General features: G+C 41.3%; 1 protein-coding gene and 1 long non-coding RNA gene across 6 annotated transcripts; one reads left to right on the top strand and one right to left on the bottom strand.

Annotated features, from left to right (window-relative positions):
* Positions 1-5,061: 5,061 nt before the first annotated feature.
* BDNF (brain derived neurotrophic factor) lies at positions 5,062-60,976 on the bottom strand. Of its 5 annotated transcripts, none has more exons than XM_047693359.1 (2): positions 60,359-60,976; positions 5,062-6,320 (listed from the first exon to the last, which is right to left on the bottom strand). In XM_047693359.1, exons 1-2 carry the CDS (start codon positions 60,359-60,361, stop codon positions 5,556-5,558), a joined length of 768 nt encoding a protein of 255 aa, XP_047549315.1. In that variant the 5' UTR covers positions 60,362-60,976; the 3' UTR covers positions 5,062-5,555. The 5 variants fall into 5 exon arrangements, with proteins under 5 accessions (XP_047549315.1, XP_047549319.1, XP_047549317.1 ...); XM_047693363.1 differs by lacking the exon at positions 60,359-60,976 and adding an exon at positions 59,301-59,372; XM_047693361.1 differs by lacking the exon at positions 60,359-60,976 and adding an exon at positions 40,332-40,664.
* A 12,031-nt stretch (positions 60,977-73,007) lies between these two features.
* On the top strand, positions 73,008-74,172 carry LOC125079597 (uncharacterized). Its single transcript, XR_007121154.1, has 3 exons — positions 73,008-73,088; positions 73,302-73,473; positions 74,086-74,172. It is a non-coding gene; the product is annotated as an uncharacterized LOC125079597 (long non-coding RNA).
* Positions 74,173-144,179: the final 70,007 nt, after the last annotated feature.

The raw sequence follows: 144,179 nt of genomic DNA on the forward strand, positions 1-144,179 counted from the left end.
TGGCTCACACGAATATATAATGAATGTAAAGGTCGTGTGTGTGTGCACGTGAGAATTAGAAGACCAGCATTTACAATTCCATGATACTGAGAATACTGAGAATACACTATCCTTATTCAGACAAGGTTGGGGAGCCCCTGATCCAGGGTTTTGTGCCTAGCAAATAATTAGAGGGGTTGAGGTGAGGGCCTGTGCAAAGCCTACAGTGTTGCAGAAAGAGCTCTTTCTTAATGAGGAATATAATGATGTGTAAGATCATAATTTTTTTCTTGTTAATATTTAAACATTCTTCAGGCAATTTACAGCATTTAGTCACTTATCAAAAGATGAGGAGGTGGTCTTTTTGCTTTTCTATAAAGAATTAAAGTGGTGTCTGGAATTGGGGGAGTGGATGAAGATACTCCGACCTGGGGACAGAGGTGAGGGAGGGGAGGCATTTATTAGCTGCAACATACAGAGGCTGGCTGGTTCAGAGAGGCTGTACCTGCTCTAGTCACTCAGCTTGGCTCTTAGGTGAGGATTCACGAACCCATCACCAGTTGGCTTAATGTAACCAACAAGGGTCAGATTCCCAACCCTCCTTGCCCCCAAATCACCAACCAACTAACCTTTAAACCAAGAGTTAAAACAACCCACAGCTAAAAAAAAAAAACCAAAAAAATCAAAAACAAACAAAACAAAACAAAAAACCAAAAACTGAAAACCAAAAAATTTTTTAAAAGGGCCCAGATTCCATCACTAATTTTGCTGTCCAACCTTTTGATGTTGGGTCAAATCCATGGATGAATTTTCTCCAGGCTAAATACTTTATCTACCTACATGTATGTACATAGATTATGTCATGCTTCACAGAGCTTATCAAAATATGCAGCCGATTCAACTCTGACAGACTCCTAGAATAGGATTGATGAGAGATTGCAGAGAAGGTACGTATGTTTTGCATGAGACCCCAACATACACCCCGACGCTGCCTCTGTAGTGGCTGAGCTGACCCCATACTGGAAACCCTTGGTTGCAATTAATAAGGTGTTAGGCATCTTATCCAGAGTCTAGTAATCACTTAAATGAGTAAGAGAAGATGTGGCATGGATCCACTCTAGTCCTCCATTCAGAATGTCCCAACTGAGGCAGCATTCACGAAATTAGTACTGCTAATAAGAAACTATCATAGACGCTTCCAATAACCACAGAGGGCTCTCAATACGGTGAAAAACAATGGATCCGAGAAAGCAAAGATTCTGGGTTATTTGTAGGCCTCCCAATGACTGAACAGATTTAACTGCTTGTACCCGATGAACAGAGTACAAATGGATTAGTCCTGTTAACTCCAACTTGGTTAATTTGGTCTATCCTCCACTTTTTGTTTGCTTCTCTGACCTCATCTTCTTATGAAAACTCCCTGTACTGTTTACCACACCCCTTTAACTTCAAGCACTCTGAAAGCCATACTTACTTTTCTTCTTTTTACAAAAAATATCCTAGTCTTCCTCCACTATGAAAATTGGTGAAGCCTGAGGTTTACCCAAGATCTAATTCCACTGCTGGGCTCATGCCCTGACAGCCAGGCAGGGTCTTCCCTTAGAGTTTGGAGTACTTTGCAAGCTCCCTAGACAGATTAGGATCAAGTAATTCATCTCATTGGATCTGTTCTTCCATATACACAACACAAGTCAATGTTTGTTATGACTTTCTTGATCCTTATTTATAAGACAATACAAGAGGAAACCATGTGTGTATGTTTGAAATAGAAATGATACATTGCACAGATATAGTTCACCACGTTCTGGGATGGGTTGTCAGTGTTCAAATGGGGAGTCTGAAGAGTAGGAACAGATGCTTTTTTTCCTTAATGGCTCTTTCTCTAATTTAAAATCCTTCCATTTATTTCCCTAAGATTTAGTGATAACTTTAAACACTTTAACTAAATTACCCAGCGGCTTGGCAGCCATCACAGAGGCAAATCTTTTTAGAAATCCTAGCAATCTGTTAGATCATGGGTACTATGATACAAAATCTGCATGCTTCACATACAAAAATTAAATCAGTGCAATGGATACAAATACATAATTCAAATGGCACCATTTCCAAACTGAGGGTACATGACCTGCTTCCAAATATTGAATTTCTATGTTTTCTTTCCGTCATTGACTTTCTAAATTTGGGCCAATTTATTCTCATTATTCCTAAGTAAACCTACTTTGATTTTTTTTTTTTAACAGTTATTTTATAATCAAATAGAGCCAGCCAGCCCTGATTCATGGATCCTGAGGTTGCTAGGATACATGGTTTCGTACTCGATGAAAGTATATCACTTCAAAGGAGAAAACTTTCAAGTGTCCTAGAATATGACACACCCGTCTTCCACTGTGGAAGACAGGCCCAATCCTAGAGCTTCTTGGAAGCTCACAGACTGTAGGATTGGCCTCCCCTGCTTTGAAATAAGCATCCTCTCTGGGGGGCTGTGCAATTGCTAAAACTAGTCAGGTTGGTCTTAAAGCAAGGAACACACGTATTTATAATAAAACACGTTTTCATGTTTGGTTTTACAGTGAAGAGAAAAAACCCAGAACCCCCAGATTTTATGTACTTTGAAAATATATTTAAAAACATTAAAAATTCTATATTTAAAACATATATTATATGTTAATTAGTACACTTAAATAGAACTTATATTTACAATAGGCTTCTGATGCGGTTAAGTTTTAATGCCAATTTTTTTTCAATAACATAATTATATAAATATACTAAAATACAATAAATATTTTTTTGTTTTGTTTTACATGGTGAATAATATCTTTACCATAGAGAAAACAAGGCCACAGACATTTACTTACATTTTCAATGGGAATCACCATAAAAAAGCAACAGGCCTGCTCGCATGCATGAAACACTTCTGCCACAAAGAGACCACAGCAAGACTTAAAAAAACAAAAAACAAAACAAAAAAACAGAACTGAACAGAACAAAAACGAACGGCAACAGAGAAAGAGTTTAACAAAATAAATCTTAGGTCAACATAAGCCACCAAGCATGTGACTGTGATATATCCTATGGGGTAAGGAGAGAGCCAGTGACCACACAATTGCTCAGTGTCTCCTATCAACCACGTAACAGATCTGGCCTTTGCCAGGACTTTGCAGGACTTTGCGATTGTGACAGGGACTTCCTGTTTTATAAATTTTGTCCCTCAGAAGCAAGCTGCAAAAAGTTAACATACAGCAAATATGTGTTACATGTCAAAAATAATTACAAAGACAGTATTTTCAAACAGCACAAAACAAACCTCGACTAACGTCTTCCCTCTTTAAAGGCAAGTGTGCAGATGGTATCGTAAAGGATAGGCTCGGCTCGTTCTAAACGAAAGGCTGAACAAATCAAAATTATTTGCTGATGGCATCTTTATTCCCTGGGTCATGGTGGACGTCCGCTTTTGCTGACCCCCTCACCCAACTAAGAGCAGCAACTTCTGGAGGTTTTATGTTATTCAAGGACACTGGTCTAGGACATTTTCAGATTTGGATAGTGGGCTGAATGGGTGAGTGGGTTAAGCACTATTTCTCCCAGGACCACTACTGCAGACCCCAACTTTACTTCTCCAAACCCAAGATGGCAGAGGTGAGGCAGGGACCCCCTCTCCATGAACAGACAGAATGGGCAGGAGGTTGCTGAGGTCTTCACTGGGGAGCAACACTTTGTCAGCTCTGTCCTGGCCTCTTCCATCGAGCAAGGCACCTTTCCAAGCCTGTGGTGTCCTAGATGTGCAGACACCTTCTTGAAGTCTTGTCTCTGGACAAGTTTTTCTGTCAGTAGCCTGGGTCATCCAACCTGAGTTTTGGGGCTTTTTCCTGTCCCTTCCCCCTTACCAAAAGTTCTCAGAAGACAAAACCCTGGTTTCCTCAAGTCTAATTTCAAAGCTTAAGTAAGTGTTCAGGTCACAAGGATCTTCTCTTGCTTTTGCATTAGTCTCAAGATCACAATGCCACATTTGGTTCTGAACCTGCTCCAGGCTTATCCAGCTTTAGGACAAATTACCCAGGGGTGGAAAGCATAAATCAGCCTGAGTGGGGTCCTCCAGCGAGAACCTCTTAGCACAGTTAGATAATGTAGGCACTTAAAGCGTGAGGTCCAAGCAACTTGACATAGTTATTCCAGAGCCACCTCTGAAAGGTCCTTCAGAGGCCTCCCTTCTGGAATGTCTCAAGTACCATTCCCCACCCTCACCTAGACCTCAGGATGGCCACTCATAAATTCCTCCTGCACCACCCAGAAATGACATGTCAGCTCCACACAGCCTCCATAGGGCTGTTCAGTCTCATTTCACTGGCAGTGTGGACTCCTACCCTGATCTAGGCATTTCTGGGTCCTTACAGAACTCCACCTTTTGCTTGCAAGACAATTTTTAAGCCTTACCATGATTTTGTGAAGCCTTACAATGATTGACTGAATGTTTACTCCTTGTAAAAAGGAATCTTCGTTTTTGTATTTTGTTGTCTTTTTCTTTTTTTTAAAAAAAAAGGGAAAAGAAAGGAAAAAGGAAAGAAAAGAAAAGAAAGAAATCACTGTTCTCCATGCTTATATGAGTGCCACAAGGACAAAATTGGTTCACTCGTTCATAGCAGTGGTAATATATTTCAGAGCGCGCAACTGATTTTTCTTCTTTTAAGAGAAAACAAAACAAAGAGGGGACCAAAGGGGGAGGGAGGGAAAGAATGTGCTCTATGAAAATGTAGGTCTTTCCAATAAAAGGAGTCTCCCCTGACCAAGGCCCAAAGGGCGAGTGGGAGCCTAGGAGGTGCACCGTGGGAAGTGGAGTGAGCACTTTGTTCAGTTGCCTTAATTTTTATTCATTTTCCAGTCATCTGATTGATATTGCAAACATCTTTACAACATACAAATAAATCCCTTATCAACCAGAATAGATAAAGAATTCTTTCCCCATCCCTACTCCCTATGGGAACTAAAAAACAAAACAACAAAACAAACAAAAAAAAAACACAAAACAAACAAAAATATAGCCCTCCCATCCCCCATTCCCTAAGCCAGTAAAGCGATGACAACAGCACCTTGACATTGTTTTAATTCCAACGCTATCAGAAGTTAAAAGCAGTAAAACAGATAATAGTACTAACAAGAACGAAGATACTTACTGTCTAAAATGTAAACGGAATGTTTTGGTTCAAATTTTTGTTGTTTTTTTTTTTTTGTCTGTTTTCTGAAAGAGGACAGTTTATTATCAATTCACAATTAAAGCAGCATGCAATTTATTGTTATTTTTTTTTTTAACTTTTTACGTTTTCAATTCTTGGCAACGGCAACAAACCACAACATTATCGAGGAATGTAATGCAGACTTTTTAAAGTTGTGCGCAAAATGACTGTTTCCCTTCTGGTCATGGATAGGTCCAATAAATAGACTGTAGAACCACTGTACTGTATAAACTTCATTTATACATGCAGTTCATAAAATTATTTTTCTTAACTGAATAATTTACCCTGTTATGTATATATACAAATAGATAATTTTTGTCTCAATATAATCTATACAACATAAATCAACTATCTTCCCCTTTTAATGGTCAATGTACATACACAGGAAGTGTCTATCCTTATGAATCGCCAGCCAATTCTCTTTTTGCTATCCATGGTAAGGGCCCGCACGTACGACTGGGTAGTTCGGCACTGGGAGTTCCAATGCCTTTTGTCTATGCCCCTGCAGCCCTCCTTTGTGTAACCCATGGGATTGCACTTAGTCTCATAGAAGTACTGCTTCAGCTGGCCTTTTGAAACGGGGACTTTTTCAAGGACCGTGACCGTCCCGCCCGACATGTCCACTGCAGTCTTTTTATCCGCCGCTGTCACCCACTCGCTAATGCTGTCGCACACGCTCAGCTCCCCACGGCGGGCGGGGTCAGAGTGGCGCCGGACCCTCATAGACATGTTTGCAGCATCCAGGTAATTTTTGTATTCCTCGAGCAGAAACAGGAGAGGAGGCTCCAAAGGCACTTGACTACTAAGCATTACCCTGGAAGTATACAAGTCCGCGTCCTTATTGTTCTCTTCATTGGGCCGCACTTTCTGGTCCTCGTCCAACAGCTCTTCTATCACGTGTTCAAAAGTGTCAGCCAAGGAAGTCAGGCCTCTCGAGCCTGCCTTGGGCCCATTCATGCTCTCCAGAGTCCCATGGGTCCGCACACCTGGGTAGGCCAAGCTGCCTTGTCCTCGGATGTTTGCTTCCTTCATAGGGGCAGCCTTCATGCAACTGAAGTATGAAATAACCATAGTAAGGAAAAGGATGGTCATCACTCTTCTCACCTGGTGGAACTGCAGGGAGAAAGCAGAAAGAGGACACAGCTCGTTAGGGCTTTCTTCCATAGGGCGGGGGGATGCTATGCGACTGTACTATGCAGTGCAAAGCAGGGGATTGTAATTCCAGGCCAGGGTCAAGGGTTTTATGTACTGGTGATAAACTCCAGCTGCAATCGGACACAAGTTAATGTCAGGAGTGTGCTCTATGTGGTTTAATATAAATCTGAGACCGTGCTGTGTTTGCCCCAAGACGAGGCACTGAAACCCGAGGTTAGATGGCTTCTAAGCAAGTGAAAAAAAATGGTGCCTTCAAGGTCTCCTCCTTCCTCCCACTTTAGCAGCTTTGTAAGTTTAATTTTTAATGATCTCTGCTCAGGCTGTCACAAGAAACACAAAATCAGAAATGTTACTAAGCAACAACTGGAAGTGTAATAGTCATCCCCGCCCCCCCCCTCCCCCCCCAGTTGGCAACATAGTCCTATTGAGGGAACATGTGACAGGAATGGTCGTGGCCTGAGGGGTCTGTAGGGGCCTTCCTAGCCTTGTGATATCTAGGCTTGAGGAGCACCATAAAAAAGAAGTCAGGGAGTGGTAAAGAGCCTTTATATTGAATTTTTTCCTTCCTCCCCTAGAGATAATCTATCAGAACAAAGCAGAAAGGTAATTCCATCAAGCCATCCTGCTTTACAGATAAGGAAACCAAAGGACTTGCTTCTTGTCCTGAAGAAAGTTTATATTAGAGCTTGGGGCTCCCAACATCAGCTTCAGAGTTTCCCTACTACACCTGGGTGGTCACAACTGAAAATGTTTTGCTTATTTCCAAACACAAATCATTTTCTACCCGTTGATTTTAATGGTGTGTCTATGCCTGGGGCTGATATGAAAACAATGTGTCTGCTTAAGAGAGAACTGGAAAAGTCCGCATTAAAAAGGCACTGAAGTCAATTTCAAATGCCTCCCAGATGCAGATCCACAGTTATCTTCAGCAACTCTCTGAGCCCCTCAGCCCTTGGCTTTCCTGGCTCACGTACAGCCCCATCTCAGAAAGCTCAGCTTCTCCTTCTGCTGGAAATGTGCTCTGGTGTATATGTGTATGAGAGGGCTCCGAGTTTATCACACCTTTAAAAAGCTGAGTGGCATTTTGCACATTTTGGAATAAGCAGCTAGTGCTTCTTTCTGTGCTTTTGAAGTTTTCTGGGAAGTCCCTTAACAGCACACCACAAAATTAATCTTTTCCTGTTTGCCAGAGGGTTTTCCAGTGTAAATTTGGCTGCATGTCCACAGGCAGGCTCTGGGAAGCCAATTAGAATGGGTGAACAAACAACATGAAAACATACGATCAGATGGTGAAGGACTTCAATGTCACTTACCTGAAGCTCTGGGTCCTTTAGTAAGACAGAGAAGCATCCCCCAGGTCCGACACTCTAACTACTCCTACTTCTCAGTCCCGGAGCAAGGACTTACAAAGAGACACACACATGCCCTAGTCGTTACGCTGTGCTACCCATGGACTTCCTGTCCATGAAGTGTCACCGTGCGGGAAGGCAACAACCTACCTCCTCCAGTCAATAGGTCACACTGCAGAAATGGCTGCAAATGCTGGTACGGAGAAACAATGCTTCTGTTCTCCGCTTTTAGAAGAGATCTATTACCGTCCCCAAACACCCACAAATTTCCTTGTGGATTCACTCTCACTTTGCACAAAGAGCAAGCATGCTCAGGGCTGTTTGGAGTACACAAGGGTCTGCGGGTAGGAAGAGCACCCTGGTTTGAATGAACCACAAATACCCATTCCGCTTACACCTGAACTTTTTGTGAATGTCCCGGATTCTTCACCATCAAAGAAATGCATCCTCCGGGGAGCTTTCTACTCCTGGCAGGTGGTATTTACACCACTGAAGGAAAACCCTTTTTCCTAATGTTCCCTGTTCAAATTAAAACCACCAAGGGGCACCTCAGATGGAGGCTGAGGAAAGAATGCAAATCTAGAATATTCTACCCCAGCCATCTATATCGCTCCGGTACAGATCTGCTGTGATCAGTCATCTTTCAATACTATTATTTCACTAAATCTAAGATACTGGCATTACAAAATACACCATTTTGTGTACCACTAAGAAATTAAAAATGCAGCCAAAAGTGCTTTATCACCCCAAACTGTTACTGTATACTTACCGAAGAGTTCTTTTAGACTTATTAGGACACATTTTATCATATATAATTTTTCTGCAAATGCAACAAAAGAAAACCAAGCAAAGTAAGTTGGGTTAAGGTGATGAAAGCTGTGCTGGGACTCCTTCCTACTTGGCCAACCAGAACAACAAAAGGACATCAACTGTAGGACACAAGCCATTTTGAAGATGTTAAAAATATGAATCAGAAAATGCTCATTTTGGGGGCGCCTGGGTGGCTCAGTGGGTTAAGCCTCTGCCTTCGGCTCAGGTCATGATCTCAGAGTCCTGGGATCGAGCCCCACATCGGGCTCTCTGCTCAGCAGGGAGCCTGCTTCCTCCTCTCTCTCTGCCTGCCTCTGCCTACTTGTAATCTCTGTCAAATAAATAAATAAAATCTTTAAAAAAAAAAAAAAAGAAAATGCTCATTTTGGAATTAATCAAAGAGAGTAAATCTTGTAAATATTTACTAAGTGCCCACACAAACTGCTTAAAATGGGCCAAGGTCCTCAGGCATCTTCAACTACAGAGGCGAGCCATTGCTTTTTTTACCTTGACCACAGTGATGAGTCTCTTAATGACACCTTTTTCTGCACTTGGCTTAAAGACCTTTACCGTGCCTTTCACTGGTCTCATCTTTTTCTTAGTAACTTTTTGGTCACAAATGTAGTGAGTCCTTTGTATATTCTTCTTAGCAGTTCCATAAGTAACTATTTCAGAGGAACAAAGGCTACCTGAGTCGATATAACTTGGCTTACATCCTGAAGCCCACACTGGGGGTATCTCTCAAAGCTGAACATCTGTACAGAGTCAGTAATGAACTTTCTAGTGCTGAAGTCCAGCCCCCATCTCCAGCTCTGCCCCGAGGGACACTTCTGGAATGCTCACTGCCTATTCACTCACAAGGCTCAGTAATGCATCCAACACCCAACTCAGTACTTTTTGAGGGGACAATGTTACTCCCTGACTTTTCTGTTTCTGACAGTGATTTCTAAATGCTTTGGACCATCCAGGCCAAAGGTGAGGAGTCTTGGAATCAAGTTTGACCGTACATTTTAGGTATGGTCTTCAAGTACAATCAGCAAAAGTTCTTGCTCATTTTTCCTCTAAGACATTTTTCTTGTCCATCCCTTTTCCCTTCCATCCCGCTGCCACCATCTTGGCTCAGCTGTCACCATCTCATCTGGGGACTACAATGTCCCCCTGATGTACTTCACATCCTTTCTGCTCCATTCAGCCACGATGACCACTGCCTGACTAACCACTCTTAGCTCATCATTCTCTTACAAAAACTTGCAATGGCATTTTTGTTCCACTAGGTCCCATCTAACCTCTTTTATCTGGTATTCACACCCCTCAAAATATGGTCTTACCTTATCTCTACCCTGATCAGGCCAGAGTCCCTGAAGCCCCAGAAACATTATTGCCTGGAAGTGACTTGTTCCATTCCTGGCAAACTCTTTTCTCTCTGACTAAGTCTTGTTCATCCTTCATGGCCCAGTTCAAACATCAAATCATACATGCCACCTTCTCTAATTACTCTAGCACACACTGTCCTCCTTCTCTTCTAAAATTTGCGTGTTACATCTCATTTAGTACTTCATTCCCTACTTGCTTGTTAATTGTTGATGGTGTTTGCCAACCACGGGCAGTCTTCAGTTAGATGATAAGCTCTCTGAGGGAATGAATCATGTCTGACCCAATTAATACTTAACACAGAGTAATATAATAGTTCTCAGTAAAAACTTACTGATGAGTTGATTAAACCATGAGAAGACAGTTTGACCTAATTTTCAGGGGAAGCCTTCCCATTTGAAAAGCACCAGTGAACCCACGGAATTATTTGGTCAAGTATAGGCCATGCTAAACCCAAATTATAAGCTCGAAGAGATCTTATAGATGTCAATGATCAGCCATGAGGAATCTCTTCAGCTTCTCTCAGAGTGCAAAGCTTTACTTGGATGATTTCTAAAAAGCAAATAACATGACATCATATGAACAGCCCCTATCATTTGTGTAGCTCTGTTTCTAATAAAAGACTTTGAAAAAGCAGCCAGTGACAATAATCATAGCAAAACTTGAACTTTTAGGTCTTGTAACTGCCTTTTTTGCTATTAACCTCTTCAGTGAGTGATTTTATACACTGTCTCAGGAAATCCTAAACGTAAGTAAAAGCTTCCATGGCAATTCCAAACGTTTTAGGCCCTTCAGATGAGACTTTGTTACGCCAAAGATGAGAGGCGGTGTGATCCTGCTAAGTAGACAGTCTATATATCTCTTTATACGTAATAAATTCACTGGGGCTGTCTAATTCTGCTCCAAGGCTTACAACAATCAACTCAACCACATCTATAAAATGCTAGAGAGGATTTCTTTTTTAGCCTCATTCTCAAAAAATTAAATATAGTACACCAGGCTAAAAAGAAAATCTACAAAATAGAAGGAAAGTTAGTTTTAAGCATGACTCACAAGTCTTAAACATTCAACCAGAGGAATACCCATGACAGCATGCTATAGTAATAACTTAACATTTCTCTTAAAGACTGTAGAACACTCACAAGTATGATCTAATTTGACTGTTATAAGGAGATAAGGCAGGTATTATTATCCACATTAAACAGATGAGACGATTATGGTTCAGAGAAGTTTACAGGTTAGCTCTTCGTCCAGGTTTTTAACCATCAGGACATGCTGCTGGGTTTACAATATTTAACTGCAGGGAGAAGAGAGGCTCTGCTACAGAGGGTGGTCAGAGAAGGAGCTTCTAAAATGTGGCCAGAGCTCTCAGCAGGTGTGTGTATCCTGGAGCCCAACTTTCTGAAGGCAGCACCACTGAGACGCTGCTTTGTAGTACTGGATAATTGTGACCCGGAAGACCCTTCAACTTTAATGCCATTCCAGTGGATGGAATTTCAGACAACATGGCCTTCCTCTAAAGGAAAGCTCTGCAAAAACTTAGGCACCCTAGAACAACATTTCCATGGCCAAGCTAAGAAGGGAAAGCAAACAGTAATAGGGGTAATTCAGGCAAACAGGAGAAAACACACAAAGTGTTCCTTGTTGCTAATCCCTTAGCGTTTTGTCTATGAGCATGTAATCAAAAGTTTAAAGATACGGCTCCTCATCTTAGACAGTCCTATAAGTAACAAGGATAATGGTAACGTTGAAGAAATTATCAATTAATATTTAATTCCTAACATACATGATGCGAGCCTATGAAGAGACCACCTTAATGCAATCTTGCAAATCAAAGTAAATAATCTTTAATTTGTATCCAGTTTCACTCTATGCATATATTAGCCTTTGTTTGTTCATTCATCGCACAAAGAATCTACCTTCAAATCTTACGGTCTAGGAGGGAAGTAGGACATATATTTAAGTAACGAAAACAAAAAGGTAGAAAAGACCCAGGAAAAGTAAAGAAAAAATTCTATAAAGAGACAGAGGTTACTTCCAGTTAGAGAGTGAAGAATGTTCTGTGAAGAGGAAGGGGAGGATAGGGAGGGTTTAGATGTGTCCAGAAAAGACACCACTGGATGGGTGGAGACTTGGTTGGAGTCATAGAGCACATTTCTAGAGAGAACTCTTTAAGGGAATAGTGAGAAGTAACAGTGAGTGAGTGTCAGATTCGGAAAGGCTCTCAGGAGGATCCTAATGACTCTGGACCCTGCTTTGCAGACATGGAAGAGCCAGTGAAGAGTTTCTGAGCAGGAAAACGCTTCCAGAAGCCCAGTTTATCACCAGGTACAGCAGGGCCTGAAAGAATGATTGAGTGGGAAAGACCAGTTAATTCATTGATTTTCTTCTTGGTGGCTGTTGAACTTTAGAAATAAATAGTGAGGGGTGCCTGGGTGGCTTAGTTGGTTAAGTAGCGGACTCCTGATTTCGGCTCAGGTCATGATCTCAGGGTCGTGAGACTGGCTCCACAGAAGGCATGGAACCTGCTTAAGATCCTTGCTCTTTCTCTCTCTCCCTCTACCTCAGCCCTTCCTTTCCCCAGCTGTGTGTGTGTGTGTGCGAGCACACACTTGCTAAACAAACAAACAAATAGATAAATTCTGAGTAGTTACTTAAGTAAGATTAGAGTTAAGGGCTGGGGCATATCTTTTTTTTTTTTTTTTAAAGATTTTATTTATTTATTTGACAGACAGATCACAAGTAGGCAGAGAGGCAGGCAGAGAGAAAGGAAGGGAAGCAGGCTCCCCGCCGAGCAGAGAGCCCGATGTGGGGCTCGATCCCAGGACCCTGGGATCATGACCTGAGCCGAAGGCAGCGGCTTTAACCCACTGAGCCACCCAGGCGCCCTTGGGCATATCTTTTAACTTAATTTATTTCTATTTATTTATTTTTAGGCTGAAGTGAGTTGCAAAGGAGAAGGGGTTAGAGAAAAGTGTGCAGAGATGAGTGTTAACCACAGGTCATGTCCGGGTTGGCTAAAAGAACATCATGGAGGGAGGATGAGGGAAGGCAACAATCGAAATTCTCATTCCAATTATAATTACACTGAACTTGGATTCCACTGCTCAGCACTTTTAATTCAAAGATCTCCGAACACTTTGCAAATATTAACTAATTAAGACTCATAGGACCCTAGAGGTGCAGGTAACTATAATTACCCCCCTTTCGTACAGGCGGAAAGGGGACCAGAGTTTTTAATCAACTCATCCATTTGCTGTGGTTCCCCTGATAGAACAAGGTCAGAACCTGAGATTCCAAAGGAAAACTAGGCCTTCAACCACAGAAACCAGTTTTTTTTTTTTTCCATTTCTCTGCATTATTTTTCCACTAGGTGTATACTGCTTAGCCTGGAGAATTTAAAAAACAAAAACAACAACAAACAAACAAATAGCTTCACATTCCTGAGGGAAAACAATTGGCAGGTGGAATCCCTAAGTAAAATGGTGGTGTGGGCCTAATGATCATGACAGATATTTACTTACTTCCCTGAATGACCAATCAACTGAAACTAATAAATATTTTAGTAAATGAAATCTGATGAGACAGATGTTCCAAAGCTTTGAAGGAAGTGCCTTTAAAAATGTAGTTTTCAGGGGCGCCTGGGTGGCTCAGTGGGTTAAGCCGCTGCCTTTGGCTCAGGTCATGATCCCAGGTCCTGGGTTCAAGCCCCACATCAGGCTTTCCGCTCGGCGTGGAGCCTGCTTCCTCCTCTCTCTCTGCCTGCCTCTCTGCCTCCTTGTGATTTCTGTCTGTCAAATAAATAAATAAAATCTTTAAAAAAAAAAAAAATGTAGTTTTCAATCATAATGTATTTTATGTTCATGGGTATCCAACTATGCATTCTACACAGCACAGTCCTTCATACCAGGGTACTCTCTGATTCCCTAGTGGGTGCATGGTATTGTGACACTTACAGACATTACTTAGCCTAAGAATGACAGAGAAATTGCTGGTTCTTAAGACCCAGAATAATACATACATGTAATTATCGCATAAAAAAGTATATTGCACTGAATTATTAATTTGATAAATTTACATACATCTTTGATAGAAAGCACAACAGCTCTGGTCTTTTAATAACATCTTCTATCCCATACTCCGTCCTTGAAAAAAGCAAAAATTTTTCTACTGGTCAGACACCCAGCTTACCAAGGAGTAACACTAGACCATATTCCCCATTAGGATGGGGAGGGGTCTTCTCCTCTTAATTACAATTTGTACAGTACCTTGTACAACATGCCTGGGTCTGGACCAGGTCTGGGCAGAGAACCAGGTCTGGGCAGAGAACACCCTACCAGGCATCCCAATCCCAGGCACAGCTGCCACCATCCAAAAGTCTTTAAGTACCTTTAACACAACTGCCCCAAGAAACCTACTGGTCTGTGGTAATCAAGGAAGAATCCCTGGAAGCCAGAGCCACCCATAGCTGGCGGTCCTATCCATGCTCACCTCCTCTTCACAGAGCAATACTGCCCAAAGAGCGCACACCTCTGTGGTAAAGTCAAGCATGCACAAGTCAATTGCCCATCAAGTGAACAGACAACCTAAAAATTTTGCTTTTTAAAATACAGTTTTAAACTATTTTTTAAACTTTTTTCTTAAAGATTTTATTTATTTGAGAGACAGAGAATGAGAAAGAGAGAGCATGAGAGTGGGGAGTGTCAGAGGGAGAAGCCAACTGCCCGCTGAGCAGGGAGCCCGATACGGGACTCCATCCCAGGACTCCAGGATCATGACCTGAGCCAAAGGCAGTTGCTTAACCAACTCAGCCACCCAGGTGCCCCTAAACTATTTTTAAAGAAGATTTTGTATACTTATTTGAGAGAGAGAGAGAGTATGTGAGTGCTCACATGCACAGGGGAAGGGAAAAGGGAGAGAATCCCTGTCAGACTTGTGCTGAGTGTGGAGCCCAACACCAGGCTGGCTCTCACCACCCTGAGATCATGACCAGAGACACTTAACCAACTGACCATCCAGGCATCCCTTAAACTGCTGTTTTTTAGATTACGGAACAAAATGGCAGTTAACATCCAATTAAAAAGCTTAACCTCTTTAATTAGGATTCTGTTTTCTTTAGAATTTCAGGTGAGATTTGGTTATAATGAAGTTCAGATTTAATACTGTTCTATTACTATTGTTCTCAACTTTTTAAGCCTCTTACTTTAAGTACAGCTAATTAACACACTGTGCTATGTTAGTTTCAAGTGTGCAAAACACTGATTCAACAATTCCATACATGACCCCATGCTCATCATGATAAGTGCACTCCTTAATCCCCATCACCTGTTTAACCCATCCCCCCATGACTCTCCCCTCTAGTAACCATCAGTTTGTTCTCTGTGGTTAAGAGTCTGTTTCTTGATTTGTCTCTCTCTCTCTTTCTTTTCCCCCCTTGGCTCGTTTGTTTTGTTTCTTAAATTCCACATGAAATCATATGGTATTTGTCATTCTCTGAACAATGTTCTATTAAGTTGCAAAAAACAATGCATTATTAAATTCCCATAACATGGCAGACAGTAATGTTAATTGTGATATGATCTACCAGGTTCCATTAAGTTTCAATAACCTACTTTCCAAGGACCTGAAAAAATTAAATGAAACCTTGCCTCTCAAAGTGATATCCATGGACCAGCAGCATTACCATCACCTAGGAGCTTTCAAGACATGAAGACCCTCAAGGTGCCTGGGTGGCTTAGTCGGTTAAGCATCTGCCTTCAGCTCAGGCCTTGATCCCGGGGTCTTGGGATTGAGTCCTGTCTCGGGCTTCTTACTCAATGGGGATTCTGCTTCTCCTTCTCACTTGTCCTCACTTGTCCTCTTGTGCTTTCCTCTCTCTCTCTCTCTCAAATAAATAAATAAAATCTTAAAAAAAAAAAGAAGCTCAGCTTTCCTTCCTCTATTCCATCCACCCTGTCCACTAAAACAGAATCTGTACTTTGACAAGATTCATGTACTTCAAGGTGATTTATATACTTATTAAAGTTGAGAAACACTGGACTGTAAATGATAAAGAAGAAGGAAGATACTTAGGCTCAGGAAATGAAAGGGCTGTTGACTTAAGTATTTGTGGTGCATTCTGAGCATGTCATGGGCTTACCTGCCATCTCTTCATTGGTTCCACTTGTTTTATTAGGACATTTATTATGTAGGAAAATAATTTTGCTTTTGTAATGGTAATAAATAAATCTGGGTTCCCTTTATATGTCACCTGGCTTTCCCAATATTTTGTTTATACAATAAATTACAGGGTACCCATAAATGTGATTCACTGAGAATTTATATTGTACTACTGACCTAAATCTGGACTTCCACTCAATCACTAATTTTTAATCTCAATGCCACGAGCCACGTGCAGGCAAAATTGGCCTCCCTGAATACTTAGAAGGCCTAACATTTCTCCCTCGATCAGAATCAGACTGGAAATGACACCAACGGCATTGGCAGGTGATAGATTTCCACACACATTAGTATTTCTTTCAGCCAGATGTCTCTGATGGTGAAACCAAGACAGAGGCAGGGAAAACTGACTCACTCACTCAATGAAGATTTATTTCTAAGTCTGCCCTAAAACTAACAGATTTAATGCCTAAATAAAACCCACGAAACAACAGCAATGGCAGCAACAACAAAACCCTAAAACATATCCGTGTATCAAGTATCCAAATCCCCTATCCAACCCAAATTCGTCTTCGTCTCAGTAAGGTACCCAGCAGGCAACCCAATTTCTCAGTTGGGTTCCAACAACTGGGATCATTTGCTTCAAGACCGAAGGAGGAAACATGGTTTAAAAAAAAAAAAAAAAAAAAAAAAAGAGTTTTCTAAAGAAAAGTCCAAAACTTCTTGAGTTACAGGGACATCCTCAGGAAGTTGATGGGGTAGTTTCATCAACAGAACTGGAGACTGCTTCACTGTTTAGGTTTTTGCGAAGGATTGCAGAGACAGCTAGTTCCAAACACCAAGTCACCAAGTCACCAGTACGTACACAAATGACTCACACTGGGAACCCTGATGGTGTTGCTGTTAGATCACCTGCAAATGGGTGGGGCTGAGATGACACAGCACCCTCTTTTCCCGGCCAGAATTCTAATTATTACTGGGTTCCACTTTGAGCCCCACACGGTACAGATGTGAACACAGCTAAAGGGTTGCCTCCTCCAAATTACGAACACAGCACACCTACTATCAGGGGATGCTGTGAAAGTGCAGCAGAGCACGGTCTTCCAAGTTCCAGGATCCAGGAATAAGCATGCTCTGTACTTTAAAAAAGTGCGAGGGTGACGTAACTGTGCCCTTTGTCCCTAAGGGGAGAGAACATGCAGTAACTCTCTCAAGCCAGAGGATAAAAGGAATCCCCCCTCAAGAAGTTTGCCATAATGCGGATATAGAGAACAAGCCAGAACCGTGACAATTAAAAACAAAAACCAAAAATAAACAAAAGAGACTGTATTTCAGTCTTTCCTCAGAATTGGAAACTTCAAATCAACAGGTTGCTTGTAAGGTGTCGCAGACACCCTAGAGTTCCTGAGGTGAGATGCTATGGGAATTTCGACAGCTGTGAGTCACCGCCCACGAGACACGGTCCCCACACAAACACACTCTTAATGGACCCCGGAGCTGTGGTAACGGCATGCCCTTCCCAGTTTTTCCACAGATGGTGCTCCTGAAATTTTCCACAGCCCATGTATTCCTGCGGTTAATTAGTTATCTGAGTAAATTCCATCACAGACTATCTGTTCATAATTAGAGCCATCTTAGGTCCAAACTGGAAGCCTTCAATGTCATTACTTCAGAAGGGGTAAAATGAGAAAGGGGACAGATGATTCTCAACTGATGAAGAGACCTCTGTCTAGTTTAGATCCCATCCTCTGAACTACAACAGAGAACATTAAGTTTTACAAAGCAAGAGGTGAAAAATAGGTGGGAGAAGAAACTGGACAGAGACAGTGCCCCTAGAACAAAAGAATAGCGATCCTTTTAAAACCACTATGGAAATCCCAAGGGAAAGATAAAATTAGCAAGAGAATGCCATTAGCTCTCCGTTGCTCACCTTGATGAGACCATTTTCAGGAATCAGTTTGTTAAATTCCACATGCCGCAGCCCTTCTTCTGGGATGCACAGTCACACCGTACAGAGAAGCGTGTGGGCAGATGCCAAGACGTGTGCGGACACGCAGCCCTCTCTATAGAAACTCAATGTTCCGAGTGTTAACGAGGATTAACCTCCTGCGCACGTGGGGGAAAACTGGTGGTTCCACACATCCAGTTGTCCTTCGGGTTATTTTTGCATTTGACTCTGTAATTTCTTTTAATGACTTACTGTAAAGCACAGGTAAGTGCTCATTATTTGTAGCTTAATGCAGAGGCAAGAATAAGGGAGTATGTGCCCCTGCCCACGGCCCTACCACAGCCCCCAACTCTTGTACGTGTCCCTGTTCATGTGAGAAGCATAAGCAAGCCAGTTTCTGGGCCCTGCGCATAATGAGCCATGTGGACCCTGTTCCAGAAACTGGCCGTGTTCCAGAGCTATTATAAAATACAAGGAAAATATTAACATCTCAGACGACAAAAGATCCATATGGCCGGTCAGGAAATATCCACGGCGTTTAAGCCAATAGATGTACCTATATGGAAACATTTGATTCTGTCTCATGAGCATCAGGACTGTGGGAACATCTGTGTGTCTCCATCCCTTTTCACTAAACATTGATTCCTACAGAATACATGCAAATGGAAACACCAACGTATTTAATCCAAGCAGTGGGATGCGGGATGTTTCTACCTACGCAGTATTTTTAAGTAAACATAGTACTGGAGGTAATGGTGTGTGTCGGCGGGGGGGGGGGGGATTTGGGGAGAAGCTGTGCAACTGGATAAATAAGTAATATCAATCTTCTCTTCGTATTAAAAATGATTAAAAATAATAGCTAACATTTCTGAGTAGCACAGTAGGTAACCGAGTTATCCGCAGCTTACAGTGAAGAAAACTGAGGCTCAGAGAGGTTCAATAAATTGCCTAAAATCACATTGCCCCCCCCCCCAAAAAAACCATACACCCAGCATATGGTAGAAATGGAATTTGCACCAGAGATGGCTTGCATGCATCTTTCCACATGGGGTCAGATGTGAATGTGGTCTTACATTTTGAGGGAGGTCTACTTGGCAGAGAAAGCCCACAAACCCTATGTATCAATTTCTTATTTATTTAAGCAAAGCCCTCTATGATCATTCCTGGTAAGCAGTTTATTTACACACTAATTTCACAAACATTGACTACCACTCTAATGTTTCTGCTTTACTGTGTCTTCCCCATACTGAAGCATTCCCTCAAGGTATCAACCATACAAGCACACTTGACCGGGCATAGTGTCAGAACAATGCACAGAGGTAATTTTGCTTGAAATGTCAGAACATTTTCCCCTGAGAAGATCTGACTGGGCCTCGAACAGAACCCCATGTTTTTTAGATCATTAACCACAACTGTCAAATAATCCTGTGTCAAATCTACTTGAGTAAGAATGATCTCAATCAAGACCCAAGTGCCAATGTGCCTTAAGGAAAACAACAACAACAACAAAAAACTTATGATGTAAAGTCTTTCTATTTAGTACCCCAACCTAATCCCCTCAAAATCTAGAGGACTGGTTCCCTAGGCCACCCCACTTGTGACTCGTGCCATGGTCCTGTTACTCACGAACAGAGCTGAGGGGCTGAGACAGGAGTGGCAAAAAAGGTATGGCAGGACAGTCTCAAGTTTATTCTCAAGGAGTAGTTCCTACAACTAGGTAGGACCTCGAAGACCACAGAACAGAGGATCCAACATGTACAGAGCAGCAGACTCTCAGAGTGTGCCCACAAGAGCAACCAAGCTGGAACAGCCCAAGGAACAAAGGTCATGGGGTGGAGACCTCACCCCATGCCTTGTTCCCTGCCTCCAAACAGGTGCCCAGAGGCTATTGGCATGAACAGCAAAGGGAAAACGGACCCAAGAGCCACACTGAGTGGATACAGAACACGTACCCAAGATGACCTCCTGAATGTGTGTGGCAGGTTGGAAGCACAATGGCACAAAACACAGGATACCTGGCTTCTGGCCACAGTCAGCCCTTGGATGATAGCAGACTTCTAGAGAAGTAGCTGCAAAGAGCCTGAGAACAGAACTGGAAATGCCTGTTGTGAAAGCCTTCACAGGTATCAACAAAAGAAAATGGGTCTTTGTTAGGGGTGTGTCAGCTAGCTTCTGGCCGTCCACCCATATGCCGAGGAATTATTTTTTGTGTAGCCACATACAGTCATCACTGCAACTCCCCAAGTGCAAGCAGGCCATATAGAGGAAGAGGACAGGTGTTCCCCTTTAAAGGGGCCCCCTCAAAAATTCAATGAAAAAGAACGCTTGTTTGAATGGAATAACCATTCTGCGAGGCTCTTTTTAACCACACTTTTCTATGCAGTAGAGCTAAAGGAAATTTTTTTTTTCCTAAATAGAGCATTTTGTCTGCAGAGGAAAGTAAGACTAAGAATCGATCTTTCCAACGAGAATGAGAGTCAGGTGAACAGGACCTGGAATATGTGCTTTTTGAAATGTGGAGATGTTAGCTCAGCTACAAATCCTGTGTTTTTATATGATTCCCTATTTGTATGATGCAGGAGACCGCCTGCCAACTTTGAGGGAAAAGTGTGACCATACTGTGTCACAGTTTTGTGTTTACATTATACTTCCACCAGCTTTAATTCATCTTACAAAGTACTAATTATTCAATTACACATCTTTAGGAAAGTGCAAAATCATTCCTCAAAAGTGCTTCCCCTTGGGTGTGAAAGTTCTAAACTCAGCAAGACCTCATCTGTGATTTGGGAGAAATCTTCTGAACTCAGTACCTAGAAATAAGGCTAACCGCTGTGAAATGAGCATTGAAAGCGTGATACACAGAGCGTTGTGGTGGAACAATCTCCTGTTCTGTTGTACTAAACACTGTTGTGTTCTTTAGATTTATGATTGTTAGTTAGGTGAATAATGAGTGCATGCTCAAATTTCCATTGCACGAGCTTCTACAAGTGGCAACTGGGTCCATTCTGTGTGTGTCACCAGAGCTGGCATAAACCCATGGCCATGGTGAAGCAGTATTTCCACTGGAATTGGTGTCTTCACCAAGTCTGGGACTGTGCAATATTCCCACTGCAAACTAGGGGCAAGGTGGGAGACAGAGACCTCACAAAGAAGTTTGCTTTCCACTTTACATCGTTCAGATTGACATATACTCTGTTGGCAAGGCTGTAAAGAAACAGCCATTCTCATACATTGAGGGAAGGAACACAAAAGGTTAGAGCTCTTTTTTTTTTTTCCTTAAAAAAAGACTGATTTATTTAGTTGAGAGAAAGAGAGATGTTACTGTGAGCAAGGGGAGAGGTAGAAGCAGGCTCCCCACTCAGCAGGGAGCCCAACACAGGGCTCGATCCCAGGGTCCCAGGATCATGACCTGAGCCGAAGGCAGACGTTTAACCAACGGGGCCACCAAGGTGCCCCAGGGCCCAAGCCCTTTGCAAGGCCCTTAGGCAACATCAATCAAAATTATAAATGAAAAAAAAATAAAAAAATAAAAAATAAACTATAAATGAATTTTCCTGCTGACCCAGCAATTCCACTTCTGAGAATGTACCTATATAGGTAGGTACACACATACAAAATGATGTATACCCAGCATTCGTAATTGCAACAGGCATATAACAGCAAAGATACTAAATTGCCCAATTTCCAGTTGCAGGAAAACAGATAAACTATGCAGCACATATGCAGTAGGATCCATGCAACTATAAAGAACAATTGGCTGCTTACATACTGAAATAAAAGTTCTCTGAAATACACTGGCAGGTAATAAAAGCGAGGTGCAGAACAGTGTAAGTAGAGTATGTTACCTTTTGTTTAAAAAATGGGGGAAATTACGGGCACCTGGATGGCTTAGTCAGAAAAGCACGTGACTTGATCTCAGGGTCATGAGTTTGATCTCCCCGTTGTAGGTAGAGATTACTTTAAAAAAATGGCTTCAGGGGCGCCTGGGTGGCTCAGTGGGTTAAGCCGCTGCCTTCGGCTCAGGTCATGATCCCAGGTCCTGGGTTCGAGCCCCACATTGGGCTTACTGCTCTGCAGGGAGCCTGCTTCCTCCTCTCTCTCTGCCTGCCTCTCTGCTTACTTGTGATTTCTCTCTGTCAAATAAATAAATAAAATCTTTAAAAAAAAAAAATGGCTTCAACACTTGGGAGGGAACCTTAAAATAAATTTTTAAAATAAATTTTTGAAAGTGGGGGAAAATAATAATACATTCATATTTACTCATGTTTTCATAAAACACTATGAAGGATTCACATGAGATTAGTACAAATGATCTCCTATAGATGTTATGTGCTGGGTGGGGAAACGGAGGCAGGCAAGATGCCTCAACGTAGGCTTTTTAATACTTGTTTGATTTTGAATCATGGAAGTAAATTAACTATCAAGAAATTAAATTAAAACTAACCAATTTTTTAAAAAAGTTTAACCTACTGACTTCACCTTTGACACCAATGACTCTCCCACACTGTTCTGGTGCAACAGACACCCAAGAAATGTATGCCAGTTCCTTTGCTATGTTCCAGTAGTGACTAAAATCAAGAAGTCTGTTGAGTGCCATCTCAATTTCTGGGACATTTCCTGGAAGAGACCAGCACAGGGTGGGGCAGTTGGATAGAGAAGGTAGTCCCTGGGACTGGGGAATGAAGATCTGAGTTCTGGGTCTACCTTTCCCACTTGTTTTTAAGTTGACCCTATGAAGTGGCTGATAATCCGCCATTTCTTAACCAAGAAACTGGGGAAGTTCACAGATGAATCATCATGGATGAGCCAATGGAAGGACCTGCTGCCTCAGCTCTGTGAGAGGAGGATAAGAAATCCCACCTTGCCTGACTCACAGCATCATGCACCAAGGGTCATCAATACATGGAAAGGGGGCTTTGTAAACTGTAAAGGGCAACTGTACAAACAACTGTTGTTAACCACACCACCAGCCAGGAGGGTGACCATAGCCAAACACAGGAGGGGGACAAGACCCATTCCCAAAAGTTTCTGAGACACTGAGATGGTGTGTGTGTGGGGAGTGGGAATGGAAAGTAAATCTCCAAAATAATCTTGCAATGTCAACAGAAAACAAGAGTGGGCTGACAAAAACAGACTTGAAGAAGACATGCGGTTAAATGACTCCATATGTAGTCATCTACAAATGGATATACTGGAAATTCCATAAGCCTAACACGGAAATTAGGGAGACATGACATATATGTGAGAGAACTTCAAGAATACAGACTTTACTACACAAATGCAAAATCAATGTCAAATCCTGAATCCAAATCCAAAATGATGGTCCTTATCCCTTGTGATCAGTAGAGATGTTGGAGACAGGTGCCTGTTCCACCCAGGTGGGCTCCCAACTTTCATCCAAAATCAGATGTAAACTTCAAACACTTCTGAAAATACTCCCTAGGGGACTTTACCTCAAATTTAGAGACCGAAAAAAAAAAAAAAATCTACTCTCCATATGTATCCTCATCTGGAAAGCAGATCTCTCACTAAAGGGATGGTCAAGGCCCCACCATGATGTTAAACTAATCAGGAAAATCCAAGTGTGGCTTTCCACACCAGAGGTGCAACATTTCCAAAGGGAGGAAATAACTACAGGAGTAAGTTCACAGGAGGCGCTCTACTTGGTACTGCTCCCTAGATGGCTGGAGAGAAGCCAGAAGACTGTATGGAACTCAAAAAAAGAAAGCAAAGAACGCTTTCTATTCTGATTAAAGAAGGTCCTGTGCAAGGTTGCTGGTTCCAGCTGGGTCTTAGGTAGTCTAAATGGTGCAGCACATTCTGCGATCACCACTTAATGAAATGAATCTTGACTTTGGGCCATTCTGAGAAATTCCAATGCCTCTTTGGATCAAAGTATAATGCCCTCACCTCCACCTTCATGTCTCAGAGCAGCCATGTTTCCTTACAATTTATCTAGGGGGCTACTAACCTATAGTATTTCAAGTTGGAGTCTCTTCCTTAAGAGTGGTAAACTATCTCTGATTAAGAAAGTATGGGCACCTGGGTGGCTCAGTGGATTAGAGCCTCTGCCTTGGGCTCAGGTCATGAACCCAGGTCCTGGGATCAAGCCCCACGTTAGGCTCTCTGCTCGGCGGGGAGCCTGCATCCTCCTCTCTCTGCCTGCCTCTCTGCCTACTTGTGATCTCTGTCCAATAAATAAGAATCTTAAAAAAAAAAAAAAGAAAGAAAGTACATACCTTTTAGATAATGATTCATTTATTTCTTTAGCAAAGGTTATTAAAAACTTAGAGTTTAGATGTATTTGTTTAAGGAAAATAATTTTCAAGACTGCTTCATGTAAAGTGGGAATAATCAATTTGGCAACTCTTTTTTTTTTTTTTTTTAAAGTAAGGTCTATGCCCAACATAGGGCTTGAACTCACAACCCCAAGATCAAGAGTCAAATGCTCTACTGACTGAGCCAGCTAGGTGCTCCTTGACTGGTTAACTCTTAATGAAGTCTTCAAGTGACTGAATCCTGAGTATAAACTGTCACTGACTTTTTTTTTTTTAACAGGCAGCAGTATTTATTTTTTTCTATTTTTAAATTCAGTTAGGTAACATATAATATATTATTGTTTTCAGAATCAGAGGTTAGTGATTCATCGGTCTTATATAACATCCAGTGCTCATTACATCACATACCTTCCTTAATGTCTATCTTGTTTCCTATGATTAAGAGTCTCTTATGGTTTGTCTCCCTCTCTAGTAGTTTGTCTTATTTTATTTTAGCTCTCTTCCCCTATGATGCTGTTTTGTTTCTTAAATTCCATCTATCAGTGAGATCATATAATTGTCTTTCTCTGATTGACTTATTTCACTTAGCATAATATCCTCTAGTTTCTTCCATATCATTGCAAATAGCAATTATTTCATTTTTGATGGCTGAATAGTATCCCATTGTATGTATAGGTGTGTGTGTGTATACACACACACACCATGTCATCTGGGCTCTTTCCAGAGTTTGGCTATTGTGGACACTGCCACTAAAAATACTGGGGTGAAGGTCACTTCCCCCCACTTCAGACCACCACATTTGTATCTTCGGGGTAAATACCCAGTAGTGCAATTACTAGGTCATAGGGTAGCCCTATTTTCAACTTTTTGAGAAATCGCCATACTGTTTTCCAGAGTGGCTGCACCAGCTTGCATTCCCACCAACAGTAGGAGGGTTCTCCTTTCTCCACATCTTCACCAACATCTGTTGTTTCCTGAAATTGTCACTGACTTTTAAGTATGACAAGAAAATCTAAGACCTACAGAGGTGGGTGCACTTCCAGCTGCTGGTAGCTTTCAAGGAAGTTTCAGTGTTACCCCAAATGGTTAATTTTATACAGTCAATCAGTTAGAAGCTCACAAATAAAAAGTTATTTATGGGAACACAGGGACAATGAGGTGACACCTCTGAGGTATACATCAGAGTCATGGACTCAAGCACATGTTTAATCAGCAGAGCTCTGGTCAGCTGTGTTTCTGTCATTCTCTCATGTGAAGAAACTCAGAGGCAGATCATGAGTATTCCATGAGGGAAAAAAACCCACAAATATTTTTAAAGCTCCATTTCTGCCTTTTCTCCTTTCAGAGACATGAAGGTCATCCATCCTTCTGTGGCTGGGTTATCCTTGAAAGCCTTTCATTGGGGTCAACGTGTCAAACTCATAGCTTAGGAGGACTGTGACTTAGCCTACTCCTAACATCTGGGCTTTTTAACAATGTCTGAGCACAGATGCCAGGGACACCACGATGAATGAGACAGAATCCCTGCCTTTGGGAGCTTCACTGTTAGAGAGAGGGGATGGGGGTAGATACAGATTAAATCAACAACTACTGTTCATTGTAGAACATGCTGTCATTGGCATGTCCCCAAGAACAGTCCCAAAAGAGGGACTGAAAGGGAGGAGGGGTAACAGAGAAGAGGAGACTTTGACCTAGGTTTTTGTTCAGTGTCAATCATATTCTGTAGAGCAGAAGATTACATTATCTGATCTGTTTAACCTCTTAGCACCTACAAGCCATAAAGCATGAAAAGTGCCCATAAAGAGTTCAATGTTGGTGAGCTTCTGGGGCATGGAAGCTGGAAATCAAGACTCATTTATGGCCATTTACCTAGACATGATTTCCCATTCACAGTGCTTTCCTAGCTGACCATGACAATGCTGAAGTCTTTTCCATGCCTGAAGGAGATGTTGACTTACTGAACAAGTACCACGGGCACCACAATCAGCTATATGCTATGGAAACTAAGACAATGTATGACACATAGGTTTTGCTTTCAAAGGGTTTACAATTTCAACTGCAGAACTGAGACAAAAATGCATTGCTGCTGAATCACTATATTGTATACCTGTAACTGTATATAACACTGTATGTTAATTAATTGGAATTAAAATAAATACTTAGACATACATGGGGGAATAAAGCTAACTTATAAGACAGGTATTTGGGGACAAGGACCATAACTCATACAACTCTGAAAAAAATTACCATTCAGGGCGCCTGGGTGGCTCAGTGGGTTAAAACCTCTGCCTTCGGCTTGGGTCATGATCCCAGGGTCTTGGGATGGAACCCCGCATTGGGCTCTCTGCTTAGCAGGGAGCCTGCTTCTTCCTCTCTCTCTCTGCCTGCCTCTCTGCCTACTTGTAATCTCTGTCAAATAAATAAAATCTTTAAAAAAAAATTACCATTTATTCAACTTTTTACTTAATAGTGCATATTTGGGGTAACCATACCTCCTCCCTTTGGAAGCCTGAATTGAGAACAGAATAGGAACACACTGCCAAGAGGGAATCAAAATGCAGAGCTGGCCTCATGTTAGCAAAGCTGGATTAGAAAACACGGTGGGCACAGGTATCGGCAGGGCCTGAAGAAGCCAGCCCAGCATTTACTGCTTATGGTATCATGGCTAGAATGCCAAGAACCTACACACTTGGACATGGTGGTCCCACAAAGCAAGAGAGCGGTGGGCTCAATTTCAGCACCAGCAGTCCGTTGCTTTGACTTACGCAGTATACACTCCAGGAGAGGACAGGTTTAGTAAGGTCCCACCAATCAGATTGATCACTGCTTCTCACAGAAAGGAACAAGTAACAGGGATGAGAGAAGACTTCTTGTGCATTTTAGGAAGTAGGTGCCCTTGTGGAACCACAGGATGGAGGGAAAGTATTTCTCTCAACATTACTCAAGCCATGGAGAATTTAGGCAACTTGCCCAAGATCACAGGTCTATTAAGTGGCGGACCTGGAATGCAACTCTATCACTCCAACTGGGTCTTGAAGAATGAGTAGGATTTAAATGGATGAAGGGGGAAGAAAGTCATTAATAAACAAATTAGACTCCAAAGATTACAGTAAAACAGAGTCTCTGTCTCGTCAACCTTGGTACAAAGTGAAGCAAATTTATGCAGGAAGCATGTTAATAAAGTTTTTAATTGTCTTGATAATAAGTCACAAATGGTGCTATTTTGGGCTGGAAAGTGCCAACAGCAACAACAGTGACTGAAATTGATTAAGCCCTTATTACACCAAGCAGTGTTCCAAGCACTTTACTAATATTAACACATTTAATCCCCACCACTACCCCATTGAAAGGCTGAGGCACAGAGAGTTTAAGTGATATGTATAAGGTCACAATTCTAGTAAGTGGTGGATCTACAATCTAACTTGATCACTGGGCTGGGGAATATCGTCCTAGGTTTTCTGCTCTCAAGAATTTTCTGAGGAAATACCTTTGAGTCAAAAGATCTTCAACAGGCCTCCCATCTCAAAGCCTCTGAACTTCTGATTATTTACACGGCCCCAAATCCCTTCTCACCATGCCCTAACCCACATATTTGAACAATGAAGTGAATGATAAGTCTTTCTACATCACAGGATAGTAAATTTATTTGGCTTTTCATTCAGCAATTCTTAAACTTTCCTGCATATCTGAACCACCTATGGATGTTTCTAACCATAATCTATGTCCAGGCTCTGTCCCAAACCTATGAGTATCAAGGACTAGCACCTGTTATCTGTATTTTTTTTTTTTTTTTTTTTTTTTTTTAGTTTCAAAGGCAATTCTGATGATCACCATGTTGGGGAACACCCCCTCTGTTCTGTTCTATGGCTCACATACCAGGATTCTCAGCTTTAAGTAAAATTTTAACAAAGAAACTCAAGAAACAAGACATCAAAAAATCATATATGTTATTCCTCTCTCTTCAAGAGGTTTTTTTTTTTTCCCCTTAAAAAAGGGAGGGGGGATTACATTTAAAAACTCTTTAAACATTTTTGTTATCTTCCCATCATCATTTTCCTCCTTAGCACACAGAAGGTCACCAATCCTGCTCTATAGAGGGTGACAATATCAGCCTATACCTGTGCCAGATTCACATTAACGTACCAAGGGTTTGAAATATGAAACCATAGGAAATATGGTTTCTTACATTATGGTTGGCAACAGTCAGCGATGGCATGAGGGTTAAGGTAGAAGTCACTGAGTTGTAATCCTTGCTCAGGTTCTAGAGCTGTGCATCTTGAATCAAGTTATTTCGGGACTCTGAACTCTGTTTCCCCATCTATTACGTGGGAATCATGTCTGCTCAATCTTTTTCAGAGGATTATTTGTAGGATCAAATGGAATGAAACATGAGAATGCATTTTTAAAATATGAATCAAGATTTTGGACAAGATGCCTATTGAAGTGTGCAGCCTTGTCTACGTATGATGTCAGCCAAGAAAATCATGTAGGAATGTTAGTGATGACAAACCAACCAAATTTTTGTTCCAGTACCAATGCTTACTGCATTAGGGCGAGTTTCCACATCCTTTAATAGTGCTTGGAATAGTGATGGTGAGAGTTCCCTGAGATTTTTACATGAGATTGACCCTGAAATAAGAAACTTTTAAGAAAGTCGTTCTCAGGATTGTGAAAACCAGGAAAATATACTCATATTTTAGGAAAAGCAATTTAAAATAAATTTTATTAATGATGATCCATTTTAATGATTAATAAAATCTTTACATTAAGGTCATCCCTCATTGCTTCTCAACTGTTACCCACCTACGATTATTTCCAAAAACTCATGCACGGGAAACATTTCATGTAGGAGTATCTCCTTTATGAAGTTCCATTTGTGACTACTCTGAACAAGCAGAAGAACACAACTCTCAATGCAAGAGAACTGGCCAAGGAATGGGCAGGAGGACAGTCATTTTCATAAAAAAGGAAGGAAGATTTAGGACTTTGGGATTTCTACGTGATGACTTTTACCTAGAGAAACAGTTTTCCATCTGGGCTTTGCAGATGTATCAAGCAGAGTGTCAAGGCGCCTTTTGCAAGGGACAAAACTGATCAAGGTCAAAGGGGCAGGACCCTGATGCTCCCACCTGTACTTCAACTAGAACAGCCCTGCTTATTTTTGTTTTACATACTCAAGTTCCATATATGATTTTGTTAGGGGTCAGAAGTTGGGAGCATGGCTCTAAGTCTGGTGTAGGAGAAGGAAAGTGGGACCTATTCCCCCTTCTTGATCCACTTCCTGATTTTTCTGAAATTCACAGAACTACATGAAAATTTGCTTCCTTGTTATATATCAAGAGGTTAAACATTCCTTTCAGAGTTGACAGTGCCAAACTGCTCATGGTTACACTGGCATATTTACAAGACCCATGAACACCACATACAGACTCCTACTTCTACCACACATTTGAGCAAAAACATCTCCTGACTTCACCATGAACGGAGATCCTACGGATTAAAAAGCGGTTTTTAGTAAACTCTAAAGACATGCATTACTAAACTTATACATGTTACTGACTAATCTTTAAAGGCAAGATAGTATTCACTAAAATGACTTTTCCATCTTTTCCTTACTCAGCATAATCATGAAACCAGCTTCCAGGAAATGGAAGCACTCTCACAATTTAAATTTATATACATACAGCATTTATAAACACTGTCAAATGAAAGACACATTCCTGAATACAAAGAGGCCCAAGCATGTTCTCGTATGTAAGGGAAAAAATCCATCATCAAGTCAGTGGAAATGAACCAGCATCTTTGGTTCAGAAGTTCTACTGTAGCTTTTTCCAGCATCTAGCACAAAGAGCTTCTCAGGAAATATCTTCTAGAAGCAAAATGTTTAAGGCAACGTCTAACAAGCATTTTTTGTTGTTGTTGTTATCTGAATATGAAATGACACCTGAAAATCAAGGGATAAGAAGGATCAACTCTTAAAAGAGAAATAAGTTATTTTAAATGTCACAGCCCATCGCTGAAAATATAGTATGGACAGGAAGTTGAGAATTTGCTCAACAGATTTTTTTCCTTCTAAAGACCAGACCTCTTTTGAAGTGAGTATATGAAGAGGTAATGGAAGCCTTATATGGGAAAATCAATGGAGTTCCCTAACAGGTAGCACCGAAAGATGAATGGATCCATACAGGGAAAAGAAACCCCATGTAGCCTAGTGCCTGGTACCCACTGGGCACTCAATTTATGCTTGGTGGATTCATGAGTACTGTAATCATCCCCTGTGTATAACACTCTTACTATTTTAAAAGAAAAGCTTTGAAACAGGAGAAAAGATACATGTAGCAACACAAAATATGTGATGTCCTAAATGGGATGTAAATAGTAAACTGATAAGCTGACAATATGAATACTTGAAAGCAGTCTGAGAGATTGATCATAAAGAATAAATATTCATGAGTACTGGAGTGGGCTGTACACCCCACACTCTCAATGTGCATTTTAATGACACACCCATGTGGATTAATCTCCAACCATTCTACTCAAGAGCAAAGTAAGTTATAAAAAAGAAATTTACGTTGAAACTTGATGGGTTGGGAAAGGGGTCCATTTCTTTGACACTTTATATTTAAAAAGAGAAACTGTGGAACAAACTGTCATATCTGAAGATCTCATGGTTCCCAGAAGGGGAAGGTGAACATTGAGGTTTTTTCAGTTCAGCCCCTGAACTCTCTAGAAAATCTAATGTCGAAAGTTAATTTCTTAAGCAATTTGGGCATCTGAATCTGACCAGGCCTCTTTTTAGAAACATTCTGGCTAGTTTGATCCAAAGGAAAAAAGAACTACTTTTGAGAATCCTGGTGAAAGTATGGGAAAAGTAAAAGTGCAGCACTTTGCAAAACAAAACAAAACAAAACAAAAAAAACAGGAAGCATCTCCTGATACTCAATTCAGGAAGCTGCAAAAGTAGAGGATTAAAAAACAAAGGTATGGGGCCCCTGGGTGGCTCAGTGGGTTAAAGCCTCTGCCTTTGGCTCAGGTCATGATCTCAGGGTCCTGGGATGGAGCCCCACATCAGACTCTCTGCTCAGCAGGGAGCCTGCTTCCTTCTCTCTCTCTCTCTCTCTCTCTCTGCCTGCCTCTCTGCCTACTTGTGATGTCTGTCAAGTAAATAAATTTAAAAAAAAAAAATCTTTAAAAAAAACACAAAGATATGTGATTGTCATTATTGGAATTGCATGTTAACTAAAAATAGGGAGGACACGTCAGGATATGATCAATGTGTATGAAAAACTTAGGAGGACAAAGGTACTTCAGATCCCATATACCTAGCTCCAGCCTCCCACATTAGCATGCACCCTTTCTGTAAGGTTTGTAATCTCTGCTTAGTTTGCAATCATCTACAACAGGAATGGGCCATATCCTAAAAAAGCCTCTTTTTTTGTTAGATTATAAATCACCCCCCAATGAAGTGCTTTGTATGCAGTAAGCATTCAATATTTGCTCAAATTAAATGGAACTTAAAATACTTCTAGACACTCCATATGGTTACCTACATTTGTATCACTGGTCCTAGATCTGCTCTCTGGGGTGACACAAAACGAACCTACTCCCTCCTCCACATGTGAAGACTGTCCTGTAAATAAGGATGTCAAAAACATTATCACACAGGCTGCCACTAATCCCTCAGCCATGGCGGCCATTAGCAGTCAGAACATTCTTTCTCTTTGAGCCTGGACAGCTTCAGAATTCTTAAGCCAGCATTCCAGGTAGCTAGAATCATGTGATGGGGGTTGCTAAGAGAGACCAAAAAAAAAAAAAAAAAAAAAAACCAAAAAAACAAAAAACCCCAAAAAAACCCCAAAAAACCCCCAAAACAAAACCCAAAACCCCAACCCATTTGCCAGTCCAGCCTAAGTTTTTCTGTCCCCAGCCACCCCTACCAAATTCCCTCAACCATTCCTCACATGCAATGATTTCAAATGCCCTGTGCCTCTGTGTCACCAAGATTTCAGCAGATGAAAGAAATTTCAGTTCCTTGAAGATAGTATCCTATTTGGTCTATCTAAAAAGTGGAGGAGAATTATTAGCTTCCCCATTTGAGGGTTATGCTTCTACTAGTGCAGACCAAAATTTTCAGTAGCTATGTGCACTGCCCGTAGTAACACCACCGGCTCACAATGAACCTGTGATTATTTAAAACACCTAGGATTCCTTTGTGTAGTCTGGTAAGTCATCCCCCCCAAACCTTTTCCCAACTCCCTATTCTATCCTGTATTTATACAATTGATTTTAACCAAATCATACTATTTTACATCTAAGTAAATGTAAATGATCCAGATTCTATGAATCAACAGAATGTCTCCTGGCTTTACGTTTCAATACGATAAACATATCATCTGCGCCTTTAGATACACTATCAGCCAACATGTTAATGCTAGATGTACTTTCCCAGTGTTGGCATAAGAGACAGCACCTTTGACAGTTTGGTCTAGGAATGAGGCCTGGGACTCTGCCCAGCATCCCTTCCAGCGGCGTGAAGCGAACTGCTTGACCTTCAGATTCTGGATGATGTAAAAGAAATTTATCTGTTTTAAAAACACTTCCCATAACTCAAGAAATAAACAAACATGTGAGAAGATAGAGAAACTTGTTTCAGTTTGGGCACAGTTTCAGTTTTCAAAAACACAGGAAGGCAGAAAGAACATCAGAAAATGCAGCAAATGCTGATGCTAGCAGCTCGCAAACCAAGGCGAATTAGACTCAATCACATGTGGCAAAAATTGTGAGTTTCCTTCTTCCTTCTTCTCTCTTTTTCAAGTGTTCCCCCTCCCCCGAAAGTTTTCCGCACCTATGTATGACACAAAATACAGACAATATAATGACTTTCTTTGGTTATCTGCTTACCAGAAAAAATGGGCACTAACTTAACATTTACTTTTAAGACACACACACACACTCTTCCACTCCCTGTAGCACTGCAGCTGACATCCAAAACTTTGAAAACGATGAAATGAAAATCCACCAGGAAGTGTAGAGCTGCTACTGCATAAATCAACACTAACATTTCCTATGTTCCAAAATGATTAATTTTATAAAAGAATAAAACTGTGCATAAGAAATTTCAGAACTAAGTCAACTACAGGACATCAACAACCAGTACCAGTAACAAAGTAGCACTACACTCAAGTTCTTCCAGCTTCTGCTTCTCTGCCAGCAAAACACTTTTCTGCAATTATGAAGTTTCTTCATTGTCTACATTGCTGGACAACAGACTCTGAAGCAACTATTAATCCATCTATTTGTTCATTCAACAGTATTTGTCCAAGTGTCTCTTTTGCTACCAGCACTGTTTTGGATGCTACTGTGGGAGCATGCAAAAATGAATTAAACACAGATGTTTGTCATCAAAGAATTTTAAGCTAATTTGTAATTATTGGTGCCTTGGCTTCCCTACTATCTTTTGGTGCTGGCTCATTTGTCTATCTTTATCTATGCTAAGGCTGAGGCAGCCCTTATAATTTCCTTCTCCTTGTCTATTTTTCCCCTCTTACTTTTTTGGTGTTTAAAGTCATGCTACATATATGACCCTTTATTTTATTCTTAATCCTCCTCAAATCATTAAAGTTAAAATTGGATCTCAGATGAAAGACTTCTTAAGGTCTCTCTACTCAATTTATTTGGTGTTATTGTATCTCAGAAAGAGCAGTGAACTGCCTGTAGCAAGTGAAAAAAATCAGAACCTTTGTACTCAATGTTTCAATATACATAATCGAAAATAATAAACGTTAAAAAAAAAAAAAAAGGCCAGCTTTTATTCCTGGCAGGCTAATCCACATTTGGCTACTATACTAACATGCAAAAATGACTTCGTGTATGCATTGGGCTGTGGATCTGCCAGTTTTAAAATCTCATCTACAATCCCAAATGCATAGTAAACCTCCACGCTCCACCAACCCCCACAGTCACCAAATCCGAATAGGGTAGCAAGCAAATCCTAGTGGCTAGCCTATAATATAACTATAGCCTGAAGAGAAAGGGTTCATATGGCAAATGAGCCATTTGGCTTGGTAAAGCTGGTGACTTTGTTCTCTAGGTGGCACTATTACTTCAACTTTTGATGACTTCCTTAAATTTCTTGAAAATGCCGCTTTATTTTTTTTTTTAATTTCCATTGTATAAATCTTAATTTTACACACGCTAGTTGTAATTAAATGACAGGCTGTCTTCTAGCTTTATTTTAATAAGCCAGTTTGAAGTTAAGTGATTTCTTATCATAAAATTTTACATTTCCTAGTTATAGTGTCTTAGAATTAAGGCATCTTCCTTTGCCCGCCCACCTCCCTCTACATATGCAGAGGCATGTCAAAAACACAGAAGGTGGTCATAAAGCTTCAGTCAGACCAAAGGAATCAAGATGAAAGCACATTTAAGAGCTACTAGGTTCTGTGAGCTTTCAAAATCAGGACATTACTACCATGACAACCAATGAAAAGTTCTTTCAAGTGAACCTTTGGGGAAAACTGCATAATGTTCTTTACTCTCTGGGATCTTTGGAAATAAACTTGTGCTATATTATGGTTGTCACTGAAGCTTGTAAATTTACTCTGTTTCCAACTTGTCACTCTCCTGGTCCGGCACCTGCCCCTTCCAATTCATTTAAAGGAACCCATCCTCAAACTCCAGACCATGTGCAAATGAGACATCAGGACAATGAACCACTTCTTAGCATCCAGCATATTTGGTCAGATTTGTTTCTCCAAGAGCCTACAAGTCCCAGAGTCTGAACCTGAATTTGAGTATCTGCATTTAAATGAAAGCTTCCCTACTTATCTGATCACATTCTCCTGTCTTTATACTGAAACAAGAATACCTTTCTGTTCCACTTAGGGAACACACACATTTACCATCCTTTACTGCCCCCCCCCAAGTTTTTCAAAATCAATATATTAGCGAGCTTCATTGTTTCATGTCTGCCATCAAGAATGATCCCATATATTTAATAACTGGGTCCATCACTTATTCTAAGGGTTTAGTATAAGTGTTCTGGAAAGCCAGAGATGCGTTTAAGTGTAAAATTATTTAGGACTCAACAATTCTATGCTTCAGTGGAAGTTTAAGGGGACTTTGAGGACACATATGCCTGAGCTTAAAAACACCAAAGCCTTTTCTGTTTCCTAGGGTTAAACCCCATATACAAACGACATACGGATTTCATTTGCCAACATCATTTATTGCTTAACATTACTCCATACTAAACAGAGTAAATGGATGCAGAGAGTAACCAGTAAGTTTGGTTATTCACTTTTGAAGCCCATCTGGGTATGTTATTCATCCTAGTAAAGAAAATTTATCACAACGCAACTTAATGTGATTCTTGTTCAAATGATTTCTTCCTCCACCGAACAGCCAGCATTTACCTAGAATTCCCCTGAATTCTCTCCTCCATTCCTCTTTAAAATGCAATTCACAGTTTGAGATTACAGAGCCTGCCAGTGGCTGAATGGCTGCTCCAGACGGCTGAGAGTCCTTCAATTAAGCAGCAATTTTGCAATTAGTGGAAACTGAGTGCTCCATAACAATCGTTTGAAAACAAGTTGAGAAAAGTTAGCAATTACCCTATTAAAGGGACATATTCACTCGCATTTGGCTGAGCTGGCCCCCTCACACAAATTGCAATCATCCATACAGGGAGATGGCAGATGAAAATTATGTTTCAACCATTAAAATAAATTCGCTATTATCGACATCAAAATGGGAGTGCCCTTCATTTTAAAAGATCTTCAGAGTTTAGCTCTCATACAATTTCCATGCTCTCTGTTTTAATTCACGAAACTGAATTCTCTCCACTCTGGGACCCGCCTCCTAGATCTCAAAATGTTAATGAACTGCATGCATGTGACCTTTCTATTGTGTACATCTTCAATATTCTTGAAGCTTAGTAGAAGAGTAAGTCCATGATTGAGACCCAAAGCTGCTGGCTGTTAAATTCCGTAAGTTCACTACCTTGATGTAGAATACAGAGCTGTGTGCTCTGTTTGAAGTGGGGGGGGGGGGGGGAGTGGTAAGGGATACTTACAGAAAGTTTAAACACAAATGTAAAAACATGTAACAGAGCTTTTTGCTATTATCAGGAGGGCGTGCCCCGTTTGCAGTGTGTTCTGAGCTACAAATTAGAGCTATTTATGTTTCAAAGAAAGAGATTATCACTCATCTGCATTTTGACTACAGAAAAGTGAGATTCCAGGAAGAAAGGAATAGTTTACATTCTAATGGTATCCCTATTAAACAGGAAACCAAAGGACTTTACTCCAGGATTTTATAAATTTGCATTTACAAGATGCACCCCCCCCCCCTTGTAAATCACAATGAACCAGCAATATTCCAGCACTTCCCCACCACACTTTGGCCATTATGAGCATTAGACAATTAATTCACTTAGTATAAATGAAGCATTTGCTTCATTTTCTCAGTTCCTCTTGTTCGAAAGTAAAAGTTACACTTAATGAGAAGACATCCTAAAACAGATTTCCATAATGCTTTATTCTGAAAGTTGACCTACTTTATACCTTAAATGACCTTGAATATCACCTTAAAATAAACATGATTTCCAGTTACTAATTCAGTTCTGAATGGGCTATGAATGGCTCCAAATGTATGTGAAAAATTACGTTGTTATTTTGCTTTTTAAAAAATGTGATGTCTAAGTGTGTATGCAGTGTTCTAATGCTTCAAAACATGTACGTAAGTCTTGTTTATCTAAAAATCATTTCTTTCTGCTTACATCATTTATAAATAGAATACGTTCTGTAATAACTTAAAATAGCCCTACCTACATAACAATTCTCCTATCAAAATACTTATTAACAGTCCGTATTTACCAACATTTATCATATATTGCAAAATAATGTAGAAAAAAAAAGAACGATTTTATGGCCCTGGAATTCCAGCAATGGTGACCAACGTGTTTTAAATTCCAGTAAAAGTTATGGTTACATTTCAACAAGTGTCTCTTTCCCTTTCTCTTACCTCTGCTGCTAGTCCAGAGGTAAACTCATAAAAGAAAAATCTTAAACAAGATGTTTGCAGAATAAGGGAACAGGAGGAGTTAGTGAGTGTTTTAAAGGGGTGCTGGTCCCAGGGCCAAGACTTGGCAATCTCTCCGTGCAATGTGGGATGTGATCAACACGGAGCACTACGTGCCACCATAATCTCAGAAACTCCAACTTAAAAATGATAATGTTTTGCAGGAGGTAAACACTGAGGATTCCCACGTTCAGACAAAATAAATCTGTAATTATACCTCAATAAATAAAAATGTTTTTTAAAAGTATATAATTTTAAGACCAAGATGGCTTTTGACCTTATAATAAACACATATACAAATAAATTTTTGTATAAAAATAAAGAGGTATTTTCCAAGAAGTAGAGCCAGTCTGAAGCTCTTATTTAACAGCATAACACATTTTATATGCAGTTCTAAAACAAAAACGTTCTCAATTAGACATTGGTTTGCTTTAAGAAATCACTATACTAGGAGAATTAATAAACACTCAAATATGATTTCCTTTGCTTCTGGCCAAGAACATTCCTGCATTCCTGTCAAAAAATGTTCACTGGCTATTACTGACATTGAGGAGTAAGTGTAAGATACCTGAAGAATCCAAAAATAAGATCCAGGGAGCCCTAACACACCACCAATCGTAGTCCATCATAACTCCCCCCGGGAAGAGAAAAACTTTTTGCACTGGAGCCAAAGAGGAGCAACGGGTCAACTACATCCGAGTCAAGTGTCAGAAGCATCATTCAACAAGTCCCTCCTACCAGCTCCCGAAGGGATCCCGAAAAGTCATCCTTTAACCACTTCCCCACCCCCAGCCTCCCGGGCCCCAGAAGCTGCTCTGGGTAGCTTGGCCGGCAGAGGGCACCCTCTACCTTCCCTAGCACCAAGCTCCCTGCCCCCTCCTCCTCGCCCCCCAACCCGGGTCCCCCTCCACCCCGCTCCACCCCCAACACACAAACGCAGCATCTTTCCACCGTGACTTCAGTTCATTCTAGCAACCCCAAGACTTTTCTCCCCTGGGGGTGCCCCCTGAGTGCAATTTCCATTCTCAGCCCGTCGGGCGTAAAGCCCCCAACGCTCAGCTCTTTCTTTCCCGGCACGGCTCACCCATTCCTTCTTCCCGGCTTTGCATCCCCAGAGACCCACCCGAGTCAAGACAGCCCATCCTGCTCCCGAAAGTCAAAACTTGTAATTCCCTGGTAGGTGTTCCCAGGGAGGGGCGCGGGATGGAGAGAAGTGTGGGCGCAGCCAGCCCTGGGGTCCTGCAGCCCCTTTCGGGTCCGAGCTGCAGAAGTGTCTCAAGTTTTCCGAGATACACTGCACTGGACCTGTGTTAAGTCCGCTTTGGTCTCAACTCCTGAGGCGCAGGTGACGGTGTGCAGCACGGTTGGAGCCCCGGGGGCGGTGGTGTGGGCTGACGGAGCAAGGGACCCCCTAAAATCTGCGCGGGGACCGCCCAGCCCATAGAAAAGATTCATACCCCAGCTCCGACACAGTCACCGCAGTCAGGGCCCCCGACAGCTGGCGTCCTAAATCTCTCTCACGACCACGGCTGTGCTAGGGGAGGGTTTCGGGGGATCCCCGGGGCGCCGTCTCCGCTCCCGCTGCGCAGCTCCGCGTCTCCTCTAGGCTTTTTCTCCCCCAACTTCAGGGCTGCCTAGGGTCCCTCTCCCTCGGGGGGTCCTGGCTGCCCTCTGGGCCGCGGGATGCCGAGGAGAAAGCTCCGCTAGAGCAACATCAAGTCCCCTTTCTCCTGGAGGGGAGGAAGGGAGTTCCAACCTCTTCCTACAACTTCGGGGTCTCCCAGCCAACTTTCCCCTGCGGACGGGCGGCTCCCGCGCCAAGCCCCACGCCTGCTACTTGCCTACCTCGGAGTCCACACAAAGCTCACGGGTCCCCGGACGTTGGAGTCACATCGTTATCTCGCTCCTGGCCCCTGCGCCCAGCCCGGATCCCCGTCGCGGAGCCGCTGGCCGCCGGCCCCACAGCAGCGGTGGCAACTGCAGTTCAAGTGTCTCATCAAAGCTTCCCGAAGAGGAAGCGGGGGGCGCGCCGGGCCGGCTCCTCGGCCCCGCCCGGGAGCCCGCGGCGCGACGGGGGGCGCGGGACAGCGAGCGGGCGGGTGCGCCCGGGCGCGGCGGCGGCGAGGACCGGGAGCTCCAGCCTGCGCCTAGAGCTCGGGTCAGACATTATTTAGCTCTTCGGTTGAGCTTCGATTGGTCAAACCGCGCCGCCCCCCGCCCCCCTCCCCCGGCTCGCCCGCGCCGCCGATACCCGTGCGGGGCGGCCGCTTAAAGGGAACGCCGCGCCTTTTCCTCGCTCCGGCTCAGCCCCTGGGACTCCTGGGGCTCCCCGGGTCCGCGCATCGCGCTCCGCCCGTCCCTGGGACCCCGCGACGTGGCCTCGCAAGCCCCGCGCCGGCCGGGGGTGGCTGGGCAGGACGTAAGCGCCGCACCCGCCGCCTCGAAGGGCAACCTACTCCCGGCCTGGGGGAACCCCGCATCCGCGCCCTTCGCGGAAACCCCGGCTGGGCGCGCTGGGGCAGGCAGGAGCTGGTGCAAATCCCGCGTCGCCGGGGTCTTGCTCCCCTCCCTGGGAACTCCCTCCACCCCATCCCAGCACCCAAGTTCTGCGGGAGAGGGCGTGCGTTAACCGGGCCACGAGACACACCTTCCCGCACCTTCCCGCACGACGGAGCTGCAAACGCGAGCACACAATGAAATCTCACGGAGCATGGGGGCTCTTGGTTTACTCCGCTGCCTTAAACACGCCGGCTTAAACAGAGTTCGCGCACTGACCTCTCCAGAGTTTGCCTAATAGGAATTCAATCAAGATAATAACGGCATTTTTTATTAATGAATGCCCCCAGATAACATTACACCAAGTTACTTGCTCCAGCCTGGAAGCCGAGGCAATGACAGACCTCACCAAAGCCAAACGCTTTCTAGCTGATCAAAGAGAGAAAAACGGAAAGAGAAAGAAAGAAAAGGAACCCACCTTTTCAGTCACTACTTGTCAAAGTAAACATCAAGGCAGCTGCTCTGGGGAAGACTTCGGCCCCAAAACTCCCAGACTCTATTTTTTTTTTTCTTTTTCTCACGTTCCCTTTCGTTAAAAAGAAGTCGGGGGTGCGAGTCTTTGGTGCCCGGTATGTACTCCTTCTGTTCCGCAGCAAAGAAGTTAAATTATTGATAGTGGAAATTGCATGGCGGAGGTAATACTCGCACCCCCTGAGCGAGGAGCTCCATTTGATCTCGGCAGGGGCAGGGAGATTTCATGCTAGCTCGCCAGGGGGAGCGGCAGCGCGAGCAACCCTCTCCGCGCTGAATGGGAAAGTGGGTGGGAGTCCACGAGAGGGCTCCACGGTGCCTTGACGTGCGGTGTCATATGATACCTCCGCTGCCTCGAAATAGACACTCTAGTGCACGAATTACCAGAATCAAAATTCAGTGCATTTAAAATGATACATCTTTTATTAGAAGAGTTCCGTTCCAGGGCATTGCATGGTTTTGCAGATGTTTTCCCTTCCCTCCCTGCAAACTTCCACACATAAACCAATCCTTTTAATAATGAACCTGGGCAGCAAAGATAAAGAGACTTCTGTTCTTACCTGTGTGTGTGTGTGTGTGTGTGTGTGTGTGTGTGTGTGTGTGTGTGTGTGTGTGTGTGTGTGTGTGTGTGTGTGTGTGTGGTGTGCGTGAGGGAGGAGGGGGGAGGGGGAGAAGCAGTTGGCTCAGTTAATCCTCCCCTTGCGCCCCTCCCCCACCCAGCGAAGAGCAGTCTGTAGAGTGCAGGTAGCCAAGACCCTCGGAGAGAACTTAAACAGCTAGGGTCGAGAGGACTATTTTCAATTTGCCATTGGACGGACACTGTCAACCGTCTACCTAGGTTCCTGTTTTGAAGCTGTATTTTCTTCCCATTAGTTCAACCGATTCGTACGCTACTGGGGAAAAACCTTAAAATACAGAATAAGGAACAAGAGGGCAGTACTTAATTTGTAGTCCTTGGACCTCCCGCAAGCATACAAATCATCTGTGTGCCTGCAAAACCCCAGATTTCTCCTCCTGAATTTGTGATTTAGTAGGGGTGGGGCCGGGTCTAGAAATTAACGTTTTAACAAGCACCTCGGGCAATTCGGATGCAGAAAATGAGGTCACACTCTGAGAAACGCTTTTTTAAGGGTGTCAGAGGAATCCCCTATCCAACCCCCCAAATTTGGTAGGCAGTTTTATGTGTATATGCAGTTTTCTCTTATCTCAGAGGGGTTTGATCCAATAATTGCTAAGACTCATTGCTGTAAGAATTTTCCTAAACATTCCAACATTAATTTGGGGAAAGGGAAAGATTTATAAACAGTTTCCTTTCTTGGACCCTCTTGTGGTTATCAAGAATGTGCTGGTGAACTGAGTATATAATATTATATCTAAGGGTTTACAGTCAACAAAATGTGTTCACTTATATTAGCTGTTTTAAAGCTTCCTAAGACTATGACAGAAACAATTACTTTATAAATGAAGACGTTGAGGCTCAATGCCATGAAATATTCTGCCCAAATTCACGCAGCTAAATGCCAGGGACAAAATTTCAATGAACTCAGGAACTCCAGCTAGAAATATCCCTGCTTCTCCCCACCTCAAAATAAACAAAGCTATCTGTTCTTTGGAAGTGTTATCAGAAGGATTTTGCAAATTGGTGCACTGAGTAGTCAAATTGTTCAAAAACATGCATATTCTTAAGAGTGTCAGACATGTAGCTTTGCACCTCTATCAACGTGACAGGACACATGACCAAAACAAACTATCCTACAGCACAGATGATGAGGTTTATTGTGGGATATTTAATGCATGTGAAATCTGCAGGCTAGCCAGAAGCAATAAAGGATAGTGGGCATGAAACTGGGCTTGGCCACCCAAGAGAACCTCTGCATTGATTCCCAGGGGTGTAGGCTGAATGCAGACACAATTTCTTTTAATACTGCAAAACAATTTAAGAGACTAGATTTACAAATTACACACACACACACACACACACACACACATCTTGTACTATATATAGTACTACAGGGAGCCTTACCTAAACTTTTTAAAATAACTTTATGCTAACTTCAAACCCATGCTTTCCAACTTTAAATTTTCTTGAAAATGAGTTATTTCCCAAGTTTTTAAGCTAATTATAATTCACTTTCTTCAGGAAAAATACCTACCAAATTAAAGTCAAGAATCTTCGCATTCTCAGTGCTGCTCAGTTAGAAGTTACGGCAAATCTTCTACCTGCTAAATCCACATTGCCACATCAGCATTTTTGCAGAAGTTTGAAAAAGTGTTCTCATTTCCGAGACTCTGATTGTGTCTACGGCCAATCTTTTTATTCTTACTCCCTTGACGTTGTACAAATAAATGTTTGTATCTCTACTTTCCAGTGTGTGGTGCAGTTTTACTGAGGAAAAGACAGAGTCAGAAATGGCAGGAATATTTAGAAATAAAAGAAGACAAAATGCCAATTCAGATAAACACTTTGATGAATCAGACCTCTTGACATTTCTGAGCATTTTGAAACTTTCTGGTTTGTGATTACAGTGTTACCAAAACAATAAAAGACCTGACTTAAATTACTTTATTTGTCTTAAAAGTACATCTTACATTCAAAAACAATGAAGCTATGATAAACTGAAGTTGTACTGGTGTGTTGCACGGAATTCTGAATAATTTTTTTAATTTGTTTAGTTCAGGTAGCATAAGGAGATAGTGCTGAAAGCCAAAGGTCAAACTTTTTACAAAATTATTTTCCTATTATGATCAAGAGTGATGCTGAGAATACAGAGCAAACATTTCTGATTCTCCTTAAAGATTAGTCTCTTTCATGTTTGATATGTTAAGAACAAAGTTCTAAAATTCATGATCTGAACATTTTTTCAATCACACAAAGGTGGAAAAACCTGACTGCTTGAAAAGAAAATATTCCCTATCTCACTTTTGGGGGGGCTTAAAAATTAATTTTAAATTAGTTAAAATATTTATTTTTGGTTATGGGTTAATTCTATTCTAACCCAATGTTCTAGAAGGACAAAGGTCAGGAAGAAATGTGAATTCCCATCTATTCTTGTCAGGAAACATAAGCTAATCCTCATTACCCAAGTGGGAACAGAGGCAGTAGACTCAGATTTGACACTGACATATTTTTTTCTATTAATAATTTTAATTGGCTGAGGTCAATTCTATTATCGTTATAAGCATTTTATGTTTAATTATGTTTACTTAAGTTTCCTAGTTACTTCTGCCTTCAATCCTCCTTGCAAAAAAAAGAAAAATAGTCATCTAGAATCAAATGAATTGACCTCAAAAACTGTTGAAAATCTTAGTAATTAGCATAGTGAAAATAATAAACAGAAAACTCTCCTGGTTAGCGTAGTGTCAGAGGTATTTTTAAAGTCATGCTGCATGACTTCAAAGGCCCAATCCAGCCTGAACTACGTTACTTCTAATCCTACAAATTATTGAATAAGGTCTGTCCTAAGAAAAATCTTAAAAGAGAAATAATATTCCTGTTTATTAAATGGTACTTTAATATGGGGTGTATTTCTTCTCTGTCAGTTTTTCTTGAACCATAAGAATAGCTTCTAAGGGGTGCCTGGGTGGTTCAGTGGGTTAAGTCTCTGCCTTCAGCTCAGGTCATGGTCCCAGGGTTCTGAGATGGAGCCCGGCATCTGGCTCTCTGCTCCTCAGGGAGCTTGCTTCCCCGTCTCTCTCTGCCTGCTTGTGATCTCTCTCTCTGTCAAGTAAATAAATAAAATCTTAAAAAAAAAATAGCTTTTAAGTCATAATCAAATGAGTCCAAATTGGCCAACACCTGTTACAGGAGAATTATGTAAGCAGGCATGACCATTAGTGGCAAACAAAAAAAACAAAAAAAAAAAAAAAAAGAAGGAGCAACAATATGAAAATGTTAGAAGGGCCAAGATTAGGAGAATAGAACAAGAAGGTCAAAAACCAATCCCATCTGGGAATAATATTTTGTTGGATCAAGAGAAACGGCACCGAAACCATTATAAAACAACTGAGACTAACCCCCAAACATATGAGAGTCATCAACTTGGAACCTTCAGAGTTACCAGATTTTCCCTGAGAACATTCAAAAATTAATAGTGAAGAATAAATTGTTTTACTCATTGTAATGTTTCTGTAAGCATGGTCAAAGGGCTGTGATTGTAGACTGAGACCAAAAGTTAGAACTGACAGTGATAGCTGCCTGTGGTATGTTGTTGGTTTTATTGGGAGAAGAATCATGAGAAGAATTAGCAAGTTTAAACCAGGGGGTTTCAGGACATTGAAACAAATTTTAAAAACAGATTACCTTATTTTTGAGACTTAACTATTTAGGCTGTTTGATGATGGCAGTGAGAGATTTTCTACTATTAAATTTCATATTCTTCATGGAGAAGTTAGAAACGTGCAAAAAGAGAATTTAGAAAAAGCCATTGAACTTCATAAAGCCGTATTAAAAACAAAATCACACTAGGAATTTGGCCCTTTTTATAAGATTCTGAATCTATACAGTGTCTATCTTGAATGGTCTCTGATGAAGGACCTGAGCAGGACGTGCAGTTGGCTCTCTTGTCTAAGTCCGCCATAGTAGGAATAAAATCCTCAAAGCTACACGTGTGGCAACTAGGGTTGGGCCTTACATTTGTCTAGCATACAGCATCATTGGAAACATCTGAAACTCTCCATTTTCTCAACTTCAGTTAATCTTCAGTTTACTACATTCATGTCATGGTTACATTCAATCAGTTGATGAAAACTTGCTGAATACCTACTGCCAAACATTGGTCTACATTTTGTTTTAAGATTCTATTTTTTAAATAATCTCTACAGCTAACGTAGGGCTTGAACTTGCAACCCTGAATTTAAGAGTCCCATGTTCCAGGAACAGAGTCAACCAGGCGCCTTAACTCTTTGGGCTATGTTAAAGGCAGATGAATAAAACATATTTCAGCTCTTTAGATACTCAAATTTTAGAACATAAGAATTGTCTTTTAATGCATTGGGTCATTTGTGAATTAAAGGTTGGAAATTATATTTGGTTTTGTTTTCCCTTGTCATGGGTTTGGTGTATAAGAAGATGACCTTCAAAATGCTGGCAGTGGTCAGAGATAGTAGTAACGAATAAGAAACTTGTTCCCAAAGCTGGAAGGGCACCTAGAATCTGGTTAGGGCCCATCATGATTGAACAGTGCCTTAGCTACCCTTAGTTAGCAGTGTTTTACAGAAGGTAGACAAAGGATAAGGGATCATGATATAAGCAGTGGTAGGAAGGAAATGAGGCACTATTCAGGCAAATAATTTTTCTAGGTGGTTAGGTAAAAAGAGATCCAGAAGGGATCTTAAGAGATTATCTCATCCTCCTCTCCACTCATAGGCTTATCATTTCAGACCAGTAAAGCAGATTCCACATTCTTCTTCTGAAGACCTTTTTAAGGACCCAGCAATTCTAGTGCTTGGAAGTTCCCACTTACAACACATTTTTGTTCTTGTTGCAATTTATATCTTATTTCATTTCATCCAACCTTAGTGAAGATGAAGAACAGCTGCTTACTAACCTCCTTGTGTTATTAAGTCACCACTCGGACTTTTCTCATAACAAGAAATCAGATCTCACAACCTTTCTTCATAAACTCCAACTTCCAATACATTAATCATTTCCCTTGGTCTACCCTGGACCTCCTCCAAGATCTCCATATTCTTCTGAAAATGTGGAGCCCCATACTAGACATGTGTGTGAAATTATCCAGGGCTCAGGAAACATGGGAGTCATGAATTATCTGAACACAGCTGTTGGGAAAAACTAAAGGGGAGATTCAATCAGATTGACAAATCCTTCCCTTGCAGCTTAGAGACAGAAGTGGTTTGTTCCATGAAAAGATGAGCCTTCATGTCAAAGCTGGATCTTCTATCCTTAGTTTTTAGATGAAGCACTTTGTAAAAGAAACAGATCTTAAACAGGATATTTAGCTTTTATTTCTTTTCTTCTCAATAAAATTGTTTAAGAGCAAGTGATTTTTCTGTAGTCCACATAATATCCTAAGTTGGGAACCTTTATCTGTTAAAAGTGGGATAGTGCTTATATATTCTCAAGTGTTTATTTCGATATAATTTCTCTCAGAAGGTAAGGACTACAAAACACTACACTACTTTTTAAGCTTCTACTTTCTCCTAATTTGAGAGCTTTCTCCTGTCTTTTTCATTTTTGTCTGCATATAAAGCCTACTTAGAATAGAGTAAAACTAAACTGAAGTCCATACAAAAGAATCAGGTTAACCTACATGATACCTAGAAGCAAGTTTAACTGATTATTTCACTTGTCATTTATATCTCTGTTATGATCTCACAACCCAGTGTGACCAAATATTTTGTGCCTTTTCATTCTTTATAGCCCAGATGAAGAACATAGGATCAGCAGAAATACCATTTCCACTACTCATGGTTGTCTCTGTAGGGTATGTTTAGGGCATTCAATGGTGACTACAAACTCAATCTAGTAGTCCCAAGAAGAAATTAGGCAGTCATGGAATGAAATCAACACTCTAAAAAGAAACTGAATAGGAGATGAGCACATTTATTTCCCCTTCATAATATAATTTTGAGAAGTTGTCAAGGGACTCTTTGACCAAAAGAAGACTATTAGGCTAGGAGTGTTTGCTCTAAGTAGGTACTTCTGGAACCTCTGTCTATCAATGTAGGGCACCAAGAGTGGTAAGTCTAGTTGGATCTAAGAAAGGGTGATGTTGATGCAGATGGATAGGACAAATATAATGTTTCATAAATGTTGAGGACAGAGAGATGGAACAGAATGGGGAATGAATGGGGGAAACACATTCCAATACCCCTAAATTGTTTTTTTTTTCTTTTTTGGTCAGTCATTGCTATATATACACTCAAAGAAAACTATTTTTTTCTGCTTGGACAGCGGTGATGATCTGGGAAAGGTGGGTGATGTGTGTGAGGTAGTGGGGTATGTGGTTAGATATCCAATTTTGGAAGTCAGACGTTGATTCCATGATACAAATTAAATATGTTTCTGGGATGCATATTCAGACCACAGTCAGTTTTCCTTGAGACAGCCTCTATGCCGAATTAGAAAAATGAAGACCCAACACATTAGTACCAAATTTCATGCCTCCCCCAAATGCAGTACAATGTTTAGGATTGAGGATCCTTTATTTCATAGACATGCTTTCCTGGAGTACTTGGGAAGAATGAGCCAATACTATTATATATTCTGACCTTTTTAATTTAAAAAAAGAAAAAGTTCCCAGGATAAATAACTGAAGTTAGCTTGCATTGCTCATTGCTTTATGTCTATACTGAATGCTAATTTGAATTACCATTCTCACATAATAAACATATTCTTATGGCATTACAACCAGATTGTGGATGTAGATCATCTTAGAACTACTTTGCAAGCCAAATTTCCATTGCCTTCCATTTTATCTGCACACAAAAACTAATTAAAGTGAGTAAAAATAAGTTGAATTCCATAAAAGAGAATCATGCTAACCTACATGATGCCAATTTGTCTCAAAAAATATATAGAAGTTTGACATATTCTTGACTATTTTCTTGGCTAATTAACATTTTTAATATTACTTTTTGTTATTGTATTTTTGATAACTCATATTGTTGTTATTTATTTATATAACTGCATTCTTCATTTTTAGGAAGAATTTATAAATATCTAATTTACCCATCAATTAATTGGTTTTTACAAAAGCACAACTTCAGAACAGTACTTAATAATAGAAATTAATCACAAAAGTGGAATGATGTGTATGGATGCCATATGAAGAACAAAGAAACAGCCTTAAAGAGTATTTCTTGGGGGCGCCTGGCTGGCTTAGTTAGTGGAGCTTGCGAATCTTGATCTTGGCATCATGAATTCAAGCCCAATGTTGGGTGTAGAGCTTACCCCTGCCTCGAAAAAAAGAAAAAGAGTACTTCTTTGAAAAATGATGTGGGTTGAAAAATATAAAGTTTAAATTAGCAAACATTCCCTAACATTTTTAAGACTAGGGGAATTTAAGAAGTATAATTAATATTATAATTCCCCTCTTATTTTTGATCATTTTAAGGGAAAAAAAATCATTTTTTTGTTTCGTTTTGTTTTCCTAGAGGGAGTGGGGAGAAAGCTACAAAAATTGTCACTGTAAACCAAACAAAACTGTTTTCAAATCTCAGATAAGAACTGAGAACCAAATGAAGTAACTGAAAACTCAGGGAATAATATAGGAATCAATGAAAATTTGAGGTTTCAATTCATCTTGTTTTAGCTAGTGTCTCAATAATTCTAAAGTAATGGTGGAGTGCTGAAGAAATTTAAAATATAACTAGTTTTGTCCCATCAATTTAAAGTTAACAAAATCTTTTTAGAATACTATCAATATCTTGTTAATTATGCTTCTATTTTAGTAATTAATATAAATTATATATAAATTTAAGCATTTGTTGTTTTATCTTTTTATTATTGGAAAATAGAAGAACATGTCACATGATATGATTTTAAGGCCATATAGTAGTCAAGGGAGTTTAGGTCCTAGGTTAAACTTCATCACTTTCTGGCCATATGACCTGGGCAAGTCACTCCACTAGCCCTCATGGATACTATAAGTTTCCTAGAAATGTTTGTTGAATAGGTTGAGAGATCTTCACTAGTGTGTACCCCAGTGGCCTGATCAATAAAACAAGGGCAGTGGGCTATAAACAGGCAGCACATTCAGACCTTAGCTCAGAAAGAACAAATGATTCAGGTGATTTCAATGCACTAGAGGTACCTATGAACTAAATCATCTTTAAGATACTTTTTCCCATCTACATTCAGACTCCTTTCAGGAATTGTCTACACTTGGTAAACTAAACTTGAAACTCATGTAATTCTTTCTCCTAAAGTTAGAGCCCTGAGCCAAGGTAAGAATTCGTACTCTTCTGTCTTTTAGAGCACGCAGTTCTGACAAGGATTTTGGTGGTCTTTTTCATACATTAAAATGTCTTTTAAGATCATCCTTTCCTGGTGGAAATGGCTTCTGAGCTCCAGGATGTACAAATATATTATGAGTTCAGACCATCCTTTCTTGCATAAATCAGAGGGGAGGCAGGACGATGTCTCCCCATCTTTGATTCCTTACGTAACTTTGGCAGCTCTGCAAACACCATTGACTCATGCTAAGACTTACTAGTATGCCTCCAGTTCCTCATTTAAAGCTACATCTTTCTCGGAGTTGCTTGTCAGGAGGACGATGGATGCATTTTATCAGGAGGATGCTCATGTACATGTATAACTCTCTTACCAGGACTACCTCCCAGCTTATTTCTAGAGCTGGTGTTCTGAATTCTGAGTTGGTGCAAAGACCCCAAGGACCCAGACACCAAGTTCTGCATCCTCCCGAATGAAATGTGACTTCCAGAGAAATCCCAAGTTTGGAGTGAAGCCTTTGGAAGAAGAACAGTGAATTGCACAAGGAAAGCCAATAAACATTTTAGTTGCTAACATGGGCTGTAAAGCCCTATAATTACATTCAAGATTGGGCTTGTCCATCCTTCTCTTCTCCATATCTGTAAACAATGTGTTAGCTTTGGAGGTTTGTCATCCACTGTGTTTTTGGAAAGGGTATGCCTCATCTCAGCATCTGCTGTGCTACAGCCACTAACAGTTCGAAAAGGCAAACTTATGAAATGGCTTCAAAACACACTAAGTCCTAATCTAAACAATTTATAACGTTTCTTACTCAGTAACTCAATAACTCTCAGAATCAGCTAACTTGAACTGCCCTGAACAAGTTGAGAAAGGACTTAGACATCATCTGTTAAAGTAAGTGGAAGGAAAAACAGGCAGGTGAAGAGTTCCAGATACTCATCTTTCTCTTCGGTGGCAATATACTTATTTCTGGAAATTCTCTTTCTTGTTAGTGTTTCAAACATGACGACAATTGTAATAAACAGCTAAGGGATTTACAGATTAGTATACTGAGTAAAAGAAAGGGCTTTGGGATGAGACTGACCTGAGTTTGAGTCAAGCTTTGTCACTTATTGGCTCTGCTAATTTAGGACAGTTAATTAATTAACTGATGCCTCAGTTTCCTTATCTTTAAAATGGGAATAATAATAATCTCTGCCTAGAAAGATTGTTGTGCGGATTCAATAACTGGAAGTATAGAATGCTCACCACAGTGAACTCAGTAACATTTGATTTTATTATTAATTTATTTGATCCCCACAAAACTCTAAGTATTATCACTGTCTCCTTTTGGTGATTGTGAAAATGGGGCTCCAGAAAAGATAGATGACAATGAGTGGTTTGAAAGTCTTTCATTAGTTAGCAGAGATTCATTAGAATTCTGGACTAGCACTTATGGCTACCAATTTTGAGATTCTCAGCCATCTCAAAGGGCAGGGTAAAGATCTCTTAACTAAATATATGTGCAAACCTGAAAATGGGAGATGCAAATCCAATCTGGGTGGTAGCTACTACACAGGGACTCATGATTTTATAATGGGCTTTAGAACCAGAGAACTTTAGGTTTGAATTTTAGCTTTTCCACTTAAGATTTGCTGTATAATTTTGGGTACATCACTTAAACTCTCTGAGCACCTCTCTCCTTATTGGTACCATTAGAATATAATCTATCTCAGATCTCAGGGAGTTGCTTTGAGGGTTAAACAGTACATTCAAATGCAAAGCAAAGAATTTAGCACTGGGTAGTACAAAATAAATGTTATCCCATCCCATGAAATTTGCATATAGTTTCCCATAGTATCGTAGCGACAAAAACGAAGTCTCTGTAGTTTGTTGAGGTTGGTGAAGTCACACAAGATGTCCCAGGCAATGCTCACTGAGTTAGTGACCAGAATCTGAACTTTCTCTCTCTCTCTCTCTCTTTTTTAAAGATTTTATTTCTTTATTTGACACACAGAGAGAGAAATCACAAGTAGGCAGAGAGGCAGGCAGAGAGAGGGGGAAGCAGGCTCTCTGCTGAGCAGAGAGCCCGATGAGGGACTCGATCCCAGGACCCTGAGATCATGACCTGAGCCAAAGGCAGAAACTTAACCCACTGAGCCACCCAGGTGCCCAACTTTTTCTCTTTTTCAATACAGTAGTGGATTTCTAGGGCAGTGGGTTTGTGTAAGTGGTACTAAGGATAAACTTCAGAGTTACAGCAAGGGCAGTCAGTAAAAACATGTCACTCACCATACCCTAACCACATTATCAGTTGGTCCTTTCTCCACTTGGCAACTTGTCTAATGGTAAAAGTATATTTTAAACATTTTCCCCAAATGCCAGTTTCCTTCTGCCAGAGAGGAAAATTCAATGTCCAATACTGGAAGACATCAAGAGATAAGACTTTCTGAATCTATACCATGTTCATAAGCACCCCCCAACAAGCGAGCTGTTAAATGTTTGTGAAATGCTGCATCGTAGTATTTGTAGACTTTGTCACCAATAGAAATCACAGATACCTTCATATCACTTGTCTGTTGTTACAGACTTCTCAAAATATGTTGATGCTTATCACTACTTCAAAATTTTAGTATTTACATACTGTTAGACCTTATTTCATGCACTAAAAGAAGCATATTCCTGCATCACATAATATACTATTTTAAAATATTTTTATGACTGTATTAAATATAACTGGCTTCCTTTGTAGCCTTATAATTTTTTATTTTACTTATTTAGAAACATTATTTTGAGAAGGGTTTACATAGGCTTGACCAGACTGCCAAGAGTGGAGTCCACAGCACAGAGTGGTTACAAAGCTCATGCTAATCCAACAGATTTCAAGGAGAAACAAAACAAGCTCATTTTAAAATATTCATTATGGAAGTTGTTAGGGGAGAAAGTAGCCCTTAGTGGAGGAGGATGGTAAAAGCAGAACAGTTTCCTGCCAAAGTAACCAGAATAAGGAGCACGGATTGTGCAGATCTGTCTCAATGGATGAATGGCCTCAAGGAAAACTCAGAGGGGATACTTCCAGAATCCCTGTTTAATGCTGATCCCATTTTGGCTTTTTATTTTCTCTGCTTAATTTTCTTCACTGTCCTGTTTCTCTTTTCTATTCACTTACCCTATAATGTCCTATCCCAAAGGCTTTAGATACCTGTGGAGCCTTTGCATAATCACCCAGGTTGGGTATTTCCTCCTACAGTCCTCTGGGGGTAGGGTAGTAGATAGTTGGTATTTTCCTTGAAGCTGGAGATAAGTGCATTCCAATTCCTTGAAGCTGGGGATAAGTCAATTCCAATTCCTTCTAGTCCTGATAAAGTATGGGACCTAGCATATTCTGAAGGAATTTCTAGATTCCATACATTATAACATGCACTCTGAGCACAAAGATCTCAGAGTATTTTCGTTTGCTTTTTGGGGCAATTGATTGGATTTCTCTTTCCCAGTGTCAGTTTTTTTAGTGCATTTAATGTTTACTCAGGGGTTCAAAGCATCAGCAGAGTCCTTTCAAACTCCTGTGGTGGTCCAGAAAATGCTTGCAACGTGACAAAATGTCTCATGTAGACCACGTTTCTCCTAGCTTCAGACGGAACTCTTATTAAAGTCAGGTCACATGTTGCTCAACTTCTGGTTTTTAGAGAATAGATTTTAAAGTTGTTTTTTTTTTTAATTTTTAAAATTAATACTTTGGAATATATTTTGCCATTTGTCTAAAATAGAATTCAAGAATGCTATCTGTCATCCCTAGTGCATCAGAAGTTATTTTAAATATGGCACCTTTATAAAAGTCAATAACTGCCTCATCAAAGGGCAATCATGTCCAGTGTGGGTGGCTGTGCCAATTGTTTTTGAACTACTGCAGCAAGCTAGCCAATCCCAGGGAATGGCTTGCAGCCTTCCTACACCCACATTTTTTCTTAATTATCTCTACCAGGCTGAGTTAGCTAAGGACAGATCTATAGCATTTCCTGGATGTCAAAATGCCCACACACCTTCTGTAATCCTTGAGCTACCAGATCCCTTTCATGTTTTTTCCTGGTTGGTCCATCTAATTATCTATTATCATGTGTAAATAATGCATTATTCATGAGGCCCAGACAATTTCAAGATAGAATATCTCTGATTTTAATAAGAAATGACCTGAAAAAATTAAAAATTTATGCTTGCACCAAGAAAATAAGCAATTAATTTGATAGTGAATCAATCTCATCATCCCATACCTTTAAAAAATAATCTGTAGGAGTTCAGGATCATTGTTCAAACGAAAACTCTCCACGTCATTATTTCTCAGAAAACGATAGGCTCAATATCTAGATTTCTTCTATACTGGGTTTAAATAAGTTGCCTTCATTTCTCATAATGTGCTCCTTAACAAGTTAAAGACCCAGCAGCACCCCAAATTATAAATCATCAAAGGTTAGGGTGACTTAGTACTTACCTTCTACCAAGAAAGAGTTATCCATTCTATCACTCAAACTTGGAGCTAAAGTGGAATTGAGAGTTTATCCTGAAAACATCTTCTTGTCATATGTGTGAAGAAATAGAGATCGAGGGAGACAATTGATTTTTTTTCAGCTACTGACTAGTTGGGAGTGAAGCTTTAACTCAGGCTGTTAATTTGGTTCACTGTGTTCTCTTGAATAAGGTAAGATTCCAGCAGTTTGTCCCCTTCTAGGGATTAGAGCAAATTAAAGAACTAGTCAAGTCTCTAAACTATAAGCTCCACCAAGATAAGAACCATTTAGTCTTCCTTATTGCTGAATCTCCAGGTGTCAGTTAATGCTTACCGTATAAAATTTTGAATTTTAGTGAGTCCATAGAAAATAGACCTTTTGGGCCTGAAGTAGGAAATGGCCAGTCAAGCTCACAATCCCCATAAGTACCAGAATATCTACCAAGACAAGCAAGATTCCAGGAATCTAAAATGGGTGAAATTCCAGAGGCTTGGAAGGAAACGAGCCAGCCTGAATTCATGCATCAGATATGGGCTGGGCTAAGTGACCTCTGAGGACCTTCCCAGCCCTCAGATTCTATGACTCACAAGTAAAAGCAAAATGATTCTTGGCTTTGGCTCTTCCTATTTTCTGTGTTGGTTTTTGGGGACTTAGTGACCGTGCCTTAGATGGTATGTCAGCTACAGGAAGACTCTTGCCTTCTTTGAGCCTCCAATTGTGGGAGATTGAGATGGTTTAGGAAGGGAAGGTCATAGCAGAATTCTGGGAACTATTTGTAGATAATTTTTTTTTTAATCAAAGAAATCAAAATAGGAGAAATAACATGTAAAGTCCCATCAGATGCCTAAGTGGGATTTGAGGCAACATAGTCTGGAGAGGAACAAGCACAATCCTTGAAATTTGAAGAAACAGACTCTGTCAGTCTTCACTTCTTACCAGCAACATGGTCTTGGACAACTCTGAATTTGAATTGCCTCATCTGTAAAAAGGTGACTGATAATTCCTACCTCACACAATTGCTGAAGAGAACAAACAAGGAAACCTATTAAAAGCACTACATGCCTACAAAACACAATTATCAGGAAATACAAATAAAGTCTGCATAATCGCAGAATTATTTGTAGGACTCCTTTAGAATGTTAGGAAAAAAAGAAAAAGAATTAAAAAGTCTGCCTAAATTTAAAAAAAAAAAACAAAACTCAGAATGAATGCTCCCAGAAATAGCCAAATGAAAATGGAGGCAGGGATAAAGAATTTAACATTCTGATCTTTTCAGCATGCTATTTTGGGGTATTAGTTTTCATGAAACATGTATATCTTCCTCAAGACACACTTACTAAAGCAGTAGCTTTAATTTCCTAAGTAAAAAAAGAAAGAGTTCCTATTTTTGAAAGTATGATCACTCTTAAGTCAAAGGGGGGAGGAAATTTTCTTTTTATTGGTTAAGAATTTAATCTTTCTCCCCTTAAAGGCATTCCCCTCATTTCCATTGGGTTTAATAATGGTAAGCTCTCACTAAGTGTTAATATTTATTTTTATTAAGTACCACACTCTGTTCTTTACATGGATTATGGCATGTAAACTTAAGAGATCTCTGCTTGTGAAATTCACCAGAAAACATACAGAGACAAACGTGCCCATGCGCACACACACACACACACACACACACACACAGCAGTAGCAAATCAGCAGAGAAAGACATGAGCCAAAGAAAGATAATTTGAGTTACTTCTGAGGTAGCAGTTGTAAAATTAAAATAGGCAACTCATTAAATTATCCATAGAGTGAAAAGAAAGCTACAAAAATAGATATTTTTCTGGCAAGTCAGTGCTTTTCAGAAAAAAAATTAGTTTTCAGCAGAATTTTAAAACCAGATATCAGTTCATATTCATTAGAACCATTTAAATGGTTAGCTTGTCCTAATTAAAAGCAAAGAATAACTTTACTGGCCCTTCGTAGAAGTATATTTAATAAAAAATATGTTCAGTTAGACATCATTTTAACTGACAGATTGTAAGCAATTTGATCCTGTGAATGTTATTTGAGCAAGTTGGAGCCTGGTCCCCAAATCATAGAATTAAAAACAAAGATCCCTTTTCAGTCATGCCTCAGTGCTGATTTTTCTTTATTTCTCTTTGTTGGTTTTTGTGGCTGATTATCTGTTTTGTGGTCATCCAGGCCTTGCCTCTCACATTGCCCGATTTAGGGATGTTGTTTCTTACTAATGTTTCCCCTAGAGGACAGGCCAGGAAAAGAAAAGAAACTAAATTCACTAGCTTCTCCTCTTATTAAGAATTTAGATGAGAGACTTGTTAGAAAAAGAGTCTGGCAAATAAATGAAGTTTATGTAGGTTGATTTTAGATCTGTCAAAGGCCTTCTTTCCAATTTACACTGATAGGCAATTAACAAATATTTTGTAAGCCAGGAAAAAACTTGCTTTTAAAATCCCCACTTTTTTACCTTAACCATACAAATCAAATGGTTATCTAAAAATAATTAGTACCCTGGTTCCATTAAATGAAAATGTTTTATGTAAAAAGAATGTCATAGTGATACCTCCCATTTATAGAAAGTGTCTGCTTCCCAGTTTGCAAAATCCTTTCAGACATTTTTTTTTTTCAATCCTCAAAAATTGCTGTGTTGTAGGTCTTACTATCAATGACACTGAAAAAGCTACAGGCAGGATGAATATATTTTCATCTGAATCAATACTGATATATTCCATTGGGGGAGCTAGACCAAGCTAAAATCTCACACATGGAAATATTAATATGCAAGACCAGGGGTACAGAAGTAGGCTAGAATACGGTTAATTTTTAGGGTTAAAAACACCCCCCCTTTCTTCCCCTATCACCTTCTAATCTTCCGTCTGATTTCAAACAGGAGAATTGAAATTTCTTGCCTCCGTGCTGAGCAGTTCTATGTAAATACACATAAACAGTGAATATCAGGCGCACATTCTTAAAGTGACATTCATTTCCACGGCACTTTAGGCGAAACCATTTTATCTCATAAGTCGAGGATGTGTGTGTGTATGTAAGAGAAGATGACGCGACACTTTGCAGGTTTAAGTGGTTAATGATGTCGAGGTTACAAGAATTAGACTGTTAAGCATTTTCCCTCCTTGCCTCCCAGAGCCGCGAAATCTACAATTTTCTCGGTTCGACTGTCAGATAAATTGGCAAGTCGACTAAAAGGATAATATTCCCTTAACGATGCATTCATCTGAAGCCCTAGCAACTGTATTAGGCAGCAGTGAGTATTCGCTAGCAAGACATCTCGAGGAGAGGGAACTCTGCAATTTAGAGTGACAGATGATTTTTTTCTCATCCATCAAGCCGCCTCGAAATGTCACAATATTTACACCTCTTCCTTGGTGAATTAGAATCCAGACAGGCAGACAGGAAAAAAAAAAAAAAATTCCGACCCGTTGCCGCTTGACTGGGGAAAAGCAAGCGTTGCACCTTTAAATTCTGCCCTACCATTCCCTGTGCCCCCCCCTCCCTTCTCGGGATTTTGCAATAAATCTCCCAGTTCTGCGTTCAGCCCTGCAGATCCGTATTTAAAACAGCACCATCTGGGAAGGGTGGGTGGCGATGGTGATGCGGACTCCTTGGAGTTCCTTTGCAGCACGCTTGGAATTGCATCAGACTGATCAGAAATCCCCCCGCCCCCAAAACCAGCCCCTCCCGCCTAGCTCCCCTCCCTGCCCCTCCCCTCTCCTCCTTTCGCGTAGATCTGACTGAGAAAACGACTGGATCTCGGAACAATCTGTGCCCCATTCGCTGCTGCAGACTTGCTCCGTAAACCCTGCCCTACGCTCCCTTTGTGTGCGGAGCAGCCTATCACCGTCATCTGATCCTAGTGCCTGTTTTTCTTTCTTTCTTTTTTTTTTTTTTCTTCTAAATCTCCACAATATCCTCGCGTTGCCTATGAATCCGTCCCTTCCACCTGAGCAGAGTTGGGATTCTTTCGTTCGCGAGAATAGTCGAGTCTAGAGTTTCGGAAATAGGTTTTCCCCTACGCTACCGCCCGCCCCCACCCCAAGCCCTAGACTCTTAATTTAAGAAGGGCTGATCCGGGAAGGAGGAGTCCAGAACGCCCAAGCCCTGGGGCGAAAACTGCCATTGGGTTTGGCTTGGCGGCCGGAACAAAGGGTCCGGGAAGGGGGTGGGTTGAGGTTTGTACAAGTGTGGAAAGGGTGGTGGCCCACGTGCTGGGGCGCGCAATTCCCTGGGGTGCCAGAGGAGAGGCCAAAGGACGGTGCTGCCGCTGGCTCTGGCCGCTCCAGGTCCCCCCGGGGGCGGAGGCGGGGGAGGTGGAACGGAAGATAGGGAGGCTCTGAGCAGTGTCGATCCTCCCCGCCTCCCGGCCCACCGCGCGGGCGGCCCGGGCCCGGCGTTGAGCCCGCCGCCCTCCACCCGCGCCTCCGGGTGCAACCTCGCGGTGGCTGGGCAGTCTGAGCCCCAGCTGATTGGTGGCTCTGTCCAGCCGCCGAGCGGATCTGCGAGTGTTCTTCTCCATAGCCTCCAGCCACCCAGGCCCCCTCCCCCGGCCCGCTCCCTGGCTTTTCAGCCCGGAAAGGACCTTCTCCTCCCAAGCAGAGGCCCCCCCTTTCCTTAGTTACCCCGACTGACTCGGACCTGGGCTCAGTGAGGCATCCGGCCCGGCGGGGGAGCGGAGCGCGGTGTCGGCGGCTCCCCTTCCCTTGAGAAAGCGGGAGCCCTCTAAGCCAGCGCCCGAAACTCGTGGGGAGGGAGGGGAAAACACACACACACACACACACACACACACACACACACACACACACACACAGAAAGAAACATCCAGCTAGGCGCGAGGGCGACAGAGGGGAAGAGATGGAATGAGGGAGGGATGGAGGCAGGAGGAGGGGGCGGGGTAGAAAAAGGGGGGGGCGGGAAGGAGGGAGCGGGGGGGGGGGGGAGAGGGAGGGGGGAGAGATACATAGAGAATGAATTCTTCTCACTAGAAGAGCTGAAATTACCTTGATTCATTTTGTGTTGGAGATTTAGCGTTACCTCCTACCCTCTTCCCAACCTCCACCTCCCCACCGTACACCACCTCCACAGCCTAATTCTAAATGGTACAAAGTCAAAATTTAGGAAACTGAATGTTGTGTAAAAGCCTCATAATTAGTAATGAATCTACTGTACACACACACACACACACACCGGCAAAGAGAACGGAAAAGGAGGTGAAGGGGAGAAAAAGAGAAATCTTACATTTGAATCAGACATATGCAGGTCCAAGTTAACTAAACTCATTATATCCGCAGGAAGACTGAGCATTTTTTTTTCCTTATCCCCCCCCCCACCCCCTTCTCGCTTTACCTCAAGGCTCTCACCTAGGGCAATCCAAACTGGGCAAATACCAGGAAACAACCCCCCTCTCATGCTCTCCTTCTACCTCCTCCCCTTCACCACAAGTCCTCTCGGGAAGACCGAGTATCAGAATAGCTCAAGAATTGGGGTTGCAGGGGGTCCCCGCCCCGATGCTTACCTTCTTTGCGGCTTACACCACCCCGGTGGCTAGATCCTGGAGATAAACACTTGCATTTCCCAAAGTTAACCCAGTATACCAACCCGGAGCTTGCCAAGAGTCTATTCCAGCCTACACCGCTAGGAAGCCAACTTCAGCGAGCTCAATGAGGGGACCAAACTGGGGCTCGCTTTCCAAACGCTCCGCTCCAAAATCTGACTCTCTCCAGCCCGATCTCGGTGTGAGCCGAACCTCAGAAAAGACGCTTCTTAAGGGCGACAGGAAGCTGGCTTTACTGCGGGGCTAAGACGGCTACTTAGGGTACCACCACCTCGGGCAAATCCGTTGGCTCTGTCCAAGGTGCTGAATGGACTCCGATCGCCCAATTACACACCCGGCGCAGCAGGAGGAAAAGGCTAAAAAAATCTCTAATTCAGTGATACTTGATATTGCTCTAGACGGTTTCTTCCACTTCCTTACGTTTTGTCACGTGTGGATGGCTTTGCCAAAGCCATCCTGTTAATAGTTGATCACATGTTGATGAGACCCTTTTCTTCTATGAGAAGATTACCCATTTCATTACCGGTGATATGCACTTCTGACTTATTTCTCCCTACCAACCCCACCCCCCATCCGCACCCAAACTCCCAGTCTTTACCCCATCCTTACCCCTCCACCCCTTAACCCCAACCTCTAGTAGCATTATTGTTTTTAGATGGAAATTAACCCCCCTGTGAATGCCAATTACATGCTCACAAATAAATCATAGAATATGCTCATATACCACACACATAGAGGAAAAGAATGGAATGCAAGAAGGCTGGGAGAGAAGCATCAGCCTTGAACAGCCAATATAACACACCCCCCCCAGCTCCAAGTTTGTTCCACGCAGTTCCACATTGCTGTGTTAAATCTCAAATGATTCCAATTAAAGTTGCACTATGTAAAAACCCGATTCTCCTGGCCTGAGTAGCTGCTGTTCTTTGGCGTGTTAAGTGCCAGGAAGAGCTGTGATATCCCCGTTGTTAAGCAACATGTCAAGATTTTTCAATTATAATGCAGGGTTTATTGCTACTCACCATTGTGCCTTTGCTGTCCTGGAGACTCAAGTGTCTTAAAATCCTGTCTCCCCAACAGATGCTGGTAGGTAATGTGTCTTGTTTGAAGTCATCATGTGAGAAGTTCGGCTTTGCTCAGTGGATCGCCCACCACTTGGTGTGACTTATGAATCTAATAACCCTTTGCAATATCCGCAAGCTTAAACTCTCAACCACCTTGGCGACTACAGAAGACAAAGCAACTGGCATCGAGGTTGAAAAACCTATAGATTTACGCAAACGCCCTCACTCCGAGAGACACATTTTTTCTTGAGTTCTAACGTAATTCTAATGAATGAGCGAGGTTACCAATGACTGCCCAACTGCCCTGCTAAATAGCGGGTGGTTCCTGGGGCTTCCTCCCAACCGCCCGTCGCTGGGTCCTGGCACAGAAAGTTCCCGGGGAAAGAGAGGAGTTTCAGGGTACCCTCATAAAAATAATCCAGCCTGCACACCGCTTCCTTGCCCACTGCTCAGGTCACACCTGGGGCTCTGGCAAAGCTGAGCTCTGCTCGGGAGATTTCCCTGTCGCCAGGTAAGAAAATCTTCGCCTTGTCAGGCTAGGGCGGGAAGACCGCTGGGGAACTTGTTGCTTATCGGCGCCAGGAGGCTACCGCTTTAATAATAATACAAGAAGAACGCAGGGGGAGGGGGTGGGGGGCGGCAACGACGACTCTTCGTGCTGTTTACGTGACCAACTCACTGTGACGCCCTTGGTAGAAAGGAAACTTCTTAGAAAAGTTCGTGCCCCTCCCCCTTCCCCATCATGACTAAGGGTCTCCAGCTGATGAGGTCGTGAGTGATGATCAAGTGGGGGGTTGGGGGCTAGGCGGCGGGGGCTGTGGGTGAGGTGACTTGTCCTTGGGAACAACTGCATGCGTCGAAGCGCGCATCAGCCCGATAACTTTTCCTTTCCCTCTTAGGGACTGATGACTAGGCGAGAGGCACCGGGGCGAGCCACTAGTTGCCCACAGGAACCTGTGTAAACCGAGCTCTCGAGCGGCTGAGTTGAATGAAGTTATAACTGCGTTTGCTCTAATAGGTTATGGCTTCTCAAATGAGAGTTAACAGCCCCGGCGCGCAGCTAGGTCGGCCTGGCGCGCCGCGGACTGTAGAGCCGCCGGCAAAGGCAGAGAGGGGTGCCACCGCAGCGGCTCGGCGCTCCGCGTCCGCTTGGTGCTTCTTCCCCGGAGTCGCTTCCGCATGGTCCGGGGGGCCCTTCGGCCGGCAGGGTGCTGGGGCGAGCGGGGCGGGGAAAGGGAGCGACGCACCAGTTGAACCTGGGCTGGGATTGCGAGCAGTGGGAGGGGTCTCTCCCAAGAAGCCCCGCGGTTTAGACCCGCGCTTCCTCACCAGTGGCTGCGCAGGCTGGGAAGTGGAGAGGTCACGTGTCGGCGGAAAGTAACTTAGAAAGGAAAGGATGAACTTCAAGGAGAAGAAAGGAAAAAAAGCACAATAGAACAGACCACCTTCCCACTCCCTCGCCCCCCCCCCCAACCCAGTGTAAAATAAAGGCGGGAGAGGTAGGAGAGGGACCCGCTCTCTGAAGACTAGGGGAGAACTCGGGAAATCTCAGACAACAAGCTATAACTCGATCTTTGGCGACGTTCCCCCAGCCTAAGGAGGCGCTAACTCAAGGTATCTTTCCACTGAAGCTGCCCTTTGCCTTCCCTCAGCCGGTGCCTGCGAGCCGAGCAGAAGAAACGAAGAAGATTGTAAACCAGTTGTTATGGAGATGCCGGTCGCTCTGAGGAGCGCAAGTACCCCGGGAAGTCCCCAGAAGGATTTCAGGTTTCGTTGTTTTGGCACCAACACCATGATTTTGCTTTCCACCCAGAGTTCCCACAAAGGAGAGCCCATCAACGTCGTCACAGGCCCTGGCCGCGGCGCTATTGACTGCGGGGATGAGGCAGAGAGATGCTGCATAAGATGGTGGATAGGTCTTAAGTTTCAGACCACCGAGCCCTTTCCAAGCTGCACTTTCTTTACGCCAGTCAAAAGTACTGTATTTGAATGTCATTCGTGCTTCCTTATGTGTAAAAACCTCAGTTCCACGATAGGATTAGAGGCAACAGAACATTAGCATTCTGTGGCTCTTCAAGGTTCTACTCCCCTCCCCCTCCCATTCCAGAAATGCCTTCCTCTTGGAAAACAAGCTTTACTTCCTTATTCTGTATATGGACTTCTGTTCATTGGAACTCCCATTGGCACCAGGCTGTTATTACTATATGTAAGTCCAGTGTTGAGTTGACCTCTTTAGAGATGCTTCCAGAGCCAATGCAGTTTATCCTAGGCTTCAGCCAAGGTACAAATATACAGACGCTTCCTAGACCTCATTAGGGACAGTTGTAGATTTGCCAGGCTCCTGGACACCTGAGGTAGGTTATGATAAAAGGGTGACAGACACCCTCACAATCATCAACGCAACAGTTCCCTCCAACTGAGAGGACTGCTCAGATTGTCTACAAACTGCCACTTTTTGTCGATCCATGAATTAGCCAGCAGATGCTGCCCTAAGACTGGGACAGCTGGAACATACCATCCTCAGAGGTCTTGGGGTACAGGTTTTGTGGACGAAACTGGTTTCCTGAGAATGCAATTCATAATGCTATAATTAAGTTTCCCTGGCTATTCAGTAACTCCATTACAGATCTGAAATCTTGAAATAACACAGGGAAATGATCACTATATGAGCATAATTATTCCCATTGTCGTCCGTGTTGTATGTATATTTGACTTCTTTGTCAGCAGTTTGTAGTTTGTATAGAGACTATCAGATATTTCTCTGATGGATCTTTATTCTGAAAACTAATGCCATATTTTATGGTAGGTTACCCTGAATTGTTAGTCTGGGTGACCGGGGATTCAAAACATGAATGATCAATTAGTTTGAAATGATTTAAACAACACATAATTGTACTGAAAATATTTTCCAAGGAATATTTTTGACTATTGCCTTTCTTTCTTGGAGTCATTGCTAAAACCTACAAGTCATAGATCAAGATGAGGGACAAGGGCTGCTATATAATGTGAGTTATTACAGAGTCTTGGAGAGAGGAATGAAGAGGAGGTGTTTAACACGCAGTATTTTTTTTTTTTTTCTGCTCTTGATTTCATCAGTGATCTGATGGTGAATTCTCTTGGTGTATGACCAGCTCTCCATCTTTTTTTCTCTTCTTTCCACTCACTTACATATTTTTTTTTCCATCTGCAGAAATCCAGTGTCTAATATAAGCAACTATTGCAGCCATTTCATTTGTTGAGACATATGCCAAGTACTGTACCTGCCACAGTTTTCATCTCGGGAGCGCCTATTCCTGAGGTCATCTCATTTTCTCCACACAACCCAAGTCAGCTGTGATATGAGTATCCCACTTCTCTAGGTTCATCTGACCCCATTCATTTTTAGTAATGGTAAGAACATTTCAAACTGTTTTTAAACAAATCTTGTCCCTTAAAGATCCTTTTAAACAAACTGATTTAAACAAATCTTGTTCTTTAAAGATCACTACTTAACAATGTACCCAGATGTTAAAGCAAGATGTATTAACATAACCTAGAAAAAGGATTTTTGCTTGGAAACCATGAATATTGTGTTCTTGGTAGGTAAATTCTCTAATGTTCACATGCAGCATTCTGCCAAAGCCATAGTTGTAAAATTTGTTCTCTGACTGCAACTTTATGAAGATGAGTACAAAAATTAATAAGAAAGGACTTATCTAGACCAGAAGGCACAAGAATATCATTAAGAAGATGTGTAAAGAGTCTTAGGATTAGTAGGAGAGAGGTAACAAAACAGGAGTCTGGGCAATCAGAAACGGAAGAATATTTCTTTTTCTTAAGGAATTAACAGATGCTTGGAATATCTCTTGAGACAAAGCCCGCTCTCTTATAAAAGGAAATTCAGTATGTCACATTAAAAAGGATGGTTTGGTTATTCCCTCCCCCTCTCAAGGCAGAAGTGATGAGACAGTACTTCCATTCTTTCTTCCCAAATCTATTTGATTGTAATTAATTGCCAAGTGTTCCGTCTCACCTTGTGTTTGATGGATTAGTTCCTTTCTTCTCTCTTACTCCTACTTCTTCCCCTTTAGTACTTTTTCTATGCCTGCCATTTCCTGAGGCTGGTGACCAATATATCAATAATTCCTGTCCTAACAAATCTCAGAGTCAAATAAACCCAAGATCTAATGCACGAAGAGTTGGGAAGTTAGGTGAAGATGTCATCTTCACACTGGAAGAATGTTTGGCTAATCATTGCCCAGATGTCAGCAATCATTGCCTAAGGATCACTTGTTATAACAGATGAAGAAGAGTGTTCAAAGAGAAGCTTCAGATGGTGACATAAGTGCTGTCTTGGAGACTAAAAAAACAAAAAAGAACACCAAAAAAAAAAAAAAAAAAGAAAAACAAACCAAAAACAAAAAAAACCAAACCCCAGCAGAAGAGTTCTGTTATGATATAAGAAGTGATTCTGACCAGGTAGGAAGAAAGATCGGCTCCCTTAGTCACTTCCTGATTTTTAATGGTTCTCCACGGGCAATAGAAGGAGAGGCAAAGAATCACGATGCACAATTTGGAAAGCTTTCTAAAAACAAGAATAGGCAATGATTGCCAAGAATCTGATGTTGAGCTTATATTTAAAAAGAACCTAAGGAATCTTCCAGTTACAAACCTAGTTTAGATAGGAAGGAAACAATCAGAGAATCCAAAAGAAGCAAGCAAGAGAAAGCTTTGGAAAAGTTATGGTTTAGTTGCAATAACCCTGGTGCATTCCTGAGCCTGACAGGTAAGCATGAGACAAAAGATCTGATCATGACTTAACTCAATTTCAGAAAGAACAGACAACCACATAATGAGGTTGAAGCAAGACCACATGGGATTTTGAAGAACTGAATGACTCTTTCCAAACCGTCTTACAGACAAGAGATGAATAAGAGGAAGTATGGGTGGCAAGTAGGGGGAAGTGACATTTTTCATGTGAAAAGCTGATAGAAGATTAAGACAGGTCAAAAGCATGTCAGGTCAGGGCTTCGAAGAAAATATACTTAGCTAAATGTAAGATAATGTTAGAAATCAAGTAAAATGAGGAAGCAAATCCCAAGGAGTCACATAATTATGAAAAGGCAAATGATAACTTGTAAAAGTAATAGAGTCTATATTGTGGTAGAGCCTCACAGGCTATGTTTGAGATTTAATCTACTTAAAACATCCGGAGGGATAGTTTCACAGGGGCTAACTCATGCATTTTTCTAAATAATTTAATGGGTGCATGAATTTCCTGGGCAGCTTTTTCTTTTTTCCTTTAAGTAAACTCTAACCCCACCGTGGGGCTTGAACTCACAAATCTGAGATTAAGAGTCACATGTGCTATTGATTGACCCAGCCAGGCACCCTACCTGGGTAGCTTTTGTAAAAAGCAGATTCTGAGTCTAGCATGAGAAACAAGATTTGCCATTTTTAACAAATTCCCAGTGGGGTTGGACCACACTTTGCACATGCTGCTCCAACCCATGGTATCATTTGGATTACAGTCTTTGTTGAAACCTAGCTAATCACTTTATTAACTGGAGTGAACGCCAAATAATGAAAAATAATTCAAGTAATAGTCCTCTTTTTTTAGTCCTAATATTACACCAGCCACAAACTCTAACATGCTCTTGAACCCATTAATTCTAGAAAGTTCCTGAACACAATGAACATCCACCTCTTATTATAAGTAACATTGGTCATAGTTTAAATGTTTGTCTTTGTATATGCTTTGAAATAAAAGAAAAGTGAATTGGATTGGAATTTACTGGGCACATTGCAAAACTGAAAAGAAGTCAGGAAAATTATTCTAGTCATGTAAAGAGGATTGGTTAGGTCATATTATAAGTCCTGAGCTCATTCTGGGTTTCTTTCTATAAATAGGATATTTTGGAACTAGAGAAGGCATAGCAGAAGGCAACCAGAATGACAGAGGGATTTGGGGAATTTGCTTCTGCTGAAAGGTTAAAGAAACTAGGTCTGTTTTCTTTTGTAAGGAGAGAAAAGATGGTACCTCACTGAGGTGATATCATTTAAAAGTAGTGGAAGTAATAGGATGCGACAAGAGTGCCTTATGGAAACAAGAGTAGAAAGATTCTGGCACAGAATGAAGGCCAGAAGAATGGCTCTAGCTTTTCTAAAGGCCCTCGGTGAGCAGTGTTCCTACCAGCAAAATTTCACTAGTCACAAAAGGAGGGATAAACAATGGATTTTTGACCAGAAAATAAGTGAGAAATAGAAAATAAGGAGACGGGGGTCGGGGGTGGGGGGGAGGGGAGGAGAACCTTATCCATTTCTTCATTGAGAGCATTTTAAAATAGGCATTTATTAATCCTATAGAAGTCCTTATTCATAACACATGGTGAACTTGACCAACTTTCCCCAGGCTCAAGGACTCTGCTTGTATGTAACACATACATGTGATGTAACACATCACATTTCCTCTTGTTCTTCATCCCCGAAATGGTACTTTTCCCATCAGTTCAGCAAAGAAATGTAAATAATCAGTTATAACATGCAGGACTCTTCCTCTAAATTACTTTTTCCTTTCCATCAATCCTGGAAAAAATTCTTTTTTTTTTTCTTTAGGTCATAGAAAAAGCACTGTCCATGACTTTGCCTATGATCCTAACACCTTCATCTGATCCCTGAGCTCGGAGATGGAAGGACTAGCAGGTCACTGTGGTCAATCCCATCATTTTACAGCAGAAAAATACGGAGCTTTTAGAATGGATAATCTGCAGTTTTGCCTGTTTGGTATTAGAAAATATACACTTCCCAGAAACTTTGAAAATTCCCCAATGAACTATGTGGAAAATACCAGTCATACCATAAGTGAACTCAGAATTCTAGTTTTCAGTCAAAATTCATTTTCAGCTCTGTGTCTTTTCAATTAGACAGCTCTTGGCAGGAATTGTTCTAGGTCCACTGCTTTAAGTGGTCTCAGGCTGCTATGAGTTGTCAATAATTCAGGGAAGCAGGTAAGAGAAGGAGGCATTTCTCTAGAGCTTCTCCTTAGACGTGTATGATGCTCCTATGCATGTTATTATCTTTAACTGCCTCTCCATCAAGGCAACAAGGGGTTGCCAATCCCTACTTTCATACTACCCTGCCCTCCTCTGCATCCCCAGTAAGGGTTAGCCTGAGGAACAGAGGAGGAATGAATGTTGCAAGAAGAGAAAGTAGCTTCTGTGAAACTCCTGAAGGGATGTTTTAGGTAGTTAATGCTATGTAACAAATCACTCCAAAAACTTAGTAATTTAACATGAAAATAAACATGTATTACACCAATATTTTCTGAGTCAGGAATACTTAGTTGGGAAGTTCTGGCTTGGGGGGGCAGGACAGGGCAGATCTCTTGTGATACTGCAGTCAAGATTTCAGCTAAGGCTGTAATCTTGAAGATCTGGTAGAGAAGCTATTCACAGACACGGAAAATTGTTGCTGTGTTGGTGGAATTCCTCCCCAGGTGGCCCTCTCCACAAGCTGCTTGAGTGTCCTTACAATATGGAAGCTGGCTTCTCCTTGAGCAAGCAGTCCAAGCAATAGCCAGGCAGAAGTAATCCTTTTTATAACCTAGCCTCAGATATCATAGAACTTCACTTCTGCCACATTCTATGTGTTAGAAGTGAGTCACCAAGTCCCATCTATGTGCAAGGAGAAGATTAGACTTCATCTATTAAATGGAGGATTGTTGAAGAAATTTATAACATATTTTAAAACCACCAGAGGGGGGAAAAATGTTAAATTGTATAACTTGGTACCAAAAAGGGGAATGTAACTGGGGTATAGTGAAAGAGGAAGGGAAGAGTGCGAGATGAGATTGGAGAAGTGAGCAGCTGGGTTAGACCATGCAGGGCCTATGGAACATTTTGGATTTTTATCCTCAGGGCTTTGGGGAACCATTAAAATGAAGAAGTTACATGATTAAGTTTATATATTAAAATCTGGATGCCCTGTGAAGACTAGATTAGAAGGGTCTAGGTATAGAGTCTGGGTGAGAGTCTATTACAAATAGAGGTTTACAATTAGAAAAGTGGATAGATATGAGATATATTTAGAAGGTAAATCAAGGGACTTGGTGATATGTTCATGTGGAATGAGGATGGCAAAGGGTTCTGGCATGAGCAATGGCATGTTTGAAGAAATCATTTACTGAGTGGAGAACATTGAAAGAAAGGCAGATTTACAGTGTAGGGGAGGGCTGGGGAAGATCAAGAGTCTAGATCGTTTAATTCTTATAGTTGCACTGGGAGACACGTAAAATGATAGCTACCATCTATTGGGTACTAACTCTATGCCAGGCACTGTGTTCAGAACATTACCTACATTCTTCCATTAGGAATCCTCTCAATGATATATAACCAAGTTACGGAGAGGTGAACTAACTTTCCTAAAGTCAAACATCTTGTACGTGATAGGGTAGGGTTTAAAACTCAAGATTTTCAGATTCCAAAGCTCATGCTTTTAAGGCTACATTTACCCTCTTTGCCTTCTCCCTGCCTTAATATATCTCTGATTGATTTTTTTGCAGTCTAATGTGTGTTAGAGGATTGCAACAAGCCAGTCTCCATTAACTATACCGCCCCTACCCCATCCCCCACACCATGGCTGGTAGATAATTGAAGCTTAATATAATTTTGTTACATGAGTTGGACTTAGACTTTCCCTTTTATCTCTGGGAATATTTGTTTTCTAACCTCATACAGCACAGAAACATAGCTTGGAATGCAAGGTGAGCCTGGAAGAAGAGCACAGAATATCAACTGTCTCGTGTTCCAGGAAGGCTTAAGCCACATCCGGTGTCTCCCCTCCTTTCACCTCCATCCTAGAAGGTGGCAGATGCATTGTAGAAGAAGCCTAGACAGAACCTAGGCCAACTCCTTTCTAAGATGCAGGTTATTCTTGAAATCCAAGAGCTACAAATCAAAGATGGGGTATACACTGCAAATTAAGGGGCACTAATGCGATGACTCAGAGTCCCAGAATGGGTCTGAGTTTGCAAATCGCTGAGGAGATGTTCCCAAAGTCTTGACAGATCTATGTTAAGGCAGAAACAAGGACATCATATTCTCTAATATTACTGTGATTCAGAATCTAAATAGTGACCTGAACATCAGAAATGTCAGCCAAGAAATGGGGAAAGAAATGAGCAGGCCAGAGATCTAGGTCTGCAGAGAGGCCCATGAACCCAATGACTTGGAATAGAGGCAACTGTGAAAAGCCTGAAATTTCAAGAGAAAAGGAGAAATCTCTGGTCCCCACATTGGGCCTTTCTTGGTTCCTTTGTCTGTTTCCTGCCTCCTTTAAGACAGCATAGAAGTCTTGGAATCATCTGATGTGCTAGGAAAAGGATTGCTCTGGAAAGAACTCTCATTCTGACTCTATTACTGATTGTATTGTTTGACCTGGGCAAATTTTTCCACTTATATAATGGCATTAGATTTGACATTTGTTATGGGCTGAATTGTATCCCCCCGCCCCCCAGCTTCCAATACTGAAGTCCTAATCTTCAGTATCTCAGAATGTAACTATACTTAGAGATAGAGATAGAGGTGATTGAGTTAACATGAGGTGCACAGGTAGGGCTTTAATCCAATATGACTGGCATCATGATAAAGAAGAGAGAGACTCCAGGGAAGTGTGTGCACAGAAGAAAGACCATGTGAAGACAAAGTGGCCCTCTGTAAGCCAAAGAGAGAGACGTCTGAAGAAAACAGCCCTGCTGGCACCTTGATCTTGGACATCTAGTCTCCAGTACTGTGAGAAAGTAAATTTCTGTTGTTAAAGCCACCCAGTCTGTGGTATTTTGTTATGGCAGTCCTAGCAAACTTATACATATTTCAAAAAGGCAAATTATCTGTCTGCCTGTTTCTGTGAAATTTCCTTCAGTAGGTTTAGTATTGGAATTAACTGAAGTTGACTGCATTCTCTCATGAAGAGGTGGCATCTAGGTGCTCCTCCCTCAAATCCTTGTGGGGCTTTCTGACTGCTTTGACTAATAGAATAGGGGAAAAAAAAAAGACACTGTGATAGTTTCTGGGTCCAGGCTTTAAGAGATTCCTAGCTTCCTCTTCCTGTCTCTTAAAACACTTGCTCTAGGAGCCCTGACCCACCATGTCAGAGTCCAGCTACCCTGCTGGAGAAACCATGTGAAGGTGCCTGGATGGCTCAGTTGGTTAAGTGTCTGCCTTTGGCTCAGGTCATGATCCCAAGATCCTGGGATCGAGTCCAGGGAGCCCGCTTCTCCCTCTGCCTCTGCCTCTGTCTCTCTCTCCCTCTATCATAAATAAATAAATAAAATCTTAAAAGAAAAGAAAGGAAACCATGTGAAATCCATGAAACTACCTGGAGAGGGAAAGGGGCCCAGCTGAGCCCAGCCTTCCAGTTTACCCTGCCAGGATGCTGTGCACATGAGAGAAACTGTCCTGGAACCTCCAGATCAGCCCAGCCCCTGCTGAAAGCCATCAATTGTCCTTGTTCAATGCCATGTGGGATGAAAGAATTGGCTAGCCAATCCCTGCTTGAATTCCTATGTCACAAAATCATCACATATAATATGGTTGCTGATGTAAATAAGTCACGAAGGTTGGGGCTAGCTTGTTACAATAATAATAAAAAAATAATATCTATTAGAATAATGAATATAATAGTAAATATAATAAACATTTCTGGACTGACTTACTGGATAGTTATTGTTATATGAACTCTGTATGAACCCAGTCTTACCAGGTCTCATTTTGTGGGAAAAACTCAGTGCAGTTTTTAAGGGATTGGGTTTAAGACTGAGATTTGGATCTTGATAAACTCTGTCATTGACAGGTCACTTGCTTTGGTTCAGTCACTTGGCATCTCTGATCTCAGTTTCCTCATCTGTAAAATAAGGATGATCATCCCTGCTGTGTGGGCTTTTGAGAGAATTTAATGTGTTACTTGGGCATCGTATGGCTATGCAGAGAGGGAGCATACCATAAATGGTAACCACCTAATAGGCATGGGTTGCTGCTGCTGATCATAATGATAAAACCAGGTCATCCTACCTACAGCTGTCAGCGGAGTTGGGTGAGTTGCACCTTCTAAACAAGAAGCTCTCACTGGTCTGCCACAGGACCCAAATCCCACCACTGAGACCTTCCAGTTGTGGCATATCAGATTAAGGACTCAATATCCTGTAAAGTTCTAGATCTACCTGGAGAGATTCATGTATGCAATCCTCTGTGGTGCTAAGGACACTTCCCAGAAGATGGACACTGGTTTTGCTTACATCCCATAGGCCACAACTTAGTCACATGCCCAAATCTATCTGACACAGATACAGGCTGGGGAATGTAGATTTGAGTCAGGACATCTATGTGCCCAGCTAAAATCTAGGAATTGTATTTAGCCATGGAAGGAGAGAGCATTGCCAAGGAAAAGAATAGTCTTTCTAACAGTTACCAACGACTGAGCATTGTTTCCAGTCAGGAACAGTGTTGGCAATTAGAATACTTCACTGTTCTATGTGCTTAATCTTCTCATTTCCACTTAAGGGAGGGGAAAAGTGAAATTGAGAACTGACTTGCACAAAGGGACACAGCTCTTTAGTGCCTGAGACAAGATGGGAACCAGGTCTGTGTGACTTCGAAGTCTACGCTCATTTCACTCAAGCAACCTGGTTCTAGTCCCTGATTGGCCAGTGTCCTCACTGTGTGACCTTGAGGCAGTCATTTCCCCAGGCAAAGTCAGGCTTACTGTGAAGCTAATGAAGCACTTCACTTGCACAGGCTCCTGGAGAGAGGAGTTTCGGGGAGCTGCAGCGGGCGGGAGGTGGAATGGAATAGTGGCAGGTGGAAGCCAGGTAGCAATTAGGAAGAATTCCTATGTAAGCATTTCTGGCAACTTGACAGAGAGACCTAAGAAGAAAAAGACCCAACCCTCAAGGCTGCAATGATTCTTTTGTGATCTTTTTTTAATCCTAAATAAACATTCCCTTTTGGACCCGAGGTTGTGTTTGTAACATTGTAGTCTTCTTTCCTTTTTTTAAAGATTTTATTTATTTATTTGAGATAGAGCAAGAGGGAGAGAAAGCATGAGTGTGGGGGGTGGGGGTGGCAAGGGGAGCAGTAGAAGGAGATGGAGAAGCAGGCTTTCTACTTGAGCAGGGAGCCCAATGCGGGGCTCCATCCCAGGATCCTGAGATCATGACCTGAGCTGAAGGCAGCCACACAACTGACTGAGCCACCTAGGTGCCCCACCTTATAGTCTTTCTTAAAAAGTCCCCCAAGTTGTATATACTTCGGGTCCCATAAAACCTGAATCCATTCCTATCCCCAGGCCAAAATTTAGGAAAGCCCAAGAGAATGAATTCCAGACAAGTTTTATGTAAAAACTGGGTCTGAGAAATGGCAGAGCAGAAACTCCCATTAGGAGGGCAAACCAGGGGAGAAGTTATGGTGGGGTTTTTGAAGCACAGGAAGGCAGACCTCTTCTCTCAGATTCCTCTGCAGAAGGAACTACCCCCTGGCATACCCTCATGGCTGTTGGTTCTTGAGTCCCATGGCACATCTGCCTTCTGAAAGAATTATTCATGTCACGGTATCTGTCCCTCTATCCACAGTGGCAGCTTTTAGAAAACAGAAACCAGGTATCCTTCATTTCTCTAAATTCCCAGGACTCCAGTGAAAGATCTGAGACAGAGCAGGAGGTAATAAATAGTCGTTGAGTTAAATTGAATTGGGGAAACTGGGGACTTAGTGGTACAGAAAAACAAAGTTACTCAGTTCTTTACCGTGTGGTGTTCTGGAGGGCTCAGTTTCCCTCTCTGAGATGAAGGCTTTAGACATATTGGTCTCTAGGAGGGAAATTCTGAACCTGACAGCAGTGAACTAATTAACATCTCTGCACTCTATATTCTCAGAGTGCAGGTTTTATCCCTTGAATTGAGGAGAAATCCAATCTGGAGGCTTCATGTTCATTAAAAAGGCCTACGGCATTGGTTGGAAGTGTCAGATGCTGGCCTGTCCAAATTCCAGCGGGGATAATTGCATTCTGACAATTTTGAGATCCCCTGTACTCTTCAGTTGGATAAGGTAGGCTTTGCTTTCCATCCCAAATTATTTTGCACTGCTGTCCTTGGGTGTTAAACAGAGATGTCACCTCATTTGTGAGCCATTTTGTGCTTCCTTTTGAAGGACTATGTAGTTTTGCCGAGGTTTAATAATTGTAACCAGTTAAGACATTTTATGATTTCAGGTAATTCCCATGGATGCAAGGCTATTCCCACACACTATATCAGAACTATTTTAGAACCTTATTATTTGTCCTCCAATGCTAAAGAATGACAGTGAGACATGAAAACTCCATCACAGAGATTGATCCGTGTGTGTATGGGAGCAGAATGAAATGTGAAGAGAATGTGAATTCCCCTCCCTATAGAGGAACAGGAGTAACTAAAAATTGCCAGGGGCCACAGGTATTACCTCGTTAATAAAACAACCATAGGTTCCAACTGGATATACATTTGAGTTTTAGAACACCCTGAACCTGACCTGATATACTTTTCAATCTAATAAAGGAATGAGATCATGTGAAAGATATTAAGCATGAGAACATGTAAAAGGTATTAGAAGTGGCTCTATAAATATTGTTGTGATCACGACTACATTTATTTGTTTATTTTCTGTTTTCATCATGGAAAGCAGACACAGGGGAACTAATGTGCCATGACCTGCCCTCATATTCATATTCCAGCAAGACACCTCTGTAAAATCATTTGTTTAATATTAAGGAGGTAATTTAACCCATTTTATGAAGATTTATTTTATTAGCAGCTACTTTAATAGGTTTGCATCTGATCATCTTTCTTTGGTTATAATAACATCCTTATCCTCTTAATGATGAAATTTTCTCCACTCCTTTGATGTCTGTGCTAATTGCTATCTATTGTAATATTTAAATTCAGAATTAAAATGAGTTCCTTCCTTTATCTGAAGCTCTTAAAAAAGTCAAGTTGTGAACACAATGACATCAAATCAAACCCTAACTAGAGGCCTATAATCATCTTACTTAACCGCTCAATGATTCTGCTATTATAAATAGACGGTTCATTCCTTCCATCACTAAATGTTTACTGAGCACTTCCTTTGGCTTTGTTTGGGTGATGAAGAGATTGTTATACCCGATATGACCCTATTACCCTTTTCTTCCTTGACATGGGTAGTATATATTTTGGAAAAAATTAACAGTTTCACAAACTGAACCTGGAATTAAGATGAATGAAGATGAACCGTGGAGAAGAGGAAAGGGAATTAGTCATGAATTATAATGTAAAGGCCCTGTAGGAGATCTTCTTAACTATTTTGGACTTTTTCTGGAATCTCTTAGAAAAATGTACCCACTCACCAAAAATTGCTTGGAATTTTAGGACATTTACAGACTTATAGAAGCCCCTCCACGCAACCAGACTGTGTAACAGTATATTTGGGTAAAACTGAGAAAACATTTAAGTTGCTACAAACTATGCCATGTGCTACTTGTAAGATTTCCCACATGATTATTGACCTTGCCCCAGAGTTTTATGCAGTGTTCAGCTATGTCACCCAAGACAGGATGCTTCCTGCTAAAAAGCCAGGGTGTCTTTAAAATCTTAAATTTATTGTCATTATTAGAGTTTGTTAAAACTCTCAATATTGCTGACCATTTTGCTGATGTCAGAAAACCTTTAGATTTTATATACTTTTTTAGTGATTATGATCTGATTTACTTAAGGAACTGCCAACATTTACCCTTTTATTTAGGAGATGGAAAGCAGACATGTGACAACTTCTAGGCCATATATAACTTCTAGGCCAGACCTGCCTGTTCACTTGTGTTTCATTTGCCTATTGTCATGATTTTACCAAGTAACAATGCTCAAGGATGATCATGAACTTAGGATAGGTAACTGTAGGCAGAGTCCTAGAGACACGTGGGTCCTATAGGCAAACAAAGCAAACCCCAAAACTCTGTTATCATGGGTTTATGATTGAGGGGTATGTGTGCGTGCATGATCACTTTGCTCTCTGGGGCGGGGGGGGTGTGGATATAGAGGGACTTCTTCCAACTGATAAGTGCTTAATGAATATGTTGGGTGGGTGACTAAAGTAGCAGACATGTATGAGAAAGTTACTTAGTTTATTGCAAATAGTCTTGAGGGCCACTATTCTTCCATTTAATTGAGTTCAGCAAATATATATTACAACTACACATGCTCTAACCTGTGCTATGCTCTCTGAGTGATTCAAAGATGCATTCTATCTTTCCTTGAAGATATTTACTGCTAATGCAGACTACTAAGCACATATGTAGCCATTATCCCTTATTGTTCCCACATCAGACATTGCTAGTCAATCACCATGCTCTTTCTGTCTGAACCTGGATTCAGTCTCAAAATCCTTTTAAACTCAATGCTCTAGGCAGCTCTTTCCAATCAATCTGAGTTGTAACAAGCAATAAAATCCATTTGCCATCGTGACTCTAGGGGAGGGACAGACATATACACAAATATGTATGGTATCGGGTAGATCGTATCATCAATAAAAATAGATATTCCTTTAGTATTTACTATATGCTGAATCAAGTTCTCAACAATAGATTATCATAGCAATGCCCCCTGCAAATGAAAACTATTTTAGGAAATCCTATTGGGACCTTTTTTGAAAAGCTAAGAATCACTTTGGAAGCCGATCATCATCCTCTAATTGATCTGATGAGATCAACTATGTATTGAATTTTCTTTGTGTACCACACACCTAGAAGAAAATAGGGCTCAATTTCAATTGCCTTCACTGGAGTATGAGATGAAGCAAAACAAGGAGAAAGGAGTGGTATTTTTAAGGAAAAACAATACAGACTAAAGAAACAAAATTAAAGCCCTTAGTGGGAGTGGATGGAGAAAATATGCAAACTAAAATTACCACATGAATTTCTTTTCACCTCCACCTGATATAGAAAAAATATTCATTTTCCTTTTCTTCTCCGACTGAAAAAAAAACCCCTACTTCCTGTTAGATTGGTTTCCTTAGGAAAGTCTGATCTTTAATATGTTAACAAAACATAGGATTTTTTTTGAGGTAAGGCATTTCAATTTAACAAGTTTCTATCGTCAAAATGCTGTGTCCTCCCCAAATTCCTTTGTTGAAACCTAATCCCCCAAATATGCTGGTATTTGGAGGTGAGGCCTTTAGGAGATCATTGAGTGACGAGGGTGAAGCTCTCAAGATGGGATTAGTGCCATTATAGAAGAGGACCTAGCCTCAACCTTGTCTCTTTTTGAGGATAGAGCAAGACACCAAATATAGCAGAGCCTTGATCTTGGACTCCTCAGCCTCTAAAACCATGAAAAATGAATTTCTGTGTTTATAAGCACCCCAGACTCTAGTATGCTATCCTTCTCTAGCAGCTCAAGTAAACTAGGACAAAAGGACTTCCCTTAGCACCCATACGAGATTTAGAACAAACAAAAAAATGTGAATGTATGCACATAATGCAAAGAGAAATACTGCATTAGCAAAGGGACCCTAGAAATGGCACTTGTTAAAAAAATAAAATAGACATGCATATCATTAAGCAGAAAGTTTGGGGGCCCATTGAAATGCCTCACAATAACTTTATTTTTTAGTTCATTTCTCTTTTGAGGAAATTCTTGGCTCTTAAAACAAATTTGGATCAGTCCTTGATCACCTGTCATGTGCCAGATAGTAATAATAGCTGCTTGGTTATGTCCTGAGTACCAGGGACTATTCAGGGAGTTTATATGTCTCGACGTTTAATCTTATTAACAGTCCTATGAGATAGACACAGTTATGATCCTCATTTTACAGATGAAGAGACCGAGGCAGAGAAAGGCTAGGTTAGTTGATCAAAGTCATTTGGCTAATAAGTAATAAAGCTGGGATGAGAACTCTCATAGTATGGCGCCAGTGTTTGAATTCTTTTTTTTTTTTTTAAGATTTTATTTATCTGACAGACAGAGATCACAGGTAGGCAGAGAGGCAAGCAGAGAGAGAGGAGAAAGCAGGCCCCCTGCTGAGCAGAGAGCCCCATGCAGGGCTCGACCCCAGAATCAACCGGAGCTGAAGGCAGAGGCTTTAACCCACTGAGCCACCCAGGCGCCCCCAGTGTTTGGATTCTTAAGTGAAATGCTTTACAGCCTCAGATGAGAAACTCAGATGGTACTCTGGGTTTCCCAGGCAGTTTCATTTTGAAATAATAATATTAGGATTTTTTGCCTTCATAACTCTATTTGCTCTTTTTTTTTTTTAACCAACAACCAGTAAAGAGGTAATCTTTATTTATTTATTTATTTATTTATTTATTTATTTATATTTTTTTAAATTTATTTTCAGCTTAACAGTATTCATTGTTTTTGCACCACACCCTCTATTTGCTTTTTTAAGACCATATGTAAGTAGGAATGCAAGGATGACCAAGACGCAGCATTCGCCTCAGAACTCATAATCCCATTCACTCATTCATTCATTTTCAATAAAAATGAATTATTGGAGTCCTCTCCATTGATTTTCTTATCTCACTGGCCACTCCGTTTTGGTCTCATTTGGCTAAATTGTTTCTCAACCCCCAGATTTCTAAATCATGGGGTTCAGTCTCTTGGTCTTTTTCTCTATTTACAATCAGTTTTCAATTAATTTATTAAGTCTCATGACCTTAACTCTTTTTTTAATTTAATTTGGCTCTAAAATTTATAGTTACATCTTAGACCACTCCATTTAACGCTAGACTTCTATTACCTACTTGATAAACACTTGGATATCTAATAAGCAACTCAAATATAACATGCTGCAATCCCAACTACAGATTCCTGCCCCTGCTTCCAAAATATGCTTTTCCCATGGTCTTCCCACATTGTAAATGGCAATTTTATTTTTACAGTTGCTTGGGGTAAAAATCTCTATGTCCTCTCTAACTTCTTTCCTTCTTTTACATTCCATTTCCAATCCATCAGCAAATCCCATCAGCCCTTTATCCTTGAACTGTAACCAGGACCCAGTAGCTTCCTGCCACTCTCCCATATTCCTCTGGTCCATGCTATCATTACCTCTCACCTGGGTTACTTTATTAGCCTCTTAATTGGCTTACCTGCTCCCACCCTGGCCAATTTCAGTGGCTGTTTCTAGTATCCCTCAGCATAGTGCTCAGAAAGATCGTTTTAGAATAGAAGTGAGGTCAAATTACCCCACCGCTAAAACTCCCCAGGGGCTTCCAATCTCATTTGACAAAAACCCATATTCTTAAAGAAATTATATGATTTGATCTTTAAAAGACTTGTGAGACTCTACATTATCTTCTTCCTCCTCAAGGTTTCCAGTACTTTTCTGACTATATCTCCTTCCATTCTCCCCCTCACACACTTTGTTCCAACTACACTGGCCTCCTTATAGTTCCTTAAGTATGTCAAGCATAGTCTCTTTTCAGTACTTTTGGACTTGTATCTTTGCCTGGACACTCTTGCTTTAGACAACTGCAGGGCTCACTCTCTCTTTCAGTTCTTCCATTCAACATCATTTTGTCACAGAGGTCTTTGATACCATTAAACACTATACATCTTATCCACACTGCCTACATTCACCTGACATTTCCTGTCAATTTTTTTCTACTTTATTTTCGTCTAAAGTATTTATCAATGATTTACATTTTATACCTTTATTTAGTTATTGTTTGAATTGCTCCATCAGAATGTAAGCTTAATGAGGGCAGGGATGTCATCTATTCTATTCCCTGTTGTATAGCAAGCTTTTGGAATAGTCTTTTTTTTTTTTAAGATTTTATTTATTTATTTGACAGAGATCACAGGTAGGCAGAGAAGCAAGCAGAGAGAGGGGGAAGCAGGCTCCCTACCGAGCAGAGAACCTGATGCGGGGCTCAATCCCAGGACCCTGAGATCATGACCCAAGCTGAAAGCAGAGGCTTAACCCACTGAGCCACCTAGGCGCCCCTGGAATAGTCTCTTGTATGTATTTGGTGCTCAAGAAATCCTTGTGAAATGACTGACTGACTGACTGAATGAATGAATGAATGAATAGGAATCTACCATGTATCAGACACCGGGCTCAGCACAGTGGGTTAACAGTGAGTAAGAAACACATGGCTCCTGCTTTCATGATTCATGCCTTATACTGGTTATTGACATTCTCATTTTCTCGAAAATGTAGCTCAAATTTCTTTTATGGTCAGTTGAAAGTGGAGAGTGAAGAAAACATGGGGGAAAATACAATGGTATTATAAGATGATGGCTAAGGAAAGAGAAGGATAGAGGTTTTAATGTATAATGTGTTACAAGAGTTTTAACATTTCTTGTACTTCATTAGTGTTATCAATACTGGAGTTCTATTAGGAAGGCTTCAGATACAGCTTGTTCTGAAATTGGCCTTGTGGACTTTCTTTATAATGCCCCATTAGGGGACAGAAGATAGAAGGCAAACCAAACTACCATGATAGTTGCTTATCACATAAGCGCTTCTCACAAATGCTCTCTTTACCCAACATTATTCTTAGGACACATTTTTCATGGAAAATTTACCCTTGTTCTTTCTGGTTTCTTCACATACCCAAAGTTTCATGTATAGCAAAAATGAGGAGTATCACATGTTGCCTGAATTCTCAGGGATAAGTTGGACATTTTGAAAATTATCCTCCATGTCCGCATAGAAAATGCTTGGGCCAATTCTTGTCCCTCTCCTGCCTAATTTTTTTTAAAAGATTTTATTTATTTATTTGACAGAGAGAGAGGGATCACAAGTAGGCAGAGAGACAGACAGAGAGAGAGGGGGAAGCAGGCTCCCCACAGAACAGAGAGCCCAATGTGGGGCTCGATCCGAGGACCCTGAGATCATGACCTGAGCTGAAGGCAGAGACTTAACTCACTGAGACACCCAGGGGCCCTATCTCCTGCCTAATTTTTAAAAGTGAATTTAGTTTTAAATGGTTCTCCTTTCTTACTCTATAGACAGTTCTCCAGCCACTTCCAGGTGAGAAGATCCCATTGCAGGAGTCTTGCCATGTAGAGGAGGAGAGATAACCTATAGGGTTCTTTTAAGGCTCATTTTAGGCATAACTTAGAATAGTCATTGGTTATGGTGCTGCTTTGGAAATGGGTCTTTGTCTACCCAACTGTGTGATTCAAGGGGTCAGAAGACAGGATGGATATATATATATATATATATATATATATATATATATATATATATATATAAAATTTAAACTTGCACAAGTCCCCCACAATCACAGAATATTGCAATTTACTTTGCTTCTTGAGATTAAACTAAGCATGAAGGACTGTCAGAATCTGTCTGGGGATTTTATGGGCACAGATTAAATAACAACAGATATTTTCACTGGGAGGTACAGGTAAGTCACACTGTCCTGGCCTAGTGGAAGATTTCTCCTTGGTTCTACCAAGTAACGACTTTGCTAGATATGGAGGACTTGTCTTTTTGAGCCACCATCACCTTTGAAGCTGGCTGGGCTAATGATTATCCTGGTCATTGAAGGGGCATCACAAAATGGGTTAGACAGAGATGAACAAAGTCTTAACGAGTAAATGGGGATTGCTTTCAGACTGTCAATGCATGATCATTGATGACATGCTGGCTGCTGTCATTAGGTGATCCTTATCAGATGAGAAGAGAGCCAAAACAGCTGCTTAGGTCAGGGGATGCACAGGGGTCACAGGAATGGAAAATGAACCATATGAGTGTACTAACCCAGTTTGTGGCTGGTGGCTCCTTTGGGCTGATGATCGACTGTAGTTTACCAAGTTCAGCCATTTCTTCCTATTCTGTTCTAACACCATCTGTTCAATAGTCCCTTTCTCTTTCAGGCCTGAAATCTTCACTTGGCCTGGAGAGAGAAAATAAAACTTGGTCATTTATTCTTATAAATCTTTTCTGGCTTACATTTGTATCATAGTTCTTGAAATTCAAGAGCCAAATACTTTGACACTTGTCTTTCCAGGTCCTATGCTGACGCTGTTCTTTTAGGCAAAAGTTGACTTCTATGGAGCTGTGAGGGCTAAAGGGTCACCGAGGTCATGTGAAGAAATGAAATGAGGAGAAGGTGGAAGTGGACTGGGGAAGACAGTGGAGAGCAGTTCAAAATTTTCTCTTGCCCTAATACTGTTTAATCAGGCATCTTATTCAATTTTCAGAGCAACCCATGGAAGAGGTATAATTTCCTGACTTCCCAGATGAAGCCAAGGAAGCCCAGAGAGGTTGAGTAACATATACAAGATCATGCAACCAGTAAGTGATAGAACAGGCATACAAAATCAGGACTTTTTAGATCCCAAAACCAGTTGCTTAACTGCTAGTTCACTACCCTATCGCCAGCCCAGAGAGATGCAATTTGAGCAAAGAATGCTGTGCCCTCTCTTTTACCTCATTTCTATATTTTAAATATTTCTTTATTTGGGAGAGAGAAATAGATAGATAGATGGGGTGCAAGACAGAGGAAGAGAGAGTCTTAAGCAGACTTCATGCTGAGCAGGGCCGTTGTGGGGCTTGATCTCATGACCCTGAGATCATGACCTGAGCTGAAACCAAGAGTCTGAGGCTTAATCAACTGAGTCACCCAGGAGCCCTTCATTTCTATATTTCTAACTCCAGGTTAACCTGAGGGTGCATAGGGATACCTGGGCAGCTCAGTCAGTTAAGTGTCTGCCTTCAGCTTAGGTCATGATCCTGGGGTCCTGGGATAGAGCCCCATGTCAGTCTCTCTGCTCCAGGAGGAGCCTGCTTCTGCTTCTCCCTCTGCTCTCCCAACTCCTGCTCTCTCTGTCTTTCTCTTTCTAAAAAAACAAAAACAAAACAAAAACTGAGGATGCATGAAAATCGCTGTGCGGTGAACGTCTCTTGTGGCTTCGACTTAGACTGTGTGATAAGGGTGCAGGGATCGCTGGAATGTTAAGAGGCCCATCTCCTTATTTTCATCTGAGCCAGGGCAGAGGCGTCAGCTTTTCCTTTATCTACTGAGGATGTCTCCTACAAAAGCCCCAGGGACCCTCAGGTGTCCAGCCGGCCCCCAGTGTTGTCCTTCCTTCGGAGGCTACGGAAGACAGCCAGCAATTGTTTTCTTCCCTTTCACTTGCATTCTTTCCTTTCACCTGGGCCTCCATCTGGTAAACCCTATTCTTCCATTTTCCTCTGGATGGCTACCCTGGCCTGGTGCCACCTCCCCAGGAAAACAAGGAGCCCTCCTTTCTGGAAGAAGCACCTTCTCATTCCCCACTGCAGCTCTCTCAGTAGATAAGGATTTTTGGCATGTTTTCAAGGATGTCGCAGCTGAATTATCCACCTCTGTGCTTTCTCCCATTTGCTTTTATGACATTTCTTCCATTCTTCATTGTTCCTTGTAACTTTTGTTGATGACAAAAGATACCCTCCATTTACATTTGAAAAAGGGTAGCGACCCTGTTGGAAAGCCTGAACAATACTGCCAATACTGCCGCAGCTCAGCTTCAGTGCCACTTACTCTACTGAATAGTCGGTTAATATTTTAATAAAATAAAGACCTCTTTTAGTACCTGCTGCTGGGTCTGTGAAGTTTATGATGCATCCTTTATATTCATTTCCATGTTTAAATTCTAATATTTTCCCTCTCACCCAGAGCAGCTTAATACACTATAGGGAACACTTTCCCTTGATGATGAAAATAATATTTTGTAAGGTAAGTGGGGCTTTTAGTTTAAGTATAACCAGGGGACTCATTAAGGAATTTGTTCAATGTCCCGGTACCTGGATTCTCACTTCTAAACCACTAACGTGTATCCTTGAGTTTAAAACAGTGTTATTTGATAATTCCGGGGGGTGGAGGAGGGATAAGCCATCTGCATAAAGTTAATAAAAAATCATGAACACCTGTGAGCTGATCCCTACAAAGTCTCAAATGATGACATTATCTTGGTGAAGTAAGGTGGTCTTCAAGGCTTAAGGCTTCTGAAACCTGATTTGTCATTACCCAGAAGGAAGTATCATTCTCTCAAAGACAATCTTACATTAACTAGGTATACTAAGATTATTGTATAAATTGCCAGTGTCAGTTTATCAATTTACGAAAAAATGTCATAATCATTTGAATTAGAATACTTGTGTAGCAAGAATCAGCACATTCTTTCTCTGTACAAAAACCTATAAATGAAACCATATTATGACTAGAAGATTGTAGGATGAACATGGAATCAGTACAAAGGAGATCAAATTGATTCCAGTGTCAGGTTTAAGATTACAGGATATAATGGTGATTCTCTTGCTATGACCCTGGCTATGTCTCTGGAGCCAGTGGAGTTTACACAATTTTCAGAAGCTTGGGATCCATCACAGACCTAAGATCTAGGCCAGGCATTTGCATTTTTTTCTCAACAACTCTACAGGTGATTCTCTTGGTCAGTCAGGGTTGAAACCATTGACCCAACACACAATTTGTGTTTTGCAATGGTGTCAAATTACCCAGGTCCATTGGGCAAGACTGTCTCAGGTGGTGGTTGGAACTACACCACCAAGATTTGCCTTCATTATTTGCCTTTGTCTGAGGTTACAAGGATGATCAATTCTTTCTTGAGATAGGTTTTTGCATTTAGACAAATGCTTGCTCTGACTAGAGTCCTCTTAATTTTGGATGATCCTGTTTATCTCTGCTCCACTCTAGCATGCACCGGTAAGACAATCAATCTTTTAGGTACATACAATCTTGTTTCCTTCTTTGTAGATTTCGAGGGACCCCTGTTATTTTAATCCCATATTCCATTTTTTTTCAACCAAGAAAAACAAAAGAATGGACAAAGGAAGATTTCTTTTCCAGTGATATCAATTTATGCAGAGATAAGGTAGCCCACAGGAATATGTATTTGTTGTCATAAGGACTACAAGCAGAAGCTGTCATCCCTTCCCCCAAAGTACAGCCAGAATAATCTTTTTAAGACATAAATTTGATCATGCCAGTCCCATTCAATGAATTTGCAAAGCTCCTGTGCTTAAGTCTAACCTCTGAAAGCCGCTTCCAAAGCCTTTCATGCTCTACACACGGCCTACTTCTCTGGATACATCACCCTCCCACACCTCCACAGTCATGTTTCACCCATTTCTGGATTTTGTCCAGTGCCTTAAATGTGTGGATCTCTTACATCTTCTTTGCCTAGAACACTCACCATCCCCTTCTTCCCTGGTTAGCTCTTCTCCTTTGGTTCTCAACTTCAATATCGCTTCTCGGATTTCCTGGCCTAGTTTAGAAATGTAGCCATGAGTTTTCATAGGACCCTCGATTTGCATGATCATAACTCATACCACATTTTTAAAAATAGCTTGGTGACTTGCCATTGCTTTTAGGATGAAGTCCAAATTTGCCTCAGTACTTAACCAATCAGCCCACTGCTTGGGATCTTATTCTTCTATCTCTGGCTTACACTTTCTTAAGGACCTTTCATTTCAGCCATTCTTGGTTACTTCCAAAACTGCGTTAAACACCAGGTCAAAGTACCAAAAAATATCTGACCCACTTAGATTCATATTATGATGAAAGTTAAACATGTTCTTTGCAAATCACTGTAGACTAAAGTAGAGAGGTGTGATATTTTCAAGGTGGATTCAGTTAAAATTTTTTTTCTTTTTTAAAGATTTTATTTATTTATTTGTCAGAGTGAGCACAGGCAGACAGAGTGGCAGGCAGAAGCAGACTGAGAAGCAGGCTCTCGCTGAGCAAGGAGCCCGATGTGGGACTCAATCCCAGGACGCTGGGATCATGACCTGAGCCGAAGGCAGCGGCTTTACCAACTGAACCACCCAGGCGTCCCTAGTTAAAAATTTTTAAGACATTCTCGTTCCTTACTACTCCTGAGTTTAATTTCTAGAGACAGCCATTCTCGTCGTTTATCAAAGAGTGCTACCCCTGGCTGCATCTTTACTGAATTGAATAAGGAGAAGAGAACTCTTTTATAAGCATGACATCCCAGTCAGTCACATTTCCTGGGCTTAATTGGGAGGAAGCTAGTATATTGACGTGTCTGCTCTAGATAGATTCCAAATTTTCCAGTAGAGTTAGGATTTCATGCAATTTTATATCTTTCAATATTGGTATTGTGTTATGTATTTCCTTAAATAGGAATTCATTTTTAAACTTTCAAAGTTATAAACAAAACAAACTTTTTGAAAAAATCTTTTGTAAAGTTATATGACTACATACAACTGGGTCTCTGGTTTGGCAAAGTGCTGTTGATATATATATATATGTATGTATTTCATAGCTCTGTTTGCTAGGAGACAGAAGTGTGTCTTTCCTGTGTGTAGTTGACATTGCCACACACTCTAACATTCCTTGGGTTTTCATTTACTATAAACTTTCTTCTCGTTTTTGGATTATGGGAGGAGGGGGAAGAGATTTTGTTTTTGGTCTAAATCACAAGAAACTTACTATTGGCTTATCACTATGATATTCAACTTCTCAAAGCAATATTATCTTCCTATGAAATGAAACATAATATCAAGACTCATTTGGAAGCGACAGAGACCCAACAAAAAATAAACTCAGCAAAAAATTGAATTTATTGGTTTGCTTAACTCAGTGGTTCACAAATATTTTGGCTTCAGAATCCTCTTACACTTAAAAATTGCTGATGACCCTCAAAAAGCTTTTGTTCGTATGGCTCATATCTATCAATATTTACCATATTAGAAACTAATGCTGAGACTTATTTTAAAATATTTATTTATGATCTATGAAATCTGCCCTTATGAAACACTGATGTGTATTCCAAACCACTAGGATTATTGGCTATAATTTCAGGTCAGCAGGACAAATGAAATTTAGGCAAAAGAGCAAATAGTTCTTTTATCTTTCTAGTCCATCAAGACAAGTTTTTGAAGAGCCTAAACTCTCACAATTGCCTTCTTCTAATGGGATTTGCTACATGGTTTTTGGTTTTCATCAAAATTGCATTCGGTTTTAAACTTCATAGCCAAGAAGCTGCTTTCAAAGTGTCTGAAGATATAACTGGGTACCGATTTTTGGTATGTGGGTAAGACTGATATATCTGCAGACAAGCCAATTTTGGGAAATGACCTATAAAAAGTACTGTATTTTTCTTCTTTTGAACTGCAAACATTCAAGGATGCATGGACTTGTTTATTGAAGAAAGATTGAAGCAGAATGTCATAATGAGAGTAACTATGGGGACAGAGAAGGCCTCTCTGAGGAGATGACATTTGAACTGATCTTTCTTGTGGGAAGATGATATACAAGATGTTAGAGCACAGAGCAACTGCAGGATACTCTCAAATGCAAAAAAGCTGATAAATTTGCAGATTAGGAAAGAGGCCGGTGTGAGGCAAGAGTAGAGTGAGTGAACTCCGGGAGAGAGCAGGCAGAAGAGAGGTCATGTAAGCCACTGTTTGACAGAAAGTCATTTCAGGATTTCAAACAAAGAGGGAGGGGAGACAAGATATAGAGGAATATAGAAAGTAAGAATGTTCTTTCCTTGGCTTAGCTCTCTAGGGAAACCAGACCACTGATAGCTCCCATGGACACTCCTAGCTACTCCAGCTGCTTTGTTTGCTTCTGCTGTTCTTGATATCCAGAGGCTGTTCCTCATCTCCACTTACTAAAATCCTATACAACTTTCCGAGAACCCCTCAGATACCACAGCTGTTCAGTGAAGCTATTAAGTTGGGCTGTTGGGTGCTACTGAAAGCACATGGACATTGGTGTCCAGGGAATCTGGTTTTGAGTTCTGGCTCAGTCACCTTTAACATCACTATGGGTCTTGCAAAAGATTCTTGACCTTTCTGGGGCTCTTGCTTCCTTTCAGCTGACAATAATACCTATCCTGAGGAACTGCTGTGAACGTCAAATGAGGTAGCATTTGCAAAGGGCATGTTACACTACAGGTGCTCCATAAATACTAGTTCTCTTCTGCCTTGAAAGGCAATGGTGATGGTTAAGGGCATAGGTTGTGAATCAAAAAGGTTGGGTTTGCACCCCACCCTGCTGTAAGCATCCTGATTGATCCTGGGCATTAGTTCACCTCTTCACAGCTTTCTCTTTTGAATATGGGGATTATAAAATCATGGTCCTAAAATCATAGGATTGCTGTGATAATTAAGATAGTCTGGTGAAAGCCCTTGGCATAGTGCTTGACAAATAATAAGCACTTGACGAATACTGGCTATTAGGAACAAGAACAGCACTCATTGTGGGTGCTTTGTAAGCCACATGAAGCATGATCTATGAATACTTTCTGAATGAATAACTGTTGATGGGTATTGGTAAATTCAAGTCTGAAGCATGGGAAGCTGAGTAAGTGGAGGTAGAAAAGAAATGGGAAACGGATGTAGATATCCATGAGGCTCTTGAGCATCCAGGAGTAAATGCCAGAAACAAATATAGAAGGTAGGCTACAGAAGCTGATGGTGGCAAACTTTGCCTTCTTCGCAATCCTGATGCATGAACAACACAAGCTGAATCTCCTAAGCTATAAACAACGAGAACAAACTTCTTAAAAAATACAACTGAATTTCAATGAGTCATATTTCTTTCTTGATGATATTTGGAGAGATCCAGAGTCCAGACGTGATCGCTCCCACAGAATGCATGCGTTTCTGTCTCTGCTGGTGTTGCAGCACGCTTGCCAGCCCTGCTCAGGGAGGGGGTGGCATCCAGGCTGACTGTCCTTGACTAGGTTACATATTACAAGCACTTTAAGGTGCCCCATAATCAAGGGGAAGCAAATACCCCAAAGCCCTTGAGCAAGGAATCTTAGGGAAATGCCAGGAAATATTGACCACTAATAACATGATGACTCACATTGATACTGGCTCATTCTTCAAAGGTAAGCCCTAAATTCTAGAATATTCCCAAGTGGATGACACATGCTCAGCCCCTGGCACAGCGGACATTGAATTCAGGTTCTTGGGGTTATATTTGGTTTCAGAAAGATGAAACAATTGAAGGAATAGCACTGACAAAGAACTGGAGGGCCGAATGCCAGAACTTTCCCAGAGCAACTACTTTGCACAACTTCATTTGTACGACGGTGTATTATTACAGATATGACAGGTTGCATGGTCATGTAGCATTAGAATTTCTAAACTGAAAATATCCCAAATCCAAATATATAGATGAGTTTTGGACCCTTATTTTGTGCCAGATACTTTCTCACAGATTTTTTTTGTTATTATTATTATTATTATTTTTTAACCAAATCAGACCAAAACACTCAAGAGTCATTCTTTTTTTTTTTAAACCTACTTTTTTAAAAGATTTTATTTATTTATTTGACAGAGAGAGATCACAAGTAGGCAGAGAGGCAGGCAGAGAGAGAGGAAGGGAAGCAGGCTTCCTGCTGAGCAGCGAGCCAGACGCGGGACTCGATCCCAGGACCCTGGGATCATGACCTGAGCTGAAGGCAGTGGCTTAACCCACTGAGCCACCCAGGCGCCCCTCAAGAGTCATTCTTGATTCCCCTTTTTCTCTCACCTTACCTGCAACTCAATAGCAAGTCCTGTCAATTTGACTTACAAAGTATAATGTGAATCTGATTACTGCTCAACACCTCCTCTGCTACCACGTTAGGTCAGTCCCTCCCCCCTCCACCACATCCCTCTCCTGGAGGATCTCAGCATCTGCCTAACTGCACCTGCTTCCACTCCTGTCCTGCTCAGCAGCCAGAGTGCTCTTTGAAAAATATAGGTTAGATCATGTCACTCACCTACTGAAAACCCTCCAGGCACTTTCCATCACACTTCAAATAAGATGCAACTTGCTTAAGACGGTCTGGAATACTCTACAGGATGTTCCCCCACTGTCTATGTCTTTGATTTCATAGTCCCATTCTCCTTTCTTGGCTTACTGTGCTCTGGTCATGCTAGCCATTTGGCTGTTCCTGAAAGTCCTCAAATCTACTTCTTCTTTGGGATCTTAGATCTTTGTACCTGCTCCTCTCTCATATTGGAATGTTCTCCTTGATCAAATATCTTCTTGCTTTATTATTTTTGATCAAGTTATCACCTCTTCAGAGATATCTTCCCTGATTGGTGTATCTGAAGAAACTTTCCCAGTGAAACCCAGTCACTCAGTATCCTCTTAACCTGCTTCACTCTTCTTCAAAGTATGACATGTTACTTTTTATTTCTAGGGTTTTTTGTCTATTTCCCCTGCTAGAATGTAAGCTTCATGAAGATAGGGACTTTGTCTCCTTCCCTGCCTTTCCTTCTATACTTAGAACAGTTCCTGGCATACAAAAGGTGCTCAGTAAATGTTTGTTGAATATATGCTCCATAAACTTAATCTTTAGAGCAGAGGTTCTCAAAATAGTGACCCTGGACCATTAGCATCAGTATTAATTGGGAAATTGTTAGAATTGCAAATTATCAGTTTCTAACCTGGACCTACTAGATCAAAATGGAGCAGTGGAGCCCAGCAATCAGCGTTCGAAGAAGCTCACCAGGAGATTCTGACGTATAATCAAGTTTGAGAACCACTGCCATAAAGCAAATGTGTAAAATATTGTTAGGCCTGTTTTATGGATAAGAAAGGCAAAGTTTAGAGAAATGATATAGTTCAGACAACTTAGGGAAAGATAACAATTATTACCAGACGTCACATTGTAAACACTCAATAAATAATATGAATAATAGTATTCATAATAGTATTTTTACCTACTATGAATCAGGTGCTATATTGAATCTTCACGACAGCTTTTTCCAGTGGGTATTAATGCTTCCATTGTTAACTTTACCAAAGTTACCAAAGATGACAGTTAAGTCATCCATGATCACCTAGCAAGTAAGAGGCAGAAAGATCTGTTTACTTCTTTGCATCTTTCCTTTTCTAAAAGACATCTAACTAAGGACAGATCACTCATGTGGCCCCAGATATGCAAGGAAAACACATGCGGCATTTTCTGAAACAAATGCCAGGTTTCCATTATTGGAAACGATGAATGGTAGGTCCCGACATTAAGGGAACCCTCAGAAAGGGAAATAGATGCCCTTTCTGCTTGGTGGCTTCAACTCAGAGATACTGGCCCAAGCTGACCTTGCTGAGCCCCATCGTCTTCCATCTCAGAAACAGGCTGCATGGTACTTTGGACGTGGGCTGGCAGAAGCTTGGCTTGGGCACCAGCAAGTATGAATAATTGTGGGCTCAGCAAATCACGTGGGCCCCACTGCCTTCGTGGAAGAGAACTGACATTTGATGGTGATAGAGAAGATGATGATGGAAATATATAAATATATATACTTCTGAAGTCAAGTCACAGTTGTTCTTGGAACTGCACACCCTGAACACATACAGATGAAACCCCAAACGGCAAATTCCTAAAATTATGCTACAGCAATCTGGTCAATTTAACCATGAATATTGATGGAGAAATTACGTCAACTGGCCTTTCCATTTCCTCCTCATTCCTTCCTCTGTTTTGGCTTCTCATAGCAACATTAATCCATTCTCCAATTTTTAGTTATTTTTTATTTAAGTAAGATGGGGACAAGGATTCATGGGATGGATATGCTTTTAAATTTCTAATGTAAATAAGACCAGTGCTGTATTAATTTTCATTTAAAGTTGATATCTTTACAGATGTGCATTTATGCATGAAAGATTTTTCCAAGGATCCAAGACACTGCTGTTAAAATTTTGCATGGAGGCTGCTATTGGCCTAGAATCTAAGAGTGAAATGGTGTGGGACAAGGGTATTTACCAAAAGCAAAGGTACTCTTTTGGGAATTATCACAGAAAAGGGACACTGTCTGAATCATGTGCATCCCCTTATTTAACATCTAGCACATAGTAGACATGTAATAAGTCTGCATAGAATGAGTATTTAGATGGTGTAGACACAGTAGGAACTCAACACTTATTCTTGATTGGATAAAAGAAGGAAGAACCCTCACTGTATTTCTCATATAACAGGCAGTCGATGAACACTTCTTGGTTAGCAAAGTACTACCAAGAATCTCAGTGAATGTTTGGTGAAGGTTTGAGCAAATGCTTGGCACATGTTAGGCAGCCAAAGAATGACACCAGAATGAATAAGTGCTCATTTTTCCAGCCACACAAATGACTTATGCAAAATATAATGGAAAGATACTGGGCTAACTCCTGAGATCAGGATCCTTATGCTTTGAATATGCCTTTTTTTTTTTTTTTAAATTTTAAGTAAGTCTCTGTGTATTCCATAGCATTATCAGAAGCTTGGACCATTCATTTGTGGAACAATGGCTTTGTTTCTCTTCTCTGCACTTCTCAGAGGCACAGACACTCATTTGTGCAAGCTCACACATTAAGGCAGGGGTACAGTCCAAGCTTCTGACTTGTCCACAGTCATTAGAGCCAGAAAAGTCATTTCCCTCTAAAATTCCTAAAGAGTGGCTCTGTTTACACACATAGATCTACTGTGTCAGCCCACATGGTGGAGGTCTGACACACTTGGTGCTGTCAAAGTCTGTGATATCATGAATTTTTCTAGACATCTCCCTCTACTACCCAGATACCAAGCCCATGTAATCAACTCTGCTCAGCTCTCAAAAGCTTTGGAAAGGCTTATCTGGAAAATAATATTTCATCTGTGATTGGTGTTCCCTTTAAAATCAAGGTTCTATCTAAGCTTGACTTTAGTTTCCTTTGGGCGGGAGACTAGATGGCACCGGGGACCTGAAACCTCTTCCCATTATGGAAGGAGGCATTCTTTTAGGAGTCTTAACTCTTGGACAATTTAATTAGACACTTTGTGCCTCAGTTTTTCATGTGTAGAAATGGGTTAATAGTAATACCTATTTTGTAGGATCGCTGTGAGAGTAAAGAGTTATGGTATGGAAAGCACTTGGAAAATTCAATAAAAACTCCCAGGGGGTCTATCTTTAGCGTAGAAGTCAAGTTAGGGAGAACCCACAGACATGGTGGGGACCCATATTTTGCAGAGCGGCCTTGGCAGGAGGGAAGGAAGGATGGTGAGGGAATGGCTCTGCATCTCTGTGTTATTTCAATCTGCCCAACATACTTAACCTAATAGTTTGGAGTTCCATGTCAGATTTCAGGTAACAAAAGCTTTCAATTGAATTAAAAAGAAAAAAAAAGTTGAAAATCATGGATCTAGCATATCTTTTATTTTACAAACGAGAAGACTGAGAATTCAAGATCTCTTGATCCCCACATCAGTGCCTGCTCCACTCTCCAGCTCTGCCCTTTTCCCTTACATATCAGAGTTGATTGTTCTCATCGTATGATTATAATAGAGACTTAACTCTCATGTCCATTTTTTAAAAAAAGATTTTATTATTTATTTATTTATTTATTTGAGAGAGATGAGAGCCTGAGCCTGAGCGGGGAGGGACAGAGGGAGAAAGAGAGAGAATCTCAAGCAGACTCTGTACAGGGCACGGAGGCTGACATGGGGCTCAGTCATGACCTGAGCCAAAATCAAGAGTCGAATGCTTAAATGACGGAGCCACCTAGGCACCGCTTAACTCTTATTTTCTAATTAAAAATGAGACCTGATTCGATTGTTTGTTCAAAGCTACATATTCAGAAAGTCAGTTAGACTATAATCTAGTTTTCTTATATTCATTATTCAACACAATTATAGGACAGCCACCACACTTCAGTCACTTACAGTGCTCTTTCTATACCCTCTAGAACCCTCTGTTCAGGGTAGGGCTACAACGACAAAGTACGAAAGTTCTCATAATGCTGCCAGATTACTGCTTGAGGGTTTCCTTCCTCTCATTCCTCTTAGGAAGCCAAAAGGATTTAGGAAAACTTGAAGCCTTCTGGAAAAAAAAAAAAAAATCCTTGTAACTTGAGTTGTGAGGAGACCAGAATCTGTGCTTAACTGGTACTTTCTATTTCTTGGTGTGGCTTCTTTTTCATTTAAAAGACAACAATGAGGGGCACCAGGTTGGCTCAGTGGGTTAAAGCCTCTGCCTTCGGCTCAGGTCATGATCCCAGGGTCCTGGGATCGAGCCGGTGTTGGGCTCTGTGCTCAGCGGGGAGCCTGCTTCCTTCTCTCTCTCTGCCTGCCTCTCTGCCTACTTGTGATCTCTGTATGTCAAATAATAAATAAAATCTTTTAAAAAAATTAAAAAACAACGATGAGAATGCCCATCTCACATAGCCATCAGGAGGGTTGAATGAGACAATGTATGCAGAGCCCCAGACCTGTGGTTGGGCCTCATAGAAGCCTTCTGCTAACTGGATCTATCTCCTACTCCCCTAGGGAATATATGCCTTTCCGTTTTTCCAGATTCCTTTAGGGATTCACCCGACAGTTTGGGTATACTAAATTCCTGTTTCCGAACCTTTTCCCTCTGTCCCAAATGAAAATTTCTATTTCAGGCCTAGCTCCTGAAGGTCCAATTCTTCAGCCGGTACAGTGGCTATGTCTGTGTTTGTCTTTTTGGGGATCCTATCATTAGCCCCAGTGAGGTAAGCAGGGCAGCTAACGTTATTTCCACTCTTCAGATAATAAAACCAGGTTTCAGGGAGGTTAAGTGACTTATCCAAGGTCATGTAGCTCATGGTATCCAAGCTGGGATGCAAATTCAGGTTTTTCTGACTCCCTGTCCAAGGACCTATGGATCTACCCAGCAGCCTTTGACAGCCCCTGCCAGCCTCTTTTGAAGGCTTCCTCAAAACTCTCTCAGCATGGCGAGTTGTATTTTTATATCAAACAATTTTCAGTGCCTCTCAGTGGGTGGCAAAAATACCAGTGAGGGAGGTCACTCTACCTCGGAGGCTACATGAAGGCCTGGAGCCGTGTGGGTGGCAGAGGGAGGGGATTGGAATGACATCGGGCCCCCTCCACAGAGAGGGTTGAGGAGGTGGGAGACACTGAGGCAGCTCAAGCGTAAAGGAAGAGCGAGACTTTCCAAGCAGTGCCCTATATAAACACAGGCATGACAGAGGGAAGGTTGCCTACAAGGACACACTTGAAGTTTCCTTGAGTTTTTGAGGGGAAGGGCTGAGTCACCACGGAAACACCATCACTTTCCCTCCCCCAGGGTGAAGACAATGAGGTGTGACTCTAGAACAAGGGCACTGATGCTTTCCAGTCCTGAGCTGCTCACACATCCTGGGGAGGATGGCCCCTTCTGCCCTCCGCTTTCCTTTCCAAGCCATCTGAGGTTCTAAACTACCGTTTCCATCCCTGCCCCTACCCTCAGTGTTCTCCTAAATCATACACCTTGATCTTTAACTTACAACTTACTTTATCTCTTACCTACTCAGAGACCCATATGAACATTTCATTTGTAATACATAGGAGACCCAGCTTAAAGTGGCTTAAATTAAAAAAGAAAAATTAGAAAAGAGTATTATCTTAAATAAGAGATAGGGAGGGAACTGGGTGCAGGATTAGTTTAATTCAAGGGTTTAAAGCCAGCAGCTTCCCTCCATCTTTCTCTACTGTCGTCTTTAGAGGGTTACCTTTATCTTTGAGCCCTATGATTATAGTCCCAAGAAGGCTACCACAGCCCCAGGCTTTGCAGTCTGAAATTCATGTACCACAAGACAGAAAAGAGAATCTTTTACCTTGTAGGATCTTTCTTTCTTTCTTTCTTCCTTCCTTTTTTTTTTTTTTTTAATCTGGGCACAATATTTTTCTACAAGTCCTCTGCTAGATCTCCCTCCCTCTGTTCCCTGTTGGTCAAATTGCATCTTGCCCTTAGCTGCAGCAAGCTGTGCCTATAGGAATGGGATTCCTGTCACTGGCTCAGACTAATGAAGACTCATCCCTTGGAGCTGCAGAGTGGCTCTTCTAGCAACCGTATCTGTCCAGAAAGAATACTCCAAAACTGAATTAGGGTTTTGTGACAAGAAAGGAAGCGGGGGAGGGGGATGCTATTGGATAGGTGACCAGAAGTGTCCTTTGCAGAATTACCTAATATAATGAAAGACCGCGGTGAAGATTAAATGAGATCTGTGAAAAATATTGTCAATGGTTCCTGGCTGATAGTAAATTTCAAGTAAGTCTTCAGCATCACCTTCTCTGACCCTATTTTTATTTTATTTTATTTTTTAAGATTTTATTTATTCATTTGACAGAGAGATAGAGAGCACAAGTAGGCAGAGCAGCAGGCAGAGGGAGAGGGAGAAGCAGGCTCTCCGCTGAGCAGGGAGCCCGATGTGAGACTCGATTGCAGGACCCTGGGATCATGACCTGAGCTGAAGGCAGCTGCTTAACCAACTGAGCCACCCAAGTGCCCTCTGACCCTATTTTTAATCCTCTACTTTTTCTTTCCCAGATTGGCTGCCAGGCTTCACCTGTATTCTCTTTGTTTAGAACGCCCCCTCTGACCCTATTTTTAATCCTCTACTTTTTCTTTCCCAGATTGGCTGCCAGGCTTCACCTGTATTCTCTTTGTTTAGAACGCCCCTTCCTGTTGTAATGCTACTATCATACTCAGCTCTGACTGCTGTCACAGAATACCAGGGACCGGGAAGCTTCTAAGAACAAAAATTTATTTCTCACAGATCTGGAGGCTGGGAAGTCCAAGATTCAGGTGCCAGGAGATTCAGTGTCTGATGAGAGCCCATTTTCTGGTTCTTGCTGTGTACTCACCTGGTGAAAGGGAGGAGCGAGCTCTCTGGGGCTTCTCTGACAAGGGAACTAATCTCATTCCTGAGGGAGCCACCTTTATGACTTAACCATCTCAGATATGCCTCACCTCGAAATGGTATCACTTTGGAGATAGATTTCAACACATGAATTTTGGGGGAGACACAAATATTCAGTCTAAAACAGCTACCAATACCCCAAGGCCCATCTTATGTCAAATACACAATGACTTCTTCCCTGAATTCTCAATCCCCCATGATATATTTGTTCCTTATTTATAGTTTTATCACACCTTGCCTTGCATTTGTGTACTTTCTGGGATCTCGCTACAGTGTGAACTTCTTGAGGCTTAGACTAGGTCTTATCGATCCCTAAATCCTCCAAATAACCCCCTAGCAGGCCGGACACACAACAGATGCTCAGAAAATATCTGGGCAATTAAATGCATTTTGTTGAAAGCTGCTTCCCTGACCCCACAGTTCCAGAACTCTAGTATTGGCCAGAGCTTGTGGCACATTTTTTTCTTTCCTTTTTTTTTTTTATGGTGATAAAATATACACTATGTAAATTTACCATCTTAACCATTTTTAGGTGGATGGTCCAGGAGCATTAAGTACATCTACATTATTAGGCAATTATTATCGCCAACCACTTTCAGAACCTTTTTTCTTCCTAAATTGACACTTTGTTTAGTGGCAAATAGTAGTTCCCATTCTTCCCTACCCCCTTCTGTTTTCTGGCCACAAATATTCTATTTTCTGCCTATATGAATTTACCCTACATGCATCACTCAAGTGGAATCATGCAATATCTGTTCTTCCGTGTCTGGTTTGTTTCACTTAACATAATGTCTTCAAGGTTCATCTATGTTGTAGCATGTGTCAGGACTGCATTTCCTTTTGAGGCTAATATTCCGTGGTATGTCTCTATCAGATTTTGCTTATCCATTCTTCTGTTGATGGACATTTGGGTTGTCTCCACCTTTTGACTATTGTGAATAATGTTGCTGTCCACATTGGTGTTCAAATAGCGGAAAATACCTGTTTCAATTCTTTTGGGTATAGACCTGGAAGTAGAATTTCTGGATCATATGATAATTTTATGCTCAATTTTTTGGGGAACCATCAAACTCTTTTCCACAGCAGCTGTACAAATCTCAGACCTTGGAGGATGGATATGATTTTCAACATTAGCTAGACATCAGGACTGTCCTTGTCTATTAAATCAATCAAGCTTATGATGACAGGTTTCAGGCAAAAAGATGTGAGGCAGATCAGGATAGGGATTCAGAGTTCATGCTTTCAGCCACAGTTGTCCTTCTGTACTCACTATATGGCCTTTGACAAGTTGTTCTACATCACTGAGTCTCAGTTTTGTCATCTATAAAATGGGAATAATAATAGAACCTACCTCCTTGGTTGTTGTTTTAATAGAGTAGTGTTGATAAAGCTCTCACTACAGGGGCTGACAGTAAACATCTATTAAATGTAGTAATTAAATCATGTGATAACAATAATGAGTAATGGCATGGGCTCATTTTGAAAGCCCTTCTCAGAAGGAAGTTTCAGATTGATTTGATCAACAGTAATATAGAATAAATATTTAACCTCTGAAGATATCTACCTTGATGCAGAGAATTCATTTGAATATCACAGTTTTGTCACATGTTGCCTTAATGAAGATTCTTTTGGTATCTGGTAATGGAAATCTGTTCAATCTGGCATAAACAAAATGGGGAATTTATTTGAGGGATACTGAAGGGCCTTAGGGAACCTAAGTGTAAGGATATAGTCAGGCAGTGTCTGTATCTGTGTCTGGTGCTCCATGGTTTCTCAGTGCTGCTTCTCTCTGAGCATCTTTTCTGCTCTTATTTTTTTCTGAAGACTGGTTTCCTTCATTGGTATATATGATTACAATGTGCCACAGCGTCTGGGTCCTGTGCTTATGTCCTCTAGCCTCAAAAATGAAATTGATGGGGCACCTGGGTGGCTCAGTGGGTTAAGCCTCTGCTTTCAGCTCAGGTCATGATCTCAGGGTCCTGGGATCGAGTCCCACATCGGGCTCTCTGCTCCGCAGGGAGTCTGTTTCCTCCTCTCTCTCTCTCTGCCTGCCTCTCTGTCCACTTGTGATCTCTGTCTGTCAAATAAATAAAATATTTAAAAAAAAATGAAATTGATGAATCTGATTTCCAATTACAAATCCCCAGGAAACTCTGATTGGCCTTTGTGACTCAGGTGCTCATCTTAGATGGAACTGGAATTAGGAGGCTGTGGGAAGGTCACGTGGACCGGGCATGGCTGCACAGATTTATAGTGGTCCCTGGAGGAAGGGGGTCCATGTGGTTCTGCAGACTCACCAAATAGTCCCAACAAAAGAATTTAATATTTATTTTAGCTACTTCTAGTCACACTATGATCTCTTCGTGAGTGTCCAAGGTTGGGGGGAGGGTCTTCCATTCTCTAATAAGAAGTCCTGCCAAGAAATTGGGTTAAGGAAAACCCCAGACCAAGTATCCCCACTCATGTTTCTTCTCAGTCAAAATATTTCATATGTTCCAGATGTCATTCTCTCTTGAGAATGGACTGGACTCCACACTGGACAGGAGGACTGGTCCTTGGCAATGTTACAGACTAATGATGGATGACCTGTCATTACAACAACTCTGTAAATGTGTTTTGCCAACACGAAAGGGGAAAAAAACCCACAAAAGGAGAAGATGAAGGAAAGATCTTTAACATTTTGGCCACTGAAGTCTTGTCATCCATCAGGACCTGGAACTCTGCCACCCACCCACTTGGCCACTGCTGGACCAGAAATGATGAACACAAGTCACTGTGGTTTTTTTGGTTTTTCAAAAATAGAAGAAAAGGGATTTGGCTAGAGTGTGGCTTGCCTGGGTTTCCAGATACAGCTGCTTATGGAGAGAAATGAAGGCCCCAGGGCATGCTATTGTAGATATCATTATAGGGGTCTCCCAAATCTCAAGGTTATCAGTCTCTATAGAGCAGAGAAAAAATTTTGCTCAGCTTTATCACTTCTTCTGATAAAAAATATAGTAGATTCCCACTCTTGAAAAAAAAAAAAAACCTATACAGAAATGAGTGACTTAGAAAATAAGTATTCCTCATAAACTTACTCCACAGATACAACCACTGGGATCCCTTTGGTTTATATGCTTCCAAATTTTTTCTACACACATATTATAACATAAGTAAAGACATACTTTTTCTACATATAATTATTTTTACCTAAATGGATTATTACAATAATGTAGCTCTGCAATTCTTTTTACATAACAATGTAACTTAGCCACCTTTCCCTGTCAGTACTTAGCACTCTCTCTCATTTTTTATAAGCTACAGAGGTTTCCATTGTATGGTCGTGCTTTATTTGTTCAGTCCCTATTTAAACTATTCAAGGAGTGAGGAAAATATTTAATACTAATATCTTTTCTCATTCTCTCTCTCTCTCGCTTCCCACACCTATAAGATATTATTGGGCAAAGGTGATTTTGGGATCAAAAGTCTTAAGTGGCTTCTGTTGGCACCAGTGGTTGCATGATTGCTTTAAAATTAGCATCTCTCCTGGTTATTCGTTGTGATGCTCAATTATTTGGTTATTTATTCTCAGCTCAGGGAAATCACCCTTCATCTGTAAATTAAATGGTGATAGAGTACTCAGAGTACTACAGAAATCTCAGAGGGGTCTCAGAGCTGTAGGTCTGGGGAGAATCACATAGGACGGTTGGAGAGCTCTTCTGTGATTTCCTTACTGCCTTTCAATTATTCCCTCTTGTTTAGTTTCCATGGGAATTGGTGATTTGCATTGTGTGTGTGTGTGTGTGTGTGTGTGTGTGTGTGTGCGCGCGCGTGCACAAACACACCCATGCACGCTTACATGTGTGTATGTGTTATGTCTGAGTGTGTGGCTGGGTGAAAAGGCCTGCACAAGAGTGAACTCAGAGCAAATATTGATCTGTGAAAAGCTCCAGGAGGCGGGTGGGTGGAATTTTGGGGCTACTGGGCAGTAAATGCTGTGACCCCCCCGTAAATTGGGACAAAGCTAGGGAAAAAGATTGGATGCTGTTTCTGTGTCTTTCATGAATTTGGACATTTGATTCTTATGCTATTGTATGATACCTTGGGCATCTCTGATTAATTAAATGCTTCTGGGCCCCTTTGTGACGAATGCTGTAACATTCTGAGTAACACACCATCGAATAATAAACCAGGAGTCCCCCGAAAAATCCCTGGTGGTCTTTATTATTCAAACCTTGCTTGGGTCATAAATTTTGGGAAAGAGTTTTGCTTTTAGCTGGAAGCTGGTTGCAAGGGGGTGTGGGGTTGAGAGGTGTGATTGGAGAGGCGTGGATAATGATTTAGGGTGAATTCAAGGCATCTTGCTATTGCTTTCAAAATACTGTTGTCTCTAGTTATAGAAATGTTAGTCTGTGTTACTTAAGAAGGGCAGCTTTAGAGAAGCTTTTATTCTTCAAGTGCTAATTTAAGCACAGCGTGGTTTCCCGAGTATAAATACAGATTTAGTGCGTACTCTACCCTACTCAATATACAATTGTATAGCTGCAAAAGCCACCTTGTCCTCAGGCTCACATTGCTGGGTGTAGGCAAATACGGTCAGCCGTACAGCTTTGATTTTCTCTGGGGATGTAGATTGTTTTCTGGGACCAAGGAGACCATTGTACTTTTTGTGATAATAACTCTAACTCCTTACCTTAAATTGTCCTTTTAGAATACGAAGCCTCCGCAACGTATGGTTTTCTATGTTCCCCTCCAGAAATTCCTGGAGGGTAGGGATGAATTATTATCCCTTTGTTTTGCATATGTTTTCCTCATATGCAAGCAGGAAGCAGGAGCCAGATCCCATGGTGATCAGTGGAAACACAGACTCTCGGGCCAGACAGAACTGGGTTCAAATCCAACCTTCCCCCTTTATGCCATTGGGACCTTAGGCAAGTTATTGAATTCTTCTGCCTTTTAATTCCTTTTTCTATAAATTGAGGATACTAATTTCTACTGCATGGGGGTTATTACGAGATGAAGAAAATAAGGCATATTACGCATTCAGTATAGCACTTGACACAGAGGGAGCCCTCAGCAAATGTAGAAACTTAATAATGTTACACAAAGATGGTAAGTCACGTAACAGGACTAGAGTTTGAGTTTGACCCTGAGCTGAGTGTGTTTTTTTACTACACCATGCAGGACATTCCAAGGCTTTTCTATGGAAGTGACTTCTTTCCTGTTGGAACAGTCTAGAATCACCCTGTTGTAGACACTGCACATTTAATGGACTAATTCTGTGGGAGATATTTTAGGAGAGAAATAATGCAAAACAAGCAAACACATTCTGAGTCCCTACTCTGTGGCAGGCAGGGTTACAGTGCTATCTCTTTTTATCCCCACCCTCTTGCTCGTTACAAAGACGAGGAACAGGAGGCTCAGAAAGTAGACAACTTGCCCAAAGTCACGCAGCTGGTGTGAGGCAGAGGACACCAAGACGCAGATCTGTTCAATGCTAAAGCCATCATCTTCCCACTGCTCCAACTACTGCCACAAAAAGGGCACCTTCCCTTTTGAGGGGACACGGATTCGGTGCTGCGAAGATGTGGGCTGTATTTGGTTTGCCTGCCTGCTGAAAACGCTCCTTCCTCAGTCTGATTCCCTGGACTATTTCGGGGCTGCCATGTCATTTCTGTCCCCCCTCGGAGAGCCCTGAAGAATGTGCAGAGAAAAAAAGAAACCCAAGAAATCTATTATTGGCACTCGCCCTCGATTTGCTATTATGACGTCCATCCTGCAGAGAAGTGTTTATAGCCTTATAAGGTTCCGAGCATCAATTTAACTATGTTATCTCCCAGCAGATGATACAAAATGCAATCTCAGTAGCATACGGCAGAGAGAGGTGGGAGAGTTTCTTGGCTGGGGAATGAGAGAGAAATGAAAAAGGGCCTACTATGCTGAGTCACTAAGGCAAAGCAACTTACTATGGACCACATTCAGACCTGTGCCAAGACACAGCAGCGAGTCACATACTGCTTGGTGTGGCTGAGATGTTCCTCTTTGGGAACGCATCTTCTGAGAAGCTGCAGCCAGAAAAAAGGGGGAAAAACGCCAACATCCTGAACATTTTAAGTTCATCAGTTATATTTTTACACAGTTAAATCAAGCACAAAAACAGAAAAAAGAAAGTCATGTTTCCACCAGCTTTCCTCGAGCCTCCCCCAACACAGCCGGATGCCTTAACTCTCCTCCCTTTGCCATCATAATAATCCAGCTAGCACTGCTGAGTGCTGTTCATGGGCCAGGCATTGGGCTCTGAGCGCCAAACGCCTATCTCACTTAATCCTTGCAAAAACCTCATGGGGTGTGTTACATTCACCAGTCCCGTTTTGACATGAGGAAAAGATGCTTAGAGACATTGAGTAATCTGATGAAGTTTCAGAACGAGAGAGTTACAGAATCAGAATCAGAACCTGGATCTTTCTGATACCAGAGGTAGGATCCTTGATTACTACCCACTACTCTCTCACCACTCCCTAAAAGTAAAAGGGACAAGAAATCTATTAGGCCAGGTGTCCCACACCTGGCTTATTAGCAGAATAACTTGGTGAGCTTAAAGCAAAACAAAATAAAATAAAGAACATGAAACAAAACAAAACAAAAAAAACCCCTACTTTGGAATCACCATGGAAGATCTTTATTTAGAAGATTTGTATTGGATCTCAGAAGTTCATAATTGAGTTTCCCCCAGGTGATAATTCTAAAGAAGACACAAGTTGGAAACCACAGATTTCATCTATTTCATTCATTTACAAAGCAGCATCTTAGAATAGAAGCGACTTGCCCATGGAAGTACATCAAGCTGGGAGTAGACCAGAACCTGATTCCTGGTCCTCTCTCCATATTATCATGCCTACCAATTGATTAATGAACTGGTAATATATGTGGCCAAGTCATTAAATTCTAAGAGCTAGATTGGATATGTTTTTGAGGGAGGGGGACACAGTGGGACCTGGGACATTAGGGAGAATATTTCACCAAGGAAGGTTATTTAAACATAATAGAATTACATTAATCAGTGTTCAATGAACATGCCAGGGCAGAGTCAGTAGTAGACTTTGGAGAATTGAGGAATCACAGATCAAAGCTGAGGTATTTTCAGAAAGAGAATGAAGAATTGATGAGAGCATGGGCATGGGAATGGGAATGCTCTATCAGGATATGAAAATATCATACTGAGAAGCCAACCAGTTAGAGAAGAGGAAGTGCTAGGAGTCAGATTGAGAAGTCAGCCTGAGAAGAACATAATGGAGTTATACTACCTGCAGCGAGCATTTGAAATTTTATTTACTGTGCAGAATCTGAAGCGTCTTTCCATATTGGGGGGGGGGGGGTGACTTTACTAAGTCTGTGTAAGTGAAGATGTTAGATAGATACATTTCTCACCTCTGGAAGCTGGTGCAGAGACACGGTAGACAACCAGATACTCCAACCAGATTGTACACCTAATCAATGGACTTTTTAAAAATTTACTTGAGGGACTGAAGTAGGGTGTCCAGCACCCAGTGGTGGCAGAGGTGGTAGAGCAGAGGTTGTATGTAGTGTCAAAGCAGACCATCTCTGAGATGTGCCCTTAGCTGTGAATGTGGTCACTCAGTTTCCCTTATCTCTTGCCCCTTGACAGATCCAGTCTCCTCAGCCTTCATGCTGAGGAGAGGGCCACCCCACGCCCAACCAACAAATCTCTTTGTTGCTTCAGTTAGCTCCAGGCAGTTTATATCCTTTGCAGTCAAGAATGTTGACTCACATGCCTCCCCACACTGAAGCCTACTGCCTCCCTGTTAGAATTTCTCAAAAATATTCTGTTTGTCCTATTGCAGCCTTTTCTCTAACAACAATCCACCAAACAGGCTGCTTCTAAAGGCTTCATCATATTAAATCTACGTTTGTGAGATAGCTATCACCATCACTCCCATTTTTAAAAGAGATGGAAACCCAGGCTAATAGAAATAAGTAAGAACACCTGGGTTAAAATCCTCATTCTGATACTTAGATCTGTGATTTTGGGAGAACTTTTTTTACCCCTCTGAATCTTTGCTTATCTTAAAGGGAGGCAGTGATCACCTATCTCCTAGGGTTGTTGGGAGGATGAAATATATGGCAAAATAGTCTGGATGTTATAAAATGTATCTTAAAGTTATTGTCATCACTGTGACTTTATCCCTCAGACAATCCCATGCATTTTAATTCACTTTAAAAGCTGTATTTCAAAGGAATAAAAATTATAGCCTAATACCTCTCACCAATTCTAAACAACATCCAGGCCAAAATATAAAAATTGGATAATTTTGAACAAAATTGGTTTTCAATGGTGTTATGATTTCAGTCTGTCAGTGGTTTGTTTTGAGGGCCCTGATGGAGTATTTTGTCTGCCTTAAGGCTGTATTATAGGAACACTGGGCTGAAGGCGTCTCTCCTGAGGAAGTACTATTTCCAATGGAGAGGGCATTTCTCTAAAATGTGACTAGTGAAGAGAAAAATTATCCCCTAATTGAAGACTTGTGAGGCTTGACCTACCAGAAACAATAAAGCTGTCATTTAGGACACTTGCCAATGGTGAGGGTTACAAAAGCTCCCTCTACCTGAAATGCCAAGGGCTTGATGGGCACAGAAGGAGTGCTGGGTCCTGCCCTTGATGCTGGATGGGAAGAAATGCTTTTTGGGCCATGGAGGCCTTTTCTGTACAAACAATTTGGCAATATGTCTGGCTGGTCTTCTGATGCCCATTATCATTGAGAACCTGAGGGACTGATATTAAAGCCTCCTGAGAAAGATAGGTAAAGATGGTCTTTTTCTGGGGCACCTGAGTGGCTCAGTGGGTTAAAGCCTCTGCCTTAGGCTCAGATCATGATCCCAGGGTCCTGGGATTGAGCCCCGCATCGGGCTCCCTGCTCAGCGGGGAGCCTCTTCCTCCTCTCTCTCTGCCTGCCTCTCTGCCTACTTGTGATCTCTGTCAAATAAATAAATAATTTTAAAAAATTAAAAAAAAAAAAAAGATGGTCTTTTTCTTTCTCTCTCCATTCCACAAAACTGGGTTTTCTGAGGCTGTTTATGGAAAACTCTTTTCAGCTATACTCCCTTCCCACTTCCTTCCCCATGCAGTTGGTGTTGTGGGCCCTTTTGAGTACTTCTGAGCTTGAAACATGTTTCGCCTGTATCCATACATGTCCTTGCTTTCTTCTCCTTTCTCCAATTACCTAACCCCTTCGCACCATGACGTCTTAGAGGAAAACATGCCTTTCTTATGAAGGGTTGATCTCTAAACAAGGCCTTAACTCCACCTTCTCCGACATGTTCAATCTTTATCCTGTCTTACTTTCCTAACGTTTTAATATAGTCCTTTATTTTGGCTCCATCTCCCCTGAATAAAAGCACTGAAAGCCTCCTTACTTAAAGAACCCTCACATGATCCTGCCTTCTCCTTTAGCTATTATCCATCTGTCTTCCTTTTATAGTTAAACAACTAGGAAGAGTTATCTTCCATTCTCTGTTGTACTCCCTCTATTTATTCAGCTTCTTGAAACCTTTCCCTCAGCTTCTGTTCCCACTACCTCATTGAAATTGCTCTCACTCAGTTTATATGTTGCCAAGTTGCTGGACCTTCTCAGTTACTATTGGTCTAAGATTGAAGCATTTGGCTATGATAACCTCTCTCTCTTCCTTGAAATATTCTTTTTTTTTTTTTCACTTCCTTGATACTTCCTCTCATTTTCCCTCAACATCTATGGTATTTTCTTCTCGATACCCTTCACTGTCTTCTTTCCTTCTCTTAACTGACTGAGCCACACAGGTGCCCCTCCTAACCCTTAATATTGGTGTTACCGAAATTTGACAGGTGATAGCTGCTCAGGAGTCATAACCCTAAATTTTATTTAGCTCTTAGGCAGAGATCTATTGAGTTTAAGGCAAGTAGGCTCTTACCTCAGATTTGAGGTATACATTACAGAATATTAATCTCATTTTCCATCATGATTTCCTTTTAAGTCAAGTGTAGCCAATGAGACATAAAGACCAACTTGCCAGAGGACTACTGAGAAGAATTATGTTCCCATATGGAGGACAGAATCTCAAAAAGTGAAAACCTTTGTCCCTAACTTCATGTTCTTGCCATGAACATGGTTGAGTAAGGTCACTGGGTTTAGACTTTGACGGCCATTTTAAGACCATGTGGTAACAAATATGAAAACAAAAAGTCAACGTGCAGAAATTAGCAGAATAGAAAACAGAAAAAGCCTGGGTCCTTAATGACATCACTGAACTCTGCACTAACCTCAGCCCCTATTACCTCTGTGATTCTTATTGTGCAAAGTTATGAAATGGCTTTATTAGTAAGTTAAGCCACTGTTAGTTGGATTTTTGTCTATTTGCAGCTGAATACTGCAATCCTAATACTGCAATCCTAGCATTTCAGGGCTTCAGTTTGCTTTGACTCTTTTCTTTTCTTCCTGTATATTCCCTAGTTGCACAATCTTATTACATCCATGGCTTCAAGTATGTCCTTTACCCTCGTGTCTCCCTGTCTTAGTAGATTTGGGCGGCTATAACAAAAATACCATAATCTGGGCGGCTTAAACAACAAGCATTTATTTCTCAAAGTTCTAGAGACTGGGGAGTCCAAGATCAAAGCATCTGCAGATTCAGTGTCTGCTAAAGGCCTGCTTTCTGGTTCATAGATGGCCATCTTCTCACTGCATCTTTGCAAAAAGGAGAGAGGAAGCAAGTTTGCTTATGACTCTTACAAGGCACTAATCCTATTCATGAGGCCTCTATTCTCAGGACCTCATCTAATCCTAATTATCTCCTACCTCCTCATACCATAACAGGGAGGAGTACAGTTTCAAAATATGAATTCTGGAGGGGTACACAAATCTATAACATGCCATATGTAGTGTCCAGCTAACTTCTGCATGAAATAATGTACTGAGTATTGACTATGTATCAGGCACTGTTCTAGGTGCTTTATATGTTTTTGTTAATCTTCACCACAATCTTATGTGGAATGTCTTACTACCACCATTTTATAGGTGAGAAAACTGAGCCAGAGTTGGTTAACTAACTTGCCCGAAGTTATTATAGGTCAAAGCCATGATTTCAACCTCATGAGTCTGATTCCAGAATCTGAGGTTGTTTTTTTTTTTTTTTTTTTTTTTAGATTTTGTTTATTTGTATGTCAGAGAGAGAGAGAGAGAGAGAGAGTGAGCGCACAAAGAGGATGTGCAGTGGGCAGAGCAGGGAGAGGGAGAAGCAGACTCCCTGATGAGCAAGGAGCCCGATGCCGGACTCTATCCCAGGACCCTGGGGTCATGACCTGAGCTGAAGACAGATGCTTGCCCGACTGAGCCACCCAGGTGTCCCCAGAATCTGAGTTTTTAACCACTATATTCTACTTCCCACTGCTGGAGAACTCAAATGTTAAAAATATTTCTTTATCTAGAGGTTTAATCAGCCCCTTGTTTATTCCACCTTGGTCGGTTATAGTCTGCTAAGTCTGCTTATTCAGAATGTTTCCTGTCACCCTCCTCCCAACCCCTCAGATAGAATAAGAATCTCTCTTGCAAAAAAAAATTAAAAAAAAAAAAATTCTCAAGAGTCATACCAAAAAAAAAAAAAAAAAAAAAAAAAAAAAGAATCTCTCTTGCCCTCTCTTCTCTTCTCCAGGCTAAAGAGTCCCAATTACTAGAACAGTTTCTTGTATTATTTTAAAGATTTACTTATTTATATTAAAGGGAAAGAGAGAGGAAGAGAGAGGGGAGGGGCAGAGGGAGAGGAAGAGAATCCTCAAGCAGACTCCTCACTGAGCACTGAGCATGGAGCCAGATGTGGGCCTCGATTCCAGGACCCTGAGATTATGACCTGAACCAAAATCAAGAGTCAGATGCTTAACTGACTGAACCACTCAAATTCCCTGAATAGTTTCTCATATTAAAGTGTTTCCAGATCTCTCATCAACCTGACCATCACACTTTAATATAGACACATTCTAAATTGATGTGTCCCTCTTAAAAAGGGATGCTCCTTACTGGACCCGATACTACCCACATGTCATCTGATGAACGCAAGGGTCAAGGGGATGATCACATCCCAGATAATGACATTTACTAATGACTGGCCACCTACTGTGTGCCAAATACCATGCTAGGTGTTTTGCATGCACCAAAGCTTCTCAAATTTTCTGCTGAAGTACCCTGAAAACAGAGAAAGTGAATGTGTATCCCTAAGGAGCTTAAAGCATGAACCGTGCAGTGGCTGTGTGTATCTTGAAAGCTCTTTACCACTTTGAGCTTTAAGATGGCAGCAGATTTTTCTTCCTACGCAATAATAGATCCCTGTTTGTCTTAACATAAAAAAATTTGGTTGTAAGTGAGTTGCCATTGAGTAAAATAGAAACACTGGGAACATGCCTTGTATTTATGCCATGGCCTCCCGTACTCCCAAGTGCACTGCCAAATACTCCTAGGAATTTGCCAGCCTAATCTGAGAAGTGTAGCCATACATTATCTTTATTACTTATGACAACCAGTCAAGGGAAGCATATTTGGGGACATATCAAGAAGAGTGGCTCACATGTAACTTGCCCAAGTTCTCAAAGATAGTAAGCTGAACCTGGCTTTGGATTTTGATCTGCCTAAGTCCTTTATGCTCCACTTTAGAGCAGATGAGGATTCCATTCCTGAACACTTTTGAGCCAGACTAATTCATGAATACAAACATTATTCTATGAGTCCAGACCAAGCTGATGTGTGGTCCTGCTAGCTAGTGCACACCTTGGATCTTGTTTCCCAGTACCCAGTGCAGGAACGTTGGGTTGTGAGAAATTTAATGTTTGGACCCAAAGGCTGGATCCGATGTTTATCTCTGCTGCTCACCCTTCTTATCATGTGTTCTAGCTTATCTAGGCAGTTTTGAGGTCTAAGTTGGTGATCAAACCTGCCTCCTTATCCTCAGAATAAGAACTGTGATCCCAGTTTCGCTTGGGAGTTTTCTAGGGGCCCTCTCGGACTATAGAACTATTAGATATTCCTCCTCTTGAGGCATCATGAAAAATGACAAATGGGTATGTATACATGCAAGCATGTATGTGCGTGTCTGTTTCAAAATTCAAAACTACCTATTTCTAGCTAAGTGGGCTTTGAAACTCACTGCTCATCCTTCTCAACAATGTCAATGAAGAAGTGTTCCTCTTGAGAGTTCTGGGAACAATGGGTCACAGGAGAGAAAGTGAAATGTAAGAGGCCAGAGGTGGATGGAGTATAAAACCCAGGTCTGTAAGGTCAATCTGTGCCTTCCCCAAAGCTTGGCAAAGAGAGGAGCTCTTATGACAGATATCTGAGGAGGCAGCCCTTCTGTGCTCTCCATGGCCCTCTATAACCCTTCTCCTGTTCAGCATCTTTCCTGAGGGCTGCCCTGCCTGCTGTCTTCACCCTCCCTGCACTGCTCCTTTCCTTACCACACACAGTGTCTGGGTCCCTGCCTTTGTTTTGTGATTATCGCTCTTACCCCACCATCAAAACCCAGAGGATGTAGACACAGCAGCTGGACGTGTTTATCTTTATTCCTACCCCGGAGTTCACACCGACCTTTAAACAAAACTGGGCCAGGTGAGGCCCAGAGTGAAAAGGGGATAGTACAGAACAAGGAGGAAATGACAGGACTGAAATCAGATTACAGGCTCCCATCAGTGACCAAACCAGTGAAACCAGCAGAACTGGTCTGTTTTCTCAAGGCCAAACCAGACTCTTCTCTGCATTTATCCAGAAGCATTCTTTAATTTTCTGAGAGCAGGAGAAATGGATTTGAAGCAAGGGTGGGGTCTGTTGGCAGGGTGGAGAGAGGGTGGGAAGGATAAATGTTTCTCTCCTCAGAGAGAATATACAGAAATAAAGAAAATGGATATTTGAGTATCTGGAGTAATGCAGTTTTTGTATCCCTGGCACAGCTGCAGCAGCCACCGTTGACCACCAAGAAAGCCCTGGAACCCACTGGGCCCCATTGCTGGTAACCAGCGGTCTGCTTTTGTAGATCAGACAATAGGCCAGGTGCAGGGCAGTCCAATAGGCCTGGTCCTCCCACAGCTCCCAGGGCCAGCACTGAGCCTCAGTGAGCCCCTCACCTCTTCGTATCCTTGGCAATAGATCATCCTCACTAGGTCCCTGGCCTGGAGCTCCACCCTGTGCATTTTCCACTCTGCCATTTTGGTTGCTGCTGGATGTGTGATAGTCCTGAAGGGTATGCCACTAGCAGAGGTCTCCTGGTGAGGACACAAGATGGAGTAGCAGTTTGGCATGACACTTCTGAAGTCAAACTTCCTGGTTTCAAATTCCACTTCACTCTTACAGCTGCGGTATGCTGGCCACGTTCTCTACCCTCTCTGGTCTTCTGCTCCCTCATCTATAAAATGGAGATAGGAACTAAGCCAGCTGGGGTTCTGGTGAGAACCAAACAAAACAATGTGCGTAAGTCAGCTGGTACATAGCAGGCACTCAGGAAACGTTAGCCAATGGGGACATGTTAGTAATGAATCATTTGCTTTTCCAGGGGTAGTGTAACGTGGAAATGGGAAATATATTTAGGCCCATGTGATTTGGCATACGGTGGAACAGAAAAACACTTGGAACACCAGGAAGCTGTTGTGTCATTGTCCCACTCTCTCACCTTGGGAAACAATCTTTCCCTTCTCAGGTCCTGTAAAATGAGGTCTCACCCAACATCAGCCTTCTGTGACTTACGTTTTACTGTCTGAGTTTTTAGTAACCCAGCAAGCCACTGGAAATGAGATTGGAGGATTAGGTAGCCATGCTTGCTGCTTAGAGCTAAGAGCTCTGAACCCTTCTTGTCTTCCCTCCTGAGCAAAGATGGATGGTGGGGGGGCTAGGGAGAGCCTGTGTTTGAGACAATGGAGACATAAGAATACTCAATTCAAGAACAAACATTTTGGGGGAAAAATGTGCGTGCGTGCGTGTGTGTGTGTGTGTGTGTGTGTGTGCATGTATATTAAATTAGAAGTCCAGCAGAGAGACAGGAGGAGGAAATGGTTTTATGCTCATGATCAGAAAGTTAAGTGTCACAGAGTTATGACTAATTCACAGGTACTGTAAGCGCCCGAGGTGAGCTTCAGGAAATGGATGGGCATATGTGCTATTTTTACTCTCCCCTCTCTGCTTTTGCTGGCCAGAGTGTCAGGTGAGCCCAGCTCATGGGCAGGTGGGAAGTCTCCTTGAGGTACTGAATGTGCTGATGTCACTTACTGGCTTGTTCACTCCATGAAAAGAGAGATAGAGGAGGCAAGATGAGAGGGGGACTGACGGGATGGAAAATGTACTTAGAAAAAAAAATCATGCTTTTTCATCAAATCCAGGCTCTAAAAGCCTAGGTTCTCAATTGTCATCTAAATTTTGTTGGGCATCCTTTCTGTCAGGGGATCTGGTCAGCTAGTTTCCTTTCTCTACCATCTGAGGTGTCCCAGGTGTCTCCACGTTCAGTAAGAGGGCCATCAAATGCCCATCTGGCCACTGAGAAGGGGAGGAACCCAAGACACATTGGAGGCCAGTATGGCACCATACCCTAGACTCATTGATTTACATGTTTTCTCTCAGTAATCTTCACCACATCCTATGAGATGGGGATTGTAGTCCCCATTTTACAGTTCAGGAAACTAAGGTTCAGAGAGATTCGTGAGATAGCCAAAGTTTAGGCTTTTAACAAATGGCAAACCTGGTATTTGGGCAGAGATTCATCTGATTCTAGAGTCTTTACTCTTTCTAGAAAACCACACTGACAGATCAGCATTGTATTCTCAGCCACAAATCAGGGGACAGATTAACTTTCAGTCAGTTCCCCACATCTCTTCATTCATTACTTGTTTTTCAGTCTCCTTGTCTCCTTTGGTCTATATTGGAGGTCATTACAGAAAAGACTATATTCAACAAGAAGATATTGAGCTTGTATCATGTGACATATACTATGCCAGGCCCTAACAGACTAAACTTAAGTTTCAAAGGTAATTCAAAGGCAAAGGAAGAATATGAGTTAGTAAATATTACATAAAGCATGAAAGAAACATGCCCAAGGTGAAGTATTCTGTTTTACAATGCAAATTATTAGAGCAGGAATATATATAGATAGAGATATTAAAATATATATTGTTAATATATGTGTAACAACTCCTATTCCTAAGACAGACCTCCTTCTCTGGCAGCCTGAATATAACCTCAAATTTCTTCTCAAGACTTCCTCAGGGAGAGGTCACCAATCAATCTGGAATATCTTTGTCATCTCTATGTTACAGGGAAGCTTTTTATTTTGGCTTGGAGAAGCAACTGGAATTGGTAATATTTGAGAATGAGATTGAGAAAGGAACAGTATTTTATTTTATTTATTTTTTTTAAAGATTTTCTATTTATTTATTTGACAGAGAGAGATCACAAGCAGGCAGAGAGGCAGGCAGAGAGACAGGCAGAGAGACAGGAGGAAACAGGCTCCCCGCTGAGCAGAGAGCCCGATGCGGGACTCGATCCCAGGACCCCGAGATCATGACCTGAGCCGAAGGCAGCGGCTTAACCCACTGAGCCACCCAGGCGCCCCCAGAAATGAACAGTATTTTAGTGGGTAAGAAATGTTCATCCAGGGTGCCTGGGTGGCTCAGTGGGTTGAGCCGCTGCCTTCGGCTCAGGTCATGATCTCGGAGTCCTGGGATCGAGTCCCGCATCGGGCTCTCTGCTCAGCGGGGAGCCTGCTTCCTCCTGTCTCTCTGCCTGCCTCTCTGCCTGCTTGTGATCTCTCTCTGTCAAATAAATAAATAAAATCTTAAAAAAAAAAAAAAAAGAAATGTTCATCCTAAAGCAACAACATGAGCAAATTTATGGAGCCCAGAAGGATAGAAGAAATTTAGGAATGATAAATAATCTGGCATGCCTGCGTGCGTGTGTGTGTGTGTGTGCGCGTGCGCGCGCGTTTGTTGGTGGGAATGGAAATTAGTCCTTGGAAAGAAAGGCTAGGAAGTTAGTTTGGACTAGATTATAGAGGGTCTTGAAAAAAATCATATGAAGGCACAGGCATTCCTGGTTTTACTGCACTTTTCATTATTGCGCCTCACAGATACCGTGTTTTTTTTTTTTTTTTTTTTTTTTTACAAATTGAAGGTTTGGGTCAACCCGGCAGAGAGCGAGTCTATCGCTGCTATTTTTCCAACAGCATCTGCTCACTTCATGTTTCTGTGTCACATTTTGGTAATTCTCACATTATTTCAATCTTTTGCCTTATCATTGTATTTGTTATGGCAACCCGTGATCGGTGATCTTCATTCTTACTCTTATCATTGTTTTGGGGGCACCACAAACCACAGCCATAAAAGACAGCAAACGTAATGGATACATGTATGTGTTCAGACTGCTCCACCAACTGGCTGTTCCCCCGTCTTGCTCCCTCTCCTCAGGCCTCTCTGTTCTCTGAGACACAGCAATATTGAAATTAGGCCAATTAATAACCCTACAGTGGTTTCAAACCCTTCATGTGAAAGAGTCCATCGATACAACCAATTTCATTGTTGTCATATTTTAAAGAATCACCACCTTTAGCAACCTGCACCCTGATCAGTCAGCAGCCATCAACCCTGAGGCAAGATCCTCCACCTGCCAAAAGATTACAACTCGCAGAAAGCTCAAATGATGGTTAGTGTTTTTTAGCAATAAAGTATTTTTTAAATTAAGGTATGCGAATCGTTTTAGACATAATGCTTTTGCACACTTAGTGGACTACAGGACAGTTTAAACATAACTTTTACATGCACTGGGAAACCAAAAAAATTCATTTGACTCACTTTATTGCAATATTCACTTTATTGCTGTGGTCTGGAGCTAAGCCTGCAATATCAGTGAAGTATGGTTGTATCTGTACTTTCTTTCATAAGCCGCAGGCGTCATGCTCAAGTATGTTTTAGAATAACACTTCTGGCACCGGGGTGTGGAGAAGGAAGGTGAGAGGGATGGGGTGACTCCTTCAGACTGGATTGCTGGGGAAAAGTCACCATGGGTGGGATGTTTGAACTGAAATCTGAATGACCTGAAGGAACCAGTGCTACAAAGACCAGGGGAGTGAAAGTTTAGCCTAAGATGGGCTTCTGGAGCAGAAAGCAGCCAGCGTGCTTCAACCCGACCAAGTGAAAGGAAGACAGTGTATATAAGGAGGGAGAAGTCGGAGGGATATAGTTATTCTAAAACTCTTAAGAGTTTCAAGCAGGGAGGTGCCTTTATGGCTTTACATTTATAAGAAGATCACTTTGGCTGCTGCTTGGAGAATAGTTTGGAAAGCAGTTAGGAGGCTGTTTTGGTAGTTCAGTCTGGAGCTGGTGATAGCTTAACCTAATGTGGGAGCCCAGGAAATGCTGAGAAGCATACAGATTCAGGTTCTATGCTGGAAGTAGAAGTTATTGGAATGGTTCAAGATTAAATATGGGGAGTGGGGAGGGGAAAAAAGGATCATTTATAAGATTTGGGGTTGAGAAACTGGACGGTTGAAAAGAAAGATAAAAAAGAAAACATGGGAAGGCAATGGGAAGGCATAACCACTATCTATATATTCTACTTTTTCCAGGAAGGGCATAACAATTACTACAGTGGGAGAAGTACCATGTAACTATCCCTGCTTTATAGTGGATTCTATGGTCTACTTAGAACCCACTAGGTATTGCATACAAGGGCACAGGAAGTGCTCTGAAAATAAGAATAACCTTATCCCATTCTCGTATTACAATGCTAAGGGATGGTACATAGTTTCAGCATTTCTGAAAAGCTATTTGGCAAACTGTATCAAGAGCCATAAAAATGTTCACACTCCATTGGCTAAGAAATTCCAATTCTAGGAATAGATCCTAAGGCAATGCTCACAGAAAAACATAACGGTTACGAACATATGTTCACGTCAACATTACTTACAACGTGAAAACAAATGGAAACATCCTAAATGCCTGATAATAGATGATTGCTTAAAAATATGATACATTTTGGGCGCCTGGGTGGCTCAGTGGGTTGGGCCGCTGCCTTCGGCTCAGGTCATGATCTCAGGGTTCTGGGATCGAGTCCCGCATCGGGCTCTCTGCTCAGCAGGGAGCCTGCTTCCCTCTCTCTCTCTCTCTGCCTGCCTCTCTGTCTACTTGTGATCTCTCTCTGTCAAATAAATAAATAAAATCTTTAAAAAAAATATGATACATTCATATAATGTTATTTTAGACGACCATTACAAGGATAAAATCTCAGTGGAATAATGAGTGACTTGAGTAAAATACAAAAGCGAAGCACAAAAGTATAGCACAAGCATTCTACAAACGAGCACATAGGCAGGAATAAAGAGAAAGTGCATCATCCAAGCAGCTGGTATTAAAATTTCTCTGAGTTAATCATTTGCAAACATTTGGAAATTGTGCTTTGATAAGTTGTTTACATGGGTGTAAGACCTCCAAGGGTATATTCAAGTTATAAAGGATAATCCTTCAACTTTCTTGCTTTCTAAAGAGGTGAATCCCATGATTGTAGGTGTATGGCTTTGTTGAGCAGGGAATATGCAAGTCAATGGATAGCAGAGTCTTGTTTTGCTAAAGTGGGGCAGGGCAGTGAGGGAGTCAGGGTACTCTGTGGGGAAAGAGGGAGAAAGGACAGAGAAGGGACACCCAGAGTTTGGGTGGGACAGCACAGGGAGAAACATCTTCTGGCAAGATGTTTAAGTGGTATTGGCAGGTCGTTTGCTGTAGGCTTTTTGTGGGACGTTCTCTCTTCCTGTCCCATAGGATGTCTTCAGTACATTAACGGCTTTCGCTAGTTAGAGGGGACAACTGTAGTTCATGTCTATCCAGAATCTCTTCCATCTTCTGTTAACAACACCCTGGTTTTCCTCTGGGGAGCAACCTATGTCCTCCTCCCCGTCCATGTAGTCAGGATGTTATTGACCCAGCCACACCCAACCCCCCAATTCAGGCCCTTGGGAACTTCACATGTCCTTTCCTCCCAAAATGTTGGGCTCAGGGATGGGCATGGGACCCCATGGAATGAAACTGGGAATTTCGTCCATGTGAACTCCTCTCATGGACCTGCCAGTGAGTGGAGCTAACCTAGAGGAAGCCAGAGCTCAGACAGACGAAACTGGGCAGCTGCATACCAGATGCTGGAGTTACTCCTGAACCTGTTTTTGGAGAGTGCATGTGCGCATGCGTGTGAATGCGGTGTGTGCATGTGTGTGGGGGGAAGGGGCCTTACGAACATGTCATGACATCTTTCATATTTTATTTTATTTTTAAAGATTTTATTTATTTATTTGACAGACAGAGATCACAGTAGGCAGAGAGAGAGGGGAAGCAGGCTCCCTGCTGAGCAGAGAACTCTACGTGGGACTCGATCCCAGGACCCTGGGATCATGACCTGAGCCGAAGGCAGAGGCTTTAAACCACTGAGCCATGCAGGCACCCCGACATCTTTCATATTTTAAAAAATGTACAGAATTTGTATAATGTAAACTTGGGGACTCACCTAACCTCTGAAATAAAACATGACCATCATGGCTAAAGCATTCTTTCTACTTCTTCCTAATCATTGCCCTGTTCCTCCCTCCTAAACTTAGGGTTTACCTCTCCCAATCTTTCCTTTTCCGTCTTTTAGATAAATGTGTATTCTTGAGCTATGTTTGTATGTGCCCTTAAACAATTAGATAAACACAAATGGTATAAGTACATGCATTCTTTTGCAACTTGCTTTGTTTTACTCTGGGTATTTGTGAAATGGTCTATGTTCCAGTGCATAGTTTTAGTTCACTCATTTTCTTTGCTGCATTTTGATATATGGCTACATCTCAGTTTATTTATCTGTTCTCCTTCAGATGGACATTTAGGTGGTTATCCTGAAATTTTCTAAGATCCAATAAATTTGTTTTTCTGCCTAAGCCAGTTTGAACTGTGTTGTCTGTTACTTGAAAGGGTTCTGACAAACACACAAAAAGCTGTTGTGTAAGCTATTGTAAGCTCAAACAGAGGAAGAGGGAACAGCCGATGTCTGAGTTACAATTATGCATCCTGAAAAAAGAACCGAATGAAATATGTTGAAATGCTTCTGGTGACACTGTGGGCAATCTTTTCACATTTGTTTTAAATTTCCCTGTTTCCCACAACAAATATGTACGAATATTATAGTCAGGATTTTTAAAAAAACCTAGTACAGATAAAGATTAGTAGTCAGTTGTTGCAAAGTGACTTCTTTGGGATAAAAATGGCAAAAATTCATTAGTAGAATACAAGAAAGAGGGGATTTATGACATACGCTCCAGAGCTAACAACATGAATATGCCAGTTATATATTTCTCGAAAGAACCCTTTCCACTACGCCACTTGACTTCCTGGGACATGAAAGTTCTTATTAATTAGAAGGGTCTAGGCCTTGGGAATGGGGTCTTCTTTGCTCGAAGGTTTCATCTGTTTTGACTGCTTGTGTGTTTCATTAGAATCAGTAGAGGAGGCAACCAGTTAGGAGTGGTAAACTAGATGTTCCTTGCTTTTCCCTTCCTCCTTCGGAGTCTCAGAGCTCCCCTCTTAGAAATGGATAGCTTCTGAGCCCCCAGCTGGAACCCGGCCCTGTGAGTCACCCCACTTAATAGCGCTAAAGCAAGGAAAAAATAACAACGAAATACTATCAGTCTCTGTATAGGGTGCCTTGGAAGATGGTGTTGGAGTGGAAAAGGCGATGAGAAATTGTTCCCCAAATTAGGGCTAACGTTCAGATTTAGAATCTGCTAGCAAAAAAGGGCCTTAAAAGTGATCTAATCCAACCCCCTCACTTTACAGATTTGAGAAGTGACTCAAAGAGAATCAAGGTGATTTGCACAAGGTCATACACCTAATTCATGGTAAGGCTTGGATCTGACCGTTTGTGTCTAGATCTTTTCTCTCCATTATCGTAGCTGAAGAACAGAAGTGAAGCTATTGCGTTTGCTATCAGCTGTGCTGAAATCACCAGAATTCACATTAAATGATCCCAGTTTGCCTTCCCTTTTTTGTAGCAGAATAACCTTGTAGGTCTCTGTAACAAGAACAACAGGTGTCAATCTGGACCTGCCGCATCCTTGGATTGGGAAGAAGGTAGATGGTAACAACACCAACTGGGATTTTTAGGACACAAGTCAGTTAGAGTCTGTGTGTTGATATTTAGTAACTTTAATATCAAACTCCTTAAAACAAGAATACAGTTATGACTACAAAAATAAAATAAAAAATCAGACTCTGGAAATTTTTTTGTTGTAGGAGATTTTTTTCTCTCTCTTAGGTGGGAAAAAATTAGGCCAGACATCAGGGAGTTAGTGAGAAACATTGCTAACTGATCGTGGAACATTTGCAAGCTAGGTCCTAGGGCTCATTCACATTGGGCTCATCTCCTAAATTGCTGCCTCCTTGGGCGAGGAGCACTGACACCAAAGAGAGTAACTCTGAGTCCTGGGGAAGGCTCAATCATCTGAGCTTCTCAGACTCAATCAGAGCAGCTATGTGTTGTTAGGGTAGAAAGCAAAACTCAAGCATTTTTTTTTTTTTTAAAGATTTTATTATTTATTTGACAGACAGAGATCACAAGTAGGCAGAGAGGCAGGCAGGGAGAGAGAGGAGGAAGCAGGCTCCCCGCTGAGCAGAGAGCCCCATGCGGGGCTCAATCCCAGGACCTGGGATCATGACTTGAGCCAAAGGCAGAGGCTTTAACCCACGGAGCCCCCCAGGCACCCCAAGCATTTTTTGTTAAAAGTTTAAACATTTTGGGGTGCCTGGGTGGCTCCGTCAGTTAAGCATCCGACTCTCAATTTTGGTTCAGGTTGTGATCTCTGGGTTGTGGGACTGAGCCCGTGTTGGGCTCCATGCTCAGTGGGGAGTCTGCTTGAGAGTCTCTCTCTCCCTCTCCTTCCATCCCTCCCCCCACTCACACACACACACACACACTCTCTCTCTAAAGTAAATCTTTAAACAAAAAAGTTTAAGCATTTTTTTTTTAAACAAAAATGTGTTTGGAACTTCCACTAAGGTTACCAGACTATAAAATTAACTAGATATCCCATTCTTTTTCCTGGTCCTTTTAGGTAATGTATGTTTTCCTCCAATCCAGAAGATGGTAAAGGTCAAAATCATACAAATAGCTGAAAAGAGGGGTAGCTTTAGATGTTATGACCACTACATTTAAAAAAATGGATCTGTATAGATAGAAATTATCTAATGAGAAAATGCACCACCATCCTACACCATTTTCTCAGAAGCATAAATGTTCATGTATCCATTTAGGCAAAAATTTTAAATGAGTCACTGAGTACATAAACTAGGTGGAGAGAAGGGCTAGGATTATAAAGCAGAAGCAAGAACAAGTATTTAAACTATAATATGGAGATGGGTTACTTCAGAAGTGCATTCAGTAGGAACGGGGGAATGATTCGACTGTGAGGAGGGGCCTGGGGAATCCATGGGCCCTGGAGAAGTGGCAAAGGGCACAATTGGGAAAAAAGAATGGGTGATTTAGGAAAGACTTGATTCTTACAAGTGTTTTTGTAAAAATACCAAATCTTTAAAAAAGATTTTTTTTTTTTGCTTGTAAATAGCTCTGAATTCAGCATCTGTTCAACAAGGATTTATTGAGCATCTACCAAGTTCTAGGGTATCAAGGAGACAGAAAATATGTTTCATCTTTTGCATCAACTCTGAGACATTCGAAGTGGCTACCTGGGGTATCTGGCGAATGAGGATTTTAAAGCTGGGTATAGCTTTAGCTGGAAAGAGCATCTTGATCAATTAGTGATGCTGGCAAGGTATAGAAGGAGGGAGCAGCAGTGTGAGTGTGGGGGTTGTGATATTCCTGGACTAAGCACCACCAAATAACCAAAGATGTGAGAGATCATCCAGCCATGAAACCCTTCTGATTTGTCTGTCCCCAGTGATTAAAAAATGATTTGGACATAATCCCTACATTTAAGGAGCTAACAGTTTCATAAGGAAGACAAGACACATATGTAAATAATGCTAATACAATGTGTTTTATGCTCTGGTAGACTATGTTCAAAAATATGAGAAATGTGGAGCTGGAAGCAATTAATTTGTCTGGGAGAATTGAGGAAGATATTACAGAGTTAGGGATATTTGATCTGGGTCTTAAAGGATAAAGAAGAGTTCACCATGTAGAAAATAAGAAGGAGGGCATTCTTAGCACTGGCAATAGCATGTATAGGACACAGACACATGGAAAAGTCTGGCATGCTTGGAGATTTATGTGTGGATTAGTGGGTTAGGGTATATAATGAACGGGAAGAAGAAGCAGGAAATGAAAGTACAGAGGCCATTTGAGCCAGTTGATGAAGGACCCAATTATTAACTTTAGACTTTTTCTTCTAAGCAATGGGGATGTTTTGAAGGTATTTAACCAGTTCTGCTTTTGAGAGTTTGCCTTTGCAGCAATGTGGAGCGTAAGCTGATGCTGGAAGAGAAAACCTATAAGAGAAGGAAGTCATATAAAATAACACATCATATAAAACACATAAAATAATGGGTATCTACTTTGGCTAGATATATATCAAAAGATTAGTTTTAAGAGTAATGAAAAACCACTAATATTAATTATTTACTACATGTCAGCAATTGTACAAAACATTTTTCATGTATGAATTCATTTAGAAAACATTCAGTGAGTAGTTAATGGCATGCCTGGCCCTGTTCTAGGCACTGAATAAAGTGGAGTAAATCTCAGCTTTCATGAAATATATATCCTGGAAAAAGAGGTTAAAAAATAACGGATGCAGGGTTTGTCGAGGAATGACCCGTGTGCTGAAGATGTAGGAAATTATAGTGGGGGCGCTATTTTAAAGGGCTGTAGAGAAGACAAATCTCTTTGATAAAGTGGACTTGGAAAAAGCCATGCAGATATTCAAGAGAAGATTACTCAAGGTGGAAAGAATGGCCAACAGGAAGGTTTGAAGTGGAAGTGTGCTGGGTTTCCTGGAGAATTAGGAGAAGGCCAGTGACGCAAGACCTGGAGGAAGAGGAAGCTTCAGTTAAGACCAGACAGGTGGTAGAGGGCCAAGTCTTATGGGACCTTGCAGAGCATGACAAGAACATACATGATCTCATTTACTGCTCAAAACCACGTTAGGAATAATCCTAGTATTATTCTCATTTTACAGGAGAAGAAATAGAGAAGTTCTTGTCCCAAGACATGTGGCAAGAAAATGATAGATCCAACTTAGGATACAGGTTGGTTTGACCCCAGAACTTGTGCTTGAAACCAGTGCTTCCCACGGATGTCCCCACTTTCCACATAAAAACCACCTTCCCCATTAATGACCACATCAATCACTTTTTAAAATTTTGCTGATATTTCTTTATTCATTTTTGGAGCTACTTGGTGAACGCCTCACACCATCACCCCACCCAGCTGTGCTCCCCCACTCTTTGAGATCTCAGAGCATTGAACGATGATCAGTCTCACACACTTGTCCTTCAAGATCTAGTTTGGTTGCTATTTGTAGACATATTTTCAGCATCTCTATCTAAATCATCAGTGATTATAACTTCTTGGAAGACAGAAAACACTTTTCAGCAAATGTGGCTTGGGGAAGGAATTTTGGACTTTGTAATCAGGAGATCTGAACTTCCCATCTGATCTGTATTGTTCTTAACTGTGGCTGTAGATAAGTCACTTAATTTCCCAGAGCCCCATTTTTCTTATCTGAAGTGCTGCTGGGAGGGTCAAAGTGGTCACTGACGTAATTCAGTCCTTTCTCCCAAACCACCTCGCCCCACAGTGTTCTCTGTTTCATTGATCAGTACCCCATTCGGTTGCTTGTGACCAAACCCAGGAAACCTTCTCAATAACTTCCTCTCTCCCACTTCCACATCTAATCAGTCCCAAAGCTCCTTCAATTCCACCTCCTAATTGTTTTTCAAAACCAGCAGTTTCCATTGTACTCTAGCACCACTTTCAAGATACTGTCTTCCCTCACGTGGAATATTCTACAGGTCTATTAAATGGTCATTCTCTTTTCTCCATCTCTGATCCATCCTGCACACAATAGTCAGAATGATTTTTCTGAAGTGCAAAATTGAGCAGATCATTGATCTTCCAAAGCTTCCAGTGATATCTGGTTGCTCCAATTTTGAAAATACATTCAAAGCCTCTTCTCCTTAACCTACTACATGTTCTTTCCTCTCATGCGACTCTTTCCCTCACTGTTACAGACCAAATGTTTGTGTCTTTCCCCTCCAAAATCATGTGTTGAAACTTAATCTCCAACTTGATAGTATTTGAAGGTAGAGCCTTTGGGAGGTGAATAAGTCATGAAGTCAGAACCCTCACAGATAGGGTCAATATCCTTATAACAGAGACCCCAGAGAATTCCCTTGACCCTTCCTCCAGGTGAAGACACAATGAGAAAACAGTCATCTATGAAATAGGAAGCAGGGTCTTACCAGACACTGAATTTGCCAGCACCTTGATCGCAGCCTCCAGAAATATAACAAATACATTTCTGTTGCTCATAAGCCACCCAGTCTATGGTGTTTTGTTATAGCAGCCTGAACTGACAAGGGTTAAGAGTAAAATGGAGTCTTTATGCTCCAGTCACACCAGCTTTCCCACCTTGAAATGAAATTTATGGATAGCACACTCTGCCTATACTCATGTTTAAAAAAATTCAATTGTGGGGGCGCCTGGGTGGCTCAGTGGGTTAAAGCCTCTGTCTTCGGCTCAGGTCATGATCTCAGGGTCCTGGGATCGAGCCCCGCATCGGGCTCTCTGCTCGGCGGAGAGCCTGCTTCCTCCTCTCTCTCTCTCTGCTTGCTTGTGCTCTCTCTCTCTCTCAAATAAATGAATAAATAAAATCTTTAAAAAAATTCAATTGTAACATTGTAAGTGTGAAATAAAGGATAATTAAAAGGAAAGTAAATAAAATATATATATATTTCAGTATGTATTTGCTTGAGCACTAAAAGACATTGTGTAGGAGTCAAATATTTGCATCTATATGTAGAATTTCTAGGAATGTGACACATGCAGGCCAATACAGGTATTGGTCCTAAGTGATATAAGTGATGTCACTTCCTATGATATATATATATATATTTATATATATATGTATATATATATACATATATATATTTTAAGATTCATTTATTTGAGAGAGAGGGAGAGAGAGCAGGGGGAGGAGCAGGGATAGAGAGAGAGAGAGAGAAAGAGAGAGAATCCTCAAGCAGACTCCACCCTGAGCAGGGAGCCCGACATGGGGCTCAATCCCAGGATCCTGAGATCATGACCTGAGCCAGAATCAAGAGTCAGCTGCTTAGCCAACTTAGTCACCTAGGAGCCCCATTATGTATTTTTTAAATGGCAACTCTTAGTACAACTATTTTTTTAAAAGATTTTATTTCTTTATTTGAGAGAGAATGAGTGAGAGAGAGCATGAGAGAGGAGAAGGTCAGATGGAGAAACAGACTCCCCAAGGAGCTGGGAGCCCGATGCGGGACTCGATCCTGGAAGTCCGGGATCATGACCTCAGTCGCAGGCAGTCGCTCAACCAACTGAGCCACCCAGGCGCCCAGTACAACTATTTTTTAACGTTGCAGCCTATTCTTGATTTACATGGAAATTACATTTCTAGGAAAATTATTCCTTGCAGATTAAAAGAGTTAGTGTACATGACAAATGGGATCAGATTTTGGGCTTGGATATGCTCACACACACACACACACACATACACGCACAGGTTTCTCTCTCTCACCATGTGAATCATAAGTGGGACACTAGAAAGTCATGTGGGGCATGAACAGTGTTTATTAGGACTATCCTGCACCTTTCAGGGTAGCTAGCATCCCTGACCTTTGTCTAATAAACACTGCTATCACTCTCTCAAATCATTGCAACTACCAAAAATGTCCCCTTAATTTCCCAAAACATTATCTAAAAGTAGAGGCACGGGACTGCCTCTATTGAGAATTATTGATATAAAACATGATTTCCGTATCCTGCAGATTTTTTTTTCTGCATAAAAGTGGGAGATTTAAATGATCTTGTGAATGAATGAGATAGGAAAAGGGAAAGTTTTGGTGAGACAGCTGATTTCTGTGGTGCTGGCACAATGAGTAGACTTCTTTGCTAAGTCCAATTTGCAGGATTGGGTTGGTCAGCTGCCATCTTTTACTGGGTGTAACATAGGTAGAGATGTATATTTTCTCGGATCCTGCAAACATGAATTAAATGTCCCCTAACTGCCAGGACTAGAGTGAGGCTGCAGGATCCAAGGAGAAATATAACATATTCCCCATAAGGCAGTTACCCCGGGAAGGGACAAAGTATTGAAAAAGAAATGGAATGTATTCAGGAGTCTGGCAGTTAGCAGAGCTCATAAAAAATGACTTTCCCTTAAAAACCATTTTACAGTGTTGCGCTTTTATTAAAAATCTTAGTTTTTCTCCCGAGAGAATCATTCTGCTGGAGTAACAAGCAAAAACAAAGCAGAGTGGGTGACGTCCAAGAAAATGACTTTGGAGCCATAATGTACGTATCCTACACAATAAACACTGTCACTTCCTGTAAACTGGCGAGAGTGGGGTAAGAAACTTGCTATTATGGAAATTGCTCTAACACTTCTCAGTTCTACAGATGTAGTCTCGAAAAAAAAAAATCACAACCGTATTGAGATGGAAACAGATTGCTGGATTCAGCAGGAAGGTTGACAGGCAGTGAACATTTCTGTTAAAAAAACATTCCCACCAAACTCTTTTCACCTCTGGGTTTGATGTTGTCTTCCAACTGGGAGGACGCTGCTAAGGGATATGGTGGCTGAGCAACAGTGTGGCTCTGTTACAGCAGCCAGTGTAAATCCAATGGCTGAGATCAAGAACTACAATTTGCTCATTCACCCCACAAATGAGCTACCATTTACTATAAGCTACCACGGTCACATCTACCGTGAGCCAGGCACGGTGGACATGTTACGTTACAACAATAAACAAGTAGGTGGAGTTCTGCTCATGGGCAGTTCTATGACACAAAATAAGTATATAAATAGGTCAATATCGATGCTATACCTATAGTGATCAGTACTAAGAAAAGAAGAAAGCAATGTAACGTAGGGTGGGTGCTTGGGAGCAGGGGCTGGGAGCTGTGTGTCTGGGGTGGTCAAGAAAAGTTTCCTCTGAATTGTCAGGGGTCATTTCTGTCTGAGGTGATAACCTCGGACCTGAGATCTAATTGATGACAACAGCATTCATGTAACCAAGTGTCCTCATTTCCAAGTTTTTGGTTACAGAGATGTGGGTCTTTTAATTCTGAGTCCTTGATTTCTAATAGAATTGGGAAGCATGAAGGAGAGACCTGTTTCTTCCTTAACTCAAAAGGTACATCCTAGACTCCTGAGAGACAACATAATATAGTGTGAAACACACAGGACCGAAAAGTTGGAAGCCTAGGTTCTAGTTTGGATGTCCACTGACGGTGGGCTGAGGGACCTTAAGCAAGTCCTCCATGCCGCTGGCATGTTCACCTGCAGAATGAAGCAGGCTGTAAACTCCTGGAAGGGAAGGCAGAGAGTCTGCTTGCTCGCTGCTTCCAGCACTCGGTGCCTAGCCATGGTGAGTGCCCACTGAAAGCTAATATTGTTGCATTGATTATTAGCTGCTAGGTAACACTACTTTCCATCTTAATAATTAGTACTTAAGCTCACTCTTTTCACAACAACAACAACAACAACAAACAAAATAATCCATTTCTGACTCGCTACAACTGGGACTACTACACTGGGGCTAGTTTATTCCCCTTTCTGGGCCTCATTTCTCCTTATCCATAAAGTGAAGAAGTGTATCTCAGTGATTCATCCTGGTTCTAGAATTATGGATTTTTAATTAGATTTTGCAAATAAAATTGTATTTCAAACACACTAGGGGACCCCATGGTGAATTTAAAAATAATCATGTAGTGGAATTCTTTTCCAAAGCACAAGGTATCATTTTTGATCCTAGTCTTCCAGGTTGGATCTTACTGCGTGAGAATGGGTTTTCTGTTTTTTTTTTTTTTTTTTTTAAAGATTTTATTTATTTGTTTGTCAGAGAGAGAGAGAGAGAGCGCACAAGTGAGCACAGGCAGAGGCAGAGGGAGAAGCAGGCTCCCCACAGAACAAGGAGCCCGATGTGGGACTCGATCCCAGGACGCTGGGATCATGACCTGAGCCGAAGGCAGCGGCTTAACCAACTGAGCCACCCAGGCGTCCCGAGAATGGGTTTTCTTAGCAAGAGGTATACCAGTCTTAAAACTATTTAAACCCATCTTTCCTTGCTTCCATTGAGTTGTCAGGGTCATTTCTGGGCTCCAGCACAAAACTTCAGGCTGTTAGGGAGAAGTGTGAGCCCAGGAGCCAGACGCTCTCCTGGAAGCTACATTCTGCTTTGGGAATGACCATTCCTTAGTCTCCCTCCCTCCCTTCCCTCCTTTCTTTCTTCCTTCCTTCTTGTTGGGAATCTTGGCAACAGTAATCATTTCCATTTGGTCAAGATCCAGAACGTATACCCATTCACAAGATTGGAATTGGGGGCAGGGAATAGTGATTAAAAAATTTTTTTCTTTCTTAAAAAGAAAGAGAGAAGGAAAGTAAAGGAAATTAGAGGAACAAAGAAGCAGAAGAAGCAAATATTTATTAAGTGCATACAGTGTGCCAGGCACAAGTATAGGAAGCAAGTGCTATTATTATGCCCAATTCATGAATGAGGAAACTGAGGCACATCGATTTAAAATGCATGGAGAAGGACCACTTAACATAGGCTTAGAGGAAAGTGAACAAGAACAAAATGGGTTGGTGGTATGAATTAGAAAGAGCCCAAACCAGAAGTCAGGAGACCTAAGTTCTAGTCCTAGCTTCTTCACTGACACTTCTATCAAATGGAGAGATGACACTCACCTTGAAGGCAATGTGAAGATTACAACAAGAATATGAGGGACCAGAGGTGAGCAAGATCTAGTTGTCTTCCATGGCCCTAAGTAAACCTTGCCGGTTTTTTGTCTTTCTCTGTGATACCACTGGTTCTTCCCATGCTGTACCCTAAACTCTCTCCAGTTGGTATACACAGAATCATGAGGAGGCCTCCATTCATACTTTTAAGTCAGAGGTCTCAAAATGACATCCCATAGATTTGTTCTATCCTATAGCTATGTTTTGACTGGCTAATATAGCCTTTATTTAAAAAGTTTGAATTACCTTCCAGCACCTAACACTGGGGATATCACACAAAATTTTGACCTTTCATGAAAGCTCAGAAGACTTGGCCAACCTGGGCTGTTTACCCACCAATCATTTACTGGACTTGATTGGGTACAGGGTGTTCTCCAATCAACCAGTCTCTGTTACTTCTCATTGCATTACACTTGTTGGCATTTAAGTTCCGACTTCCGTGAACATTTGGATTTGTAATCCTTTGCTTTGAGCTAACAGTGTCCCTTTCCTTGGGCTTCCTTGAAAAGGCAAACACACTTGGGAGGGGAACCTCATAAATAAAAGTTGACAGGATATTCTGTATTAGATGTCCAAGAGAAGTCAAAGACAACATTTCTTCTCCAGGCATAGTATGGGAGGCCTAAAATTAGATGGGCTGGGGAGGGAAGGCATGGAGCTGGCATATAGTAGGCATTCAGAAACTTTTTGTTGAATAAATGAAAGGACAGTGGGGATGGGGTATTCAGGTGGCCTGAAATCAAGCTTTTGCTACTGAGATGCACAGGCTGTAGCCATCACTAACATGTACTCTTTAAGCATTGTGGTGTATCCCTGGGACTTTATCCTTTCTGAGAATCATATTTCCTGAACTGAAAAGTGAGAACAAACCCGGCCAAAGATTAATTTGTCACCTGAATTCAAATTAGTTTAAAATATTATTAGTTCTATTATATGACAGGGACTTTGCTAGACTTTGACAGTATAGGATAAATCAGAAATGTTTTTTGTTTTCAAGAAACTCAGTCTTATAGGGAATTCAGAAGAGAAATCAGCAATTACAGTGTGAGGTAGGTGCTACAATAGGAAATACAAGGGGATTTTATAGGAAGACCTGGAAAGAGAGCCTACTGTGTCTCCATTATCCTATAGGTTGCCTTCATGAAAATTGGAAGAAGGATCTCATCTTCTGAGCAGATGAAGCTGAACTCAGGGCACATAGCTTGTTAAGTACAGGTTGGTCTGGAAATCAGATGTCATGACCTGGTGTCTTTGGCTACAAATGAGGTGATGTTATTAGGTAGGTGGTTGTATCAGTTAGGTTATATTCTCTTGCAAATAATAGAAAAACCAATTAATTGTGACTTAAACCATAGGACATTTACTGCTTACTTAACAAGAGATCTGGAAGTAGGTAGATCCAAGGTTGGTGCAACAGTTCCATGGTCTGTGGGTCTGTGGGTCTATGTCTCGGCTGTTATTTAGGTCTGTTCATGGCCACAAGATGAATGTTGCAGATCCAGATATCCTCACACAATCATTTTCAAAGTCAGGATATGGGGCAGTGACAGTGACAAAAACCAATCCTCTTTGCATGCTGTCTGCTTTGATTAGAGAAGGAGAAAAATCCAAGTCACCTCTAGCAGATTTTCCTGTATATTTTATATGGCAGAGTTTGGTTACATGGTCACTTCAGCTGACAGAGCCAGGAAAGCAAGTATCTGGCTTTGTCAGTCTTTAGAGTGGGAGGTGCTTTGGGAAGAAGGTAGGTTGAGAATATTTGTTAGGTAAGCTACTCACAGTGTCAGCCATGCTAACTCAGATTTGGTGGGTGAGACAGGATTTCCTAGAGTCCTAATCCTAAAGGGTGAGTTAACTGCAATGAAGTGGTGAGAGAGGGGCCAGAAGGAAGCGTTTGAGTGTGGAGGCCAATGGAAGAGCAGTGTGAGAGGATATGGCAAGCAATTCTTTAGGGTCTTAGTGAATAGAAAAGGTACAATGAAAGGAGAAGCAGAGGAAGTAAGTCTTCACAATGAAGGGACTTGTAACCTGGAGGCAATAGGCAATTTGTAAATTGTATAACTCAGAAATAAAATTCCAGATATGTAAAATTTTTAAATGGGCATAATCCTACATCATTCCAAATGTTTGGGCATTCAATATATGGTGTCTTAATTGTGAGCTCATAGTTAATGGAGAACGAGAACCCACAAGGAAAGACGGAAATCTATCTGTCTTTCCTTGAAAAATAAACTCAGCAGGTTGCATGATGATGATGGTGATGATGAAAATGGTAATGAAGATGATGACTGTGGCAGCTGATATTAATGGGGCACTTATTGTATGGCAGACACTGTTCTAAGTGACTTACATACATTAACTCATTAAATCTCAACATCTCTACAAGACACATGCTTTTAATTTCCCATTCTGCAGGTGAAGCAAACTGAGTCACTGATGGATTAAGTACCTTAACCAAGATCAATGCACGATGGCTCAGCCAATATCACAACAGAGCATATTGATGTTCAAAATGTTTCTTTTACTCTCTGTCAATAGGCCATATTGTCTGTACTTACTGTGTTTGACCCAACAGAGATTAACCCTAACTGCCCTGGGCTCTGTGGCTAACAAGTCAACTAGTCACCAGGGGACAAAACTGAGAGGTGGCTAGTTCTCTCTATGGATTGCCTTGCCTAAGAGAACAGCTTGAAAGCAAGGGACCTGGTCAAGAGAAATCAATATTTCCATGTGGATGTTTATTAAAATCAGCCTTGGTCTCTTGTCTGATCAAGTGTATCGCATAGAGTCTCATCAGAGCTATTGTTGCCACCCACATGCTGAGGGAAACAATAGACTCAAGCCAGTTTGCATCATTGAGTTCAGCTTTTTAACCCTTCAATTTTTTTCCTCCCAAGAATATTATATTAAAGGCCTGCTCTATGGTGTGTCCTCTAAGAGGCTGTAGGGAATAAAATGCCAAATAGAAGGCAATCCTTGCTCTTGAGGGATCAGGCAGTGATGTTTGTCTTCCTGATTTCTTTCAATCAGTTGGTTATCTCTTTATGTTCTTGGAGAGGATAGACGAGTATCCTACATCTTCGAATTTGGCTCAGGTGCTATTGAAGCAGCCTGGTATGATGGTAAAAATGTGGGATTAGATAATCAGGAAATCAAGCCTCTGGTTGGGGGCTGTCACTTGTTCATGAGTGTTTTGGACCGACGACTCCACGTTAGGTCGGCAACGTGGGAAGAGCACGGGATTTGGAGATGTGGATTCTGTTAATATTATTGATGGGTTGGTTGTTCCCCTCTGCCTCTAACTTGATAAGGAAAGACTCAGTATAGTTAATCTCAAGGAAGGCTATGTTCCCAGTGCCCAATCCAGCCATATTTCTAACTATTAATCCCAAACTCCTAGAGTTTCCTGGAGATAGCGGAATAGACTGGAGAAATCAGGAGGTCTAGTATCAAACCTGTGTTGGACTGCATGCTCTGCATGTATCTGCATGACATCCTAGGTGTGGGATCTCAGGCTTATGATTTAGGGGAAAGATTTACATAACCATGGCCTAAATAAATTAAAACTTATTTCTCTTTCATGGAAAGGTAGATCACCTGGAGCCATTAGAGAAGCTCCGTACTCATCAGGGTCACTGATTCTATCTTGTCGCTCTACCACTTTTGGCACGTGACTGCTATCTTATAGTTCAAATTGATTGCTCTAGTTCAAGCCTTCACAATGAACATTCCACATGACAGGAAGGAGAAATGCTTGTCTCTCTTCATTTAAAGACCTTTTCCAAAAGTTGAACACACTAATTTTGTTTCTAATCTGTTGGCCAGAACTTGCTCATGTACACATGCCCCTATAAGGGAGGTTGGGAAATGTAGTCTTTATAATGGGCAGCTATTTGCCCAGTTCAGATGTAGGGGTTCTTTAACTGAGAGAGAAGGAGAAGACAGATATTGAGCCACAGGAGCAATCTAAGTCATAATAAGTAATTCAATTCTTTGACCCCATTTTTTAATGAGTGAATGATGCTAATATCATCTGCTTCATTAAGATTTGTAAGGGTAAAATGACATAGGTTTGTGAAAGTATCTAGCACATAACAGGTGCCCAATCAATAGGAAGAAGTGTAATTATGTATGTCAAATGCCTGGCATATGGTAGGTGTCAGTTCTTCCTCTTGCTCCATTCCCCTGGGTTTCATACATGCTCAATTTTATATATTATATATATAAAATTATATATATATATAGTGATATAGATATATAATGAAACTAAAAGGAGCCAAGACCTAGATCACTGGCATCCTGACACATGTAACTCTTACTGTTTGTATATCTTGCTTCTTGCCTATTCCATCTGAGACAGGTCTGATGCTAAACATAGTTGGGACATGAAAACAGAAAGTGACCCTTTGGCAAACCGTCTCTCCATCAAGTACATCTTGAAGCAATTTTCAGAGTAATTGCTATCAAGGACCTGTTTGGGGTCACTAAAAGTCAATGAGGGCTCTTTCAATGATTATAAGGTCTTCATTCTAGGCATGAGGTTGGGTAATACAGCTAAGCTCTTTAAAGGGTCAGGATGACCTCATCATTTCAGCTAGAGCTGGAACCAAGCTCATGTTGGGGCTCTAGGCTATGGCTCTCATTGCTAAAATCCAGGCCAGTCCTTTCTGGGTTCCTCAGAGGAGAGAAGAGACCTGGAAATGTGCATCTCATTCAGTAGAGTCTCATCTCAGTATCACCAATGTCTCTTCCACAGAGGGTGGGTACGTGCTACCATCTGGGAAGACTCTAGACAGTAACAGTGGAGGTCACCTAAGTGAAACCACATTTAGACCTCAGAGAGCCAGACTTTCTCATAAAATCCTTCCTTTAAGCTACTGTGAACAGAGTCAGTAATGGGAGAGTACAGGGTATGGGATTTCAGGGCCATAGCTGAGCCCATTCCAAGTAGGGACACTCTCAATACTTCACTTTGCATCTGGTAGAAATCTTTTTAATTAATTAATTCTTTAATTAATTACTTAATTAACACATTCATTCTTTCTTTCAATAGTGATTTATTAAGTGCTTACTGTGTGTTAGATACTGGAAATATTAAAGCCAGCCTTAAAAGGAAAAAAAAAAACTTGAAAGCAACAGTGAAAAACCAGTAACATTAAGAGAGGTCAGGATTGAAGAGGTGTGGGATAAGAATGGGGGAAAAGATACCATTCCACTCTATGTGCTATTATAGCAATGGTCACTGATTTTTTTCCAAATAACATTTTTTTTTCTACTTCAAAGCTAATATATATTTATCACAGAAAGTTGGAAGCTGCAGAAAAGCAGAAGAAAGAAAATAAGAATCCCATATAATCTCATAGGAGAGATAAGCATTTCTGAGTTTTTAGCTTATGACCATCCTCCCTTTCCCCACCTCAGCTCCATCTTTCTCGGACACCCTTGCAGCAAATTGAGGAGTTCCTCCCTTAATCACTTCCAGTAAGGTAGGGGTAGAGTTTGATACTCTTTGAGGGAATGGCTTTGTTCTAGATTGAGCAATAGTAGAAGAGAGAGTCTTTCCTCCCAACTCACGTCCCACCCCTGACTTTAAAGGTTTTGAAAGTTAAATACAGTTCTGATTAAAAGAACATGAATCAGAGAGAGCAGTAGGCCATTGTAGAGACTTCGGATGTTACCTTAAGTTGAGGAGCTGTTGTAGGGTTTTGAGCAGAGGAGTGACCTGCTCTGACTTATGACTAAGACTAATTATTTGTCCTCTCTGAGTATGGTAGCCCTCTAAACAGCCTGAATAATAGCCCTCCAAAGATATCAAGTCCTGATCAGATATACCGGAATCTGTAAATGTTACCTTATGAAGAAAAAGAGCTTTTGCAAGGGTGATTAAGTTAATGATCTTGAGGTAGGAAGAGGATTATGATTATCTAGATGTGCCCTAAATGCATTCACAAATGTCTTGATAAGAGAGAAATGAACAAGAAGACACACTTACAGAGGAGAAGGCAATGTGAAGATGCAGGCAGATTGGAATAATGAGGCCACAAGCCAAGAAGTGCTGGCAGCCACCAGTAGTAGAAGAAGTAAGGAAAACATTTTTGCCTCAAGCCTCTGGAGGGGGTTTGATCCCAACAACTTGATGACAGTCCAGTGATACTAAGTTTTGACTTCTGGCTTCAACAAATTCCTGATGTTCTGAGTTATCCCTTTTGTAACCATGTGTCAAAGCAGCCACAGGAAACCAAAATAGATTATGGTGCTAAGAAATATGGTGCTGTTGTAACAAGTACCTAAAAATGTGGAAGTGGCTTTGGAATTGGAAAATGGGTAGAAGCTGGAAGAATGTTGAAGTGCATGATAGAAAAAGGCTAGGTTTCTTTAAACAGACTGTGGTTAGAAATATGGATATTAACAGCATTCATTGCGGGCTTTGAAACAAGTGAGGAACACAGCAGAGAAAAGTTACCACCTTAGAGAATATATATCACCATAAAAAGAATGTTTATAGAAAGATGAACGTTAAAGGCACTTCTGATGTGGGCTTGGAAGAAAACGAGGAACATGTTATTGGAAACTGGCAGAAAATTTATCCTATATAGAGGCAGAAGGTTTAGTTGGATTGTGTCCTATAGTTGTGTGAAAAGCAGAACTTGTAAGCAATGAACTTGGATATTACCTGAGGAGATTTCCATTCAAAGCATTGAATGTGTGGCCTGATTTCCTCTTAGTGCTTTTAGTAAAATGTGAGAAGAAAGCAATAACTTGAGGGAAGAACTTCAAAGCAAGAATGAACTGGGACTTGATGCTTTTGAATATTCTCATTTTATCCCAATTACAAAAGATTCTAAAATCAGATTTATTATTAGGAAATTTGTGCTTGGGATAAAAGCCCAAGGGTGTGGCCACACAACTTTTTGCTAGAACTGCAGATACCAGAGATGGGATTATTATTATAAGCATCTGAGGAGGACCTTTAGTCTAACAGCATGACTTTTGCTGACATACTCTGAGGACACATAAAAAATATTTTTTGAGAATGTTGTAACAGCAGAAACATTGCCAGTTTGGACTGACAGGGACAGAGACAGGATGAAATGAAAGAAGGATGATGGGCTTCCAAAGGTTCTACAGGTAGGACACAGTTTCACAAAATCACTCAGTTGCAAACATGTGCTATCCTTAGTGGACTCTGACAAGCATCTTTCATGAAAGGGTCATCCTGAGACAATGTGATGATGTGTGGATGGCAGGATAGTCTAGTTGGCTCAGGTGACAGAGTAATGTATGGCTACAAAAGAGTAAATAAAGCCCTAGATTTGTGGTGCCACTGCATAGTTATTAATGTGCTGGGTTCACCAATTCTTTTTTTTTTAAGATTTTATTTATTTATTTGATGCAGAGAGAGAGAGATCACAAGTAGGCAGAGAGTCAGGCAGAGAGAGAAGGGGAAGCAGGCTCCCCGCCGAGCAGAGAGTCTGATGTGGGGTTCGATCTCAGGACCCTGAGATCATGACCTGAGCTGAAATCAAGAGTTGGACCCTTAACTGAGCCACCCAACTGCCCCTGATGGATTTTAAAGTAAACTACACATACTATAACAAGTTTGAAACTTTGTTCCACTCTGGTACCTTAGTTTCACAATCTAGAAACTGTCAATGAAGGAACATGATCATTGTGCAATAGTTCAGTACTGTCATAGGTCTGGCAGACCCTGAGATGAGAATGTATATGCAAGTGATTTATTAATGAGGTGCTTCCAGGAGAAATAATAAAGGAAGGGGAGAAGCTGGCTAGGGAAAGGGAAGAAGCCAAGTAAAGGTATGATTTCAGGTGATGTTGTAAAGAAGGTAGCTTTAGACTAATTTCATGGGAAAATTCTGGCTTATATCTCATTCCAAAATTCTGGATTATGCAGGGGAGCTGGACTCCAGTGGCTTGAGGGGAGTCTACTCCAGTCGAGTTACTGGTGCAAGCTTTTGGAGGGAGAGCAACCAAAGTTAGGAGGAAGAATATACAAAAATGGGTAAAAGGATTTGAGGAGATCTGAACAAAGCACTGACTGTTGCTCAGTAGTGACACTCAACATGTCTTCCCTGGACTGGTGTCTCTTCAAGGATTGTTATAGGTCTACAATAAGACAAGTACAGAAATTCAAAGTATGCATTTAGAAATTTTTATAGCAATTTGACAGAGTACTTTTATGTCTTTTGAATCTGATAATAATTTTTTAAATGGCTTCATTTTATTTCATTTTTCTAGTAATCCATTTTATTTGCACTTTGCAAAAGAATTGGTCTGTGATATACTGGGGGGAAAATCACCCTAGTTTTTCTTCATAGAAGCACCAGGCTGTGATGCACCTAAAACAATGTAGCTATTATTAAAATTGAAAACCATTTATTTACTCATTCATTTAAAAAAATTATTGAATTTCTGTTATGAACCAGAAATCTTTTTTGAAGGTGCAGATTCAGTTGGGAATCCTTTTTTTTTTTTTTTTTTAAAGATTTTATTTATTTATTTGACAGACTGAGATCACAAGTAGACAGAGAGGCAGGTTTCGGGGGTGGGGAAGCAGGATCCCCCCTGAGCAGAGAGCCTGATGCAGGGCTCGATCCCAGGACCCTGAGATCATGACCTGAGCCAAAGGCAGAGGCTTAACCCACTGAGCCACCCAGGTGCCCCGGGAATCCTTTTTGATCTTACATTTCAGTAGAGGAGAAAGATGGTAAACAAATATACAAAAAAAATGTGGTAAGGATTATAGAAAAAAATAAAGCAAGGGAAGAGAAAAGGGATAGCAGAGAAGGAGATTTGATAAGGTGGATGTATATGTTATCTATTGCTGCATAACAGGTTAGCACAAACTTGGTGGCTTAAAAATACCCATTTATAATCTCACAGATTCTGTGAGATTATGTAAATCTCACAATGCCTGTGAATCCAGGCATTGCTTAGCTGAATCCTCTGCTCAGGGTCTCAGAAGGCTGCAGTCAAGGTGTCAGCTGAGCTGTATTCTCATCCGGAGGCTCAACTGAGGATTAATCTACTTCTAATTCACTCAGATGGCTGGTAGAATTAATATCCTTATTGATGTAGAACTGAGGGCTCTTTTTTCTTGCTGGTTGTTGATTGGAAGTTGCCCTCAATACCTGGAAGCTGCTCTCAGTTCCCTGCTCTTAGGCCTCCCAACTGGTAGATAGACACTTACTTCTGCAAAGCCAGCAAGAGAGAAAGTCTCTAGAGTGAGTCCGACAGCAAGATGGATGGAGACTTATATAATGTAACAATCGTGGGAGTGATAGCTCCTCACTTCTTCCATATTCCATTCATCAGAAGCATGTCACAAGTCCTTCCCACGTTCCAGGGGAGGAAATATACAAAGGTAGGAACACCAGAATTGGGCATTGTGAGGGCCACCTTTGGAGTCTGTCCATCACAGTGGTCAAAGGAGGCCTCATATCAGGTCAAAGGATGCTCAAATAAGGTAATATCTGAGCTATGATATGAATGAAGGAAGAGAGCAAACCCTACAGATAACCAGTGGAAGATTCTTCAGGTGGAGGGAATGGTAAATTCAAAAAGACCATGAGGCCAAGCTTGCTTGGTGATTCAAGGAGCAAATATGATTAGAGCAGAGTGAGCAGAGGGGAAAGTAATAAGAAATAATTTCAAAGAATACTGTAGAGCCAGACCATATAGAGTTTTATAGGGCTCTGTAAGGATTTTGAATTTCACTTTGAGTGAAATGGGACCATCAAAGGACTTTGAACAGAGGAGTGTCATCATCTAACATGATCTGGCTGCCCTGTGGAGTGCATATCATGTGAGGAGGCTGTGAGGGAAAACTAGAGAAGAGTTAAGATTCTATTTAAAAATAGATGCAAAATGTTTGGGTATCTTCAACCAAAGTGGTAAAAGTACCAATGGTGAAAAGTAATGAGATCATGAATATAACTGGAAGGGAATGTTGACAAGATTTGCTAGATGGTTAGATATGTGACAGAAGAAAAAGAGAGGAGTTAAAGCTGACTTCAGTGTTTTGGGCATGAACAAGTCAAACAATGAAGTTACTACTTACTAAAATGAGGAAGATGATGAGAGGAAGAGTTTTGGGGAAGCATTCTTCCTAGATTAAATGGAAGTTTGGTGTTCAACGTGCTAAATTCAGTTTGCCTTTTCATCAGGCAAGTAGTGAGATAAGATGTTAGAGATGCAAATCAGAAGGTCATAGGTGAGGTCAGGGATGGAGATTAAATGGAGCAGTCATCAGCATCTAGATACTATGTAAAATCATGAGACCCAGTGGGATGGCTTAGAGAGTCAGTGTTGTCAGAGAAGTCTGAGAACTGAACTCCAAACCTATTTAGAGGTGATGGGGATGAGGAGGACCCAGCAAAGGTGACTGAGAAGGAGTGACCACTGAGGTAGGAGAAGCAAGAGTGAGTGGTGTCCCGGCAGCCTGAAAGTCCAAGAGTGTGTCAAAAAGGAGAGAGAGAGATGAACTGTGTCAAATTCTGCTGGGAAGTCAAGTAAAATGAGAAATAAAAACTGATCATTGGCTTTAGCTACACTGAAACCACTGGTGACTTTACAAGAATTGTGGAAATCATGAAAAACCAACTGGAATGTCTTCCATGAAAATGGAGGGAAGGAATTAGAATAGAAAATACAGAATAGAAATTTTTTTTCTTTTTTTAAAAGAAATTATTCTGTAAATGGGAGGAGAGAAATAAGTGATGACTGTAGAAGCATATGAATCAAAGAAGGTTATTTTTTGAAGATGGGAGATATTAAGTCACATTTGTGTGTTGATAGGCAGGATCCACTGGAGTGAGAAAAATTAAAATTGCAAGAGATGGGAGGGACAATAGCTGAAGTCAAGACTTTTGAATATGCACGGGGTGGGAGGTGTGTGCATAGTAATCATGTTTCAAAAAGTTGAGGGGATGCTGTGAAGTGTGTAAACCTGGTGATTCACAGACCTGTACCCCGGGGATAAAAATATATTATATGTTTATAAAAAATAAAATAAAAAAAAGTTATGAAATAGTCTCTATAAGACATCAAAGTGGTACCTGATACATGACAGGTGGTCAGGAAATAATATTATTTTTAATATCATTTTACTATGACTGTGTAGCATCTATTATTGTTTTACTATTTTACTATTATTGTGTAGCATCTTGGGGCAGAAGATGGGGCAAAAGCAATTTTTAAGCTCAGAAAACTTGAGGTTGAGCTTAAAACCAAATGTAAGTGAGTGAGTCTGGTATTAAGTGTCTTTGGGTCAGAAATGAAGATCATTGAGGCAGTCCAAGTTTGAGTTACCCAACTGGGAGAAGTAGGGAAGCAAGAGACCACCATGTCAAATGCTTAGGAGGGTGGTTTCTCCCCATCAGTGACTAACTGCGTAAGTCCTAAATTACTTTATCCCTCCAATTTTCTCTCCTATAAAAGGAGTCCAGTTATACCCATTCTCTCAACTTGAAAGTTTATTTCTGAGAAGCCAGCAAGGCTAAGCAGGAGAATATAGTTTAAAACAGCACTCTGCAAATAAGAGTTGTTTTCAAGAAGATATATCTTAGATAGCAGAGATATGGGAATTCCAAAGACTCCCAGGGATTCAAGAAGAAAAGCTGAATGCTGTACTCGATATTGTATACAATAGCTTCTTGAGTCAGAAGGGAGGGAAGAGGGAGAAGACAAAGTGGTATACAGGGATCAGGAGTCAAACAGCAATTAAGGGAACAAAGGTCAGCAGGATGATAATTACAGGCAGTTGGGGAGGGAATTAGAGCTGGTGAGGTGCTAATTACATGGGCCATTTAGGCGAGGGTGGGGCTTCGCTGAGAGGAACAAAATGAAGGCTGATTACCCGCTAAAAATAAAGGCTGCCCCTCTGAGCTCAGGCTCACAAGGCTGGCACAGGCCCAGGCAGCATGAGGCTGTGTGATTTGCTCTGCGGTTCCTACTCTGCTTCCCATGTGGGCAGGGCCTGCCTCCACCCTTCACCAACTTCTGACATGAGGTCTGGGAGCCCTCTGGAGATCACTCTCCAGCACCATGGGAGGCAGGGAGGGGGCTGCGAGTAGAGAGAATCTGAGTAGTCGGTCAGTCAGTATAATCAGTCAAGGGGCTGGCTGTGCTGTGCAGAAGGGTGTGACCAAGAGGGCCAGAGGGGGTGAAATCCAGGCCACACTTTGTTCTTCATTCGAGTGTCCTGGAGTGAGGCTGCAGCTTCAGTGAGGAAGGGGTGCCTTTTCTTGATTTGCATTAGTCACTATATGGACTATCTCAGTCCCATGTCACTAGAGCAAGAAGGGGGCCCAGGTCTCCCAGAGGCTCGCACAGTATCTTTTGTTGCTCTTATCACCTCATGGGGTCTCAGTGTTCCTTATTAGGGGCTTGTGAGAGAGGTGAAAAGATACAGGAGAGGCAGCCAAGAGGAGAGCACATGCTCAAAGCCTATTCTCCCAGCTCTCCTCCTGATTGTACTTATGTCCACTGGGAAGCTTCCTGGGCTACATGTGTCCAACTGCGGACATGGATAATCTCTCTTACACTGTGAGGATTCTCTGTAATGATGAGTAAAATGGACTACCAGAGACTAAGTTCTCTTAATATTTGGTATTTCTATTTTTTGTTTTGTTTTCCTTTGTAATGGTTATAACTGCATAACAAATTACCCCAAGATTTAGTGGATTAAAACATTAATTCATATTTATTATCTTTCATAGTTTCTGAGGACCAGGAATTCAGGGGCAGCTTAGGCGTGTGCTTTTGCAACAGTGTCTCTCTTGAGGTAACATTCAAGATGTCAGGGGGGGCTGCAGTCATCTGAAGGTTGGACAGAGGCTGGAGGATCTTTAAAGGTGGCTCACTTACATGGCTGGTAGGTTGGTGCTGGCTACTGGTGGGAGGTCTGACTTCCACTTTGTGTAGGCTGCCCCACAGAGCTAATTGAGTGTTCTCATCACATGGTGGCTGGCTTGCCAGCAATGTAAGAGCTCAAGGTAGAAGTGATTGTGTTTTTTTGACCAGCCTTGGAAGTTACACATAACACACCATAACTTCTACAATATTCTGTTGGTTATACAGTTCATTCCTGATTTGCAAGGGTTGAATAACGGAAAACAGAGATCAATAGGGGTCACCTTGGACCACTTGCATTAGCCATTGTCATAGACATTTGATCATATCTACTACATTCTTTGAAAATAAGACAAATCTTGTTGCTTGTTGAGTCTAATGGGCTTTCATTCATGGTAGTTTCTTGAGCTTCAGGGAATCTGTAAGTGGGTAAAATGGATATTTATTTATTTATTCCTTCAAAAGTATTTATTTGCTGCCTACCATAAGCTAGACACTGTTCTAGGCATCTGGCAGATAAAAAAACTGAGGTTGAATGGCAATGTACAATGAGAACCAATGTGTCTGGCCACTTGAACAGTAGTGAGTTCTAGGCTCTGGGTGGAGAGGGTGGTAAGAGGTGAATGGTACTCCTACTCTTAAATCTTATAGAATTTAAGAAGATTAATTCTTATTATAGAATTAATTCTTATACAGAAATCTTATAGATATGTCATGTATACACAGAGCCAGTAATTGTGATAAGTACCAAAATGCTGAAGGAAATAACTGTAGGAGTTGCAAACATGGTCATTGCCAGCTGAAATGGTCAAGGATGGGGTGTGTGCTGAGAGATCAAGTTAAGAAGAGGACAGAGAATTGATGTGACAAGGTCACCGTCTTTGCTGAGCTGAACAAGAACAGGTTCATGATAAAAGTGGAGCCTCTCTAGGTGAAGCTGGATCGGTATGGGACTGGGTTCTGTCAGCAGTGGTGAGAGAGGGCTGCAGCCAATTTAGTATGCCCTTTATTCATATGTTCATATGTTGACATTTAATCCCCAGTGTGTGGGTATTTGGAGGTAGAGCCTTTGAGAGGTGCTTAGGTCATGGGTTTGGAGGCCTCATGAAAGGAATTAGTTCCTTTAAATTTTTTTGTTTTTAAAGATTTTATTTTTATATTTGTCAGAGAGAGAAAGAAAAGGCATAAGACAGGAGAGAGGCAGGCAGAGCAGGCAGAGGGAGAAACAGGCTCCCTGCTGAGAAAGGAACCCCATGCAGGACTCAATCCCAGGACCCTGGGATCGTGACCTAAGCTGAAGGCAGACTCTTAACTGACCGAGCCACCCGGGTGTCCTCAGATTAATTCCTTTATAAAGCAGACCTCAGAGAGCTCCTTCACCTACTCTGTCAAGTGACAACAGAGCAAGGAGAATGGTGTCTACAAGCCAGGAAGTGGGTCCTCACCAGACACCAAGTCTGCTGGCACTTTGATTTTGGGCTTCCCAGTCCTGAGAACTGTGAGAAATAAATTTCTGTTATTTGTAAGCCACACAGCCTATGGCATTTTATTACAGCAGCATGAATGGACTAAGCCAGCCCCCTAAGACCCTTTCCAGCAATGTGACTAGTCGGTGAATGCAGTCTTCCACAGAGCCTCTTTCTGAGCTGGGCAACACACATCTTGTACTATAATATCAAAAGTTGATGTCCCACATTTCTCATGTTCTGGTTTCATGCTTGAATTTCCTAAGGCCGTAAACCCCAAAAGGCCAGAATACAACATTTTGCTCCTTTGTTTTCAATGCACTCGATGGGTTTTCAGCAAACACACTTGAGTTTTCCTATTACTGACATTATCACATGTAGAGTGGCAGTAAGGTATAGTAGTTAAGGGTATAGCCTCAGGAGCCAGATCGCTGGGCTTCAAAAAACCAGCATTCTATTTTCACACTGTTTGAATTTTTGCAAGCTCTTGAACTTCTCTGAGTCTCCCTTTCCTCATCTACGATGTGGGGATAATGCTCTTTCTATCTGAGTGAGTTTTGTTTTGAGGACTAAATGAGTTAATATGGGTAAAATCCGAGAATAGTTCCTGGCACCTAGGTATGCTAAGTATATTAGTTATTATTTATGCTTAGATCATCTGCATTCGATTAGCAGATCTCATTGGTTCCTGGATGGCCCTGATCTAAGACAAACTATGATTTAAGAGTAACTTCCAGATAATAAGGGGGTAAATGGTTTGGAGAGGCCATGGAGAGAAGAAACACTGTATCAAGTATACATTGAATATAAGTTGCTTCTCTGGAAATATTAAAATGAGAAAATGTGGACTTATAATTTAGGAAATATAGTACCATAAACATTCAAATAGCTTGTCATCACCTTTTCCAGCCAGGGCTTATTTGCAGCTGGATGCAAGGCTACCCACTTTTGGGAGAGAAGAGAGTAGAAATCTTTTTACTGAAATATAATTTACATACGGTCAAATGCCCGAATCTAATGTGTAAAACAGAGGCCTATATTTAAAGTCATATATGTTCCTGCCACAATATTTGAAACAAATCTGGGTCTGAATACACTTATATTGAAATTTGGAACAAATGTGTCTAGACGTAACACTTATTATGAAAGAAACCTTAGCCACTATGAGAGCATTTTTAGGGGTTGGAGGTAAGAAAGCCAATTGAACAGCTTATGATTTATTGAACACTTACTGAATAGCTCTTCTATGCTATACATTTTCCATGTTTTTTTTTTTTTTTTTCATTTAGGATCTGCCACAACCCTGTGTGTTACAACAGCCCCATTTTACAGATGAGGAAATTGATACTCAGTTCATGCAATTTGCCCCCAAATCACAGAATGATCTGTGCTTTTGAATTGAATGTACTTCATTTACTGTGCTTTTTTCTTTCTACTTTAATTGTAATTTATTTAAATTCAACTTATTGCTTATCTTAGAGACACCGGATCCAATTTTTCATGGCATTTTAAGGCTGTCCTGGGTGCAAAGGAGGAAAATAATGGAGGTGAAACTTAGGTGCCATTTTTTAATTGCTATGAACAATCTGGAATGAGTCCAAACAAAACTAGCTAGGAAGGTAAGTCACATTTGATTTGTCTAATCTCTCTCGGACAAGGGATGAGACCAGGAAAGAATAAAATAAAAGAATAAAAGAATTAATAGAATAAAAATGTTATGAAGATGCATAGTGGAAACTAGTGACTATGGGCTTAGACATAGGAGAGAGAGATTGAGAGAGAGAATGTGAGAATTGTTGGCCAGTGCTGGCCCTACAAGGTGGCAGAGATCATGGTGGTGTGGAGGAAATATTTCTTCTCCACCTCCATTCTTTCTTCCAGGGCTGAAAAGCTGTGGGGGCTTCATTGATTTGTCCCCCACCAAACTGTGAATATTCCTAGGAAGAGTAAACAGTAGAGCAGTTATTAATTAGCAATCAGATCAGGGCTGTGCAAGAAAACATTGGGGGGGGGTAATGAGATGGGAGAGTGAGATATTTATATTTATAGAAGGCTCAGTAAAGGGTGGTGGGAATGATCAAGACTTCCTTCACCACACCTTTTCAGAGCTCATGCTATAGCCCATGGAAGTCCACATTATAATTAGGGCTGAACTTCTAGTTTGGTTTTCTAGGAAATGCATCTCTCCTGTGACCTCTCGGTTTTGATGGTATTCAATATTATACCTTGTACAACACCACACACACACACAAACACTGCAACATACAGCCTTCCTTAATTAAATAAGTTTATTTCTGTTAGGAGTTCTACAAAGGCACCTTCTGTTTGATTCTGTCAGTTGTATCTATTTCTGGAAGTCTAGAACTTCATTACTGGGCAGCCTCAATGACTTTGCCCCATTTAAATTCTGCTTTGTGGAATGGCATACTTAGGAAGGAAATTAGTAAAAATAATGGAAAGAAAGAGAGAGAAAGAGAGAGGGAAAGGAAGGAAGGAAGGAAAGAAGGAGTGAAAGAAGGGTTGGGTGCTTTAATCTTAGAGGCACCCATACCTTGGGGAGTGCCCACTCCTTGAGGGTCTGGAAGTGCCAGTGAGAGGCAGTGTGAGCTGGGCAGATAAAACTCTAGGTGAAAGCTAGGTCTGAGATACACAGCCCAATGTGCTGGAAAAGTTTTCTTCCTCTCACTCATCATTCTTTCATGTAACAAATATTTGCAGAGTACTTCCATTGTATCAGGCCTCATGTTAAGGAGACATTGGTCAACCAGAGGATCTTTGCTGTCTGCAACCTCAGCCTC

Source organism: Lutra lutra, chromosome 10 (genome assembly GCF_902655055.1).
Source record: "Lutra lutra chromosome 10, mLutLut1.2, whole genome shotgun sequence".
NCBI lineage: Eukaryota > Metazoa > Chordata > Mammalia > Carnivora > Mustelidae > Lutra > Lutra lutra.